The 104,332-nt window shown below is 33.4% G+C and overlaps 12 protein-coding genes and 2 pseudogenes across 16 annotated transcripts; 7 read left to right on the top strand and 7 right to left on the bottom strand.

The window, feature by feature from the left end:
- The first annotated feature begins 1,835 nt into the window (after window positions 1-1,835).
- On the top strand, window positions 1,836-3,687 carry LOC148194878 (uncharacterized). Its single transcript, XM_088097280.1, has 2 exons — window positions 1,836-1,845; window positions 2,948-3,687. The coding sequence occupies exons 1-2, from the start codon at window positions 1,836-1,838 to the stop codon at window positions 3,685-3,687; spliced, it is 750 nt and encodes a 249-aa protein (XP_087953406.1).
- A 4,848-nt stretch (window positions 3,688-8,535) lies between these two features.
- On the bottom strand, window positions 8,536-20,587 carry LOC124840284 (phosphoglucan, water dikinase, chloroplastic). The gene is made up of 19 exons (XM_047316318.2): window positions 20,191-20,587; window positions 19,488-20,097; window positions 19,293-19,379; window positions 19,081-19,212; window positions 18,263-18,388; window positions 17,992-18,170; window positions 17,174-17,258; window positions 15,888-16,052; window positions 15,730-15,782; window positions 15,117-15,325; window positions 14,895-15,013; window positions 14,376-14,446; window positions 14,042-14,159; window positions 13,312-13,395; window positions 13,146-13,232; window positions 12,982-13,058; window positions 12,683-12,833; window positions 11,984-12,101; window positions 8,536-11,179 (listed from the first exon to the last, which is right to left on the bottom strand). The coding sequence occupies exons 1-19, from the start codon at window positions 20,379-20,381 to the stop codon at window positions 10,278-10,280; spliced, it is 3,564 nt and encodes a 1,187-aa protein (XP_047172274.2). The 5' UTR covers window positions 20,382-20,587; the 3' UTR covers window positions 8,536-10,277.
- A 1,441-nt stretch (window positions 20,588-22,028) lies between these two features.
- Window positions 22,029-24,138, bottom strand: LOC148194879 (UPF0235 protein At5g63440). Of its 2 annotated transcripts, XM_088097295.1 has the most exons (5): window positions 23,920-24,119; window positions 23,476-23,841; window positions 22,928-23,016; window positions 22,597-22,665; window positions 22,029-22,417 (listed from the first exon to the last, which is right to left on the bottom strand). In XM_088097295.1, the coding sequence occupies exons 1-5, from the start codon at window positions 24,032-24,034 to the stop codon at window positions 22,358-22,360; spliced, it is 699 nt and encodes a 232-aa protein (XP_087953421.1). In that variant the 5' UTR covers window positions 24,035-24,119; the 3' UTR covers window positions 22,029-22,357. The 2 variants fall into 2 exon arrangements, with proteins under 2 accessions (XP_087953421.1, XP_087953420.1); XM_088097294.1 differs by having other exon boundaries at window positions 23,476-24,138.
- Window positions 24,139-28,361: 4,223 nt separating this feature from the next.
- On the bottom strand, window positions 28,362-30,515 carry LOC148194880 (protein LAZY 1-like). Its single transcript, XM_088097291.1, has 5 exons — window positions 30,240-30,515; window positions 30,092-30,158; window positions 29,229-30,007; window positions 28,828-29,098; window positions 28,362-28,741 (listed from the first exon to the last, which is right to left on the bottom strand). The coding sequence occupies exons 1-5, from the start codon at window positions 30,243-30,245 to the stop codon at window positions 28,722-28,724; spliced, it is 1,143 nt and encodes a 380-aa protein (XP_087953417.1). The 5' UTR covers window positions 30,246-30,515; the 3' UTR covers window positions 28,362-28,721.
- A 6,239-nt stretch (window positions 30,516-36,754) lies between these two features.
- On the bottom strand, window positions 36,755-39,445 carry LOC148194881 (uncharacterized). Its single transcript, XM_088097296.1, has 5 exons — window positions 39,288-39,445; window positions 38,777-39,187; window positions 38,628-38,682; window positions 38,315-38,400; window positions 36,755-37,068 (listed from the first exon to the last, which is right to left on the bottom strand). The coding sequence occupies exons 1-5, from the start codon at window positions 39,327-39,329 to the stop codon at window positions 36,916-36,918; spliced, it is 747 nt and encodes a 248-aa protein (XP_087953422.1). The 5' UTR covers window positions 39,330-39,445; the 3' UTR covers window positions 36,755-36,915.
- A 504-nt stretch (window positions 39,446-39,949) lies between these two features.
- LOC124840290 (uncharacterized) lies at window positions 39,950-45,868 on the bottom strand. Of its 2 annotated transcripts, none has more exons than XM_047316326.2 (9): window positions 45,594-45,868; window positions 45,175-45,506; window positions 43,321-43,470; window positions 42,910-43,053; window positions 42,560-42,716; window positions 42,016-42,188; window positions 41,270-41,325; window positions 40,789-40,891; window positions 39,950-40,240 (listed from the first exon to the last, which is right to left on the bottom strand). In XM_047316326.2, exons 1-9 carry the CDS (start codon window positions 45,796-45,798, stop codon window positions 40,151-40,153), a joined length of 1,410 nt encoding a protein of 469 aa, XP_047172282.2. In that variant the 5' UTR covers window positions 45,799-45,868; the 3' UTR covers window positions 39,950-40,150. The 2 variants fall into 2 exon arrangements, with proteins under 2 accessions (XP_047172282.2, XP_087953416.1); XM_088097290.1 differs by having other exon boundaries at window positions 45,175-45,514; window positions 45,594-45,731.
- Window positions 45,869-45,983: 115 nt separating this feature from the next.
- LOC124840288 (exocyst complex component EXO70C1 pseudogene) lies at window positions 45,984-48,641 on the bottom strand (annotated as a pseudogene).
- A 127-nt stretch (window positions 48,642-48,768) lies between these two features.
- LOC124840289 (serine/threonine-protein kinase PBS1) lies at window positions 48,769-53,536 on the top strand. The gene is made up of 6 exons (XM_047316325.2): window positions 48,769-48,896; window positions 49,021-49,246; window positions 49,495-49,718; window positions 49,829-50,018; window positions 52,207-52,598; window positions 52,715-53,536. Exons 2-6 carry the CDS (start codon window positions 49,096-49,098, stop codon window positions 53,171-53,173), a joined length of 1,416 nt encoding a protein of 471 aa, XP_047172281.1. The 5' UTR covers window positions 48,769-48,896; window positions 49,021-49,095; the 3' UTR covers window positions 53,174-53,536.
- Window positions 53,537-55,146: 1,610 nt separating this feature from the next.
- On the top strand, window positions 55,147-56,402 carry LOC148194882 (delta(3,5)-Delta(2,4)-dienoyl-CoA isomerase, peroxisomal-like). Its single transcript, XM_088095995.1, has 2 exons — window positions 55,147-55,825; window positions 56,032-56,402. The coding sequence occupies exons 1-2, from the start codon at window positions 55,198-55,200 to the stop codon at window positions 56,220-56,222; spliced, it is 819 nt and encodes a 272-aa protein (XP_087952121.1). The 5' UTR covers window positions 55,147-55,197; the 3' UTR covers window positions 56,223-56,402.
- Window positions 56,403-61,393: 4,991 nt separating this feature from the next.
- Window positions 61,394-65,472, top strand: LOC124840293 (uncharacterized protein At2g33490-like; annotated as a pseudogene). The gene is made up of 9 exons (XR_015781640.1): window positions 61,394-61,939; window positions 62,023-62,095; window positions 62,178-62,252; window positions 62,360-62,421; window positions 62,511-62,579; window positions 62,942-62,970; window positions 63,046-63,253; window positions 63,352-63,594; window positions 64,507-65,472. The product of XR_015781640.1 is annotated as an uncharacterized protein At2g33490-like (transcript).
- A 4,042-nt stretch (window positions 65,473-69,514) lies between these two features.
- On the top strand, window positions 69,515-77,877 carry LOC124840286 (coiled-coil domain-containing protein SCD2). Its single transcript, XM_047316320.2, has 17 exons — window positions 69,515-69,942; window positions 70,028-70,203; window positions 70,407-70,482; window positions 70,612-70,653; window positions 70,720-70,782; window positions 71,245-71,294; window positions 71,381-71,408; window positions 71,584-71,658; window positions 71,731-71,841; window positions 71,926-71,986; window positions 72,446-72,562; window positions 72,706-72,830; window positions 72,917-72,986; window positions 76,005-76,046; window positions 76,157-76,197; window positions 76,524-76,650; window positions 77,648-77,877. Exons 1-17 carry the CDS (start codon window positions 69,628-69,630, stop codon window positions 77,755-77,757), a joined length of 1,629 nt encoding a protein of 542 aa, XP_047172276.1. The 5' UTR covers window positions 69,515-69,627; the 3' UTR covers window positions 77,758-77,877.
- A 4,763-nt stretch (window positions 77,878-82,640) lies between these two features.
- On the bottom strand, window positions 82,641-87,595 carry LOC124823026 (trihelix transcription factor ASR3-like). 2 transcript variants are annotated; one of them, XM_088097405.1, is made up of 3 exons: window positions 86,512-87,595; window positions 86,190-86,231; window positions 82,641-83,229 (listed from the first exon to the last, which is right to left on the bottom strand). In XM_088097405.1, the coding sequence occupies exons 1-3, from the start codon at window positions 87,317-87,319 to the stop codon at window positions 82,946-82,948; spliced, it is 1,134 nt and encodes a 377-aa protein (XP_087953531.1). In that variant the 5' UTR covers window positions 87,320-87,595; the 3' UTR covers window positions 82,641-82,945. The 2 variants fall into 2 exon arrangements, with proteins under 2 accessions (XP_087953531.1, XP_047151102.1); XM_047295146.2 differs by lacking the exon at window positions 86,190-86,231 and having other exon boundaries at window positions 86,512-87,590.
- Window positions 87,596-89,536: 1,941 nt separating this feature from the next.
- Window positions 89,537-93,213, top strand: LOC148194883 (uncharacterized). Its single transcript, XM_088097853.1, has 5 exons — window positions 89,537-89,829; window positions 90,074-90,437; window positions 90,535-90,605; window positions 92,644-92,742; window positions 92,844-93,213. The coding sequence occupies exons 1-5, from the start codon at window positions 89,590-89,592 to the stop codon at window positions 92,943-92,945; spliced, it is 876 nt and encodes a 291-aa protein (XP_087953979.1). The 5' UTR covers window positions 89,537-89,589; the 3' UTR covers window positions 92,946-93,213.
- A 1,398-nt stretch (window positions 93,214-94,611) lies between these two features.
- On the top strand, window positions 94,612-99,079 carry LOC148194884 (DNA repair RAD52-like protein 2, chloroplastic). The gene is made up of 4 exons (XM_088097470.1): window positions 94,612-95,124; window positions 95,368-95,405; window positions 95,540-95,631; window positions 98,781-99,079. The coding sequence occupies exons 1-4, from the start codon at window positions 94,772-94,774 to the stop codon at window positions 98,916-98,918; spliced, it is 621 nt and encodes a 206-aa protein (XP_087953596.1). The 5' UTR covers window positions 94,612-94,771; the 3' UTR covers window positions 98,919-99,079.
- Window positions 99,080-104,332: the final 5,253 nt, after the last annotated feature.

Consider the following 104,332-nt stretch of genomic DNA (forward strand, 5'->3'; position numbering starts at 1 on the left):
AATAACTATGATATTTTATATATTTTCTTAACTCTAACGGGTTTTTTATATTGATTTTGTGATAATCCTTATTAGTATTTATATTATTTAAATAAGATATTACTTCTAATATTATTTTGTTTAATTACTTATATTATTTATAATCATATTTTCCTATGTACATTTTGTAAACGTATTTTATTTAATTATTTAATATTATTTATCTAGACTATTATACGAAAAGATTATTTTTTTAATATATACATTTTGTTTTTAATTCTTTCCTTTAAAAATAATTATTTATCAATTTTAATTTTTAAATAACCGACTTTTTAAATTTAATCGTTTTTCTCGATTTAATAATTCTTTTCTTCTAAAACTTAACTATTTTTTAAACTAAAATAGCCCTTCATAATACTAAAATTATCCACCAAAAAAATTAAAAAAAGTTACCTATAATAAAATTCTAAAGCGTATTTAAATTTAGTTGTATAATTATAATAATAAATATATTATTTTTGTTATCATAAAAAATAATAAAATTAAAATTATTTTTTATGTTATATATAATTATTTAATGTTATATATAATTAATTTTTGTCAGTATAGTGTCTCCAATCTCTTCCTTTTAACTTTCCGATATTATTTATAGTTTGCTTAGTGATCTGAATCTACCTCTTCTTACTTGATTATTCAATGTTATTTATTATTTATTATTTAGCTTATTTCTTAATCTAATTTTGAATATGATTCCTTTTGGCAAATAAATATAAACTACATTTATATTTTTATTTTACCTATCACTTTTACAATTTGAAGATATTATTTTTTTAATTACACTCTTAATATAATTAAATGGAGAAAAAAAGACAAGTTATGATAAAAGAAAGAAAATGAAATGATAAATAAATATGTATGTTTTAATTTTTTTTTCTTTTGATTAGGATTAAATATGTTTTTAATTTCAAAAAAATTTTATTTTTCGGTCTTCTTTTTTGTATATTTTGATCTTTCTCCTGTAATAAACTTCTAATAAACTTCTGATGTGCCTAAATTTAATCTGATGTGGTTAAGGCGTGCCACATCATTTAAACTTGGTGTCCGCGTTTTCATCTCCATCATCCTCTTCAATGCCTTCAATGCCTGCTACCACCACTTTTCTACCAATCGTGATTCCAAGAAGGGAAAATAGGCTTTCTCCTAGCAGCATGACCTTGTGCCATGGCAGAAGAGGAAGAAACTCTTTCTGTGTTGCATGACGAAAAAGCCCTACCCGGATCGCACCTCCAAAGCGCCGCCTTCTCCGAACAACTAGAATCACTAGCTCTTCACTCAGCGCCACCCTGCAAGTCAAGGTTCTAGATGTTCGTCACCACCAAAACCATAATTGCCAAGAAATCCTCTATTTCCCAAGGTTAGATGGTCTGCAAGCAAAGAGCAACAGAGAAATTGGGGAAAAGAAAAATGGTCTAAGGTTTTTTCTCGAGTTATGGAAAGAGATATGGGGTTTATTATGGTTTGTGATTACATTATGTATATGGTGTTAGCATTATTTTAAATATAAAATAAATATTATAGCATTTTCAGTTCCTATTTTTAAGGAACATAAAGTGGTCCATTAAGCCATTTTTTTTATGCTTTTAACTGCATAGAGGTTATAGAGCAGTTATTAATTTTTAAACGTAAAGCCCATTTATTTTGAAACCTGTGATGGCCAGACTTTATATAAGGGAATGGGTTACTCTCAGTTTTGATGACTAAGCCTACTCCTCTATTCAGAAAAACACACCATCGAGTTTGAGTGAGTCAAGGTTTAGAAAACAAAGCTGTCTTGTGTTTAGATTTACAAAATTGCAATGGCAGGAGGTACGCACATTATTCTTTCATTTTTTCTTCCGCTGTTTTTGATCTGAATGTGTTACTGTGATGTTAATATAACATGTTTAGGTCAATTTCATACTCTGCTATTTTATCATTTGGTATCAGAGCTATTTTTCCTCTGCCTTGTTTGGTTCACTCCTTTGCGTATTGTGTTTTTAATTTTATTAATTGTTTTGAAACTGGAGAAAGAAGAAATTTTCTGTGAAATTTTCTGTGAAATTTTGATGCTAAAACCCTCACATATTATTGGGTTCATGCTTGTTGGAACCATACTGGAGGTTGAAGATGATTGAAACGACATTTGTTTTTGCGTTTCATTTTGGGCATCTTTCAGAAAAATATATTCAGTTTTTATTTTTTCTTCTTTATCTGTTGTACACATACGTGATGAAGGTACGCTGCTTGCTTCTGGTATGTACGCTTCTGGTTTTATCTCCTTTGCTTTGTTTTCATTCTGCACATAAATATATAATGTTTTCTGTTATGCGTATAATATATAATATATATAATATATATAATATATATAATATATATAATATATATAATATATATACCAGTGGTATGCGTGGATATTACTGTAATGCGTGGAATATTTACTAATATTTTATATTAGTATAATAAAGTTTGAATATTAATTATTTATAATATAATTCTTATATTTAGATTAAATATAAGACCTAAAGATAATTTAATGTTTAGTGATAAATATAATTTTTTAATAATTAGAGAGTAGCCACAGCATCTTTAATTAATTAAATTATATTATAAAGATCACATTATTGAAACATTAATTGTAATTAATTATATATAATGTGATGAAATATACCCACAGGATTTTCCTTACATTTGTATGATTAATTAGGATAAAATGTTTATTATAATTCTTAAATTTCCCACAGGAATTAGGAATGTGATATAATTTAATAGTTTTATCATTAGGTTAAATGAGTCTAATTGAGTAAGACTTTAGCCCACAGGCAAGTTTTATGTTAATAGACTTATTGGTAAAGACATGTTTTACATTGGTAAACATGACATTTATTTTAGTCTCAAATTATATAATAAGCATGTAACTTTGAATTTGCAGTTTCTCAATCTGTGAATTTTTCTGATATCAAGTGTGGTATTCCCGAATTGAAAGGAGATAATTATAAGATTTGGAAGGAGAGAGTTCTTCTTCATTTAGGCTGGATGGACATAGATTATGCTATTAGAAAACCTGAACCACCGGGTATTACTGAGACTAGCAATTCAGATGCCATTGAACTTTATGAAAAATGGGAGAGGTCAAATCGTCTCTCCGTAACGTTCATAAAAACCAATATTTCCGCTGGAATCCGGGGTTCGGTTGATCAGTATGAGAATGTCAAGGATTTACTGAAGGCTATTGATGAGCAGTTTACGACATCTGACAAATCTCTTGCCAGTACTCTTATAATGCAGTTTTCATCCTTAAAGCTCACTGGAATTAGAGGAGTGCGTGATCATATCATGCGCATAAGGGACATTGTGGCTCAACTGAAAGCTTTGGAAGTTACCATGTCTGATTCTTTCCTAGTGCACTATATTTTGTGCACTTTGCCTCACCATTATGCTCCCTTTAAAATCTCTTACAACACACATAAGGACAAATGGTCTATTAATGAATTATTGACTATGTGTGTTCAAGAAGAAGAAAGGCTATTGATGGAAGAAGGGGAGAAGGTGAACTTGACTACTTCATTTAAGAATAAGAAGAACCAAGTTAATAAGAAGGGAAAGATTCCTGCTCAGCCAGTTATTAAGAAGGAGTCCAGATGTTTCTTTTGTAAAAGAAGGGACACATGAAGAAGGAATGTCAAAAGTTTAAGGATTGGCTTGAAAAGAAAGGTAACTTGTTTGCTTTTGTCTGTTATGAATCTAATTTGACTAGTTTTAATCATAACACATGGTGGATTGATTCTGGTTCTACAATCCATGTTTCTAATACCTTGCAGGGTATGGAAAACCTAAGGAAACCGATGGGAAGTGAACAATGCATCTATTCAGGAAGCAAGATGAGTTCACATGTTGAAGCCATTGGGACGTGCAATTTAGTTTTAAGCAGTGGATTTGTTTTATGTTTAGAAAAGACCTTTTATGTTCCCAGTTTTAGTAAGAACTTGATTTCTATTTCACAACTTGCACCTTTGGGTTTTTCATTTAATTTTACGGATTCTGGTTTTACTTTATTGAATAAATCCAAGGTTATTGGCTTTGGGGAATTATGCGATGGTCTTTACTTTATTAAATTGCAAAACAATGCTGCCTATAGTTCTATGCATGTTTCCGCTGGGTTAAAAAGATGTGTTATGAATGAGGATTCTTCTGTTTTATGGCACCGAAGATTGGGACATATCTCCATTGAGAGAATTAAGCGATTAGTAAATGAAGGAGTACTTAGTACTTTGGATTTTACTGATTTTGAGACTTGCGTGGATTGCATTAAGGGTAAGCAAACTAACAAGTCCAAAAGAGGTGCTAAGAGGAGTTCAAATTTACTAGAAATTATTCATACAGATATTTGTTGTCCGGATATGGATGCAAGTAGTCCGAAATACTTTATCACCTTTATAGATGATTACTCACGATACATGTATCTGTATTTACTTCGTTCTAAGGATGAAGCCTTAGATGCCTTTAAAGTTTTTAAGGTTGAAGTAGAATTGCAATGCGGAAAGAAAATTAAGATTGTGAGATCAGATAGAGGTGGAGAGTACTACGGTAGATACACGGAGAATGGACAAGCACCTGGTCCGTTTGCTAGATTTCTTCAAGAACATGGGATTGTTGCCCAATATACCATGCCTGGCTCTCCAGATCAGAATGGTGTAGCAGAAAGAAGAAATCGAACCTTGATGGATATGGTGAGAAGTATGAGAAGTAATTCAAAACTTCCTCAGTTCTTGTGGACTGAAGCACTTAAGACGGCTGTGTATATAGTAAATCGGGTCCCAACTAAGGCTGTTTTAAAAACACCTTTTGAGTTATTCAAAGGTTGGAAACCTAGTTTGCGACATGTACGCGTTTGGGGATGTCCGTCTGAAGTAAGAATTTATAATCCACAAGAGAAGAAACTAGACCCAAGGACTATTAGTGGGTATTTCATTGGATATGCTGAAAAGTCCAAAGGGTATAGATTCTATTGTCCAAACCATAACACTAGGATTGTGGAATCAAGAAATGCAAAGTTTCTTGAAAATGACTTGATTAGTGGGAGTGATTTAAATCAAGACGTTGATCTTGAAAAAGATCACTATGAAGCTCAAACCTCTCAATCAAATGAAAGATTGGTAGTCATTCACGCTCCTTCAGTTCAAAAGCGTATTGAACAACCAATAATTGATGTTCCACAAATTGCTGAAAATGATAATATAGATCAAGTTGTTAACGAGGAGCAACAAGTAAATGTTGAACAACCAGTTGAACAACAAGCTTCTCATCAAGATGTTGACACAACATTAAGAAGATCTACTAGAATCAGAAGACCAGCAGTTTCTAGTGATTATGAAGTGTATTTACAAGAATCGGATTACAACATTGGAGCCGAAAATGATCCTGAAACGTTTTCACAAGCCATGAGTTCTAAAGAATCAAACCTATGGTATGATGCCATGAAAGACGAGATGGATTCTATGGCATCCAACAAAGTCTGGGATCTCGTTCAGTTGCCTGATGGTGTAAAATCCATTGGATGTAGATGGGTCTTTAAAACCAAGAAAGACTCACAAGGCAACATTGAGAGACATAAGGCAAGACTTGTTGCCAAAGGATTCACTCAAAGAGAAGGAATTGACTACAGAGAGACTTTTTCTCCTGTATCTAAGAAAGATTCCTTCCGAGTAATTATGGCATTAGTAGCTCATTTTGATTTTGAGTTACATCAAATGGATGTGAAAACAGCATTCCTTAATGGTGATCTAGAGGAAGAGGTTTACATGAAACAACCTGAAGGATTCTTTTCTAAAGACAGTGAACACTTGGTATGTAAGCTTAATAAATCCATCTATGGATTAAAACAAGCCTCCCGCCAATGGTATTTAAAATTTCATGATGTTATCACTTCATTCGGTTTTGAAGAAAACATCATGGATCAATGTATATACCAAAAGGTCAGTGGGAGTAAGATTTGTTTCCTTGTTTTATATGTGGATGACATTTTGCTTGCAACCAACGACAAGGGTATGCTATATGAAGTGAAACAATTTCTCTCAAATAACTTTGACATGAAGGATATGGGAGAGGCATCTTATGTCATCGGCATTAAGATTCATAGGGAAAGATCTCGAGGCATTTTGGGTTTGTCTCAAGAGACCTATATCAACAAAGTTTTAGAGAGGTTTAATATGAAGAATTGTTCACCAAGTGTAGCTCCCATTGTAAAGGGTGACAAACTTGAATTAAGTCAATGTCCGAAAAATGATCTTGAGCGGGAACAGATGAAAAATATTCCATATGCTTCAGCTGTCGGAAGTCTTATGTATGCTCAAGTTTGTACTAGACCTGACATTGCATTTGCAGTTGGAGTTTTAGGAAGATATCAGAGTAATCCAGGTGTTGACCACTGGAAAGCTGCAAAGAAAGTAATGAGATATCTTCAAGGAACAAAAGATTTCATGCTCATGTATAGACGAACTGCTAATTTAGAAGTGATTGGCTACTCCGATTCAGACTATGCTGGCTGCGTTGATTCACGAAAATCAACGTCTGGTTACATTTTTATGTTAGCTGATGGAGCAGTATCTTGGAGTAGCAAAAAGCAGACCTTGACTGCTACTTCTACTATGGAAGCTGAATTCGTTTCTTGTTTTGAGGCTTCTTCACATGGTGTATGGTTGAAGAGTTTTATATCTGGGCTTAGAGTTGTGGACTCAATTGCTAGGCCACTGAAGTTGTACTGTGATAACTCTGCTGCTGTTTTCATGGCTAAGAATAATAAAAGTGGAAGTCGAAGTAAGCACATCGACATTAAATATCTGGCCATAAGAGAACGTGTTAAAGAAAAGAAAGTGGTTATTGAGCACGTTAGCACTGAGTTGATGATTGCTGATCCTTTAACTAAAGGCATGCCACCAAAGAATTTTAAGGATCATGTAACGCGAATGGGACTTGGTTCCATGACGTGACAATCATTGTAAGTACTTTCATTTTGATAAAACTCTTATTCAGTTTGATGTTTTTCTCATATGTTTTTGTGCACATTTATTTTGAGAAGATATCATTTAGTTTTGATCTAGCATAAACATATGGTTTATGCATTAAGTTGAGAGCTAATGTTGAGAGAAATATATATTGTGGTACATGGAAGATAACACTCACTATCAGAGGACCTATCGCCATGACTCGTATATATTCTGTCACTTGTTGTGGTTAATAATTGGATAAATGGACCAAGTGGGAGAATGTTAGCATTATTTTAAATATAAAATAAATATTATAGCATTTTCAGTTCCTATTTTTAAGGAACATAAAGTGGTCCATTAAGCCATTTTTTTTATGCTTTTAACTGCATAGAGGTTATAGAGCAGTTATTAATTTTTAAACGTAAAGCCCATTTATTTTGAAACCTGTGATGGCCAGACTTTATATAAGGGAATGGGTTACTCTCAGTTTTGATGACTAAGCCTACTCCTCTATTCAGAAAAACACACCATCGAGTTTGAGTGAGTCAAGGTTTAGAAAACAAAGCTGTCTTGTGTTTAGATTTACAAAATTGCAATGGCAGGAGGTACGCACATTATTCTTTCATTTTTTCTTCCGCTGTTTTTGATCTGAATGTGTTACTGTGATGTTAATATAACATGTTTAGGTCAATTTCATACTCTGCTATTTTATCATATGGAAGGAGAGGAACCCCTTTGCAAGACCCGTCAATACAGATGCTCAGAACTGAAAAATTAATCAGTTGTTAACAAATTTGTATCAAAAGATAAAATTGGTTCATCCTTGATGTTATGTCATATTTGGTCATTGAATCAGTTCAAGATTAAATCTTTTTTTCTATTTTTTCCTGTTTTTCTGTCTTTCTGCATCATCTAAAGTTTCAATTTTTTTTAAATAACTGGGTATGCCTGAACGATATAGAGAGGCTTGATTTGTGAAACTGTACAATGGATATAGGAGCGTGAGTACTGGTTTGTTTTTCCTTTTTTGTTAGAATTTCTTGTTTTTTTTTTTCTGGGTGGGTACAAATCAGAGTATGCAAATGTCAATCGAATCCTCGTTTCCCAGATTAGCACTTTTGAGACGGTGTTTTGTCTGAAAATTTAATAATGGTTGAGTTTAAAATTGCTGGGTCAGATGTATAGTATCTGTCTGCAACTAAAAGGTTTGAAAATCAATGGCATAAATGCATAATGCCTCCCCTGGTTTATCACTTCTCTTTCATTTTCTTATTTTATGCCTTTTATCTCTCTTATTTTTTCTTTGTCCTTTTTTGGATTAATTTTCTGATATAACCAATCCCTTTGAAAGTGACTCCTGCAAAAGTGATTCATGAGGACATCAGACTTTCTTAAAATAGAGGTTTTCTCAGTCTTCAAAAGTTTCGTTTTATGGTAAATATTAAGAACCGTCTAAAATTATGTTTAATATGTAAATATCAATAAAATAAGTTTAACATAATATTCAGTTCCAATATATTCTATTAAAGAAATGTTGAACTTCAAAATTCAATGCTACATTATACACAAACAAATACACGCAGCTGGGATGTTTACCAAATAATGGATGTGAGTAAGAGGGGTTATCCTCCAAACAAAATTTTTGGTGCTATTCTCCAAACAGAATTAAACTTCCACCTAAATAACCCGTGAAATAAAGGTTTGCATTACAAACCAGTACAAGTTGGGGTGAAACTCTAATTCTAAATAGAAAACTAAACATAGAGAATATGCTTCCGTGTATCATGTAAATCAAAGGTTTCTTAAGAGTACAAAAGAAACACACAGAGGAAATAAACAGTCTCCAAAAAATACTCTGTTCAACAGACACACAAGCTATTCTCACCAGCACCTTGTTCTTTTTGCCAGCTGATAACAGGAGAACTTTCCCATCCACTATATCCGCAGCTTCAATCCTCTTACCTTCACTGTCCCCTCTGCTATTATTTAAGTAAAGCTCCCTTGCTTCAACAACCTCTTTGCCGCAGACTTACTCTCGAATAAACCAGAAGAGACCGAAAGATCCACCAATGACAGATTCAAAACCGCTTCATAAGCCAAAGACTTTGGAGACAACCAAATAGCACCGTCCTCAGACTTTCCAAACTTGGTACCATCACTCTTCAAATGAAGAGGAAATGTTAAGCCATATGCATCTTTCACGTACAATATCTTCCTAATCAATTCAGTCCCAGCAGTTATATTACCCCACTGATCACTACCCCCAATCTGAACATACAACATTTCTTTCAAGCATTGTATCGAACAGGTTCCGTGCATCTCTGGTAGCGTCACCGAACCAAACACGGCGGCGCACCTCCTCCCAGCCCAAGGCGTCGTCAGCGACACCGCACGTCGCCAGGGTCATCGCCGGCCATCGCGAAAGCTCTCCTCTCCTGGCTTTTCTTTGCGCGCGAGAGGGAGACACCCTTCTCCTCCGTGACGCGTCCTCACCGTCACTAGCAAGGTCAGCCACCACTGACGCCTCCAGCGGAGGAAATCCCGCCCTTCACGACGACTCAACCTCTCAACCACAAACCCTAACAGCTTAACGCATCCTCAACCGTTAGTGGAAGACGCTGTCGGCAACTTCCCAAAGACGCATGACCTTTGCTTCCCTTGCTCTCAACAACGATTCGTCATCACCTCCGTTACTTACGATGGGTTCTCCTTCCCTTTATTCTCTATTTTGATTGGATCGGTATGAGTTTGTAAGGTATGTGTACTAATGACCTCTTTGTGATTGCAAATGTAGAAGATGGTGCAAGGCATGGAAACAAGGATTAAATGGTCTGACGACGATTAAAATAACATAGGTTTGAGATGAATAAGAGAGAAGTCTCACGGCCTAGTCACGTTTAAAAAAAAAAGAACACGAAAAATTGTAATTTTCTTAAGAAAAAAAGTTAAAATATAAACATATTTAACTCTTTTAACTATTATTATTAAAATTTAAAAATGACCTAAATAATTTTTTAATAACTTGAACACTGGGGTACAACAAAGATTTTCACTCAAATGCATATTTTTATTTATTAAATTAGAAAAGGAGAATTTATTTCCATACATTTAAATTAGTATGGAATATCAAAGCTAGGCCTTTAAAGTAAGATTTTTGGTGGAGAGCTGGGTTTTGAGGAAATGTCTTTGAGGAAATAAATCTACATATTTCAGTGTGGTGCCATAAACAAATATGTATATGCTTTCTATATTGTATTGAATTGAATGTCCACTCCACTACAGGGGTTGGGGCCTTGTCTGTACGATAAAGATGTCTTTTCCAACAAGACATCCTTCCACATCCTGTGGGCAACCGAACTTTCTCTCCAGGAAAAACCCAACTGCACAAAGGCGTTGACCAAGTTGTCTACGGAAAGCCGAGTCAACTGTCAGTGGTTTCTTGCTGTAATCAACGGTCAAACGGATAACCTCCCCATCTGCAGGCCCTGCACCTCGTACCAGCAATTCCTCACTCAAGTTAGCAAAAGCTAGGGTTTGCACTTGCCCGTCAAATTTACCCGATGATAAACGCCATGGTGTACCCCTTGTTCCAGAAGCCAGAGTTTCACCAAGGCCAGAAGCAATCTCAGCCTCCACACAATTATTATCCTGATTTGTTGGGCTCACAGTATGCAGTACAAATGATAGATCTGGTGAAAGCATTTCTTGGATCAGAACTGCCATTGAAGCTTCCATCTGAGGAACACCAGCAGCACGCCGGCTCAACACTGCTCTCCGAGTGTACAGTGAAGCCCATACTTTGCTAACGGCATTTGCAAAAACTGTTGGATTGGAAGGACTAACATTGGGTATTGATTCATAAAGTCCAGCTGCTGACATTCCAGCTAAGTCCTCAACGTTGGCACTGGATCGAACAATTAAATGTGCATTGCTTGGGAATATTTTCCCAATGCTTTCAATGATGTCTTTTGGTAGGTTGAGGGAAAAAATTAATTCCTGGAGTTGATGGCACAGATCATCAAGTTCACCACCCTCTTTTGCTGTTTCTATCTTTTCCAGGATAGACCTGAATGCTTCGGTGGAGTTACTCCTCTCTAGCTCCAATTCCATCGATCCAAATGGTAAAACTGCCCCAGAAGGAACTCGAAACGAGGCGGGAACTCCCTGATCACTGTAAACTGTAATTCAAAAATCAGACTTCAGAAATGTGATTTACCAAAAAAATAGTTGTTAGTTATTAAATTGTTAACTTGTCTATGATTCTGATAACCGCAATTAATACCGCATGTAAATCTTCCAAATCGACACAATCAATAATCTTCTAAGATCTCATTTAATTGACAATGTATGGTTCAACATAAGCACTTCAATCTATTTGAATATAAGAACATAAAGCAAAGCCGTAAGGGAGAGAAAAATTCAGAGACATGAGTTTTGCAGAAAAATGCAGCTGATATATTCACTAATGAGTCTTAACACAATGCACATTTGCATGCATACACATCAGTATTTGCCCATCCCCAATTACTGGATAAAAATATTAAACCTTTTTTATGAAGTAGAAGAATTCGTTTAGAGGAAAAGAGTAAAGAGTCAGACTAGAAAACATCCTCCAGAATATAGGGGGAAAAAATATAACATCAATTTAAAGATGAACAAGATTTAAAGCATTGTTTCAGTACAGTTCTCTAATGGTCTTGAGCTGACCAGTTTCAAAACAACATCTTGAGCTGGAATATCTTTCTTCATGACTATTAGTGAACCAGAGAGGGCGTCTTAAACAGCGACAATGTATTATTCCATAATGAATATATCATCAGAAAGATAAAATATGGCACTACTTGAGTTAAAGTTACTCGTTCCAATATCAATGGTCAGACATAGTTATGCAACTCGTTGCTTTTATTGAATCTTAACTTTTTGTTTGTGGTGCCAACATAGTAATATAATAGCACTACCATTTTCAGTTAAAAAAATCTCACCTTTATCAGAAACTTCAGACAGTGATGATAAGCGACCACATGCAGCAGCCTTTGCACCTGATGTCTGTATTTCTGCATCAGGAAGCAAGATAACTCCGCCAGAAGAAGCACCCTTGATCTGAAAAGAATAATTATTCATCAGAGGTAAATTTTATGAAGATTTAAGACAATGGTAATTGAATAAATGCCAGGCTTATAAAAATCATTTCTGTGAATAATAAGAGTTAGATTGATATGACATGTGGTAATATAAAGCAAGAAAGAGGTGATACTTCTGAGTTCTGAGAACAAGGCAAAGACAAGCAAAGGTCTGCAGTAGTCTGACTGGTCATCAAGGGATTAAGGGGACAGTTTAGATGGAGGAAAAAGGGAGTACAGCTGTTGCAGGGTAAGTTGTAAGTGTTTCTTACAACAAGACTCGTGGGTTGGGACTGGAACATCAGTTGTTAGATTCAAGGACTATTTTCTTACTTTTAAAACTTTTTTCAAATTAACATTTTGAAACAATGTATTTTGTTTTGTTCTAAAAAAGTTCCTTAAACTGTTTTGAAAGATAGTTTTTATAAAAAAAAATGTCCAGTTTTCAGAAGAGAGTAAATAGTTTTTCATAAGAATACCTCATTCATTTTTACCAACCTGTAATTTATCTCTAAAATATCAACAAAGCCAAAAAAAAGTGAATAATTTATCATCCTCTACCTGATCAAAATTGGAGATTCTATTAGAAGAAAAAGAAGGAACTTCAACTCCAGAAACATAGTCATCAGAAGAACTTCTAATGGAAGAATTGTCGTTTGTGTCCACTAAAGAGGATAACTTCAGATTAACACCAGCGGTTGATGCTTCCAACCTGAAAAGTTAAATTGAAGCAGGAAAAGAGAAAATTGAAACCATTATACCATTAGATCTTGCTCAAAAGATCATGTCAAATACAAAAATATATGGTTCAGTTTTGAAAACAATTAATAATGGATGTGAAAATTGTCTGAAAATATAACCTCACATATGACCCAATCAGCCTTTGTATATCAGCAACATTTTCTTCATCTTCACATGTGACAAAGACGACTTTTTCCTGTAATAAAGAATAGGAGTACGAATGTCATATTGTAGATATTCAAACATCAAAATCATTAATCGGATACTTAAAAAAAAGACTGGCCTGCCGTGCCCTAACACCAAGATGAGACAAGTGAGGAAGTTCTTGCTGAAGTATAACTCCCACTATGTTCCTCCCAGCAGCTGTTACCTGCCAGTGTAATGAACTTATAAATATTAATATTTTAATATTTACATATACTCTCAAATACAAATATATATGTAGCTACCTCTTCGTCACCATCAGCTTTGTTAACTACTAGGATAATAGGTCCTTCCACTGATGGTAGTGAACCAGGAACAATTCTTTCAACCTAGCTCAAAGAAACCCAATTTCGTGTTAGTCAAGAATGAGAGGATATCACTACCCTAGTTAGTATCCATTTATTTTATTTTTTTTCTTGTTTTTCCCCAACTTGCAGTCTTCTGTTTGATAATTGATAGTATGAAATTACTTGATCTCGTGGATTTCTTTATTGTCTTAAACCATGTGTCCGGTTCCTATTAGTGCTTTATCGCTTTCATGGACTTTATCATCCAGAGAGTGAAGTTTGAGATGTTTTTACCCATGATGGGTGATGAAAGACTATGGAATGAAGGATCTGGAGAGATATGATATCTGTCTTTCGATTCAATTACTTCAACACAAATATGCTATACGCTGCAAGTGGTCTTTGCAGTAAAAAAATATCTTGATGGTCAAGTACTGATGTATGAAAGAACATACACCATAATATTTGTGACATGAAGTTATGCTGGATTACCATTTAAGCTCTATGTTGCAGATGTTCTAGTATAAGGATAAATTCCCTTTTAAGATATTTACGCAAGGGATGAATTACTTCTGTAAATGCAATAAGGATTTTCTATAAAAGTTTTCTCTCTCATACTCAGAAGAACACAGTAAATATTATAATAACATTGTCCATAATATTTCCAAAAGCAACTTGGTAGTGGTACCTGAACCAATTTTCCCAAAGCATCTCCTGGAACAAGAACATCCCAACCTTGAGAACCAAGGGTACTTCTAACAGCTTTTAGAAGAAGCGTAGATAGTTTTGAAACCTGGAAAATCACACTTAAAATGTACAGCAGAAAAGTCAGATAATAAGTATCTTCATAATATACTCCTTGAGTTTGGTAATGAAATCTGTAGTTGAGGAATAAACATGAAGAAAAATCACAGATAATGGTGAAAAAGCTTTAGACCGTATTTCCTGAAACTTTCTCTGACCAAATTTGCAAAGGACAATGTACCCGAAAGAGAAATATGAAGGACAATGCATTAACATACCCAGCTCGAATCTCAGCTTCTGTATATGTGCTGACACTGTTTTCAGGTATTCCAAGAGCTTTACCTAGTATCTGCAACATTTAAAATGACAAGTTTGTGTATTTCAAGATATATGCATTTAAAATGAAGAGGAGTCCAACTGTGAAAACTAAACAGTACCAGCATCACGAGACATAAATTATTTAACTTTGAGACGAAGGAAGAACTACAATCAAAATTTCTATCTCTAAATTGAATTTCACTCATGTTCTGATTCCTTTCTGGCTAAAGGTTGTATAATAATTATTTCAAAAATATTTATAGGTCACACATCACAACTATTAAGGGTGTTATTAAGACTAACAAACTGTGCTTATTTAATTATATTTTTTTTCACTGAAAGGACTTTTTAAATTTGTGCACTCCCTGGTCTTCGTTGCATCTTGGCTTCATTTTATATCATATTTCTTTAGTATCCTTTTGCATCAGGCATTGAAATTGCAGGCCACTAAAATCATCATCATAATAATACTTTCTAACCTGGACTTTCTGTGGGAATATCTTAAGAAGTTCTTCAGTATATTCATCAGTTAGCCTCTTTGATCTATCAAGTGTAGCTTTCAGTCTCAATGTCCAAATTGTCTTGCCATCTTCATTTCCTGAAATAAAAGGAGTACATTTAACATGAAAATTATTCAACACTGTCTACAATGATTTTTAAAAACAATAGAGAAGGGACCCAAGAGAAGGCCTTCATGTTACCTTCTCTTTCATGAAGGCCTCTTTTACTCCAGGCAATGAGTTCATTTTCAATAGCACCACACTCTTCTGGCTTCCAACCAGATAACTTCAGCTGGTGGATTCCAATTATAAGGGCTCCAAGTGGATCAGTCCACAAGTTTACATTTTTTGACTGCACATTTGCTGCCAGCCAACTAGCACCTCCCATAACTTCAAGCTCGTTGAGAAATCTATTAATGTGTTTAGAAGTTAATGTGATACCAATAGAAAGATCTTGTTATGCAATCTACAAGTAGCAGTTGGCTGGAAAATTTCCATATGTCCATCAAAGAAGTTCTACACAGTTCAATGATACTACATCCTTATCAAGTGGCTTGACTTCACTGCATCATTATATTTTACCCTTATTTTTTGCCCTTTTAAAGTATTTAGATGATTTACGGTCTAATAAACATCTATCTTAGTGCAGAGTATTATGCACTATATTCTAGTATCATCTACTACTGTCTAAGTAGTTAAAAGTACTCCATGCCCTTCATAACATGTGTCCTTCGTATATTTCATAAAAAGTCATTCAACTTATTAGTATCTGACAATTTTACAAAATTTAATAAGAACAAGGTAGGACAAAAACCTGCTTAAAAGAACAAATGAGTAATCCTCAAGGCCAATCTCACAGAGGCGCCACTGTACCTCCCCAAAAAAGATGAGAATCAAAAGATGTTCCATCATTCTTTATAAAGAAAATCAGGTGCAAAGTCTGGCTAAATGATTGAATTAAACTAGTGTCACCTTTTGACGCATAGCTATTGCAGAATCTGGAGCATCATTCCTGAGACCACTTTCAAGACCCTTTACAATATTTTCTCTCAGAACATTTAAAGATTCCATTGTTTTAAATAAAAGTTTAATTACATCTTCTGTTGCAGCAGTTGATACTGCTACAGTATCCATATTCTGGAAAATTTACAAAACATTGTCCATTATCAGTAGATGCCACTATCAGAACAACTGAGAACCACAGTCATATAAATAGGATAAATGCTACAGTACAAGCACCATAATAGACTGGTCAGATTACTTCTGCATACTATCAATTTACACTCCTAAATCTTATGATAAGCCTTGAAAGAACCACACTACAAAAGTTAGCCATTACAGTAGAAGAGTCCAAGACCTTATCCCATACCTCCAATGTGGACTAGAGTACCATAACTTACTATTGGATCCCAACATCCCACCATGGTCTACTACCCAGGGCCATTTGATTCTCAGGCAAAAACTAAAATGTCAGTATTAGTACACACATTGTTCATTTGCAGTTGAAATACATGGTGTAAAGTTTTGATTAAAGTTGATAGGAACCTAATATCGTTTATTACAAAGTGAGGAAGTACTCCCCAATTTACAAATTTCAACACAAACACTGCAGAGTTCAGAGGGTCTGCACCTCCCGCCAATGCCCAAAAGATCCTATTTCCTCACTAATTGACATGTCCTTCCCTTGCATATTCTTTTTCTTATTTATATGAAAAATAACTTATTTTTCTAACTACTTAATTACATCCTTAGTCCTCCATCAATTGTGCACTTTTGTCCCCCAATGGTTTCTCCTGCTTAAAATCATGTCCCTCCACCCTAGCTTCATTGAATATTTAAGTCATTCCTTTTGCTGTTCATTGCTATCATAAAAACAATCAAGTATTGTCAACATGACAATTGAGTTAATGCAGTTAGAGCTCCATTTTAGGTTATTTGGGTAATGTGCAGGTTGTCGCATCAACTAATTTTGTTAAATATTAGATGAAATCAAGATGAAAGGACCTGATTGTGAATGGAAGAAAGCTTGAGAGCCACTTATCACAATTGAAGCCCAAGAGACCAAAGCCCAACAATTGTAAAAATGGAATTAATCATTTCCCGAGTATCTCATCTCCCAACAAGCTAACTCACTAACAACTACTTATTCTACCATGATTTAGCTGACATCTTATTCCATAATTAGTTTATTCTAGTGGCAAAAATTGACACCAAATCAAGAAATATAAATGCAAGAAAATCAAAACAGGCAAATTTACCTTTTTGCACTCCAAGAATGAATTAAGTGCTGAAATGCCATATTCATCCATAGATTCATGAATTGATTCTAGCTGTTCAGCAAGACTGCATGCAACATGACGAAGCCATCCGTGAAAGCATCAAATTATGATTTTCCAGTAATAGTATAATACAAGTTTAAATGATTTGAATATATCCTTGAAATTTAGTACACTATGTTCAATCAAAAGTGTACAATCCTGATTTTTCAGTCACTAATTAACACAAACCCAAATTATTTGAAAAGATCCTGGAAATGTAGTATACTTCATTGCTGGCTCCCCTCAGCCACCCTGACCCCCAACCCCTGTCAAACTACTGCAGGATTCACAAGAGATGACAAGCCTTCGCACAAGAAGCTTTAGTCTAGTGACCTTGCTAGGAACAGGCCTACAGGTTCTATAGTCTAAAGCAGCTTCTCTACATGTGAAGTGTACGACACTCCCCATGCTCTATAATGTAGGAGATTAATTCATTTAATCACCATTTTTTTATTGGAGCCTCTACTGCAAGTTGCTTCCAACGAAATTGAACATGGGAACTCATAAAATGAGAAACTATTACATAGTGTTAATCGGTTGATTTTCTGACTTAAGGAAAATCAGATTACTTCATAATGAATGCTTTGCTGCCAACAGTAAAAGTTCATGCAGTTTCATGATCAGTCTATTGGTTAACAGCCTAATTGAGTATTCAAATGATGGGGGAGTTTTCAAGAGAAAACTACATAATGTTTAAATTATAAAAAGACAAATTGACGTGAAGACGAAGCCAAAACTTCTGCATATTCATATCAAACCTGCCAGCATTGAAGAAGTCTTTGAGTTCTAGATGAAATATTTTGAATTCCTTTACAAACGGTTCACTGTATTCTCCAGGGTTTTTCGTGATTTTAGCAAGCATAGCTTCTGTAGCAACCAAATCTTCAGGCCCAGCATTTCGGTGAAGCTTGTTTTGTATTGTATGCTTAATTTGTAACTGGACAATAAACAATACAGATAACAGTTGACCTATTATTAACATTGAAAAGCAATGAGATTTCATACTTTATGTACTATGAGGAGAACAACCTTGAGGTCATGTGGGATGTCATTTCGATGAGCAATATCTCTAATTCGAGTAAGAGGTACAGATGCAGTGAATTCTGCCTTGAAAGATGGCAGACATGGATGAATCTTTCGGATGACTAGAACTTCCTGTGTGTTAATGAAAATATGGTAAATGAAATAAATAAGGGTTAAACTTTTCTGAACAGAAGGAAATAAAAAAGGTGGCAAATGTAAAGAAATATTATATCAAGTTTTCAACAACACTTTTAAACAATAATTTCCAATTCCCGGACGTTTAACATTGAATGTATGTCAGACAATTTAAAGGAAATGGCTGAACTAAGCAAATAATTTAATTTAGAACAACTGCTACAAAAGTTTAAAACAAAAAAGACAAGGAAAATATTAAGAAGATATGAAACTAATTGACTGAATTTTGAACTATAATGCTATCTTCAAAAAATATAAATAAGGGTTTGTTTGAATAAACTTCTCCATAAATGCTTTTAAGAGAAGAAAACAAGAAAATTGAAATAAATTTCTACAGAAGTTGAGACTAACTTAAGTACAAGTAAAAAGACAGATTTAAAAAAAAAAAGATAAGAGATAATTTATGCATAAATTTATTTGAATTTCTAGAAAAGTTTATATAACTTTTTCATCTCATTTTTTTCTCCTATGTTTATCTAAACAAGCCTTAAGGCCAAAACACACTATATACTGCAATGTAGAACCTATGACATAAATAACCACCCTCGTATAACTTTTGTTAAACATCAGCAACATCTATAATGCAATCAGGACCACATGATCCAATGTCAAAAGTAATAATAGATCACCTGTGGAGATATATCCTTCCGAGTAGTGTGTCGCTCTAGTTCCCGAAATATAAGCCTTGAAATCTCAGCATGCCTATTGGGGCGGTGGTGACCTCCATCTTCAAAACAAGATATTTGCCCCGTGTTTATCCACTGCACAGATAATGTAAGAAGGGCTCAGAAGATGGTAAAAGAAGAGCATCGATGATTGAATGAAAAAGAAAGAACAAGACCTTGAGATAGATAGCTGAGTACAAGAGAGCCTCCAAGCGATCTTCGCCTTGCAGACCTTCAGCTATAATATCACGTACGATATCGAGCTTCAAAGTGAAAATTATGGATAAAGTTAATATGCTGATTAAGAAGTAAAGGTACTGGTTTCTAAAGAAGGCACTGGGGGAAGGGAGTATTATTATGAACTGAAGTACCTTTCTCCACCAATTCCTAGCGTTTTGGTCGGCTTGAACCAATTTGAGAGGCAAGCCATGAAGACCTGAAGTGTCCCATTTGCTCTGTGTTTCATGGGTTCGATGCTCGTTGGATCGCATGAAAGAAATAGGTTTACCTTGCCACTGACCTACAAAGGGACTTGGCTCTGCCTCTTCAGAAACAGAAGAAGCAGCAGCATCGTATGCATTACCTACCTCCTCCTGTAGTTGTGGTTGTTCATCCAAAGGGTGCAGCTCCAAATTTTCTTGGGTTGCGTCCCATGTAGCGACGGTGGCAAAATTACCTGCCACGGGCAACTTCAAGTCTCTGTTTTCCCCCGCTTCCCAGACCAAAGTCGAGTCCTTTTTTACAGTGACGAATTTAAACTGAATGTGATCGGTCCCTTTAAATTCCAAGTGACACACCCATCCATTTTCGGTCCAGTTCAAGGGAACACTCTTGTTCCATGATCCTAATTCCTTGGCGGATCCTCGGATGACAACGTGATCGCCAAATTGAACTTGGTGATCTAATCGAACTTGCAGACGAACTTTGCGGTCCATGGAGACGGAAGAAGGATTGTCGTTTCCTTCTTCTTGATCTTGGTCCCTGGCATTGATGGAAGTAGTCAGTCGGAAGGAGTAAGCAATAAAAATGAAGCATTAGAGAGAGAGAGAGAGAGAGAGAGAGAGAGAGAATGACCTGGTTTGAGTTTGAGGGGAGGAGAGAGCGGAGAGGGGCGGAGGCAACCGGTGATGTAGAGAGCGCAGCGGAGGGAGCGAGGGAAGAATGAATCTGAGATGGGTTTTGTAGGAAGAAGTGGAAGTGGAGGGATGGGCACACACACAGAAGCATGGGCGGATGGTAGACGCATACACACGCAGAGAATCCATTACGTAACACTAACTTCTATTCTTCTTCTTCTTCTTCTTCCTTCTCTTCTTCCTCTATACTCAACTCCCAGACAAGATCAAGAAGATGATATTTTGGAATGTGAGCATTACACACGTGCATACCCATTCCCTCTCAACTCCTTAACACGTGCCTCCAAACACTTTATTAAATTTCCCTAAATATCCTTCCCTTCCACGGCTCAAATATATCTCCTTATCATCAACACTGCAACTGGTGTCCCAAGAAGACAACACGAGATGGGATGGGAGCTACATTTATTCTAAATCTTCATTACAAATATTCCTACCACATAAATAAATGCTTTTAATATTAAATAAGAAAATAATAAAGGTTTCCAACATGTTCTAATACCATAAACATGATAAAACTATCTACTTTTATTAGATTGGTCCCTTGTGTCTTGCTATATCTTCAAGAAACTAATTGTCATGTATTAAAAAAATTAATATATTTTAAAGACATTACAGAAAAATTAAGGAGATAATCCAGATTTGAACATAGAGATTAAATTAATAATGAATACAATTTAGTTTGGTAAAAATGTTAAGTGCTAATAGTTTTATTGTCTTATTGAAATAAATTTATTTTATTTTTTAGTTCTCTTTTTGAATTTCTTTTAAGTTTTTTTTTCATCCTTTCCCCTCTTCTTTCACTACCTCCTTCTCTTTTCTCCTTCTCTCCCACACCACTTTCCATCCCTTTTTCTAGTCCTCCCCTACACACCAAACGATATTACCTTCATGTTACAATTTTAAATAAAATTATGATTTAATTAAGTAAAAACATATTAAATATTTATCTTCAAATATCACATTATTAATTGGAGTTATATTAAAATGAATATCCCGTAGAGAGAGAGAACAAATTGATTAATAATGTGTTTTATATGAGGTTTCAAAAATGTTTAATTGATTTGTAATGATCTCTTAACTATCTTCGAGATGTTAGAAATACTAAGTTTTAACTAATTATGACTGCCTTGAAGATGTTAGAAATACTAAGTTTTAACTAATTATTGAATTATTATGTAAAATGTTTGTTTTCATTTTAATTGATTAAAAATAACAGTAACATTTTTTTTAAAATAAATTAATTTTGTCTTCATTTCGCAGTGCAAGAGTGCAATTCAAAACTTTGATTGGTAAAATATGAAAGGTCAAGAAGCATTCTTGGAAAGCAAATGATCTTAATATGTGAAAATAAAAAAACAAGAAGCCTACAAGAATCTGGTTTCTGGTTTAACATTTATAATTTGTACTTATATTTTAATTTAAAAAATTACTTACAATTTAAGATACTATTTAGTATAAGAGTCTTAAGCAAAAGCCTCACATCCTCCACCGAAATTTCTTTATAAATCTCAAATGATAAACTTAAAGAATCTGACTGCGACAAGCTCAAATTACAATACAAACGCTTTTTAGATAATAGTTATTTAAAAAATCAATTTTAAAACAATTTCTAATTAGTAAATAATATATAAATTACGCTGATAACATATCAAAACTAAATTTGAACAGTTCTCCTATATCATACTGAATTCTATTGAGATGAGCTGTATAAACAACAATAATTAAAACTAAATTAATATTTTACAATAAACTAACGTTAAGAAAAAAATTAAGTGACACAAAATTTAAAGAATATTTAACAAACGGTTAAACTAGAGTGCAATACATAATTTACCCTTGATGTATCGAAAAAGAGAAGGATTTTGATGCGTTTCTCTCGTAACCAGGTAGATTTTGTTCACCTAATACCATCCAATCAAGTGTTATAGTACATGAGCATGACAAGCAAGGTTTCTATTGCACCGTAGCGAACTGCTTTGTTGAGAATCTAAGTAAACAACATTACAACTGAAATTTAAACCTCCCTGCCTTAATATGGAAAATGCAAATGAACCTCATAGAAGCAGACAGATACCATGGATACTAAAGCTAAACAAACAACGTTAAGGTTGCACAGCCTCCAAAAGTTTCTCATAAACTTGTCTAGCAGTCAAATCCTCCACCTGAAACAGTCGTCAAATGTGAAAATAATTACAAAGTGACAATCTTATAGGAGGGAAACAAGAATAATTAAATAACTGGAATTGATACGATTATTCAGAATAGAATCGTTTGGAAGAAGCCCAAATTCATATCAATGTGAATGCTTCGATTTGTTATACTTGATAATAATGTAACTCACCACAAGTAGCTTTGATTTGTTATTCCATCCTCTCTGAAGAGTCATCTGACTCAATCTCAAACCCAAAACCTATGTAAAAAATGTGTAGCGGAAAGTTGTCAGTGCTACAGTTGTCTTCGACCAAAGGGAAAGATTGAGCAAAGAGACAAAATAACATAAAAGGGTTAACAAAAAGTCCTGAGAGTTTAAGGAGGATCATGTGTAGTGTAGACAATAGGCAGCCCCGAAGAAAGGCCACCTTTACAACCAGATCCCGTGACCACAGAGTCACAAGGTAACAACCAAAACTCACACCCAATAAAAAGAGAAACAAAGAGGGTTTTAAAAATACCTTTCCCATAAATTCCAAAAGTTCGTTGTTGGCCTCTCCACGGGCAGCAGGAGCAGCAACAGTGACTCGAACATCATCAGCATTTACTCCTGATACAGAAAAAACAATCTAAATCTAATCCTCAAGATTCAACCGGGATTTTATTACGAAATTATATGACATTCCACAGCAAATGTACTGCAAGCATTGCATTATATAGAATAAGTTACAACTCTATGTTACAATGTGAACGAAAAGGTTTTTCGCATTTATTCTTAAATTTCTCATTTTACCTAACCTTTCTTTATACTTTTTGTTCCAATTTCATTTACTCTTCTCAATTAAGGCCTCCAAAACATCACTATTCATAATACCATAATGTTTCTTAATCCATCCATGAAAATATGAGAGGGTAGGAAGCATAGAAATATGGAAGCACATGGGGTTTTGAAAAAGATAATGAATGAGAGATTTGCATATGCAGTCCGAAAAGCAGAGAAAGGGTAATGACAGAGAAAGTGGGATGTGGAGCGTGTGTAGATGAAATTACAAGGGAAGAGAAAGGGTACTGGTGATTGCTGAACGTTGTGCACGATCTTCAACTTCTATAGCAACCTGAACAAGTCCTCCTTCAAGCTGCGATATACAAGGTGGAACGGGGGCATCCTGTGGGTTGGTTTCGGCAGCAACAGTACTGAGGGCACCATCAAGGACGTAGATGAGAGAGGACGATTCGAAATCGTGGTCGGCGCGATAACAAACGAAAAGACCACAGCCCATACAGTTCATGCGGTATTGTTTCTCCAATTTGCCCTCGCCTCTCTTTAGGAGAACTTTTCCGGCGTGGTGAACGTTGAATCGGGCGAGATGTTTGGTTTTGTCGAGTACATAAGATTTGTCGGTTTTCCTTTTGGGCATTTTCTGCAATTGGGTATCTTCGCGTGGAAGAAAGAGGAATTGAGACAGGGATATGAAACGGAGAAATTGAGAAATTGAGAATGGAAGAAACGAACCAGTGATGAGGACATGGGAAGCGCAGTGTTTACAGTAATAAACGAAGAGATCGGAGTGTGGACCCTCCGGAGCCGCATCCTCGCTTGAGTACGTGTGCGTTGTTCTCTTCGGCATCTCTCTTCCGCTAACCACCGCCGCCGCCGCCGCCTTAGCCTTCGTAACTAAGAGACTAATAATGAATTTCCTGGGCCTTGCCCGCCAGTTTTATTTGGGCCAGGCCTTGCCCACTAATTATATATTATTCTCTTTGCTGGAGGCCGCCAAAAACATTTCAAGATTTATCAGATTTCAGTCTTGTATGTAACTGAAATAATAAATGCGTGTAATGTTTCAATGAATTGAAATAATCTTTGTTGTAAGTAAATCTTGTCGTCCTTCCTACGTTTTTTTACTAAAGGAATGTATTTTTTTTTAATTTACCAAAATATATAACTTTTAACAATATTACATATACGAGTAAGTCAAAGTTACAATAAAATATTATAATAAAATTATATTAAAATGGTATGATTTTATTATAAAAAAATTATGTTAATATGATATAATTTTAATTTAAAAACTAAAATTATATCACTTTAACACGATTTTAGTAAAATGTATTGAGTTAAAGTTGTGTTACACTAAAATGACTTTACTTTTAAAATGTTTTATATTAAAATCGTATCATTTTATCATAAATATTATTTCGCAATATAGTCATAAAAAAAAGAATTTCATATTGATGTAATGGATCTTTTTTGGACACCAAAAGTCACTATTATTTTTAGAGATGGTAAATGTGAGGATGGGACAAATGGGTTGACTATTTCATTATATTGTTCTTATATTCAATATAAAACTGTATTCACATCCATCCTTATATATAATAAGATATAGAGTTTTTTTTTTGGTTACGTTAGTGCTTGCTTGTCTACCTCTTTAACATTTAAAATATTAATAAAATAATTTTAAAAAGTAATAAATAAAACATAAAATCATGTATATAATGTTAAAAGAATGTATATTTTCTTTTTTCATATCAAAAGTATTACAAATATAAATTATAATTATATGAATATTAAATCATGATTAAATAAAAATCAAATAATCATTAAGTTAAGCTACCATGTAATATAAAGTTTTTAAATTATCTAATAGAATAAAGATATTTTAGTAATTAAAAGTGACATGATAAAATAACGAGGATGAATTGATATGTATATATTTATTACAATCTCCGTACTTAAATATTCAATAATTTATAAAATTGGATATATTCATACAACGTGCAAATACATGTATGAGCTTTATATACATGAAAATACTTAAATTTAATTTCACAAAATCGGTTTATAAGGTGAGATTTGCACACTTATCTTTAGTCAATGTGAAACTTTCAAGATACCTCCTCACGCCGATATATAGACATCATCTCAAACGTAAAATTAGACATTAATGAATGATCCGATAACAGGCCGATAAGAGATGGAAGAACATACCTAACAAAATACAAATATTGCTAGAATATACTTTAACTATAGCTTTGATACTATGTTAAGAAAATAACTTTAAGTTTAACTCAATTCACACAACTGGCTTCTTACACTCTCAATTACATCATTTTATATGATCTTTATAACAAATCTTAATTTCTTTTAAAGTTAAAAATTGAAATTAGTTTTTTTTTTCAAAATTTTGGACCAATTTTAACTTTCTATTTTTAAAATTGTTTAATTTAATCTTTTTAACCAAATTTCATTAAGTTTATTTAATATTTTAATAAAATTAGATAACTAAATTAGATAAAAAATTTAAAAATGTATTATTTCTAATTTGTAGTAAAAAATAAAAATATATTTAACCGTTCTTTAATATATTTTCATATAAAAAATACACTAACAGTTAGTTAGAAATTATTGTCGGAAAAATATGTTTAAAAACTACGTTTGTATCAAGGGAACTAATGATGAAATATCCTTTCACAATGAAATGGAACAAAATTTCTATTCCATTATTTATCATAAACAGAAACAGATGAATTGTAAACTTTTAATAATATACTATCCTTATGTTAATTAGTTAAATAATAATTTAGTAACATAAAATTTACAAAGATAAAAATTTCTCTTCAATAAATACATCCCAAATAACATGGAAAAAATCTTCCACCGCCACCTCTCATCAATCCAAGTGTGATTTTCAAAATAATAATCATTAAAGTCAACAAATCATTATATAAATGTCATTGAATAAAAGTTTTTCTGTTTTTTTAGACTTTCAACTTAAAAGACAAAGTTTTATTTAAATTTTAAGTAAATAGTTATAATAATTTTAATTCTGATTGAGAAACATATTTAACCTTAGATAAATTACCATGAGTTTTTAAATTTATAAAGAAAAAGTAAAGGGCAACAAATAAAAGATTTTTTTCAAACTTAATTGTATATTAAGATTGACTTTAACAAACTATACAGCCAATTAATAAAGATCAAATACGTGTTTAAATATCATAATTATTGACAAAGTTTAAACAAAATTAGTATATTAAAAGAATTTAAAAAAACAGTGAAATTCATTTTTTTTTGTATTAAGACTGTGAATTTTTTCTTATTGTATTAAACATTATATCTAACAATACTTATTGTTATTTACTATTAAATTCTTAACCGAGGTTGAATACTTTTTTTTTAAAGAAGTCGTATTTTTCAACAAAAACAGTTTAAAAATAAAATATGAATGAAAGGGTTAATTAAACTAATATTTATAGATATTGAGGTTTATTTAACAATTAAGTATAAAACTAATTATATGTATTCATTAGATATCAATCACTAAAGTAAATAAGTAAAATGGTTTACAAAATAAAGCTGGATTAACTTAATGTAAATTGAAAACACACGTGCATTGCAAGTGTAAAAGTACAAAATGAAAATCTTGTTTAATTAGTAAGTGTATTTTCTTATATATTTTAATTTTACTTTCTATTTAGGTAATGTATGGTTTTGAAAATAAAATAAAAATATGAATTTTCTTATTTCCAAAGTATATTACTTTTCTTTACTATATTCTGACATAATCTTATAAATTTATCGTCATTAATTGTTATATAAAGTAATTTTTAATAATTCGTAGAAAATTAAGCACGTGTAATTTTTTTATAATTACCTTTTATTTAATAATAGTTTATTAATGTATAAATTCAATTTAAAAGTATTATGCTTATTAAATTCAACTAATACAGAGGATCTTTGTTGGAGAATTTATATATATAGACACACACACAATTAATGTCTAATTTAAAAAATGATTTTTTAAATTTTAATATATTTTATATATTAGACACTTCTAATTTTTTTTTATATATTTATATAAAGGTTGTAGTACCTTAAAATATTTATATGATAGTTAATATTATATAAGAAAAAATATTACTATATGTTTATATTAACAAAATTAATGAAGAAATACTGTTCAAAATTTAACAAAAAAACATATGTGAAAAAAACGGTTATATAAGTATTTTATTAACAAATAAATACATTATTTTCATATAAAAATATAGGTTTAGTTAATTTCAAAGTCTTTATAAATTTAGGTATATTTTCAATTAATCTTCATAATTTTTATATTTTCCAAACTATTATCGTTTAATTTGTTTGTTTATGTGACTATGATGTCAGATATTCATTTTGATTAGCTATCTCTATTCCTTAAAGAATATGAGATCGAGGTACTATAAAATAGTATTTCCTCTAATCCAAAGTGAAAAATGAATTTTATTATTTTTAATAAAATCTTATTGAATAACAAGAAACCTTAACACTATAATTCAATACATTTTTAATTAAAATAATAAAAATAATTTGTTAATCTACATTAACAATAATATCATTTTATATTAACCAAAAAAATTATACGTGAAAACAAAAAAAAAACAAGATAACATAACAAAATAAAATTTATCACAAAAAATTAAATAGTATAAACTCGATTTACATATATGAAAACTTATTAAAACAAAAAGATTTAATACAAATTAAAAATACTCAAATTTGCAGGAACATAAACCTTAATTAAGACAAAAATATATCATGTTTTGATTTTTTTTTTCTTTCAGTTTTTACAGTATTTGTTTTTGAAAGAAAAAAGGTACTAAATGTGAAAAACAATTTGAGAACTTTTTTTAGTCTAAATAACAAATATATCGATTGTAAGTAACTATATTACATGAAGTACTTTAAAAAAATAGTTAAATATGTGAAGATATTTAAAGAGTTTTATCAAAACATTAAATAAAAAGATGAATGTAATGGAATTATATTATGAAAAAATAACTCTGACTTTATTTAGTAATAAATAATTAAGCATATATATAAATAAGAGAATGCATTTTTACCATTATTGGAATGTACGTGGAGTGAATAGTGAATAGATAATCTTAGAATGGAATGCAATGTAGGAGTAGGCAGCCAAACACATAAGGTTGTAAGTTTGAAACAAACATAAAGATCCATAGAAATTAACAACTGAGATACTCTGCACACACTTCCACCACTCCTTTCAATCTCCAATGTTTCTTTTGTCCTTGCATTCCACACCATATACATTATCTTTTATATATACTTCATTTATACATCATTCACAATTTTATTTCAACCACAGACACTGTCTATCATTATAATTATTACAATATTGTATACACTTCTAAGAGGTAATTAGAGGGACTACCTCTCTTATTTGCTTCTTCTCCCAAACGTACTCTTTTCAATATCATATCATGTATTGCTGCTGCAGGATCTTCAATTATTTTTCCCTTTTCTCTTCAGAGCTCCAACACCAAGTCTGCATTATAATCAAAAGTCTCGGTCATTGTATACGTATATATTTGAGAAGTAATTAATGATATTTGTAATTAATTGCACACTTACAATCGGCATCTGTTTTGATCCAGTGCTCCTTATTGTCAGATGAATCTTCACAGCCAAGAGCAAAGTGGAATGGATTTGGTTGGATCTTATAATACTGTCGCATGATGTTTTCCTTTGACAGTGTTCTTTTCTGGTGTATCAGTATATCTTCCTCTCCATGCACCACCTCGTTCATTGTTTTCTTCTTGTTCTCGTTCTTTTGGTATTTATCACACTTGTGTGCACCCGTACAATTTTCAGGGTGAACTTTTCTGTGAAACATATGCAGAATCTGCGACCAACAACTAAATATTAATTTTTACCGCGAGTCCCAGCTAAAAGCTGTTGCTTAAGAAAGTACAGAGGAAATACAGCATAATAACATACGTGTGAAGAAGAGAAAGAAGAATGTGAAAGTGCACCTTATGCAGTTTTCTCTCGGCCGAAGCAGAATCAACAGGTTGTGCAGCAGCAGTGGCTGAGGAGGAGCTTCGGGAAGAAGTGTGAAGCATTCTTTTCTTGAGCTTTTTTTTCATGAGATGCATGGCAGATTTGTCTGCTTCCCTCTCACCTCTCTTGTTATCATCCTTATTATTTCCTCCAATGCTCTCCTCCGCCAGCTTGGTTCGCTGGAACAGCTCGCCGAGCGACGTTCTGTGCTCCTTCTGCTTTGCCACAGCCACGGTCGTGGTTTCTGACAACTCGATTGCCGATCCAAACAGATATCCCTGAAGTGGGCAAACGGCACTTCCATTCCCATTTGATTCTCCACCTTCCAACAACGGCTTCCCGCTCAGCGTTATTATGCTTCCATGGCTGCTTCTCCCATTGCTCACATGGCTGTTTCTCCCACACGACGACTCATCATCCGCTCCCAGAACTTTCTCCAGCTCATCGTTTATCAGCTTCAGTTCGTTCTCAGTCACTTCGTCTTCCTTTTCAGTTATGTTCTCCACAGATATGGCAAATGTCGGAGTCGTCGATGGATCGCTAACGACTTGGTCCGAACCCAGAGTTCCAATTGCCAGGAACCCGTGGAAGAGCTCGTACATGGCACCCGCCGAATCTTCCTCGTACTCATCGTCTTCGACAGCAGCGAAAGATTTTCTTATGGTCTGCTCTTTCTGACTTTGTTTGACATGTTTGTAATTCCCGAAGCTTCCTTTGGGATTGGGGTAGTTGTGTTCATCATCACAAGTCCCTTAACAAAAAAACGAGATGAAATAATTAATTAAAGTAGAACTGAGAATTATAGCCGAATGATACAACATACGGTGAAAGTTACCGATGAGCAAGTCTTTAAAGGGTTCGGCGGTATTCTGACGAAATTTTCTGTGCATCCACCCAAGTAACTGGAGCAAAGAAATGCATGAAGTGGCTAAGAAAAGAATAAGAAATTCATAAAGCTAGAATTCATATTGATGTTTACTGACCTTCATCGTTTGTTTGAGGAGAGAAAGAAATGATGTATTCCACAAGATTTTCCACGGAGGTTGCTGAGTATGTGTATGTGGAGTTTGGAAGAGAGATAAAAGGAGAAAAACACAGAGATAGATACAAGATTGTTTGTTATTCTATGTCAAGATTCACGTAACATTATGGGTTGTGGGGTCCTAAACAATTTTAATCCGATCATGTGGAAGGTGGACATAACTGTGAGGCTCTCATAATAATTCATATATCTATCAATGTTTGGTCATATATAAGTAAAATTCAGTTTGCGATTGATTTCTGTTGAGCCCAGTAGTGACCAAATGCCTCCCCTTTTCCATTTTAACTTCACAATGCATGCATATATATATATTTATGTGTCTCAGACCCACCCAACCCATGCATTATTATTATTTCTATCATATAATTAAGGAACTGAATCAATCTCTCTCTCTCTCTCTCTCTCTCTCTCTCTCTCTTCCTTCCGACACATAACTTTTAACACTATCTGCCTAGCTCCATCTTCTTCACCTTCAACTACTTACCCACTTAAACCACCCAACATCAACTTTTCAAAACTACCATTACTTCTCTTTTTAAACATCTACCATTCCTATTCATCTACTCCTTATCCTTATGTTCTTTTCTAAACATTTTTTTTTAATTCAGCAATTGCTTAATATAATACTATATATACAAAATTATCGAGGTATGTAATGGGAATAACCTGTATACTTAATATTTAAATTACATCTTCTCCTAACAATATATATTATCACCTTAAGAAACCTCATGATCTTATCTTAAATATAAAAACCTAATTTGTTTGTTTAAATTTCCACACATAAATATATTACTGACTTTAATTTTTTTTAAATGTGAAACTATAATCTTTGATTCTTGTTTCGACTGAATCCGAGCGGACCCTGTTAAAACATACGAAGGATCACGAACGATGAAGGCGGGCGGGCGATCTCGAACGGTAGGGGCTGTCAGACGAACGGCGCAGCTGCTACGGATTTGGCGGACGCCTTTTCTCTAGGACGCTTTCTCTCCAGCTGGTGCAGACCGGGCGGACGGTACAATGACGGACGAACGTTGTTGAAGACCGGACTGTCGAACGCGAACAATACCGGCCGGTGAACGCTTTCTCCGTCAATGCGGAGCGAGAGGCTGCTAACGGACGTCCTCCTTCTCCTGGCGCTGCTCCACGCCCCGAGTCGGGCGGACGTCCTCCTTCTCCTGGCGCTGCTCCACACTCCCAGTTGGGGAGGGGCCGGGTACCTGCCAAAGGCACTCCGACGCTCAAGTCAGTAATATGACAGAGCGTTATACAATGCATGCATGTGTTGCGTTCTAAGCAATCTGTCCAGAACTCATACCTGATACCTTTATTTATACTGATTGTAATGGGCTCTTACCTTTTGGGGGCCTGAAAACGGCCCAATGATACCTTAATCTTTATTAAGGACTTTAATGTGTCATTAGCATTTAACCGTGTAATCAGCAAAGTGCCGCTCGGTTGGGCGGGCGTTCGGTTTATGAATGATGGGAAGCTCGTCCCTGATTCCTGGGCGGACGTGCCACCTTGGGCGGACGTCCGGCTCTTGAATGACTGGACGCTCGGTCCAGATTATTGGGCGGACGTGCCATCCTTGGGCGGACGTCCGCTTCCTAAATGATTGGCCGCTCGTTGGCGTTCGGCCCAGATTCTTGGGCGGACGTGCCAACCTTGAACGGGTGGACGCTCGTCATCACAAATGGCATGTCGCTCGCCATCTTAGTGGATGGACGTTCGGCCTTGGCGCTCGACCAGGGCGGACGTTCTTGTGTTATGCGAGTCGTCCTGGGTGGTCGTTCGACTTCGGTGCTTGACCAGGGTGAACGCTCGGCCTAGTGGCGCTCGAGCGGCCTTGGTCCTGATTGCCTTTTTGGGGTTTGGGCGTACGTCCCATGTGTGGGAGGACGTTCGGTTCCTTGGACGGCTGGACGCTAATCCTTATTGCCATCTTGGTGGGCGGTATCGTTAACCGTTCGCCTGGTCTATGCTGGGAGGACCTATCAGTAGAATTCTCTTATTAAATTTCAATTGATATGTTAATTAGTGCATATTTATTCGTATCTTAAAATTATTATTTATAAAAAAGTAAAGCACTACAATAAAGTAAAATTTACGTTTTAAACGCTATAAAATTTTATGAATATTACGTAATTTATGTGAATTTTCAATTCGAAAATTGTGTATTAGAGATTAAAGTAAAGCACAAATATTTTGGAAATCAGATCTCAAAAGAGTTAGCTATTAAAGGAGAAGAGTAAAAAATAAAGCATTTCATCAATGTGTATATATATATATATATATATATGTTTGATAGTAATCTCTTAAAGTATCAAATTTTAATTGATAAAAATATTCTAATACAAGGATATTTGAATAATTTCGAATTTTTTTTATCTTTTAGTTTAACTTAAAATTAAAAATTATTAAAATATGTGTTTAAAGTATGTTTTTTTTTATGAATATATTTTTTTTATCAACTAAAATTAGGTATTCTTTAAAAGGTTATATAAATTATAAACTATATATATATGTATATATATAATTTACAGTGTATTATTATTAAAATGTTTTCGTAGAAAACAGATATAAACTTCTATAATTGGTAAATTAAAATGGCTATCATACGTTTTATTATATAAATAAAATTTATTTTGTATATAAAATATATTATCAAGTAGTTATAATTTAAGTTTATTTTAAAAGTAATTTTATTGAATACGGTTGTTACTATGATAAGATGAAGTTGAAACCATAGTTAATTTACTGTAACGTAATTAATGAAAGTATGAGAGATAGATGAAGATCATAATGGGAGATCTTAAATCACCTTTTAATTTCTTCTTTATATCACTTACAGACAAGATGGTCACAATGAATTAATGACAGCAGATATTTGCTTAATTGTGTCCTGAGAAGGGGTTCATGATGTCTTTGCAAATAATTTGATTGACCCATATGCTTTGTCATTATAATTAATGTTACTGTTTTTGTAAGTTTGCAAGCTTAAAAATATATTTGTGCTTAAAAGTAATCTTAAAATATCCAAAGTCCCATGAAAACAAAAAGTAATATATAAATGAAAGAAATAAAGTCTTTATTTTGAAAATGTTTAGGGTTTTTCAGTTTTATTTTATTAAAGTTAAATTTTGAAACTAACACTTTCAAACAAAGTTTGTAAATTTAAGACTTGGAAATACAGAAGAAAAAGGGGAGATAGAGGGACGATTATAAATTTATTTAAAGTGTAAAAATTAAAATTAATAATTTATAATTTCAAATAAATTGATTTTAATATTCTATCATAAATTTGATATGATATTTATGTTTTATATTTATTTATTTATTTTTTAATAAATTTTTATATAATGACAAATGATTGATAAATTTTAGAATATCAAAATATATATATATATATATATATATATATATATATATGAAATATCAAAATTTTTAATAATATCTAATATGAATTTATTTTAAACATCAACCAAACGAAACACTAAACCCTTATAATGTTAGCTAAAATATGTCTCAACAAAATTTGTTTTGAAAAATAACATAAACTAGTATTTTTTGAATTTTTATAATTGTTCAATTTTTTTATAATTAATATTCAAATAATAAAATCAAAATTCAATAAACTTATTATTTTATTCAAATAAAATATTTTAAATAATAAAAAATAAATTAAAAACAATTCAAGTTTAATGTATTTTAATTTTTTTAAATTTGTGAAACTTTATATTAAAATTCAAAGTTAGAAAATACGAGAACAACTTTTTATATTTTAAATTTTAGTTTGTATAAATTATTTATTTAATTTTTAGCAAATATGTTATTTTAAAATAAAATAAGCAAAGTAAGTGTTAGTTTATTGAAAGTACAGAGATTGAAGGGTGACATTTATTAATAAAATAAGGAATGTTAAGAAACTAGAGACTCGAACAGATATTCTATCAGAAAATAGGAGAGATATGCTTCTTTCTTAATCTAAATTTGTGAGTGTGAATTTTCTAGCATGGGAGATGATAAATAGTTTATCCATATATTTATATGATAGCAACTTGTCATAATGAGTAAAAAAAACAAGAGATTATAGTGAATATTAATTTTAAAGAACGAGTTTGAATTTCAAAGTGTATAACTATACCTATAAATACACAGGGGTGACATAGATTTGTACTTGAGAAGGGTGAAATAAATATGAATCGATATTCAATAAATTTATCCAATTTTAATGATAGAAAAAAAAAATTAAATGATACTAATCTCTTTTAATATTTATTTTTCTATCAACATATATTTAGTGGTATTCATGATTAAACTGTTAAAAAAAATAACAAAAAGTTATTCAAAAGATTGATAATTAATTAAAACTATTTTTTTAAAATTAATTTATATATTTTTTAATAGGAGACTGAAACTGTGAAACTAGTTCAAATAAACTAAATTTAATTATTTAAAATTTATTAAGTTATCTATTAATTTTTTGTTATTCGTTGTAAGAAAGAAGAAATATATAAGAAAAAATATTCAAATTTATTGTATTGAAGTTTTAGATGAGAGATGATATTAATTTTTTATATATGTTAAACTTGTTCGTAATTCAAGTGTGAGTCAAATATTGGATAGAAATGAGTAAGTAGTATAAAGATGAAAGACACATTAATTCATAGTCTTAGGATTTTTGGTAAAGAGTGGTGTCGATCCTTTATATAATTAGACTTACATCTCATTGGTGTTCGTATTTCCTTTGTGAACCTCCTCCTTGATAGACCCAACAGTGGTATGTTTAGGTAAGCAAGTTCCGTTAAGATGAACGACTATTGAAAAATACTACTCGTGGTTGTGGTTGGTTGGAAATGCTTCCGCTGCAAGCAACTCACATTGAGGGAGAGGTTGTTGGGAACTCAAATCTCATTGGTATTTGTATCTCACATGTGAACCTCCTTTTTTATATATTCAATAGAACTCATGTAATACTATTGCTAAATCTTCCAACAAATATTTTTCTAAAAAGCCATCACATATCCTAAATTTGTGAAACACAAATTTTTACAAAGTCTAAGAATTATTTTTCTAAGTTTAACTTTTGCATTGAATCTAAGTTGATTATCGAGACAAATTTTTAATTATGATGTCGTAAATAAATCTTTAGAAAGAAATTTACAATTTTCTTTTATATATATATATATATATATATATATATATATATATATATATATATATATATATATATATATAAACTCTCATAATATTAACTAATGTTCTATTATTTTTGTTTTACAATGAACGTCAAACACTTGTAACTCGTCACTTTCATCATAAACATTTTTTTATAAAATTTTCCAAAAATATTGAGAGAAATAGGTAAACAAATATACCTTTTCTTTATGTTGAAAACTGTAACTGAACTAAATACATATATAAATGTGCAACTTTAGGAGTTGAATAATAAAATAATAAATTCTATTATTAAAATAATAAAAATGATTTTAGGTAAAGTTTTGGAAGAAGGAATTCCATGAAAAAGGTGATGTGGTAGAATAGAATAGGGAAGCATAGGTTGGGTAGCTTCATTCTATTCAAATGTATGCTATTGTTTACATATGATTGAAGTGTAGTGAAATGCGCTAAAATTCGCTCCAACTTTATGCAGAGAAAAACATGTATGCATATTAAAGACAACCATAATAAACATCCGTAAAACATCATTTAACTCCTAATTTCTTAACCTGTACGTATCAGTCAACGCTCATTTTCAAACCAGACATTAATATTTCCACATATACTACCTAAGCTCTCCATATATTTGCTTTAACCTCCACGTACAAGGTTGTCACATTTTTTTTACCAGAGAGGTATAATTTATTTCTTTTATTATTAAAATAGACAAATTTTAAAAATTTATGAATAATAAAGAATTTTTTTCTCCCAAACACGTGTTTTATTTAATCTGTTTTTCATTGACTAAAGTTTTGCTTTCAGACATTTTTCTTTTTCTTTTATTAAAATTGTGCTTAGATACATAATTTTAATTTATTTAATATATTTATTTTAAATTATGCTTCTAATATTCCCTTTTTATGAAACATTTATGAAATTTATTTTCCTTCCCTTTTTAACTCATTCATCCACACAGGTGGAAGAAGTCTTTCATTCCTTCTCTTGTGATTCAAAACACAGGTTTTTATATTTATTTCATTCTTAATCCAAAATACAAAGGGCCGATAAAAGAATCCAAATTCGATCAAGATAACACAATAATCGCTCAGAAAAAAGTCTACCACAAGTCCCTAGCAATGCTATTAATTTGATCATGCATGTTATAGAAGACTAATAATTCTGTTGACATCCATTTCCCCATGGAATCTGCACTTTGGCTTAAGGAGATACCACTTAAAACAGGTATTAAATTTTGCAACTTGACTGTAATTCTACCAGAACACAGGTGAGTGCTATAAGATTTAGGTTCAGTATGATAAAAAAAAAGGTTACCGAGGTTCTCTTAAGAATAGTCGAACAAAAATTTCCATAAAGCAGGAGTTTCTTCTCAATCTAAACAAGTTAATAGAAGAAAATGACCATGACCAACAAAATACACAAGAACCACCACCTCAAGCAATTGGAAGCTCACCACAGTCGCTGATGGTCACGTTTTTTCTAGGACGGTCACCCCTATCTGTCTCCTGGGATTCGATCAACCTAACAATGTCCATGCCTTCCAAAACTTGGCCAAATACAACATGTCTCTGATCCAACCATGGTGTCTGCCAATTCATCAAATCAATTGATTATATCAAAACCAAGGAACAGAAACAATTTCAGATAAGTAGACATTAAGAGTTTTCTAACATTCCATCATATTAGTAAAATTTTAGATTGTTGACACCATGTGGTTCTTTTAATTATAATTTATAATCAATGCTGTCAGGATCACTAGCTAAACCGTGAATAGATCGATTTCAAGACCTTATAAATCTGCTCCCTAGCTGGATCATTACTAAAATCCATCAGTGGGACCGTTGTAGTAGGATTGGAGCAAGATTGTGGGATCAGACTTCATTCTGATCGTGCGAAGCCAATTCGCCTGAATGCATTTTAACCTTTCTTTCATCCCTGAATCAGTTTGTTCTCTCTCAGTATCAGACCTAAGAACCTTACACGGTCCACCCCATTCTCTCTGTCTCTTGGTCACTCCCTCCCATCTCTCTCAATCTCTAGGTTCTGATTTATGAATTTGTTTGCTGCTGTGCAATCAGACTTGCTACGAGTGCGCGTCCTGTCTATCCTGCAATCAGATCTCTAAGTCTCTCAAGTCTCAACCCTCTCTCTCTCTGCTGTGTATCAGCTGCACCTATTGATGAATTTGGTGTTCAAATGCTTGGGAAAGTGCCGATGAGATTAAACAGATGCAGCTGAGGACGCGTAGGAGCATGATTTTTCAGCAAACCTCATGTACTATCTAAGTGACTACTGCGACTAGTTTTGGATGTTAGGGATTTAAGGTTACGAAATTTCAGTTTTAAGTCTGCTTTGGTGTTGTCATTTATAATTTTCTTTTCCATTTCGGTATCAGTATAGATGTATAACTTTACATTTTGGTAGGATCCCACGATCCTACATTTTATGATCTTGCATCCCCCTCTTGATCCTAAGTAGAATGGTAACCTTGACAACCTTGATTATAATACATCTAAAATTGCTATTTTCTATATTTGGGTTTTACACAGATGAAATCAATTATTTTTAACATAATTTCACAGAATAATATGCAAAAATTATACGTAAAAATTGCCAACAAAGTTAGAAGTTGATACGAGTTGCAGAACAACCGTGTTTGTTTTGTAAAGGCAGGAATCTTAAAAGTTAAAAAAAGTCTTCGTGTTAGAAATGTAGCACAGCTGTTCATTGAAAGACAGCATTATGGCTCAAACTTATCTGCCTAGGCGTGATGGGTTGGTGTTTCATTAGAAGAAGAACATGGATAATTCGAAATATAGAAGAGCAATATACCTTGACAGTGCATATGAAAAACTGACTCCCATTTGTGTTGGGACCTGCATTTGCCATGCTAACAACTCCGGGTCCAGTATGAGACACTGGAGATATTGTAGATATGAGTATCATTAATATATATTTACAATATCAATAATATGCAGGGAGATGGAGGAATCTAATTAGAAGAAGTTGCAGGGGCATTTGTTTAATAATAAGAATAAGAAAAGGTTGGAAAAAGAAAGGCAGGTGAAATTATTTGGTGTTTAGAAATTGAAAGCAGGAAGGGGAAATGAATGTAAAGTGGGAAGTAAGGAAGTGAGGAACTGACAAATAAAATTCTCATCTTTGAAAGTGCGACCATATATACTCTTGCCTCCAGTTCCCTGAAATATATGATAGTTAGAAAATAAATAGAATGGGAAAATGGGAAAGAGAATAAAGATAGAGAGATCGGGAGATAGATAGATAGATACATACATTTCCTTTGTCAAAATCGCCCCCTTGAATCATGAAATCCTTGATAACACGATGGAAGGTAGAGCCCTTATACCCAAAGCCCTTCTCTCCGGTGCAGAGGGCACGGAAGTTCTCGGCTGTTTGGGGAACATCGTCGCCGTACAGTCCAATGACAACCCTTCCGACAAGCTTCCCAACTGGATTTCCGATACTAATGTCGAAGAATACTTTCTGAGTCACTTTAGCCTGAACACTTGCGTCCTCCCCCGAAGAAGAACTCGCCCGAACCCTCAAACCCCTTCCAACTTCCCTTTCTTTCACACTCAATGTCACTCCATGACAACCGCCAAACCCAGACGCCGGCGTCCTAAACTTGAGATTATTAGAATTAGGGTTATGGAGGTGCAAACCTTTGATATCTCCAAAATTTGACTGACAACACAAACACAAACGAATCACATCGTAAATAATAAATACTAATAATAAGAAGAATAAGAATTCTGATTTGATCTAAGAGAATAGTAGGGATTACCAGTCTGAATGTGGTAGTCGAAGATGCAAATGCAGCTGCCATGGATTGAGTCTGCAACTGCCACTGCCACTTCCAATCTAACAACAGATATATTACTATCTCAAACTCTACTCCGTCACCACACGAATTACTATCCTATCCCTCCAATCCAATTCATCCCATCCTCTTAAAAAAACTATAATATTACTTCTACACCTTTACAATTTTAATTAATTTTAAGATTAAATATGTTTTTAATTTTCAAATTATTTCTAAAAATTGTATTTAAGATTAAATACTAAAATCAAACACATTATCAATTATATCAACCATTGAATTTCAAACAAAATTAATGATCTTAAAACTTACAAAAGTTATAATTTTATTCATTGTATTAAAATCGAAATACTGTTAGTTATTATAGAAAAATTATTATTTATCCGACCAAATATATCCAATCTACCCTCTGCAAATATATAATTTCATTTTTGTTTAATGGCTTAGTTTTAAAAACTTTTATTCTAGTCCTGTTAATCCAATATTCTATTTTTGTTCCTTTCAGTTATGGTCGTTGAAATTCTTTTGAAAAGAAAATAATTAATAACCTGTTTGATTGATAAATACATGTATGAAGTTTTTGAATTATTAGTGTAATTGTATGTTTAGATTTTGACAACTAATAGTTAAAAGATAATTGAAAAACTAAAAAATATTCAAATATTCAATCTCTCCCTTGACCAATTTACACAGTCATGCAGTCATACGCTCACTCTGTAATATCATCATCCACACAATTAAATTCATTGGATACTGTACTGTCTCTATAGTGCATACATTATTTCCTGTATTGCATTAGCAATCTGTATACACTTGAAAACAAATACTCAAATCATGTTCATTCTGCTTGGTAATGTTATGCCTGCCCTCTTCAGAAGTTCAACAGAAGCCTCTTTTGCCTTCAAAATAACTTCTTCCTGTCATCATGGACAATACAAATTAAACTTCTCCGGCCACGAGTAATGAAAAAAGACGAAACACTAGGCCAATTGAAACATAATTGATAAGAACTCTATATGTTTTTTTTTGTACGTTTGTCAAGTTCAAGAAGAAAGTAAAGGAAAAGGAGTTGTAAGAAATACTTATCTCAAGGCATGCAAAGTAGGAGATAGCGGAAGCCTTTCTTATGTTTTATAGTTTCTTTAAAAAGAATAAAACAATTCTTTAAAACAAAAAAAAAAATCAAGAGCAATTATATGTTAAAAATGATTAGATTTATAATAAATTAAATTTGGTTTTAATTAATTAAAATGATTTTTGTATATTTATCCATTTTTCACTCACCCAGATGAACGGAGTTTTAATTTTTCATTTTCCATTTATCTTTTTTTTCATTCTATTTTCTTTCTTTCCTTCTTCAAGTAAAGTGTTAGTTCATTAAGTCAATTAATATTATTGAATGGATTCTCAATCTAATATAGAATCGATTCACATTCTACATAAGAAAAACTATCCAAGATAATACCTCGTCCACGTGTATAATCTTCTTGTTCTTCATTATCCACACGCCATTGCACATGACAGATATCACATTTTCTGATCGCATGGAATACACTATGCTGGAAATGCTGCACATTGTGTAAACAGTAAATGTATTAACTTGAAAAGGTCTTTGAATGGTGTGATAGTAGCCAGCCAAGATTGCAACAGAAAGGAACTTTCGCTGCATGGCGTTAAAATGGTTTTATGTAATGCATGATCATCACATTATTTCATAAGCGCACAAGATCACAATCTAGGATGTGCAGTTAACACACGAGAATCAATTCTATCCCACGCGATGAAATCATGAAAAGTAGAATTATTTATTACCTTGCCTTCGTCATAAAAAAAAAAATTGATTGCTTCTGATAAAACTAATCCAAACACCGGTCATCTAATTCAAAAGAATTCAATAAAAGGTCTGTATAATTAACAGAAGTACCAATTATGTAATGGGTTCGTACCAGTCATGAACAGGAACCATAGGCCAAGAGGAAGGATTGACTACAACAATGTCCGCCTATTGAATGACAATCACAAAACTGTCAGCTTCGGTCCCATCAAGAAAATATAAAAAAGAGGAATGATATTAAACACTCAATAATAATCATTTTTTTCTTCCCTTATCACATCATACCACCCATAATTTCGATATTTTTCTCTTTTTTCATTCTTTCACTAGATGTCTATTAACATCTGGCGACTCCAGGTATTATTTCTCTAGCAAATAATCTACTTTACCATCAACAGAAGATTTGGTGTTAAACAAAGTTAGAAAGATATTGCAGAAGCATTGACCAGGGAGGTCAATATAACATTTGTCCAATTGAATGTAATAAGTTTCCCGCAAGATTTTTATATTTTCTTTGCTTACGTTGTTTTCTTTTTCACCTAGTCCATATCATATTTTAAAAATTTCCTATTTATTTTCATTGTTAACTAGTTTGCAAAAACGAAATGTGGTAATTATCAACAGATATAAAAAATGTCATGTTTCAACTGTGCTTTATACAAATACAAAGAACTATCCCCACACCACAACTCTCTACTTCGAATTCAAAGGTCTACAGTATAATCTGTGTCCAACAAAAGAGAATCCCGCATTTAGTCCCAATTAAAAGGGGAAGATTTCAACAAAAAGAAAAAAGTTAGCCGGGAAAGAAAAAATCATAATAATTACACTTTACGAATGACGTGAACCAATACCAACCTTTTTCCCAACCTCAAGAGAACCTAGTTCGTCATCCCACAATACCGACTTTGCACCATTAACTGTAACCATTCTAAGAATAGTTTCAGCGGGCAATGCTGTTGGATCTGTGGTTCCATTAGCATAAACTTCCCGTCCTTTATTAATTAGAGAAGCTAGGTACATTTCATCAACTGCAAATACAATTTAGAAATGAAAATTTCAATCCACTAAAAGTGTACATTTTCCATGCGGCTAGAGACTCCCACTATTTCACGTTCAAGTGAGGGTTTGGTGTTCATAATCTTAGATGAACCTGCCCTGCCTTAGGAGGGTAGGTTGCTTCTGTGGTCTATTTAATACTATATTAAAAATAAAAGTTCTTCACATAAGTAAATACAAATTCTTCACATAACAAATTGAATTTGCATACTTGAGCTTGTTGAACCTAGTGCAATTAAATTTGCATACTTCCTTCTGTGGTCTATTAAATGCGGAATTGTTGAATCTAGTGCAATTATAAAGCAAGTAAAAAAGAATTCAAAAGTTTAGAGTTCAGATGAACCGATGCTCATGCGATTGTTTGATGGGGCCCCATCAGTTCCCAGAGAGACACAAACGCCAGCATCAAGCATCTCCCTTACAGGTGCAAATCCAAGCATTCGCATTGCAGCAGCAGGACAGTGGGACACTTTGACCCCTGATCTTGAAAGAAGAGATATCTGAAAAAATATTATGCAGGAATAATTACTGTTTATCACACTAACTCGAGGAATAAACAGTCATGGGTGTTTTCTTGCATACCAGCATCACCCAAAATTGAACTCACCACATGTTAGATAATAATAGAAACTTAAGAACTGAATTAGGTTTTGTTGAAAGGGTATAATCATGTTTAAAGGGGCAAAAATTTACCTCGTTATTATCAAGCCAAACTGAGTGAGCTGCTAGCAGATTGCTTTGAAGGAAATCTATCTTGTCCAAGTATGTAACAGTTCCGTGATCTACTTTGTGAACATCCCTGACTAGTTGGTTCTCATACGGTATCTCAGCAACATGCTAACAGTTTTGTATGTCAGGTGAGGACATTGGTGCATAAGTATTGTGCTGGCTAGTTTAATACACCACTTTCTAGTATGAATAAAAAATAAGTGGTATTGATTTAGAACTCCTCCCATTATTATATAGGCCATTTTGAATAATCAAATTAATATTGTTGATGAAAACAGCCCCACCCAACTCGATCTAAAGTTAGAGAATGAAGTTTTGGTTATGTTGTTCTTGTTTTTCCACAAAATGTTTGTAGAAAAGAAAAGGAATGGGTACCATGTGTATTCCAGTTTTTAGTTGTGTTGCAGCATCTCTTGTTTCGATAAGCAAGCGAGGAGTAGAGTTCATGATTTGTCGTATTCCGAACCAGATTCTGATGCGACCATGGGCTGTGTTGTGGTACTTGTCATAATTGTCCTTTTGAGACTGCATATGAGAAGAAAGTAAGAGTAAAGTCATTTGTGAAAAGAAATGGATTCGTAAAGACTTTGTTGGAGATATACTTTTCTCCTTTTTTGTAATATCTAGTTTGTTTCTTTTTGGTTAATAGTTTCTGAACAACTACATGTATTTATTGTAGTAACAGTTGTAGTTAGTTCCTAGTACTACTGAACAAGCATGCATTATGCAATACTCCTTTGTCCATATACACGGGCCTCGGTAAGCAGTTCACTCACTTTTGTAATTTTCACTAATCATAATACTTGTCGGTTTCAATATGTTATTCATAGCTAGTTGATACTCTTTCTTAGCTTCTGCTAAATCTATCCTTTTTTATCCTGTGTTTTCCATAGATCCTAACTTCTAATTCTGAACCGTACCAAACACATCGTACCACGTTGTCCTCTCAATACTCACTCTATGCAGACTCACTCTAAGTCTGGTATTGTTCAAATCAGGGTTATTCCATCTCTCCTTGTTGCCAATGTGGAACCAAAGAGTGTCAAAATTGCCTTACAGGATACAAAGTGGTTTGGTGCTATGCAAGATGAACTTCTTGCTCTTGAATAGAAGAATACCCAGTCTTTAGTTCCTCTTCCTCCGAATTTTTATACTATTGGTTGCAAACGGGTGTTCTGTGTTATGGGAAACCCAAATGGGATTAGTTGCCAGGGGTTTCAATTTACAATATGGTTTCAACTTTAATGAGAGTCTATCTTCAGTTATAAAACCTGACTCCTTTTGCATTATTCTATTTTCTGTTGTTGCTTACAAGCGGTCTTTGTTTCAGTTACATGTTAACAATGTCTTTCTTGATGAAGAGGTTTACATGACTAAACCTCCAGGTTTTTGAAGATAAAGATACTTGTTTGGTTTGTCAGCTTCACAAAACTATCTTACTGCAATTTGATTTCAGAGATGGTAAGTGTGCTTGGTTTTAAAGACGGAAAATGCGATCTATTCTTATTAACATATTCTCAGCAAAAATTGTACTGTCCAATCACTTGTTTATATTGATGGCATCGTAATAACAGGAAACTTCACATCCCTAGTTCAGCATCTTTTTCATAATTTGGACTGTCTTTTCTCTCACACTAGGGGCCTCAGATTATTTTCTTGGCATTGAAGTGCGCTCATACTCCAATCCAATGACACTCCTGTTATGGCACAAACAAAATATATGAAGGATTTTCTTGTCCAGACAAAGCCTATATCTTCTCCTGTGTTTTCTGGTTTAAACTCTCAAAACAGGGTGCAGATTTTCTTCTTATCCCATCTTTCTCTAGGTATGTTGTTGGTGCTCTTCTAGCCAAGCATCTCGTTGTGCAGATCAATGGACCGTTTACTAACCAAGCCGCTTTTACCAACAAGAGTTCTTTTTCTTAGATCCAAGCTCAATGTGGTTGAGTTGCCTATTGTTTCACATCCACCTTGAGCTTGTGGGGAGTGTTAGAGATAAACTTCTCTATGGTTTTAGTAATATCTCAACTATTTCTTTTAGTTAACAGTTTCTGAACAGCTACTGTTATTATTGTAGTTTGTTACAACCATCCATCCATTGTGCAATGCTTCTCTGTCCATATATATATATATATATATATATATTGGCTTTGGTAAGAAGTTGGTTCACTTTTGTAATCATCACTGAATAATAAATCATATTAGTTGGGAGTTTGAATAGAGAGAGACCTGAATGCATTGATCCGTGGTACGAGTGGCCCAGGATGGAGGCAAACCGTGGCCAGAGTCCATGGTGGACTGGGTTAAACAAGCTCGCAGACCCAGTAAGCTGACTGCTCTAGCCATTTCAGACACATGTTGACCCCCAGCTTCAGCAAAACAGGTTACGCCGGAGTGAATGAGCTCGATCCCGCAAAGCAAAGTAGAGAGGTAAGAATCGTGTTGGGTCATGTTGGATTCGTAGGGCCAGATGCGGTGATGCAACCAGGTCATCAAGTCCACATCATCGGCTATGCCTCTAGCGAGTTGTTGGGAACTATGGACGTGGGTGTTAATAAATCCTGTCACTCTACTGCTTTAGATTATTTAAATTTTCATTTCATTTCATAGCAATATCAAACAGAAAAAAGGAAAGAGAGAGCGAGAACCAGGGAGTAAGATGTGGCCGGTGAGATCGAGGATGTGGTGGGCCACATCAGAAAATTCAGCAAGAGTTTGTGCAGATTGTCCAATAGCTTTGATTCTATCTCCTTCGATCACGATTCCCCCGTCCCTAAACACTCGCTGCTCCTCGTCCATGGTTATGATCATACCACCGTGCAGCACACTCACCACCTCCCTCTCTCTCTCCATCTCCACCGCCCCTTTCTCCTCTCTTGGTTACTTTACTCTACAAATGTATACTTATTTTATACTTTTTCTTCTTGAATCAGTATCTTCCAAGTCAAGGCGGGGGGTTATCTAATAATTTAAGGACTAAAATATATTAATTACCATATACACAAATATTATGGTATTAGTGAGAGAAAAATAGAAACATGTTTGTTTATCTTTATAGTGTTTTGTAAATTAAATTAAAATAAGAATTTAAAATAGTAAATAAAAGTCCTATATCGAAAGGGTTAGAGGTAATATAATTTTTTTGACAAAAATAAAAAGAATTAAATTGTAGATGAGTTCAGTTTAAAACTAAACTATCATCAATTAAGAGGAAAATAAGGATTAATATTACAGGAGACGAAAAGAAATGAAATAGTTTGAGGTATGTGGGTGGAGGATGTGGGTGTCTTCCTTCATGACCTCCTTCGAGGCATGGAGGCAGCATTACCGGCAAAGAAATCATCAATCAAAAGCTCAATGTCGTCTGGGTGGTACTTGATATACTTGTCGATGTGTCTGGTTGATTCAAGATGTTGTTTGAATCTTCCAACGAAGGAGCGGTAGGCGGGGATGACCAAAGAGGAGATGGAAACTCTGAGTTCCGACTGCAGTTGTTGATCGCTCACCATCCAACAACTCTGACACTTGTGTATCTCTTCAAACATCCGATTGAAGCATTTGAACCTTTCCTTCACGAGCTGTTTGGAGACCTTATTCCCAGTCCCCTGCTGTAGCCCCTCCGGCTTCAGGCACTGCAGCACCTTAGTCCACGTTTCCCTCTGATAACACTTGTGGTACAACCTCAGACCCGACTGCCTCCTCCTGCACCAGTTGTCACCCATCAGCTCGTGAAGCTCCTCACACCCTTTCACCTTCTGCACTACGTATCTCCCGTTGTTCATCAGAAAAAAATACCTCAGAGCATCGTCCCTGTACAACTGTGATTTCCTTTCCACATTTGCATCCAAAAGATCCATTATGCTCATCAACTGCACTGCAAAACCCGAATTCTTCCGCTTCTCTACATCTTCCACTTCGTTCACCTCCTTCTCATTTATCCTTTCTCCTTGTTCAAACACTTCCTCCAACGTATCCTTGTACTCGCATGCATATTTTAGATAGTTCATTACATACCGAGTCAAGGGGTGCACTGCACCGTTCGGAACAGGAATCCTTTCGTTGTCGTTCTTGATCGAGTTCTTCAGATCACAAAACATGGCCATAATAGCCTCTACTATCATGTCCCTTGCGGTGCCTGCCTCATACGCCAGCTCCTTAGCTCCCGACTCCAGATAGGAACCTCCGATAACGTCTTCCCTCAGGGTCTCGTACATATCTAGAAATTTGAAAAGTTTCTCTGTGGTCCATTTTGTTAGAACAGCACACTGTGCAAAGTTGAGCAAATGGACGATGACTTGTCGTGCAAGATCGCAGAACAAGTTTTGAGAAATGGAGGGATGATCGGGGAAGATGGATTTATAAAGTTTTCTTTCAGACTTGAAAAGCACGGTGGTGCAGTGCCAAACCACTTGATTCCACGTTGCAATTTCAGCTTCAAGGGATTCCCATGACATTTTACACAAATCTTCCATCCTGGTGTTCCCGAATCCAAATGTTTGGAGCGTGGTTCTGAAAGCAGTTCGCCTGAAACTAGCAAAAACCAAGTAGCACTCGATGTGGTAGCCGGCTGAGATCATGGCAGTGGCGATCTTGTTCAAAGTAGAAATCTTTTGCGGAGAGAAATCAAAGGGGTCTTGGGTGTGGTGATCCTGCTGTGGTGGTCTAGGGGAGGGAGACTCGGGAACAGAAGAAAGGTATGAGGGAGAATTAAAGGAGAAGGATTTGTTGGGTGGTTTAGATTTGGGGTCGTCGTGTAGAAGATGAGAAAGATGTTTCTCTAGTAGGGACATTGCTTTTTCTAGGACGAAGGCGATCAGGTCCAACTCCTCCTGGAAGGCAATCACAGTAGAAGAGGAGGAAGAAGAAGAAGATGATAAGGAAGCCGAAGCAGCGGAGATGCGATCCACCATGTCTAGGAATTGCAAGAGGGACATGTCCTCGTCTTCTGCCTCCTCATCCTCCCAAACAAAATTGCTCCTCCCGCTGCTGTATCTATCCACCATACGCTCCAACTCTTTGGCCAGCTCAGGGACGCCATCTGCAGGAGAAACATCTTCCACCTCATTCATTCGTGATGACATCTCCATCGCCTCTTCACATTAACGTTCAATTTCAGTGTTTATTGTTATCATATGAATTGCACAGGGGGTTCGGGCGGGAAAACCCCAGATTCCACCTCACGGGATGAACCAAGTAATTCATCTTTCCTCATTATTTTCTTCATTTCACTGCAATCTCCTAATGTAACTTTCTATTCTCTTCTATTCTATATTTTGTTTCCTTTTACTTTTTAGCTATTTTGGTGGAGCTGCCTCGCTAGCTCCGTCTTGACCGCTGATCCAAATGGGAACAAGGCACGGCATTCCGTTTTTTCGGCTTCGCTTCTGTCATATCTATTCTTTTCTCATCTATATCTTTCCCTCGTTTTCCTCTCAACACTTTCACTTCTTTTATTTTAATATACGTATCTTAGTTATTTTATTACCCTACACAATTATCTTCACATATTTCCTCTTTTTTTTTTTTATCCCAAAGTAAATTTTATTATATGCTTCACTTATTTGAATTGGAATTTTTAAATTCCATAAACTTGGAATTTTAATTTCTCGAGTATCGTTGTATCAACCCAGTTCCCCAAATATCAGAGTTATGTAGGTCTTAACTCTCTAATTATCTCACCAGTCAACGTCACTTAATTTGATGGAAGCGTTAAAATAACAGAATCTATTAAAATATGGGAAATTAGGAGCGCATATTTAAAACACCCAAAGACCAAAATAAAATTAAAGGTAGTTTTTCTGAAATGAGAAAATTTAGGATATTTCTGGTTTTAATAAAAGTATTTAATAATACATAGGATCCAACCCAGCCCAATTAAATCGAAAGGAAAGCCCCTGGGTGTTTCTTCTGGCAGTGGCGGAAGTGTGAAAGTGGAACCACTAACTTAACTTGTACGCGCATAACCAAAGGACCCAACTCTCTTCTTTCTTCTTCTTCTCCTTACAACCACTTTGTTACGCAAATTCATTCTTTCTTTCTTCCTTCCAACCGTACAATCTGTTTGGTTTTGTCTAGGATTGAATTGGAAGATGAGGCTTTGACTGATTGGTTGATTGACTGTGTCTGCGCGTCACTGAAGAGGAAACTGGAATGGGTTGCTTTTCTTGTTTCGATTCGAGGGAAGACGAGAAGCTGAATCCCAACCCTCACCAGGAAAACCATCATCATCTTCATCATCATCACGATCATGATCTTAATCCCCCTATCCCCTCTCGTATTTCCAGACTGCCCTCTGCCTCTGGTAAGTTCTTTTTCCTCTTCTTCTTTTTTATGCAAAATATTTAATCCCAATACTCTGCTTGATCTGATCTGACGAACCAGATTGAAATCAGATCCCGTATTAGTTTTTGCTACCTTCCCCGTCTCATCCCATCACATCACATCACATCACGCATCATTTTCTCTATATCCTAATTTCTTATTGAATTCTAGTATTCGGCACACACTTCTTTCTTCTTAATATGATTTTGCTTAATTTCCATTGTATAGCCGGAGCAGACAAGCTACGCTCATCTAGCAATGGCAATGGTAACAATGGTGACTCCAAAAGGGAATTGGCTGCTCTCAAGGACGGACCTGCTGTACAAATTGCCGCACAGACTTTCACTTTCCGTGAACTGGCAGCCGCCACCAAAAATTTCAGGCCCCAATCCTTTTTGGGGGAAGGTGGTTTCGGAAGGGTTTACAAGGGCCGCCTTGAAACCACTGGTCAGGTAATCTTTCTTTCTGCTCTGTTAATCCTCTGTCCACCTTGTTATATTCACTACTTAGGTCACCTTTCACTTCTCACTAACTCCTCCCTTGTGTTCCTTTACCTCTACAGGCTGTGGCTGTTAAACAGTTAGACAGAAACGGTCTTCAGGGCAACCGGGAATTCCTCGTGGAGGTTCTCATGCTCAGTCTTCTACACCACCCTAATCTTGTCAATCTCATTGGATACTGTGCGGACGGGGACCAACGCCTCTTAGTTTATGAGTTTATGCCATTGGGATCATTGGAAGACCACCTTCATGGTATTCTTCTTTTCTACTCCTCCCATTTCAATCGTTACAATTTTTTTTTTTTAATTTTAGTTCAGTATTTGATGGCTAGTATTCTCTGTTAGAAATATCCGGATCACCAAGCTCAGTGGCTAATGCTTTTCCAAACTGTGAAATTCTCATTAGTATCTGTGCTGTCTTTATGCGATAGTACTAATACTTGGGAGGATAAGATTATATCTATGGTTTAGGATTTCTTACCAAAGACGTACGCACCCATGTTACATGATCTAACACCTGTAATCAAATTATGCTTTACTCTAAATTACCACTGTATATTTTCCAATACAGCAAAGTATAATTTGATGCTTTAAATCGATTATCTGTACTGAAATTAAAACCAGTAGTAGTCAGTGCATTATAGGACATACTTGGCTTTTCTATCTTAGAATCTTGTTTCTCTTTGCAAGGTAACCTTGGATATGTTCTTGTGCATTTGTCCTCTATAGTATGTGTTTAATTTTCTTTCATACGTATTTATAAAGAAAAATTCCCTTTTGGTGATTTGAACTACACACATTTTTTTTGTGTGGAGCTTATTATGGTGATAAAGAATTGTGCGTAGAGATAGAGTTTTGCCCTTTCACAGGAACACAGATGCTGCTATGATCATCATATTATGTGCTCTGGGTTATTATTTCCCATGCTTTACCTCTATAAAGTATAGAGGTTGTAGCTGTTAAAAATTGTTGATTTTCCATTTCACTGTCGTGAAAGTTTATAAATCCCACATTAGAATCTCATACTTTCAATGTGGGACTCAAATCTTAGACCTTGCAATTGGATCTTAACATCGGACCATGCTCTGCAGCCCTGGTAACACTTACTAGGCTAAGGCGAACATTGCAGTATCGATATCACTACCCATACCAATTTGGTGGAACCCACTGAGGTTCTGCCATGTTGTTAGGGTTTTGATAGACCAACAAATCTCCAATATTTCAAATGCCTAAATTGTTATTATTGTTCAGTTATGGTTCCTCTCTTTTTGTTGAAGAGGCAACCTAGAACAGGGAGCTAAATCTTGTCCAAATAAGGAAATAAGATAAGTCAATAATCCTATCTAGAATAAGAAAACACTAAGATATTATTTAAGTAATTCACTCATTCAATAAGATATCATTCTTGTAAAATAAACACTTCACAAACTCAATAGATTTCTGCTTAAGTTGTTTTATCTATTTCTATCGTTTAAATGTTTTACGTAGAGCATTATGTATCATGTATAGGAAATGATATTTTGTTTTTTAAGATGTATGCTTAAGTTGTTTTATCTATTTCTAGTTAAAAAAAATCATAGATCACTATTTATCATCTATATGAAATGATATATATAGGGAAGAATTTTATTTTATTTTTGTCTTGGAATCTTATGATTTGATACAAATTATGATTCATTATTTAAAAATTAGCTTTCAAATTCATGAGTGGAATGTCAATTAGATAACCTTGTTTGAGTGTATTTTCCTTAATTATTTGCTGCTGTATCCGTTGTTTTCTGGTTCTGCCTTCCTTTAAGTACACTGGGTCTAAAAAACCAGTTGACAATTTAGGATTTGGAACCTAAACATTAACTTTACTTCTAGGTTGAAAGAAAATAATATAAAGGAAGGTAACTATTTAATATTCATTATGGTCTCAAATTGCGAGATATCATAGAATAGCAGACTGTGTCTAAATGACTAATGAAACTTTCACACTATAAATTTAACGAGAAGGATGGAGGAAAGCATCTTCTACACATTCAAGGTGCTGCTTTGGCCTCTTCAAGAGAGACATAGATAAAAGAATTAAGTTGTCACACTAGAGTTTATTTTTCACCATGGACCATGGATATGCTATAAAGTGGTTCTGGCTGTTCAAATATGAAGCCTTTTGTAATAAAGCCAAGCCATCCAAGTGTTTGGACTATCTTTCCATGTTATTGCTAGCTATGGAAAAGGAATGTGATACATGTGATGATCTGATAACCATTATATAGTCTGCTAGAAATGTTTCCATTTTGCTTTGTGATAATCTTATATGCCTTCTAATTATTGATTAGCATCTCGGAACTTTGGTTAGAGAGGAGAATGAATGGCTCGTCTTTTACATCACCGCTTTCTTAGACAATGTAATTCTGTTGATTTAAAAAAAATGTTATTTATGGACTTGAGTGCAGATCTTCCCCCGGAGAAGGAACCATTGGATTGGAACACTAGGATGAAAATAGCTGCTGGGGCAGCAAAAGGATTGGAATACCTTCACGACAAGGCAAATCCTCCTGTCATTTATAGAGATTTCAAATCGTCTAATATATTACTTGACGAAGATTATCATCCAAAGCTTTCAGACTTTGGGCTTGCAAAGCTTGGACCAGTTGGTGACAAATCACACGTGTCCACCCGGGTCATGGGAACTTATGGGTATTGTGCCCCAGAATATGCTATGACTGGACAGCTGACTGTGAAGTCTGATGTATATAGTTTTGGGGTAGTCTTCTTGGAGCTGATTACTGGGCGTAAAGCCATTGACAGCACTCGACCCCATGGAGAACAAAACCTTGTCACATGGGTGGGTAGTCGTCCAATCCTTCCTTGTCTTTATTAGTTTGGCTTGCATTACATTAACTTATGCATAGTTAACAGCAGGGTAGTAATGTAATGATGGTTTTATGTATGTTGGATCAGGCACGTCCACTGTTCAATGACCGCAGAAAGTTTCCAAAGTTAGCAGATCCAGAGCTACATGGACGGTATCCCATGCGGGGTCTTTACCAAGCTCTAGCAGTGGCATCAATGTGCATTCAGGAACAGGCCGCAGCGCGTCCTCTCATTGGGGATGTGGTGACAGCCCTTTCTTTTCTAGCGAACCAGGCATATGACCATAAGGGAGGTGGTGATGATAAAAGGAACAGAGATGATCAGGGTGGAAGAATATTGAAAAATGACCAAGGTGGAGGATCTGGAAGGAGATGGGATTTGGAAGGGTGTGAGAAAGATGAGTCCCCACGTGAAACTGCAAGGATGTTAAACAACAGGGATCTTGATAGAGAACGTGCGGTGGCTGAAGCAAAGATGTGGGGAGAGAATTGGAGAGAGAAAAGACGACAAAGTGCGCAGGGCAGTTTTGATGGTTCTAACGCCTAGGCTCTCTTCACATTGTACTATTCACATCACCCTCTTCTGTCTCGCTTGGCTAAGCATGCCCACGCAATGCCAGCCACTGAAAGCCATTCACCGGATTCTACTCCTTTTAGAATCTGTTTTGCGGCCATTCCTTACCGTCCATGCCTCCGACCAAAATCTTTCCGAAATCACTTAGCTTTCTTTTATGTATCTTTCATTTACCTCCTGCTCACGAATACATTGGAGTTGGACTTGGAAAGTGTATATTATTTGTTACAAGTAGGAGGTTAATGTATTTTTGATAATGGTGCAAGGACAGAAATGTTTTTTCCAACTCATTTACTCTTTCTTAGCTAAAATACGAGAATCCAAGTTTCCCTCTTATGTCTCTGCTCTTCCCTGCTCTAAGCAATAAACTTTTATACCACTAGAATGCAATTTTCTTTATTTAACAAGGAAAAATTATTTAAAAGGAGTTATGAGTAATGATTCATAGACAATCAATATCTTTTTAATATCTAAAACTTTTGTTGTATTTAAATATTTTTAATTGTTTATGATTGATTATATAAAAATTATTCGATATGCACAATGTGAGAAAGGAGAAAAGACTCCACACTTTTTAAAGTGAAAAACTTTTTTAACGTCGTTATTTCTCATTCTTTTCGTTGTTTCTCGTCATCTCTAACTCTTTTAACGATGATTCACATACAAACATTGTTTTTTGTTTTTGTGCTCAAACTTTTAACGATTATTCAATTATATAATCATCGTTAAATGTCAAATCTTGATTTTTCCACGACGGTCTCCAAATAATCATCATTGAAAAACTTTTTCTTGATTACAAAATTGCTACCACGACTTTTCTTACAACAATAATTTTACATTTTTCATTGATTGATGATGTAGAAAGTGATTTTGTTATTAATATCATGATCTTTCTATGATTTAATAATAATAAATAAACTAAAAAATATAAAATTATATGTATAGTGCCACAAAAATAATATATCTTGTCTTTCTAACTCACATTCTTAGTTTCTTTCTCATTGAAAGATTAAAAAATGTTACTTAATTGGATATTATAATAGAAAAAAAAAGTTATAAAGATGAAATTTTATTCCAAAAGATAATAAAGTGATTTTAAAGATGAATTAACATTTTTATTAAATCTCAATTGGAGGATACGAAGTCAAAGTTAATTTAAATATATATTTTTTCTTAATCCTTATAAATATTTTTAAAAAATAAAATTATGACGTTAAAATATAATATGATAAAATATAATGAATACATGATAGAAGGAAACATATTAGGAATTAGTTAGAAGTTGATTAGCGGGTTGTGTTGCCTTTATAGAAGGTAGAGGTTGTGTAGCAGGATAACTTTTGAATAATTTTTTATGTATAGACATGAGGTTGTTCCTTTTTGAGAGTTAAGGTGTTGTAACAGTGTATTTTTTGAGTCCAGAGTAATACAGTTTTGTTTCTCAGTTATCTGTGTGTTCTTTTAAGTGATAAATAAGTTTTTTATCAAAGAAGTCTATCAATTTGACAAACTTAAGGTATGATGATTGAAACTGTGAAAATGAAATGTAATTCAAAAATTGAAAGAAATGAAAAATGATTCCAAAAACAATTTCTAATTCCTCCATTAATTGGAAATTTATTTTAATATATTTAATAATTTCAAAAATAATTTAAATACATATTTTTCTTTTAATCCTGTATTATGTATTTTAAAGAAAAAAAAATATGAGAAAACTACTCCTAGTAAGTAATTGAGCTGAAAATGTTGTTTCAATAAATTCGATTAAAACATTTCTATGATGAAATAATCATTTTACACAAAATGACGAAATTTCTCTCAACAAGAAATATATAACAAACATTAAAACTATATTTATGAAATAAGAAAGAAATAATAATAATGTGATGGTAAGGAAAGATAAAAGAACGTGTTGTGCATGAATTGAAAGATCATTGCACATGTAATGAAATATGATAAATAGAGGGTAAGTGGTAGAGATAGAGTTATAAGAGAGAATGGAAGAGAAATACAAATACCCAAGTCTGGAAATATCGGAGAAGACCCCAAAATCCGGTGTTTGGTATGTTATATTGAATCGTCCATCACGACGGAACGCTCTCTCCCATGATTTCTTCATCCACTTCCCCAAGGCCCTCTGTGCCCTCGATCACGACCCCGACGTTAAGGTCATCGTCTTATCGGCCGCTGGCAACCACTTCTGCTCCGGCATCGACCTCTCCATTTTGGGATCAACCGCATCCAATTCGGGTTCCGGCGAGGCCCTCCGCCGACAGATCATGGCGATGCAAGATGCCGTCACTGCCCTTGAACGGTGCCGGAAGCCTGTGATTGCGAGTATCCACGGAGCGTGCATCGGTGGTGGAATTGACATCGTCACTGCGTGTGACATCAGGATGTGCACGAAGGAGGCGTTTTTTTCGGTTAAAGAAGTGGATTTGGCCCTGGCGGCTGATCTGGGAACTCTTCAGAGGCTACCCCTTATTGTGGGGTTCGGCAACGCCATGGAACTGGCTTTGACCGGTCGCACCTTCACCGGTGAGGAGGCTAAGGAATTAGGTCTCGTTTCTCGCGTTTTCGACTCCAAACATCACCTCGATCAGGCCGTCATGGATCTCGCTCAAGGTTCCTTCCTCCCCTTCAATCTTCAATGAAATATCTGTCTAACCTAACCAAATGCAGCACCACTCATTCATCCATTCCTTCCTTCTTTCCATTTGCACTAATGACTAATACTTACACTATTTGCATACGACTCAGTAGTAATTCTTATTCTTAAAAGTAATTGACTTATTGTTGGACTTAATCACTTGAATTTCAACTCTGGACAGCAATTGCCATCAAGTCTCCCCTTGCTGTTGTTGGGACAAAAATGGTGCTGCTTAAAAGTAGGGACTTAACCGTGGATCAGGGGTTGGATTATGTGGCAACCTTGAATTCTGCCAGATTGTTATCCTCTGACTTAACTGAAGCAGTGACGGCACAGAAACAGAAACGCAAGCCAGTATTTTCCAAGCTCTAATCATGGTATGATGCATTTGGATTTGAACACCACTTATCATATTTATACTACTCAACTCATCCATATTGCCGCTTACACTATACCCTGTCCATTCTCTGTCATATTGCTCGCATTCTTCATATATATTTGGTTTCAAATTCTCTTATGAGTACATGAAAAATGTATTACCACATCATCTCATTTCTGTGTCTCCATAGGACTGCAATTAACCTCAAATTAATTCACTTTATACTCTTTGTGGGACTTAACAATTACATGCCTCCCCTTATAATGAAACACAAACAGCTAATTTAGCCAAAGAAAACTTATTTGCCTGCCTTTGAAGTTGTGACAGCCTAAAAGGTTTGTCTTCTTCCCTTAACCGAGTGTGAAAAAAGTTTATCTATTTTAATTAACTTTTTTATTTGATACTTAAAGTTTTTTATTTTTTAAATATTTTTTTTCTCATTTAATTTTTTGGTCGTGACTATTATTCTTGTTTTGATATGTTATCAATATTATTTTATATTAATTACACAACTTTTTATTTCTTAAGAGGAAAGAAAATTAGATGATGAATAAAATAACAATTACATCCAATTAATAAAAGAAAATTGAACCGTAACTCAATTGAAAATATAAAAATTATGAGTATCTAATGAGAAAAGATTAATAAATACTATATTAAAAATGGTGTTGAAACCAATTATATATATATGATCATATTATATAAGTGTAATCTTTACAAAATATTATGTTGTTTTTAATTTTATAGAAAATTGTAAATTCTATTGAACCCCTAAATTTTGTTAAGTTAAAAAAAAATTATATTTTTTAATTGAACCCCTAAATGAAATTGGGTGAGTGATCATTTAATGTGGCAATGTAAATACAACATTACAAAACTAAACAAGAAGAAAAATGAAGTTTTAGAACATTTGTTTTAGAATTTTTATAAAAATAATTAGGACTGTAGAGATCTATTTTTATTGTATCCAAGATTGTAGTGTTGTGTTTGAGACTGCAAAATCAAATGTTCATGTTATTTCCCTTGATGGGTAAAATCAGATGAAAGGGATTCAATGGAAAAAAAATGTAAAAATGTTTGTATGTTTCCATTGAAATATGTTCATATAGCATCAATAAACTTGTCCATAACACTGAAATATATTCCTAATTGCCACTTATAATAAGTCATGTTTTTTGGCAGTTTAATATTACCAAATTTACCAAATCCACTTTTAGCTTTCCAAATCTTACATCTAGTCATTGTATGACAATCCTTTATCTCTTATGAATTTATTGAGAATTTTCATCACCATCTAAGGATTGCAAGTCATCGTCAACGTCTACTCCAAAATCATCCAAACTTCAATAGGCCAAATAGAAATCGGCCACCACCACAATCAAACTTTTCAAATGTTCTCCAAATTTCCAATTGTAGGAATACAGAATGTTTTTTAACTCGGAAGAAACCCTTCTTTTATTTAACCAACCTTGGCTTCAAATTAATGCAAATACATATTAAATTCCACCAAAACACTCCATCACATAATCACGTCATCTTACCAAAAGGGCCAACTTTGTACCATTCTAAAGAAAATTGTAACAAAATTGAGTTCAAATAAAATATGGGGAAAAAATTGAATATATAGCCTAAATATAAACCAAAAAATAATAGGAATTAAGTAAAAATATCTAAATTTAAAAAGAATTTCAAATTTAATTTTGTCACTATTTATTTCTTTATTTCTTGTGTAAAAGCACGGAAAGGTAACAATAATGAAGGTTAGTAATGGAAATAAGTTGAGACAGCTTCTACTTGCTACCTGTGGTACCTCCATGTTATTCTTTTCTAAGTATCCTAAAAAAAAGTACCTGTGAGTTTTTTATTATTACAAATAGATAATTATATATATATATATATATATATATATATATATATATATTTAAATTTCAAATAAAATTATTTAAAACATCTTGAAAATATTAATTTAGATAAACTAATTACTTTTTAACTATAATTTAAATCAAATTACTTGATAAAATGTTAGTACAGATAAATTGATCTTTCTAAAAAAAAAATTAAATAAGTTGTGAAAAATATAAATTTTAAAATATAAATTTTTTACAAAATAATTTCAGTATCATAGGTCAATATAAAAAAATAAAAATATGTGAAGTGAAATTTTAAATGATTTTTCTACCCTCTATATTTTTTACACTAATAATTGTATTTTCATCCTTAAACTTTTTTTAAAAGATATTCAAATATAATTTACTAGTAAGTGGTACAAGTATTATACTATCTATATCTAGATATATTATTTGTAAAAAATTAAAATTAAAATTAAAATTTAATTTATATTTTATTAAATTTAATTTAATTACAATTAAAATTAATTTATATTTTCTTAAGTTAAATTTAATTAAAATTAAATTTTAATTTATATTATATTATATTATATACTTTTATAATTTTATTTTAAAAATTTATAAAATATTAATATTTAAATATTCATAAATATTTTTAGGTTTTAAAATATTCAATGGATAACGAAACTGGATTAGATACTCATACTTAATACTTATGAATCAAGTAAGAATAATCAATTAATATATATATATATATATATATATATATATATATATATATATATATATATATATATTAATCACATATATTAATCACATATATTAATACGTCACTCCAGTCCACAAAATCAAACAAAATGTATCTAATTGAAAAATATAAAAACTTATAACCACGGATAAAATAAAAGATTTTAGTATATGTCTAATTGGTTTTGGTTATCTTGTCCTATTGATCAACCTAGTAGACTAGAAAAAGATGGATTTTCCAACTTAATTTTTTTGTTTAAATTAAACTATGTATATTATATATAGATATAACAAAATTAAAAAAAAATCTGTCAATCCAATAACAAAATTTTAAAAGAAAAAAAAATGATAGTGAACCCACTTTGACTAACTATGCAAGGTAGGCCTTCACTTTTTGTCAAAAGTAAATAGGTCAGATTAATTTATTATGTTTATCCTAAAGTAATATGATAATGAAAATAATGATCGGTTAAGTAAACAGTTTAAGAAAATACAAAATAAAATAAATGAATACTTATATATATAGATGTAGATATAAATATATGATAATAAGTTTATTCTTCTAGATAGTTAAATAACGTAATAGTAGGTTTTGTATGTAAACTTTTATCTCTTTTACAAAGTTGTTATTAACTTAGTAAATTCATCTTTTGATTATTGTTATAAAATATTCTTCTTCGAAAAGTCATCTTCTACGTATGACCTTTGGGAAGTTGTTAGTCACTGAGAAACAAAGAGATATCATTTGTTATTTGTATTGCGTATATCCTCGTAGACATGAGAATTACCTTAAATGTTTTCCACAAACATAAGTTAGAAAATTAATACAATTTTTTTTATTTAAATTTTAAAATTTGTTTTTTAAAAGTTGAAATGGTTTATATTTTCAAACTGTAGTATTCCACCACACGTGAATACAAAAGGCAGAAAACTCAAATTCTTTCACATAAAAAAGAAGAGAAATATTTTTTTGGTAACCCACCAATTACTTGATAACCTTCTTTTAGGATGTGTTTATTCTAAGTGCTAAATTTGAAAGACTGAGAAATGATGGAAATGAAGGAAAAGAGAGAGAAAAGATAAGTTATTTATATTAAATAGATTTTTTTAATGATTTGATTGATACAATATATTCAAAAATAAAAAAATGATATTTATGAAATGATTAAATTATTTTATTATAATAAGTAATTTTAATTAATATAGTTTTAATATTAATTTATAAATTTACTTTTACTATTATTATTATTTTAATTCTCTAATACTAACAGTAGTAATATTATAAATTATATGTTGTTATTTATTTTAATTTTATAATAATTATAATTATTATCATTTTTAATTTTTATTATTAATAACTTATTTTTTTATATAAATGCATTATTATTATTATTATTTATTAATGAATATTTTTATTAATATTAATATATTATTTTTAAAATTTTTTATTATTAATAAAAAATTTATTAAATTATTATTATTATTATTATTCTTGTATTTTTTTTTACTTATTAGTATTATTATATTGTGTTATATAATTAACTATGGTAAGTTATATAAGTAACAATAACTGATTTTATGTATAAGTAACATGTAATGTAATTTGTAAATTTGAAATTTGGAGATTTTAACGTGTAACTTGAATGGATAAATGTGTAATATAATAAAGTCACATGACCTTTCTTTCTTTCTTCTTGTCATTGACAAATACGAAAAAGTGTATCTGCATTTATTCCGGATGAATGAAAATACAAACCCGAACCATCCTAGTTCTTTCTTTCTGTTCAGAATCCATCTTTTTAAACAAACAGCATTCATAACTATATGGTCATTAAAAAATTATTTTTTTGTATAAAGAAAAAAAAATTATTATAGAATGGATATACAAATTTATTGGAAGTGGAAGTATAATGAGGTGGCAATATATATGTAAATGGAGCAAGATTTGTTCTAAAAGTAATAAAAGAGAAGGTTCTTTAAAAAAAAAGTTCAGCATAACTCAGAGTGAATTTTGTTTTTTAAAATTAAGGATTAAATATTTTTTTTCTTAACTTTTAAAAATTAATCTATTGTTAAAATTTTGAATTAATTTAATTTTTTATTTTTAAAATTGTATGAATTTAATTTTTGTAATTAAATTTTATTAAGGTATTTAAGGTTGAATTGTGTTCTTAATTAATATTAAAAAAATATCATATAAACAACTTAAATATTATTATAAAATATATTTAAATTATTAAATAAATTTTACAAAATTTTATTAAAAAATTTAATTTTTAAAATCATAAAATTTAATTTAATTAAAATTAAAAAAAATTCTAATTTTAATTAAAGTTAAAAAAAACATATTTCATCATAAAATTAAAATAAAAATAACATCAAAGAAGGAGTTAGAATGAGGTGTGGGACCAAAAGGAGGTTATTGAGAGTAAATAACTTGGAATTCACGTCAGGGAACACGTTTTGTTGACCAAAAAATAAAATGAAAGTCTTATTTTTCTTTGTTCCCTTCAGGAATCATGGTCTGGTCTTCTATTCTCGAAACTACTTAGAACTTGATATTTTGTTTTCTTTTGTAAAGGGTCAAACATTTCGGAAGTGATTTCGCCCACACTATTACATCTCCAATTATACACTCATTGACCATACAAAATCATGCCAATGCAAATTTAGTTCAGACGTTAAAAACATTTATTTAATTATATATTTGTTAATTAAATGCAGGATGTGTTGGAATTTAGGAGGAGGATTAGGTTTGATAAAGAAATTGTGTCGAAACGCGGGAGAGAAAAGGAAAAAGCCAAGAAGGAAAGAAAGAAAGAAAGAAATAGTAATAAGAGTTTGTTAATTGGATTTGGAATTTCGGAGCTCAGCTCAGCTCAACTTGTTATGCAGTTACCTCCTTCACTGACTTACCATTCATTCATCAGAGGCAGGGATAGATAGATATAGAGAGAGAGCGAAGCCACGGTTCTCTGATCCATTCCTTTGCGTAAAAGATGAAGAGGTCTCTGAGAAAGTTGGGAGTTCTGACGTTAGAGAAGCATCACCATCACCGTGACCGCTCTAACATTCTGCCTTTGTCCCAGTTAGAGGACCTCGCTCAGGCTACCCAGGTTTTTCTTTTCTTTCCTTTCAATTTTAATTTTAGGGTTCAATTTCTAATTCATATTCACACTCAAGTCTTCATCCACTTCAGGACATGGAAGACATGAGAGACTGCTACGATAGCTTGCTTTCCGCGGCTGCCGCGGCCGCCAATAGTGCTTATGGTATCTCCTGTTCCTGTTCCTTTCTATTTTTTATTTATTTATTTTAAGACACATCAATTATGGAAACTTTCTTCTCTTCCAGAATTCTCAGAATCCTTGGGAGAATTGGGCTCTTGCCTTCTTCAGAACACCGCCTTGCATGACGATGAAGAAAGCGGTACTATGCTCTTATCTCTCCTACACTACATAAACTCACTCATCGTACCCAACTACCAACTAACTTTCTCTTTCTCTTTCTATTTTCCATTTGATGCGCTCATGCAGGCAAAGTTCTCATAATGCTTGGTAAAATGCAGTTTCAACTCCAGAAGCTCATTGATAAATATGTCAGTCCCTACTCATTCCCTACTAACCTAAATCTTCAACAATCTCTCTCTTTGCTTTTCTAATCCTTTTTCCCTTTTTGTAATTTCAGCGCTCTCATATTACCCAGACAATTACCGTTCCCTCGGACTCTCTTCTCAATGAACTTCGAATTGTTGAGGTTTCTTCTATCTAATCCAATCTTTATCTCCTCCATTCATATTTGGACTACCCTTCTTTATTTGCTTCCTAATATTACCACCATTTTTAACTCCCTTACAGTACGCCCATCAACACAATTATTTCAATGATTATATTTCATCCAAACAAGATTCCTAGCTTCTTTTTTTATTCGACAAATTTAATATGTTAGTTTTATCTTAGTGGGTACTCCCACCTCCGACCACCTTTCTCTACCTTACCTCCAACCCAACCTTATATCCCCCAACAACATTCCTCGCTTATTTGTTGACTTTACCATATCTTGCTCTATCCTTTTTGCAAATGATTATTTATTATTTTTTTTCCTTCACGTTGAAACAGGAGATGAAGCGACATTGTGACGAAAAAAGGTTTGGCGTGTTTTATTGGATATAATTGTCTTTGAATGTGATTCGCGCCTTATCTTTTCGGTCTATAATCTGCAGAGTTGCATACGAGTCCATGTTAACAAGATATAGAGAAAGAGGTAGGTCTAGAAGCGGAAGAGCAGAGACTATTTCCTTGCAGCAGTTACAAATTGCTCGTGATGAATATGATGAGGAGGCCACCTTATTTGTTTTCCGCTTGAAATCTCTGAAGCAAGGTCAATCGTGGAGCCTTCTAACACAGGCAGCACGTCACCATGCAGCTCAGGTTTTACTTGTTCCCAATATTTACTTTCCAGTGTGGGAGAGTTATTCATTTTTAATGTTTCTTTCCTTTGATACTGCCTCCTTTATCCCCCGAAACAGTTGTGTTTCTTCAAGACAGCAGTTAAATCTCTTGAGACAGCAGAGCCGCACGTAAAATTAGTAACAGAACAACATCACATTGATTACCACTTCATTGGTATTGAAGGGGAGGATGATGATGATGACGAAGATGAAGATGAAGATGGTGACAGCCATGATGAGAATGATGATGGGGAGCTGAGTTTTGACTATACACAAAATGAACACGAGCAAGATGTTTCTACATTAGACAACTCAAAGAAGGTGACTACCTTTCGAAACTAGAAAAATTAGTAATGTTTTTTAACGTCTTTTGAATATTTCAATCACATTGAGAAATGAACACGAGCAAGATGTTTCTACATTAGACAACTCAAACTACCTTTCGAAAATAGAAAAAGTAGTAATTTTTTTAACGTCTTTTTCATATTTCAATCACATTGAGAAATGAACATTACCATGATTGAGCAACCATTCCAGCAAACCTGCATCAATATGAGTAGGAATTCATTGAGCACACAAGTAGTGATAGATGTCGGGTGTGATGATGGGAAGTAGGCCCCCTATCCACCTTACATCCCACCTAAACCTCTCACGGAATTTCGTATTCCTCCTGCTATACACTCCCCATATTCTCTCCCCTCTGTTTATTTTCATTCCTAGCAGTTGTGGTTTTAAACCCTAAGTGATGTTCTTATGTGCAGGAACTTTTCATCTGTAATATTGTTTTCAAATGTAATTGTGTGAACAACTAATTCAGTTTGGATGAAAACTGGAAGGGTGGATTAAGAACTAAGAAAATCCAGAATATAACCTGGAATATCAATATCTCTTGTCTATCCATATAGTTTATATGAAAGTTGTACACTAACCTTATGATTTTCAATTTTTTGGATCATATCCATACTTCTGGTTTTAATTTTTGTCTATAAAAATCTTAGATTGGCCTAATTACTCTCTTTTTGAAATGTTGAGTCATGCATGCTTCTTCAACCCATAAAAGCAAAGGGAAGGAAAAACAAAAACCTCACTGGATTTAGGACTGGAAATACTACACAGGTTGATATATATGACCCAAGTGGAGGCCTCTTGATGCATTTGAAACGAGATTAGTTAATTTCCTTATAATCTAAAATTTTTGAACTCTTATAAATATGCGTGTTGTTTATTGTGTAGGAAAACTTGGATAAGCTTCGCAGGAATTCATTCTCCTTTAGGGTTAGGTCAGCGAGCCAATCTGCCCCACTTTTAGCTGATAATAAATATGATTCTAGAGAAAGGCTGAGTAAGATGCGGCCAACTTTATCACGGAAGTTCAATTCATATGTGCTGCCTACACCAGTTGATGCAAAGAGTACCGTATCTCCGACGTCAAGTAAGCAAATACCTTCCAAAATAAAGGCAAATTTAGATGAGCCTATGAAGAATTTGTGGCATTCATCCCCACTGGAACAGAAGAAATATGGAAAAACTTTTGGAGATGGGGCATTTTCTGGTCCGAATGTTAGGACTGTGCAGTCTGTAGTCAAGGAGAGTAATACCAATACTGCTACCACTAGATTGCCACCTCCTTCAATTGATGGTAATTTATCCTCAAATCATGACTTTGTTACTGCTTACTCTAAAAAGATTAAAAGACAAGCCTTTTCTGGTCCATTGGTAAGTAATGCTTGGCCAACCAAGCCTGTTTCTGTAGAGAGTGTCCAGTTGTTTTCTGGACCTCTTTTACGGACATCAATTCCTCAGTTTCCATCATCATCATCTCCAAAAGTATCTCCTAGTGCTTCTCCCCCTCTTTCATCTTCACCAAAAATAAATGAGCTTCATGAACTTCCAAGGCCTCCAACCATTTCCGCATCCAATTCTAAGCTTTTAGGTTTGGTGGGTCATTCAGGTCCATTGGTGTCCCGAGGTCCCCAGCTTTCTGCTCGAAATAATTTGGTTACATCAAATGCAGCATCTCCATTGCCAATGCCTCCTTCAGCAATGGCTCGAAGTTTCTCCATACCTTCTAGCAGTGCTAAAGTTACAGCATTAGATGGGTCAAGACCTCCAGAAGACCCTAACAGATCATCAATATCCGAGTATGTTGATTCTCCTCCTCCGTTGTACATTGCTTCATCTACTAGTTAGCCATCATGAGACGGCTGTCGGCCTGTTGCTCGGGTTGCCTTGTCTGGAGGTAATATTTAAAATGGACTATTTTTGTTTAATTACTTGTTTTTTGTTTTCACGGTTTAAGTAAGTATTTGTTATTAATTATTGAATGTAATTGAAGTTTCATGTTAAATTGAAAAGTCTACTTGGTTTCAAGAGAAATAATATGGACACGAGGGTTATCACTCAATCCCATATATTAAGTTCATGGAAAGCCCTATATTTATTATGCTCTTTCATAGACACCTCTTCACATACTAGAAATGTGAATTGGCATTGAATCTATTCGAAGTGCAAGCACGGGATCTTTAAGCTGTTTGAATTGGTAGAAAGGATTTAAATTAAATGACATTAATTATGTTGTTTGAATTTCTTAAAACCAAATGCTAGCGGGCACCTCTAGGGTGTTTGATTAAAGAAGGAAAAGTATAAATATTTAATGAACTCAAAAACATGTATTATACAGAAATTTTGAAAACGTAATAACATTTTGTACTTGATTTGTCAAGTATTTATAAGCCTTTAATAGGGTGAAAAGTAGATGTTCCTTAACCATTGTTCAAAGGGTACTATTTACCAATACGCTTCTTAAAACTAAAAATAATGGAATGGAACATGACGGATTCTATGTCATCCTATTCAACCAATACTCTGAATTTTCTTCACCCTCTTGATTCCCCTCCTCCCAAACTTTGGGTTGGACGAGGCCTCTGAAACAACAGAATATAATCTCTATTCAAATTAGTTACTCCCAGTCCATTCTTTTTCATCCCAATTTGTAGAAGCCTGCATGGTATGTTTTTACACATTTAAAACCAAAATTGGCTTACTATGCTCGTAGTATAAATAATCCTATAAGCAAAATTTGTTTAACCCAGTTTATTTCTTGATTTCAGGGATGTACATGCTTATATTAATAATATTCAATGACCCAGGTATGGCACTTAAGCAGATTAACTGTTTTTAAGAAGGTATGCTCTATTCAATATCGTGAGGGTCAAGTTTTGTTTCTCATAGTTTGGTACGGTTGCAAATCTGTAAATATTCCTTTATAATTATTTTTCTGTCGTTATTATTGTTAATTCACCCAGCAATGGGGGCGATTATTCAATTTTTAATTTTTAGTGAAATAAATGACCATGTATTGAGCTGTGGAATTTTTCTTTTAAGCAAGCTATTTAATGCGAGAAAGTTCACTTTAGGGCGAAAAGTGACAAATCATTCTAAATCTTACTACAATACCCTCTTAATCTTTTTAATTACAACACTATTCAATTTTAAGGAACCATTGGAGTATTCACATTCAATTTATATTTTTTCACTAGAAACTTTGGTCAAAAGCTCTCTTGAAACCCCGGTAATGCCACTGCCAATTGCTATGTTTGGATTCTTTATTCTTTATTTAAGGTTATTTTGGAGAAACTACATGTGTAAATTGTTTTACTCATTTCTTTCTCCCAATAAATACATGTGTAAAATAGTGTAAGGGTTAAGGTATGCTAGGGGGGAAATATGTTATTGAAATTTTAACTATAAGAAAAAAAATTACAGTCCCTAGAATTAAATGCAAAGATATTTTTTAAATAGCATCAATAAATGGAACTATGGAAGTTGGAATCTGTTAATATTTGAGTTTTTCATATTAAAGGAAAACTAAGTCTCCAATAGTCACACATTGATCTTAGGCACCAAATTGTGTTGCGTAAAACATCTCACGCTCTACTACATGATCACGCTGTCAAAGGTCCTGCACTGAATAATAATTTTTTGGAAGAACACAAACTTCTTAATGAGTAACGATTTCAAAATTTTAATCCAGATTGCTTATCTCTTTACTTATTTATTTTGTTTTGCCTTATGGGTAGTAGAATGAAAAAGTTTGTAGGATTTGGTGCAACAATTTAACGTATCAATTTCCTTGTTAGTAATATTGTCACATTAATAGGGGCTTATACAATGAAAATATAACATGTATGCAATCCTGAATGAGAACGGGACAGGTATAACTAGTGTTTTCGGTTAAAAAATATGTCTCATTATTTATCTTTTTTAATATTTACAATATTCATAGATATTCACGATAATGTTTTATTTTGTTTCTCCATTTTAAATTAAATTATTTAAAACAAGTTTTCCAAATATAAATTAAATAAAAAAATTAATGTAAATTGTAATATAAACAAATTTAATGAAAAAAAAATTAATTACAATATTTTTTTTAAAAAAAATAGTATTTTAAAAAATAGCATCAATCTCGTGATTCTAAATAAAAAATATAATTTTATAAAATTAAATTTTGAATAATTAATCAATAGTTAATATTTCTATTACTAATAATTTTATTTATTAAAAAATATTTGAATAGAAATTATTAACAATATTTAAATATTAATATTATTTAAATATTAAAAAGTAGTTATGATTATTGTTTACTTAAGAATCAGCAATTCACGTTTTTTCCATTATCAATGATATTTAAAAATATTATTTTTCAATTTTTCTTTCATAATTTAGCAAATATTTAATGTATATGAAAGTTTTGTAACATTTTCATCGTTAATTTTTTTCTATAATTATTTGATAATAATATGTGACTACTTATAAAAATTTAACCAGTACAGCCTTTAAAAACTTTCAACACAATACATAAATTTAATTAATTTAATTACAAAGTGATATTTCAATTGTTTTATAATGTACTCATATACTTCAATCATCAAAATATAACTAACATTGTGTTCACTTTCAGGAATTAATGTTTCTTTTAATTGATTTGAGAGTAATTAATTTAAAGTGATTATTTGCGTGAGAGAGATGATGATCATCACCAACATGAGCCGATGAGAAGCAAAAAGCCAGCTCAGCAAGTGGGAATTTACAAAAGTGGCCCTCTGCTTTATTTTAGACGATGAATCTTTTCTGGGTTTTTTAGAATTCATTCCATTGACGTTAACCATTTTAGCTTTTGAAGAATCGATTCATATTTGTAGAATCGATTATGTGTTGGTGATCTTGTTGTCGAAGAACTGATTTCATGTTTGCAAGATCGTTTTTGTGGTGTTACTGATGTTGGAGAACGAATTCCCATATGATGAGAACCGATTTTGTTTGGTTGAGAAACAGTTTTGGCTGCGTTGTTCACGTCAGAACTGATTTTGGATTGCATGGAATGGACGGAAACATGTGGACTCGGAAATGGATTCTTGGACTGGTTTTCTTGGAGGACAGATATGTAACTTCCTTTATTTATTAAAACATTTTGTCCATTAAATCTTTCACAAATTTTAATAAATTTTTACTTTAAATTCATTTATTTTCACTTCTACATTCCTAAAAATAAACAACACCACGGTAGTTTTCCTATCTCCTCTTTCACACTGTATCAAATTCATCTTAGATGTGAACAAAGCCTGTACAAAATACCAATACAAAATTTATAGCATAATTAATTTTATTGATGAATCTTAAGAATTTTTTTCTTTTTTCAACACCTCAATAATTTCTTCTAAAAATATAATAAAGTTCTCTTCCTCAAAAAAACATGAAATAGATACATTGAAAATAGATGCTAATTATTAAATGCATATTAATATAAAGGAAATAATTCTTTTTATTTTCATAAATACAATAAAGAAAATATGTCAGTGATTCCTTAATACAAATTAAATGTATCTATCATCAAATTAACTTGAGTAGTAAATTTAAAATAAAATAAATTCAAATTCAAATTATGTCTTTCAACATTTTGTTTTAAAAATAAGTGAATCGATATATATATATATATATATATATATATATATATATATATATATATATATATATATATATATATATATACACACACACACATCGAGCATCATCTTTATCTCATTCTTCTTCAACGAATGAGGAATTAAAAGTAGGAATTGTTAATTTATTATCTTTAGTGTAATTTTAGTTGAATAATTATAACGTAATAAGGAAATGGAGGAAAATGATATAAAATTAGTAACGGTTATTGAATTTTAAAAGGAAAAAGAAAAGAGTGGACCAAAATGGTGAGTGACAAGCATTGACATTGAAGCAGTACTAGTAGAAGTACTGACCGACTAACCAGGAGTGAACAGACATCAATTTGCAAAGGGTAAAGGGGAAAGAGAGATGGAGCGGAAATGGAGCAGTGAATCTGGGAATGTGATGTCGTCGCCATCACACTCACGTAATGGCCATTCTCGTTCTTCCTCCCTCACCCTCACTGCAACTGGAATTTCAACCGTCAAAAGGACTCAGAATGTTGCTGCCAAAGCCGCTGCTCAGCGCCTCGCTCAGGTCATGGCTTCTCAGACTGCCGACGACGATGAAGACGACGACGACGGCGAAGATCTAGGTTTTCGCTACACTGCTCCCCCGCCTCTATCTCTCTCCAGGAACTCTGCTAAGTCCACTGCCGCTCTCAGATCGCCATCTCCTGCCGCGGTCCGATTCTTCCCATTCCACTCCACATTTATCCCATCCATCATTAACTGACTTCCTTTCCTTATTCACCTCGTAACTTAATCAGGTACCTCGAAACCTCCCGGAAGAATCAATGTATCTTCGCGCACCAGCACCAGCACCAGCACCAGCACCAGCACCAACTCCACCTGCTACTAACAGACCACCGCTAAGCCTCAAGACTCCAGCTCCTGTTCCTTCCTTAGACCCTCCCATCCTTAGTAGTAAGCCCAAAGATAAAAGGTAAATTCTCATTCCCTTCGCATTTCTTCCCGTTTACGTCATATCTTATTCTATAACTAATAGATTCATACAATGCGTACTCCTTTCCACATTGTTTTTTCATACTGCCGCTTCCTTTTATGTGAGTGTGTATGTGTATAATAATGCCTGCCTGTCCACTCCCTAAACTACAATTACAATTCGGGATTCCATTAAATTTACAGGTTTCCGTTTGATACTGGATTCGTTCTACCAAAAGATTCAGGACATCAGCGTGAGGCTTCTGTACTTCGCGATGAGGTTAATTACCTCTCTTTCCAATTTTTTTTTTCGTGTTTCTAACTTTCAATGAAACAGAATTCAACGTGTTAATTTCTGAGGCCCACGCCCTTCTAAATTCACTTAAACAAATCTCTGCTCTACCTGCAGGTTGATATGCTGCAGGAAGAGAATGAAATTATTCTAGACAAGGTACTACGGTCGACTTTGTTTTGAACTCACATCATTCGTAAGTATTCAAGCGTTTCTACCATGCAGCTTAGACTCGAGGAAGAGAGATGCAAGGAATCAGAGGCCAGAATTAGGGAGCTTGAGAAGCAGGTGCTGGCTTTTTTTAATTTTTGGTATACAGTACTCTAGTTTCCACACTTGATAATGGCCTTCTGAGTTGTTGTCTCCTTGTTCTTGGTTGATACATTAAGAGTCCCTAATTCATACTTGCTTATTACACTGCTTCTGATTAAGAATTCCCTGTTGCTTTTGATTTCAGATTCTGTTTATTGTTTAGCATAAATCACCATTTTTACCACGCTGGATTGGGTTGTATTTGTGCACCTAGTTGGTTATTGTAATCTACTAAGCTTTACTGGAAGAATGTGACCTTAGGCCCAGTAGTAACTACCTTTAGTCCATGTTTTAAGAGTTTCTCTCTAGTTAATTGAACTTTCCTTTTTAGTTTTGAAATTTTATTACTTGGCTTAGATATTTATGTTTATACATGAGCGTATGTGTCAACGAGATTTCTTTCATGTGCAGTTTATAATTTTTCATCTGACTTTGTAGGTTGCTTCCCTCGGAGAAGGTGTATCTTTGGAAGCCAAACTCTTGAGCAGGTGTGTGAGTTAAAGTTAAAACTGTTGCAAATGGGTTTTCATTCGCTTAGTACGGTGTATGACATTCCCTTATTACTGAATTGCAGAAAGGAAGCAGCATTGCGTCAAAGAGAGGTAGTGTGGTGGTAATAAATTGAACTCTTGAGTTGCATGTTGTACAAACTCTGAACATAGTTGATTTATACCATCAAGGGGAATCAAGATATTGTTTAGCAAAATAGTTTGGTATTCGATTTCTTGCTTAATCCCCTTGTGAAGAATTCTTTCAGCAAAGCTTTTTATTTCACAGGCTGCACTTAAGAATGCCAAAGGCTCAAAGGATGGAGTTGATAAGGAAATCACATCTCTACAGGCTGAAATTGAGGTGAATATGCCACTTTTTTAACATTCTCAACACAGGCTGCTATATGTGTTTAATTTTTTTCTTCTGAAACAGAATGCAAAAGTTGAGACTGAGGCTGCAGTGAGACAACTTAATGGAGCTGAATCTGAAGTAAAAGCTCTTCGATCAATGACTCAAAGAATGATATTAACTCAGAAAGAAATGGTACATATTTCCACGGTAGTAGGAGTTCATTGGTATTTGTGAATTACTTAGAAAACTTGTTATATATAATTACTTTCTTGTCAGGAAGAAGTTGTTCTAAAGAGGTGTTGGCTTGCTCGTTATTGGGGTTTAGCTGCGAAATATGGTACGCTACTGTCTGTTTTAACTTTTCTTTTCTTTTGGGAGAAGCATTATTGTATTTCTTGTGGACATGACTATTGAGTCATTTTATTATCAATTTGTTCTATATGTCAATCACTTTTGACAGAACCTGAATAAGCTTTCACAGCTCTTTATTATAGTTCTTTCAGAATTTATGCATGTTAGTATTATCATTAATCAATAGAGTGATGTTAAGTTAACACATTGGTATGTAGCTACAAAATAAACCAAGCTATATCGTCCTTTTTTCGCTTTTCTTCTGGTGAGAGGCAAAAACATCTCAACTGCACTGGAATACATTACTGAAGCTTTTAATGAGTTTTATAATTTTTGTATGATTGCATGCATATAGAACTATACTTTGTCTATATATCAAGTTTGAATTCAGCTGATCTAGATAAGTGAGTAATTCCATGTAGTGTAACTTCTTCCATGGTTATAGGCATCTGTGCAGATGTTGCAGTTTCGAAGTATGAACTTTGGTCATCCTTAGCCCCTCTTCCATTTGAGGTCGTTGTTTCTGCTGGACAAAAGGCAAAGGAGGAATGCTGGGAAAAAGGCATGAAATAAAGATTTGGACTGTACAGTTCATATTAGTTTGCTGCATAGTAGGGCAAATCTATGCTCTATGTTATATATTTTCTTTACAGTGATGATTTTCATTACGTGAATTCCAGAGATGATTGTTATGATTTTAAACAGGTGATGATGATGCAATCGAGAAGAGGAGCAAACTTGTTCCTGACTTAAATGATCTTACTGGCGAAGGAAATATCGAAAGTATGCTTTCTGTTGAAATGGGATTGAAAGAGCTTGCTTCTTTAAAGGTTTTCAGAAATATTTTACATGACTTAAATATATTGTTATGGGAAATTCAGTCATCTTAGTAATTTTTGTTACCTTTCTCTATAAGGTTGAGGATGCAATTGTGCAAGCATTAGCTCAACAGCGGCGTCCAAATTCTGCTCGACAATTAGTATCAGGTATGTATTGTTACTGCTATCACTATTCTTGTTATCTTGTGCTTACATAACTCTTGAATGATAGATTGAAGAGAAGCATTTTAAAAACCACTAAACACATTTTGCTGAAAGATTAACACAAGTTAGCTCTTGAATATCATTAGATTGACATATTTTGTATCATCAGTAGATCGAACACTCTTAATAAACTTTCCATATTGATTTTAAAAAGAGGGAGGAAATAGACAAATATTCAACAAACCTTATATTTATTCTTCAAAAGACAACCATGTCACACAAGTACAGTCATCAATTGATCTCACACACCACATAGCCCCGTGTGTAGAGTCATTAATAGGTCACCACACATAAGAATGCACAAGTTCAAAAGTGCATGACTTTTATTGCGACCAGGAGGAAATGTTGCATTATGGTGTTTTGAAAATTGACAAATATCATAGTGAAAAGACTTATCCGATTTTTTTGAAATGGAGAAATAAGGACTTAGCATGGTGAAGCTTCAGAGTTTGCTTGTTGACTAGAAGACAACACCATTTTCCAAGTACACCATCAATCTTCATACGCTAAAAGAAGTAGCACCTACTCTGCTCTCTAGCAGGTCCAATCTTCTTTCCCCCAAGAAGGTCCTAGAAGACACAATGAAAACGGAAAATGGTCAATACACAATTGAAATTTTGTGTGAGCCAATGTATATGGATAAGATTGCTAGTCAATTCGGGAACATGCAAAACTTTGTGCAAGAATTGGGATGACTAGAGTTTCAGAAAATCATAAGAACCATAAAGAAATCAGGAATACTATTTGGGAAAATATTGATCTGCTGCTAACTTAAGACCATTCTTGTTAAGTAGCCAGTAAAAGCTTTATATTTACAGCACAACATCAATAAGAAACTGTAACATCTAATTATATAGTAATTATTGAAATATAACATTTAATTAAAGACTATGACAGCCTAACAGAAAGATTTGTGTTGTGCAATTGTAATTTCTAACTAAAAATAATTATCACAACATAAAGGGTATGAAATTTCGCAATTTGCCAAAAAGTAGCTAATGTTTAGCCATAGTGTTGGTTAAGATATCAACCTCTTTAAGAGCTGCATAAATATACGGAAGAGGGGTAACTTGGCTAGCTAAGGCTTCTCTTATATAATGACAATCTATTTCTATATATTTGGTGCATTTATGAAACATGAGATTTGTTGCAACTTGAGTGGAACTTGTATTATCAACATAAAGAATAGGATCAGATAGAAAAAAAGCCAAACCTGCAGTAAAAGATTATGCGACCACATTCTCAGATCATGTAGATGACATAGCAAAATATCTAGGTTCAGTCGAAGATTTGTATTTTGTTTCTTACATTCCCATGAAGTATGCATCTCCCAAAAAAAATGCACCACCATGCAGTAGAATTTGGCAACCAACCCAATCAACACCATTGTAAGCCTAGGTTGTAAAGATTTCCTCTAAGGAAAAAATCCCGCACATCATGGTGAGGAGTAGGCTATTCAAGGAAGAGTGGTTACAAAAGTTGGGGCTAGGATAAAAGAAAAGAATTCAAGAAGAAAATAATGAATACGAAATAAGGATAACCAAAAGAAAGATTAAGGAGCTTGTGGAGTTGCTAATAAAATCCAGTTACATAATTAGATTAGAGAATCGATTGTTCTTGGGTGGAAATTTGGTGACTTGGAGAAGTAAGAAACAAATGTTGTTGCAAGGTCTACTGCAGGGGCTGAATTCCTAGCTATTAGAATTTGGATGATCTTAACTCTTATGCCACTCTTTATTTCCAAGTTGAACATCAATACGAGTAAGAGAAAAAATAAAGGCAAAGAAGGAGAACATGTAGACGAAGATATTGAATAGGAAATAGTCATCCAATTTTAGGGCCCTTCATAATTTTTTTCCTGGATACTTGATCCTGCATAACACAACTAGAAGAAGAAAACTGGGCATTGCAATTATAATCAACCAATTTCCCAATAGAAATAGGGCTTGTGGAAAGATCAGGAGGCACAAAAACTTTAGTTAAAGAAGAAATCTCGCTGGCAGCATTGATAGGCAGGTAATTGCCATCAGCTGTATGAATTTTTTGAATTCCATCGTATTTCCAATCATTGGAAAAAAGGTTGTTATGTTGGCCATAAGGTTTGAAGCTTTTGGAATCAAAATATCTTGGTTGAGAAAATTGGGCAAATTTCAAGATCTAAATTCACATTTTAAGATGGTATTAGAATCCTTCCTTAATCCGTTAAAAAATGGTCATCCACCATGCTATTCATGTACCATAGAGCTGGGCATGACGGGGTGTATTGGGAAAAACCCAAGTTCCACGTTGGATAGAGATAGGACCAAAATACAATATATACGTGGGGGAAACCCACACTTTGTAAATTTTGTAGGATTAAATTGGGTCTAAACCCATGTTCTAAGAAAGAATAAGAACTAAGAGTCCCCAAGCACAAAAAGCCAGAGAGCATCATGTTCTGTACCATTTCAGGGTGAGGGTGTTTGGGTTTAGTGAAGGTATAGAAATTGGCAAGAAAGTAGTACTAGAGACACCCATTGTAAGCAACCCTTGTTTATTTCCAGGTAGTGTGGGGCACAGACAGAAATAATGTGTTCTAGCGGTAACCGTTACCAGTTTATGTCTCAGTCATTAGTCAAGGGAATTCTCGTTGTTGATGTTCTCTTAGTTCTCACTTCTTGAGAGCTTATGGGTATTGGAGTATAGTTTTGCTCCTGTTATAAATAAACCTTTCTTTTCTGTCAAGTTTTGACTACCGTCCTCTGTAACTAATTTTGTTACAGATTGTTAGGATCAGATGCATTCTGTCCGAGTCTCTCTAGAATATATAGCTAATTTCATCATTCTTGTACTTTGGCTTTTTTTTCCCCTATAATACAATGCAGTTTCTTTTTATTCTATTTATAAACATTAAATCTGTCATATTAAAATCCGGCATTCTTATGTACTAATAACATTCTGTACATTTTTTACCATTGCCAGATATTAAATCACCGGGGGACCCTAAGTTCATGGAAGCCTTTGGTAAGTTTTCTCCCCCCTACTATTAGCTGAAATAGCTACGCATTGCCCCTTTTGTGCAAAAATGCAAATGACAAGTTAAAGCCATGCTAAATATCTTAGTTTTTATGTAGAATTAAGTCCAGAGGAGTCTGAAGATGTTCTTTTCAAGGAGGTATTCTGTTCTCTTATGAACTATTTATGCTCTTTATCACATTATCAGCTTCTTGAAATGTTTGTATATTACACTGTATTTTATTTCTTCGCTATGAGAAGGCATCCTTTTCTAGATTCTAGATTACACCATTCTTTGATTTTAATTTTTGTAGCATGTACTTTTTAATTATTCACCTCCTCATAATGTTAGTGGCTTGCATCTAGTTTGGATCTGTAAGCAGTGAAGATGACATTTACTCTCACGGTTCTCTGTTTTACTAGAAATGTGTGCTTTGTATTAGTGAAACATGCTGCCTTCTATGTGAATTTACTCTTCGTGGACAGGCTTGGCTGACATATTTTTGGAGAAGAGCCAAGGTTCATGGTATAGAGGAGGACAGAGCCAAAGAACGTCTTCAGTTTTGGATTGGTCGGAGTGGGCATTCACCTACATCACATGATGCTGTTGATGGTAGCGTTTAGAATTTTTGTTTTAATTAATTACTATGTAGTGCACGTGGATGTTTCAATCTAGTATTTTACTATTTGGTTTCTGAAGGGGAAAAAGTTCATGCACATTGAAAATTATCACTGTTAGAAATAGCAAAAGAGCAATTTAACATGGCCTAACAGCTCTTGCCTTCATCAACGGGAATATCTTAAAAGTATTTATTATCTCAAGTAAGATTGCAAGTTTTGTGGATTAACTTCAGAGTACCCTTCTCATTACAAGACCCAATCTTCGGGTTGGGTGATATCTTCTTTCTTTACATGACCCTTTATAGAAAAGGACCATGACTTCGTTCATTAACGACACTAGTGAGTTTTACTTATCCAACTAACTTACCCCTCCTTATGGTAGTGAAGTTCTCCAAGAGTTAAGGACATTCCAATAGCTTTTGCAATGTACCTCTAAATTTCCACTCACTTTACATTAGTTTGGAAATTTGAATTGTTCTCCTATAGTTTCGTTGAAAATTGTCCTGTTATTGTCACCGGTAAAATATTTCTTGAGTCAATGCCTTGCTACTAATCACGTGGTACATGTTCAATTACACTCATTACATGCAACAAGTCTCAGCTGGTAGGCCTAGAGTCTAGATTGGTTAATGACAAGGTAGGGGGAGAGTCTTCTTTGTTTACGTGTTTATAATGGAGCGTGCTTATTTCGGACACATCAAAATGCTTCATTGTGCTTGAAATTTTGATGTATTGCAGTTCCAATTGTCTTCTGTTTTTTATACCATGAACCGAAAACATAGCTAACTGTTCCTTTCTCGTGCCTTCTGTTTTTTATACCCAATTATTTTTCGAGCCTTTTCTCCTATTGTGTCAGTCTCCACGTAAGCACATAATAAATATGCTTTAATTTTTCCTCCATTGACAATGTTGGCTAAGGGATCAATACTTGCTTAGTATTATTGAGAAAATTAGCTCTCTATTACTTACGTGGATTTTTCAAATTCCAGTTGAGCAAGGACTTTCGGAGCTGAGGAAACTGGGGATTGAACATCGACTATGGGAAGCATCCAGAAAGGAGGTTGATCAAGAATTAACTATTGCACGAAAGTGGACTTAACTGTAAATGTGTGCTTAATTTGCTTGAGAGATTTGCTGATTTATGCATATGAATTGTGAATTTTAATCTTCTGGAGAGTGCACCTTCCACTGTGTTTAAATGAGTTTATTCTTTCTGTTAGCTCCAGGTATAGTGACTGTTATTGTGACTGATTGAATTTAGGAACGGATGAAGTAATCGCTCTCCTTTTCCACTTTTGATGGCATAATTAGCAGTGATAACCTGTCAGAATAATAATCAAAGAAAACCTCATCTATAGATGAAGGGTATTAGAAAATAATACGACAGAAAGGTAAGAAAGATGTAAACATGAAACTAATATTATATCTTATTTCACTTGCTAAAATCAAGAGTACAGGGCTTAAAAGCCGACAGTTCACGTAACAAACCAAGAAAAGAGCATCAAGTGAATGCTTTACATATCATATCTCCTCCACTGCCACCACTTGCCCCCACCCCTTCTGCACAAGCTTTTCTATCTATAAGAGCTTCCAGATGTTTCTCCTCAGACATACAAATTAGTATAAGAAAAGCTTGGTTGGTTAATGGTTGGGTAATAAACCATTTTTCCTTTTTCTCCACCTTCCATTCCTTTTCTTAACCTATTATAGAAGCATACATCGACGCTGGGGATTTCATTTTAGTTTATCAAAACTAGTTTTAATTCCGTGCGTAGCGGGTTGATGTTTGTTTATATCTTTATTAAAAAGGATTTAGAAATTGTGAAAAATAAATAATTATTTATAAATTTATAATTAAGTTTTAAATATAATCAACATGAAAAATGATTTTTAGCTTTAGAATGTCAATATTTATTTAAAAATATAAATAATAGACTTTGTAAAAATACATATACACGTACAAAAATATAAAGAAGATTATCTAATTATATAAAAGATATACATAAACATATAACCATGTAGAGTAGATTTGTTAAGAATATAAATCATTGTATGAATAAACTGATTTAATGTGTATTGTTAGACTTATATAATTAATGCATTGATAAAGTCGTTTAATGTGTTGTTAGAATTGTCTAATCAATATCACTTGTTTATTATGTATTGCTAAACTCGTCTAATCAATACATAGACAAATTTGTCTAATATATATTGTAAGACTCGAATAATCATAGAATGAGAAGGGTCGTCTACTTTGTATTAATAGACTTGTCAAATAAGTACATGAATAAAGTTTCTTAATGTATGTTGTTATATTTATCTAATTGGGGTGTTGTTATGTGTTATGAATTTAGTAGAAGCGAGGGTACACTAGAAATATTTGTTCTGGCAGACGAGTTGTAAAATTTATAATTTCACAGGGGTGTGTCAGTAGAAAAATAATTAAATGATTTAATTGTGAAAATTTATTTATTTAATTATTTGTGAATTTTAATTAATTGTTGGGTAATGAATTTGGTTGACTTATAAAGGTTATTGTGAAATATGTATGGTTGTGATGGTATGAATGTAGGAGCAAGTGTTTTATTATTTCCTTGGAATTTTGTCGAACGAATGATGTTCGTATTGCGATACAATAGATTATTAGGTCTTTGTGGAGATAGAGATTGAGTGTCACCCTACCTTGCGCACAAGGAATGAGAGGGTTGGATGTCTCGTCCAATGACTTTGACTTGTGTTGAGTATAGTGCTTGGTGGGTACGTCTAACTGAAGTTTTTACTCATAAGTCCTTGAAGATAAGTCTGAAGTTGCGATAAAAGACAGCTTGAATCGCCCTGTTTTGGTAAACAGGTTTGGTATGACAAAATTCAAAGAAACAACATAGGCTTGTATATATACTCTGACTCATGTAATATTTTTTTTATATAATTCTCTCATTAGTGTGTGGACAATTCCGTCTAATATATATTGTTAGACTTATGTAGATTTTTTGCTATATTAGTCTTATTAGTGTATGGATAAACTCGTTTAACGTGTATTGTCAAACTCGTTTAATATATATTGTTAGACTTGTCTAATTGGTACATGGACATACTTGTATTGCTAGACTCTTTTAATAAATGTATATTCATACTTCTGTAATGAGTATCTTAAAAATACATAGTAAAATCTCTAAAAATATAAAGGATATGTATAAATATGTGCAGTAGAGTCGCTAAAAATATAAAGTAGTGTATGAATAATCTGGTGTAATGTGTAATGTTAAACTCGTGTAATGTGTTGTTAGACTCGTCTAATCAATATATAGACACACTTGTCTAATGTTTAAGCATAGAATGGATAAAGTCATCTAATGTGTATTAATAAACTTGTATAATATTTGTATAAATAGACTTATCTAATGTATATTGTTAGAGTCGTCTAATTCTTGTATAGATAAAACTAAGAATGAAAATATATCATAGAAATACATTTTTATTTTTAGGACAAATAAGTTTAAAATTAAAATAAAAAGATAAATGACTAAAATAAATTTTTGGTATATTGGTTTAAAAACAAGTAAAATGGATAAAATAGTGAAATAATTTTGGAGAAATTTTTTATATGACATGGTAAACAAATTATATATATATATATATATATATATATAAAGAATTAATACTTTATATACTTTTATTCTTTAGTTATTTATTAAATGATGATGTAATTAGAAATTATAAAAAGGTAAAATTAAGAATAAAAAATATTATAAAAATGTATTTCCATTTTTAAGACAAATAAATTTAAAATTAAAATAGATAAAAGAATAAAATAGTTATATGCACATGTGTCAAAAAAAATAAATATAAATAAAAAAGGTAAATTAACCATGTCAAATGACTAATATTTTTTACTAATTAATTAGGTATGAATATCATGGATTAAATTGATTAATAAAATAATTCCATCTTTAAACATAGCTCATATTTTAAATTTGTGAGGTTAATAGTAATATTTAATAACTAAAATAATAATATATTAAATATTAAATAATAGAATTGAAATATATTTTCACTTTACAGCAAATCAGTTCAATATAAGTTAAAAAAACTCTTTAGAGAGACAATTTTTTATATGACAGTAACAATATGTATTATTAATAAACATATATTATTGTTTTAAATAATATTCTTTTAAAAAATAAAATTAAAATATATTTTTTTAAAATTTAACTTTTTTAAATGATCAAATAATTACAAAGCATAAAAAGATAAAATTAAAAATAAAAATTAGTATAAAAGAAATAATTAAGTGCTTTATATATAAATTATTTTTTAATAATTTAATAAATAATTAGAAATTATAAAATGATAAAATTAAGAATGAAAAAATAATATAGAAAAATTTAATACTTTAAATATAATTTATTATTTATTGATAAACATATTCATATACGTAAAAAATACTTTTACAGTTGAAATGTCTTTATTAATATATATTAAAAAAGTAATTATTTTTTATTTTAAAAAACAACAAATTTTTAAAATAGCTTTTAGATGTGTATATCGCTTATTATATTAATTAATAAAAATACATATCATTTATTATATTAATTAATAATAGAATTCTATCTTTAGTCATAATTAAAGTTTTAGAAAAAGATATAAAGATTTAAGAAATGAAAAAATAGTAATACTATTTAAATACTAAAATAATAATTTATTCAGAAATAAAATAGGGTTAAATATGTTTTTAGTCCCTAAATTATTGACTGTTTCTGGTTTTCGTCCCTCTTCCAAAGTAAGGTACAATTTAGTCCTCAATCTTTAAAAAACGAACGTTTTGAGGACTAAAACGAGGACTAAAAACAAAATTTTGAGGACTAAAACGAACGTTTTTCTAAAGAATGAGGACCAAATTGTACCTTAATTTGAAAGAGGGACGAAAACCAGAAACGGCCAACAGGGACTAAAAACATATTTAACCTAATAAAATAAATAAAAAAAGTAAAATAACTCTTAAAGACTTGTGACAAAAAATAAATATGAATAAAAAAGTAAATTAAGTTGAAATAGTAAAAAAGTAAATTAAACTAAAATATATTTTCATTTTTAAGATAAATCATTTTAAAAATAAAATAATAAAATAACTTTTATATACAATAAAATAAATATAAATAGAAAAATTAATAACATCAAATAAATTTTCTAATATCTTCATCTTTTATAAGTTATTATTTTAAAATCCTATATATATATATATATATATTTTGTAATACAAAAGGTACTTGTATTAATAAAATATAATTTTTTTATAACTTTCATAATTTGTAAAGAATATAAATATAAATTCAAAAAGTAGAAAACTATACACTATGTTAATAAAAAATACTCATCTAAATATATTTTCTACTATATCTTATCATTATTTAATTGGTATTTTACTTATGTTGATTATAGGATAAAATTAAAAGTTATTATTTTAACTCTTTATTTTATTATACCTTATTATTTTATCATATTATTATTATTATATATATGTATACATATATATTAATGTAATTTTTCTTTTTAAAAGTAATAACTACTACTTTTTTAATATTATTTTAAATTATATTAAGAATAATGATACACAACAACTTTCTAACAATATTTTAATATCATCCTCTGGTCTAAAATTACGTCACAATCAATAATAATAATCATAAACACTAACATACTAAAATGTTATAAAAAATCGTTAAAAGTATCATTATCCTTGTATTAAGTTGCTTACCCATTCGTCCCACGAATTTGGGGTTATACGATCTGCGCATAAACCGAGGTTAGATGTGTGATCTGATGCAGCCGAAAATGGTCCATAAAGAAGTGCTTGTGGCTCCTTATGCTCTTCATGATGATCATCATCTTCTAAACTCGAAAGTTTGTGGAGAGCTATTCCAGCAAATAGAAAACAATACCTAGACAAAGATGGCCAAATATTAAAGAAGACCCTGTGAACCATAGGAACAAATAAATTATGAACCATTCATGAAAATAAAAATGAATCTAAATATGAAATGTCATCCCTGGGAAAGATTCGTATATTAACATAGCAGTAAGAGAGAGAGGAGCAGTAGTACAAATGTGTGTAAAATCCTAAAATGGCAGTAATAAACCACAAAAATAATGGCATATCCATAAAGGAAAACAAAGGGGGAACAAGTGTGGCAGTCATCCTCTAGATGACATCCTGTGATAAATAACAGTAACCCAATTATCTACAGGACTTCAACTGTTATGTACACTGCATTCTGATTGCTCTTGCGCTATAATTTATCAGCGATTCTCCCTAAAGCATCTGCAAGCTTATCCAGCACGGCAACCAAATTACTACCATTGATTTTCCGCTGCTCACGATCCAACTGGAAATTTATATTCTGCGCTTCAAGTTGAGCACTTAGCATCTTGCCATTTCTTTCTAAGACATCAATTAAATGAATTTGCAAAGTTTCCTCCCCTCCGTCAGTTGATAATCGCTTCCTTTTCCGCTCTCCTTGAGAGGTAGAACCCATTTCTGGATTTGGAGTAGACTGTTTCTCGTTAGTCACACCTACGGAAAAAGAGAACGTTTAAACAAATTAAATGTATAGTCAAAAATCAGTTAAGTCCTCAATGTTATCATTGTTAAACCAGTAACTTTATTTCTAAGTTTATTATAAGAAGCTAAAGCTAAAAGGTTTAAAATCACACAATCGGTGCTTGTGGCTGGGAGGCAGTTATCTGATCATCTTAGGCTATTTCACGGAGCTCAAGGAACGATTTTATCCAGGAATTTGCTAATTATGAATAGCATGCCTCTGAAACATTAACAGTTCAAGAGTACCACATGAGGCATGTAAAGAATTTGGACCTTTCAAAAAATTTCTCGGCAGAATTTAATATCCAATGACTTGTGGAGGAGCGAAGGAGTTATAAAGTGCATTACTTGTGCGATTATACAAGTTGACATCATTTACCTATACGTGACGAACCTTGATCTAATTCATATTGTACATATGCATGATTTATATGCCAGCTTTCCAAAAAAAAATCTGAACCATCCTAAGTAAGCAATCATACGTTGGATGATTATCCCCCAAAAAGTGGACACGAGTAAATGATACTTAGCACAAGAAATAATTATATATTGGCATTATTGAAATTCCAAATTCAGAAATAGGAAACTGAAAAGCAACCAATCAACTCTATTCTAAGGCTGTTGCAGGAATCAGAAACAGCAGCAGAAACAAAAGCAGTGGTCTAGATATTGAACAAGGTAGCTGTAGCAAGGTGCATTAATTGTCTAGGTAATGTGAACCAAGTCACAGTTAAATCATGACGTTTTACGCTTTTAAGTAGAAAGACTTGTGTCCTGACTATCAGCTAAGCATAGTGGTGAGTGTTCAATTTAACAATTGGTATCATAGTTAAGATCATGAGTTTAATTCTAAATGGAATAATTGTTCAGGGAGAGATTATTGCAAGTTATACAATTATTCCATGGCATAGGATTGGATAGGTGAACCGAGTCACAATCAAATAGTTTGATTCCAATTAGAAAAATTGTTGAGGGAGAGATTGTTGCAGGATATATCAATTGTATTGTGAAATAGGTTGCTTAGGTAAAGTGGAATCAAATTGTGACATTCGATTGTTACATTCTTAAGTAGTATCATGCATGATTGTTTACCACTCAATCCAACAGTAGCAAGCTGCGACACATGAATTTTAGTTGATTGACTCAATGTCTAAAAGCCTCGTGTTCATTATATTTTGGAGATAAAGTAAAGGTCATTGAAGTAACTTCCATGTGTTCGGGTTTGTCATTAAGTGCGGTATAACTTACTTAAACATGCATTAGTAATTAGAATTAGAGCCCACATGTCATAATTGGTTAAATGAGAAAGTTGTCCTAAGAACTACACATAGAAGCCGAATCAAATTAAATATTAAGACTGTTTTGAAAAAAAAATAAGTACTTCAAACAAAAAAAAAATAGATAGCAAGATGAATTATAAACTTCTACAAGTTAAAATCAACTTATACATCAGTTTTGAAAAAAAAAACTAGATGAGGAAACTTCTAGAGAAGTTAAAATGAGTTTAACTTGTGAAAAAGTTGGAAACATTTAACGTTTTTATTTTCTTCTATAAATAATTTATTAAAAAGTTCTCCAAACACAGTTGGAATTTAACTAAACATAATTCCACGACTAAATGCTATTACTAACAATATCATTTGAGTCTTAAATCTTAAGAAGGTACATGTTATTTTCAATCAATTATGACATACATTATGAACTCAGCACGTTTGCGAAATGGATATTCTCATTTGAAAATGACTTAATTTCACTGTTAGTCTCATACCTGAATCTATGTGTGACTTTGGTCCTCTATTTATTTTAATTGCTCACATTTAGTCATCATTGTTTTTAGGCTAAGTCTCTCACTTCAAAATTTCTATTCAATAATTAACCGAAATGTAATAGAGGCATAACATGACATTAATTTCCAGTGGCAATGTTTTGATTCCCCTGTTTTCATCTCCTTTCCTACATATTTCAGATATCCAAATCACTTCCCTTAGAAACACCAACAACATCTTGGGACTCTCAAGGTTGGCTTAAAGGTAAAGTTGGAAGAGAAGGTGGGAGATGTTGTGCGTTCATCTCTCCCTACTAACAAAACACTACTAACTAATATTGCCGATCTAAAAAAAACAACAACATCGGGTCCATCTTCACCATCAAGCGTCAAATTCCACCACTTTAGAACATGTGCAGCCTCCTGAAATTTGTCAGTTAACTTCCCAATTGATACAAGTTGGTCTAAAACATATTGGTAGGAACTTCTCAATGGATGCAAGTTGGTCAAAAACATAGTTATGGATGGGTTCAAAAGCATCTCAATGTCCTTTTCCTTGTCAAGGTTCTTGTTGCACTTTTTAGCATGTCGGAGATCTTGTCTGTAGCAATGCTGACAATGCTAATCGGCCAACCACCAAGCTGGTGCTTTGACATTAAGGAGCGGTTTGTAGGTGGAGTCTTGAACCATACAATTATTTATATTGCTAGAAATAATTTTTGATGGAGAAAACTGAAGGGAAAGGTTGAGATTAATCTAAGGGCTACAAATTTTGGTGCATGGTAGACCATCTATCATGTTATGACTAGAAGTCATCTAAAATCAACTGATGAACTTAGCTATCTCATTTAGCTTCTCCAAAAGCTAAAGTGCATAAGTTGGTTTGAACTTACGAAAGAAACTCGATTCACTTTACATTCTTTACTCTCTTCCACGTGCTTATGGAGAATATCAATCAAACAAGTCTAAAAGTCAGCTATTTTAAAATAAGCTTAGATTTCACTAATTAAGTTGTCTCCGTAAAAAATAAGCTGATTAAAAACTAGGGAGACAAAAATGATTCCTATACTAAACCAAAATTATATTTAAGCCTTTAGGAAATCAGAAGCAATAACACAAATGTGATAAAGCAGTTGTGAAAGCTGTGTGGTATTATATTGAACATTACCTTCCCCTTGGCATCCACGGAGGAGTGGTTGATATTGCTTTTACGTAAAGGAGAAGAAAATATGCTGGCAATGGTCCAGACAGCAATCAAACAATGTGACGTGCTTATAGTTTTTCCATGTTTAAAAGAGACAGACGTGTAACAGTAGCACAGCAATATCATTGGTAGAAGAAAAAGACAAGAAGCGAGCAAGCAAGTAAAGAAGATAGATGACAAAGTGGCAAAAACAAGGTAGTAGAGTATGAGTGGAGTGCAGAAAAGGCAAAAGGAACAAAATCACGTACGAGAAATTAGAAAACATGGAATGGAATAAAATTTAAACCTGATATAGGAATGGGAGCAGGGAAGTCCCTGTTGGAGGGCGGAAAAATGTCCTTCTTCTCGGGACTGGCAGAGGCTTCATCTTGTTCGAAATCTGAAAACAAACCATCCTCAACAGGCACGCTCCGATTACTATCGTAGAGGTGAGGCTCCTCAGGCTCAGCAGGGGCAGGGACAGGGGCAGGGACAGGGGCAGGGGCAGGGGCAGGGGCTGAGGCTGAGGAAGGGGCAGGTGCATACCCTCTTTTGGTGTCCATGTCCATGCGCATGTCCTTGCACACCGTTACTGTCATTGAAGGAGGCGATGAAAGAGCGAGAGCCAACGCCGGACCTTGGGAGCCTGAATCGAGAATATCATAAACTTCCTTGTCAAAAAATCCGGGCAATTTCCGGTCTCTCCTTAAATCGTTTCTCATGACCCAAAAGGAATCCGACTCCTCTCTTATCTGAGATTCCCATTCTTTGATCTTCTTGTAGTCTCCGGCCAAATTGCTCCACCTTTTCCGGCACTGAACCGGACCTCTGTTGACTCCATGCTTTCTGCAGTAGGAAGAGACCGATGCCCATTTGGGCTCCACCTGACCCGACCCTAATGGCAATCCGGCCGTTCGGCCCCTCCTGAACTTGTTTTCAGCGTCTCTCTTTCCCTGTATCAGAACCAGAATTTCTTGCCTCGTCCACCGAGGCAGTCTCGGCGCTTTCCCTCCCTCGTCTCCACCCTCACCCCGAACATCCACGCAATCAACTGGGTTCGGATTCCTATTCGAATTCGTATTCTGACCCAGGGACAATTCCTGCTCTAAAGCCATCAACTGGCCCGACCCTTTTTTTTCTTTTTCTTTTTCTTCGGCACGTGTCTCCTTTTCGGATGTCCGTTACGCCGTTAGGAGAGTAGGTCACCTCATCTCTCCGTAACTAAGCACCAAGGCACAGAAATGGAGGAAATAGGCGTGTTGGTTTTGCGGCTTTTCAGACTGCAGCAGTATTTGTTTGTTATTTTTTCAATATTTATATGTGCCTGTATACTACACTAAACAAACAGCTTATTGACCCTTGACTACCAAATAAAAGCTTATTGACCCTAACCATTTTAAAAGGGTCTATATTATTATTTATAGCAATTGCCTCCTATATATTAAATTTAATCACTCCTTTTTTTTCTTTTCTATTCTTTTATTTTTCCTCTTCATGCTACTTTTAGTTTAATATTTATTTTGGTTCCTTTATTAGTTGTTTTATTTAAAATTGTCCTTTTATTTTTTAGATATTTTAAACGTCTTTTTTTTAAATGATTTAATTTGATTTCCTTTTCTAACGACGTCTAAAGCGCACGTAATGTTCAATTAAATTTACTCAACCTTAATTAATTGCATCACTATCATGAATGTCAATAATATGCTTAGAATTTTTTTTAAGTGTTTTTGACCTATATGTAGATTGAGAAAATTATAAGAAAGAATATGATTTTAAAAGAAATGTAAAGATTACACACATTTATCTAACAAACTTGTATGTTTAAAATAGTTTTTTTATTAATGAGAATTCAAGAGGAGAAATGTGTTATTTCATATGAAGTGGTTGATCTTAATGGAATAATATCAAACCAAAGATCAAATAGGAACAATAATTCATCTTTAAAGTCACTTTTGCTATTCTCCTTATTGAAATTATTGTAAATAGAATTGAAAGCCTAGTTCTTTTAACCTTCAACTAAGGGAGTGAAAAAATATTATAAATATGAACATTTGTCCATGGGAGACTTCAACTAGAAGGTTTAGTTTGTTATGGGAAATGAAAAATGAATATTTAATCACTTAAACCTTAATTAGAGACCCGTTTTAATATATTTGATAATCTCACATTGTGTAAGAACGACAACTAAAAATAATTTAAATATTTTTCATCTTTCAATCCACACAAAAATTGTATGGAACTTCGAAGTTCAAAATAAACAATAGCTTAACATTTTTAATTATTCATAATAATTATAAAAAGATTATATGTTTTGGTGTATATTTTTTTAAATTTTTACTTTTTAAGTATTTTTTAAAACTCATTTAACTACTTGTATGCTCTTCATTATCTGAGGTCTAACCGGATATTAGAAAATAATAAACAGGTTATACCAACTTTTTCGTCTCAAAAGCTGAAGACTTAAGGTTGGAGAGGTGTGTATCTTTCAAGATATGACTTTAATTTATCTATTTTAATCTTAACTTGACAAAGAATATGGGCCAAGATATCTGACCATAATAACATAAGATGAAACCACACTTTGAATAGAGTTAACATACCTAAGTAGTGTATTAAAACTGACATGCATGATCAAGCCAAAATTAGGCCTAAGTTTGTCCAATAATAAATTTAGATTCTACTAATATATTTAATTGATATTATAGTAGAGAAGATTGATATTATTATATTTATTTATTGTATTTATAACCTTTATTTTGGTTATTATTCCTTGTAACAAAAATACACTTAGACAGAAGATTCGATAGTTATTTTTGTAATTTTTATTTAAAGATCACTACAGTAATGAATTTTTTGGACAATAAGTTAAGGAAAAAAGTAATCATACATGCATGGCATCTCTTTCCACTTAGAATACGTGTTTTTACAAATTTAAAAAAACAAAATAAAGTTGTCTCCTTCTTTCATTAATTTATTGTACAATATTTTATGATAATATTTTGTTGGCAACGTTTTAACATCTATAATTCTGTTATTGATTTATGTAATTGATTTCTGTTGATGTTTATGATTATTATTATTATTGATTATAGAATAATTTTAAATTATTAAAATATTATAAAAAGTATTATCAAAATAATGTTATCATTCAAATATCATGTTCTCGTATTTATTTTTAGATATATTTTATTGATGTTTTTATCCTCATCCAAACAAAATAAATAAAAAACTGACGCAGACGGAATACTGGATACTTAAAAAAAGGAGTGCATTACACTACTCCAATTTGATTAACTTGTCACCTTAAGAAAAATAAAGTTATTACTATTTAAAAAACTGAAATATCGTACAGACAAAAATAAGATATAATCTGATAAATTAGAACATGGCATTGCGAGGATTGAGTACGGTGGCGGTGACTGCGTCAGTATACCTCCCAGGTCCACGATGCAGAGTTCACAACACTCCAAGGTTATGTTGTGGGGCTCGGTTTCCTTCTTCCGGCCGCAGATTCTCTGCACGGTGTGAAGCTGTTGGAGAAAAGCAACAAGGTTCCGTGGACGAAACCATCGTATATGACGGTATATATGGCCCGTGGACGATTGACGACTCCGATGTTCGAGAGGTGTTCATCCTGTCCTCATTCTCTTTCATGCAGAGTAGATAGCTAAGCTTCCCTTCTTTATAATTTCGTTTTACTTCGATTCAATCTCCAATGTTCTTATTGGTTGAGTTTGACGTGGATTCATCAATTTGTTAGATCCAGCTATTATTAACATAATTTGATTGGACTTCTGAACCAGAATGCGTAGTGAGGTTGTAAGCAATTATAATTTATTATTGTTGTTATTATTATTACGCCATGGCAGGTAATTTTGTACAGATCGGGATTGGTAACAACTGCTACATCGTTTGTGGTCGCTGCTTCTGCTGCCCTTTTACCAGATAACTCCTCCTTAAGTACCACTCTGAAGCAGAACCTTGATCTATTTTATGTCCTTGGATCTAGTGGGTTGGGTTTATCGTTACTCCTGATTCATATCTATGTTTCTGAGATCAAGCGCTTCCTACAAGCACTGTGGGTGCTCGGTGTTCTTGGATCGGCTACAGCTTACTTCACCCTTGCTCAACCAGCTAATAAAAATTTAATACTATATGTCGTCGACAACCCATCCGCTATCTGGTTTGTCGGTCCTCTTTTTGCTGCTCTTACAGGACTTGTCTTCAAGGAAGGTAATGCGTCGTCTAACTTATCTTTCCTCATTACATATCAAATTGAAAAAGAAGCATTCTCTTGATTCTTGAAAGTTATCCTGTGTTCTTTAAACAGGACTCTGCTATGGCAAGCTAGAAGCTGGACTTCTTACGTTTGTTATTCCTACAGTTCTTCTGGGGCATTTGGTATTATTCTTTTCCACTCTAATCTGATCTATTAAGCAGATTACCCATCATTTTACATGCCTGTGGTCACGGTTCCTTTGAATTTGGCTAACAATGGCATTGGTTACTGAGATTTAAACTCCAATTTTTTTGTCTTCCAACCTTTTTTTTTCAATGCTATTATTTCTTAGGATCAATGCAAAAAAAAAAAGTACGAAATAGGCGTGTTTTTTTTTTCTAAATTAATTCTTTTAAGAAATTATGTATTTGGATAAGTAGTGTTTATAAATACAATTTTTATAAACATCTTACTTTGAATTTGTTTTTCTTTTAATTTAGTTTACTAAAGCAATTCTATTTTGTATTTTGGGTGAGCAGTATTTACAAATAAAATTGAAAAAAAAATCTTACTCAAGTAAAAGTTTTTTGGAACAGTGTTGATGCCAAATAAAGCAAAACTGTTGGAAGGGTTTACTAAAAAGTTATTGCTATCTGAGAAGGTAATACAGAAAGGGGTTATTTACATATGGCACAACAAATTTGAATGATACTAGTTATAGAAGGAGAGTGGTACAGTGGAAGTCGCAACCAAACCAGATAAGAGAGCAACAAAGAAGGCACTGTTGTACGGTCTTGGTTCAGTTTGCATAGAGTTGTTTCTGAAATCATTGTATGTTTCATTAAGGAAAGGACCACCAACTCTAGTGCTCCAAATGCTACATTAGGATTGGGGTAAGGTGAGTGAAACCACTTGAATCCATCCTTGCAATCAGTTTACCATTAACAGGAGGAACAGAAGATCCTGTGATGTACGTAATTGGGGTTGAGTTGCATAGCCCAGAAAGATAGCTCATCTTCGTAGGATTTTCACCTAACACATAATCAGCCTGAAATTGTTAGCCCATAAATGTAAAATAGAGTCACATTCATCCTATACTGATTATAGGTGTTGATTGACTAAGAAATTGTGAAGCTAAATACAGTGATGATTAAAAGGATGGAAGATTTCTCTCATTTTGTAAGACTTGCATACCTGAGAAAGGCAAATTTGCGAAGATCTACTGGCTTATACAATTTCCCACTACAATATAGTGTCGGTTTGAGATGTCAGCATGTAGTCGCTGTAAATAATAGCTAAGAATGCAGAAGCTATTGAATGTTGCAAAGAGTTTCATGGTACCACTCATAACAGTCCACCTGTTACATGGTGATTGTTGGTCCATCCAATGGGGGAATTAATATTAGATATATTCTTTGCCATCCTTTTGCATTATTAACATGAAATTTTAGGTACCCTGTAGTCTGAATTAACTAAAAAAATAGGCAGACACAAATCCTAATTTTATTCCTTCTTATTTCACAAGATGCACTATCTCAATATCCCTAATATGAGGGTGAATCTATAAATATAAATTTTCACCGACATTACGAAGGAAGCGTCTCTCTGGCTTATAGCCTAAACCCTAAGAAAAAGAGAGAGTACTAGGTGTAGTTTTTTTTTTCTAAATTAATTCTTTTAGAAATTATGTATTTGGATAAGTAGTATTTATAAATACAATTTTATAAAACAATCTTACTTGAATTAGTTTTTCTTTTCATTTAGTTTACTAAAGCAAATCTATTAAGAAATTTTGTATTTTGGGCAAGCAGTAGTTACAAATTAAATTGAAAAAAAATCTTATTGTGAAGTAAAAATTTAGTTTTTTTTTTTAATTTTTCTTAAAAGATCATGGTGGACAGAAATACTATCTACATTTTAGTGTAACATGTTATTTTGAGATTCGACACTACTATTTGGTAAGTCTTTTTATATTATTTAGGATATAAAATCTCTTAATATTTTATTCTAGTTGTACAAGACTTCGTGGTCGGAAAAAAGAGAGTATAAAACTCATCAATATGAAACTTTAAAGAAAAAAGTTGTAATATTTGCCCATACAATTTTTATAAAAAATTCTTATTTTGGTAATTTAGGGGAAAAATTGCATATTTTGCTTATGACATTTCTAAAGACATATCTTGCATGCAATTTCTTTTATACGGAGTACACTATTTGCAGACTGGTTTGATGGATGACGGAGTCAAGCTTACTTTACTTGCTTCGTGGATGACTCTTTTCGTGATATTTGCTGCAAGGAAATTCACCCAACCCATCAAGGTAGACTTACTCTTACTTTTGAGGATTTGTGTTCATAGAAGCTTATATATTCTGTTCATGTACAAAAATTTCCTGATCTTGAACTCCGGTTTAACTTCAAGGATGACATCGGGGACAAGTCCGTTTTCAATTTCAATTCCCTCCGTGATGACGAAAGGAAAACCTTGCTTGAGAAATTAGAACAGCAAAGAAATCAGAATTAAATGCAACGGCTCCAGTTCACCTTGCGATGAATTGCTTTAAATGGTTATGGAAAAATCTTTTCGAAGACAATGACACGCCAAGCTCTCTCATGACGGCCACAAATTATCTCATTTAAAAGGAAATAGTTCCATCCCCTCCCCCAGATCAGCAAAAACAAAATCACTTTCCCTTATGTCTTCTTCCTTTATCTTTGCAAAAGTTACATGGTATTTTGCCGAATACATCAAGGCTAATTGGGCTCTTTAAATGATAATGCATCATTCTTCATTGGCAGCCTTTTTTCTGCAACTTTTTCTTTATTTTTGAGTTCCGAAATACATAATTTGAAAACATTATGAAATATAAAAATTGTATTCTTAACTATATATATTCTGAAATGTAAATATTGTATTTCAAAATTAGAATTCGAAATATAAATTTTTTATTTTAAATTGTACATTCCAGAATACGAGATAGAAAGATAAAAATGCATTATGATTTATATAATTTGGAGTACAAAAATTTGCATTCAAAGTACAAATTTTGTAATTTGGAGGGTGTAATCTGGATTGTATTTCAGAATACATTTATATTTTGGATTGTGCCTTTTAAAATAAAAAACAAAAAACTGCATTTAGGAATGGATAATTCGGAGCCAATGTTTTAATAGGGAGAGGGGAGTGTCGGTGGAAGGAGAAGAAAGGGGAGGGGGCACTGACGGAGGAGGGTCGATGGTGGTAGTAGAAGAAGGATTAATTGTAAAGTTATAATTGGAGAATGAGGAGAAATTCATTATCTTATAATTGGGGAGCGTTGGAGTTTCTTGTGACTATTATGAAGACTGGATAAAATTTTATCAATTTTGGGATGATTGAAAGTTGACTGGCAAGAAAATCCTAGTCCCTATGTCTTGAAGCTGTCTTTTTATTTATAGGTTTTAAATTATATATTCCTAAGCCCAAAATATAATAACTGTAACATATAATGTCTTCTAAATTATAAGAACATGTTAATAAAATAAAAACGTCTTAAAAGCCTTGTAATTTTAATTGTATTTTTAAAACTTTCCAATAAACAAACTAAACTAGATATTACATGTGTTTATGTTAGTCGAAGATTAATTTATCTATTTTCTAAGTTGGATTCAAATTCTGAGTTGGACCAGAAACAATCCAAAATAGTATAACTTCATACATGGAAACACTAATTAATCCCAAAATTTTAAAAGTCGATTATACAATTAAGTTTGGATAAAATGTAAAATTTTTATGAGTTAAATATTATTTTAATCTTTTAATTTTTAAAAAAAATTATAATTAGTTTATTTTTAAAACTTTAACTTATTATAATCTTTCAATTTTATAATTATGTGAATTTAATTTTTTTAATTAAGTTTATTTCACAGTATTTATTAATTTCTTAACTAACAGAAAAACAAATTTAGACAATTTTTATATTTTTTTACTTTTATGTTAGTTAAAAAATTTAATAAACACATTTGAAAATTCAAATACAATTAATAAAATTTAGTTAGAAAAATTTCATTCACATACTTATAAAATTGAAAAAGTAAATTATATCAAAGTTTTAAAAATTAATTAATTAATTTTTAGACAAAAACATTCATTTGAGTTTTTATTTATTCATAGTTAGAAAAAGAGTGGTTTGAAAAAGAAAGGGAAGCAAAAGAAAAAAGAAAGTTTACTTGTTTGTTCCAATCGTAATGCGGAGTAGGTGAGCCAACCTGTTGTGGTTGGTTTTTGCTAAGATTTGATATAAACACAAACACTTGGTGTTGGAATGCCCTAATGTAACTGGGGATCTGACAGGTTGGTGAGTTGTGGCGATGGCTTTTGCGGTTGCGCCTAAGATAATTTCGCTCTCACTTTTTAACAGAGCAAGGAAAGAGGGTCTTGAAGCAGGGTTTGGGAAAAGGGATTTTGGGGTAACGGATCGCCATGGTACCCTGACCCTGAAGTGTGCTATCGAGCGAAGCAGCAACGGCAGCGATGGAAAGAAAGGAGGCGTATCTAATTCGAATTACGTAGTGCCGCTGGACAATTCCTCTCCTTTCTCTAACTCATCCTGCATAACTCGTCCTTTGGCAGAGATACTCCGAGACCTCAATAAAAGAATCCCCGATACTATCGTCAAAGCTCATGTCCCTGGCGATCCCTCTGCTTCCACCTTCATCCCATGGTACTTTGCTGCGTTATGATATTTGGTTAATATTTTTTTTCCTTGCTATCCAATTTTCATAACAATATCTCTGGATTCCAATGCCTCTCATTCCAAGTGCTGACACATATCATTTGTGACTTTCACTTAACAACAAAGCCGCCAAGGAGAAAACAAAAAGATAAAGAAAAACACTGCAGAGTTCTTTTCCTGAATTTATGGCCATCTATTTAAGTTATACTATCTTTTTCTGTTCTTTGGTAGGTATCATGCCAACAGGATGTTGAGCTTCTACGCCCCAGGTTCGTGCTTGGAGTTATCCACTTATTACTATTCGTATTAGTGTCTCTTTGTCCTAACATCTTCCATCACTCTAAATGTAAATTAGACTCCAATGGATCTATACATCTTTCAAATTTCAAAACTATTTTTGCAGGATGGTGTGGCGAGATACGTGATGTCATTTTCTCTGACAATGGCAGTGTAACCGTGGTATATCGTCTTACCGTACGTGGATCTGATGGAGAGGCAAGTCTTTAACATCTGTTTCTAATTCTACTCTTTTCTCCCTTTTACTTTGGTGCATTTTATTGTTCCTTCTCATTATTTGTTTTTCTGCAAATTAACGAGTCATTCTCTATGCTTGTAATAGTTATTAGAATGAGGACCTTACTAGGTATGGTTGTCAAAATCACAGTCCTACGTAGGATTGGAGGGGGTTGGGGAGAGGTAAATTTTGTAATAAATAACATACACGTCTTTGTTGCTTTCTATTTTCCATCTCTCCTGTCTTTGTTGCTATATTCCTTTCATCACAAATTTTCGTATTCTTCCATAAAGATATAATTTTGATCATCATCCTTAGCAGGTAAACTCGAGCATGTTAGTCTTGCATGTTTGGGCAATTAACAAATTTTGCTAAAGAATATAGATGCCGGACAAAACAGTTAATGTAACGTAGGCATCACCCCTTAGACATTACTTGTAGTTCTTTTATGCATTACATAACCAACCAAAGAGCAAGCTGGTGCTAAGATTCATTTCTCGCATTTAATTCTTGTATTTCCTAAGCAACCAGGGAATCTTAATTCTTGACGCTAGAGAATACAATCCAACCTAATGACCACAAACCAAAGCTCGAATTCAAGACCATGAACAAAAACAACAATTTCATTTAGTAAGTTTGGCTACATGGATTATATGACACCATTGGGCTCGTCTAAAACCAAATTGTCCATTAGATCACTTTCAATGATATCCTTAGTCCCCCGTACCATTTTCACAGGGTTAAAAATCATGCAGTCTACTCTCTAGTGCTTTGAGTGGCCTTCTTTGCACACAATGAACCATCTTAACTGATTTATTTTAATCATTCTTTTCGTCAACATATGTTACTAATAATATCCTTAGTCCCCCTTACCATTTTCATACGGATAAAAGTCATGCAGTCTACTCTCTCATTGGTGCTTTGAGTGGCCTTCTATGCACACACTAAACCATCTTAACTGATTTTTCTTAATCATCTTTTCTTCAATATATGTTAGTAATATTTCCCTGTATACGTTCATCCCTTATCCTCTTGCATCATGAAGCATTGTCTTAACCTTCTTGATTTTGCTCCTTCCTCTTTTTTCTCATGCACTTTTAAAATCCATGATTCACCACCAGAGTGTAGCAGCAGGATAAAACTTTTTTTGAGCTTATTAAGTATTTTGTAGTCCCAAATAATCCAATGCCTTTCTCCATTTTAGCCACTCATCTTGTATCTTGTGTGTATCATATTCATTAATTTTCAATCATCTTGTAATACAGATTTTAGATACAAAACTTAGAAACTAGTGATATGACATATTCCATTTGTAAAGTCGGTAACTTGAGATATGACCATACTTTGTTTTACTCTTAAGTAAAACCCTTTAATTTCAGAATCTCTTTCCAAAGCTCAAGTTAACAGTTAACGTCTTCCCTTAATTCATTAATTAGAATTGTATCATCTGCAAATAGTATGGATTTACAGATAATCTTTTGTTTGTTCCTGCAAACAACAAAAGTCATGGCTAAGCTCCAATGTTAACTTTTCCTTAAGTAAAGTTATTATAATCTTTCCTGTAGGAGTTATCACGCTCTGAAGTCTTGTATAGCTTGTGTATAAGCCACGTGAACATCATCTCTTCCACAGCCTTTTACAATTAAAGCCATGTTAACCTCTTCGCTTTTTCACTTTTCCCTAAGTTTCTATAGAAGATAGATAGCTTCTATTGTAGTCCTTTTAGACATAAAACCTAATTAGTTTTCAACGAAGCCTAATCACTTTTTTTCACATAATTTCATAGCATGTTCACATCACAAGTTTTATCATTCCCTTGTAGTAACCTCTCCAAAGGAGGTTAGCAGTACCTTGTGATTCCCTGTCACTTCTAATAATTTTTAATTGTCAAAAATGTTATCATCCTTGAACTGCCACTTGTTGATTCTTGTTTTTTTTTCTATAATTTTTGGTTATACCTTTATGATACTTGGAAAGAACATTAAGGATCAATACCCTATCTTATGTAGCAAGACTTTCTTATAGATTCATATGGCAATCTTTTCAAGTTCTTTTAACTGAGCTTTTCCAGAAAGAAATCAATTTGCATCTTTTAGGTTCCACTCCTATAAGCGATCAGAGGTTCCTTCTATTCTTTAAAATAAGTGTTTTAATCTTGAAATTGAGAAGTTTTTATTCGTATTTAGCCCTCGAAAACCAAAACTACCATGATCTCCTATTTTGTCTATTTAGATTTTACGTATGAGAATATATTTTTTTTCTCGTGGAGAACTCTAAATCATCCCCTCTTAATCTCTCTAAAACTTTTCTTTCGAAAGTGTGTCTAATCTCCTATTTGTGATGTATAGATATTATTGAAAGTGTCTTATGCAATCTGTTAGAATAAGTATTAAATCTGGGTAGAAATTAGTTGTGTTGGAAATTACTAGGAGTTGTACCTAAACTAGGTTTCTAGTTTAGTCTTTTTGATCTTCCATCTTCTTATTGTATCATATTTCTGCCGTTATATATATGAGATCATAAGAGGGGTTTTACAAGTCCTTTAAAATCTATTTTCTCTCTTATTGATCTTAAGTCAATCATTAATTAGTTTTGAAGATAAAACCATGTCCTCGTTCCTTTTTATAGCCACCACACTTGTTTTTCCCTATAGTTTTCTCTTTTCAATCTATCGGTTTCTTGAAGACACCTGATGTTAATCTTTCTTTCAATCATATATTGTCCACCACCTCCAAAGAATGAACTATCGAAGTACTAATATTCTAACTACGAAACCTAATGAAGCACTTCTGGACCAGCTTCTTTACCCACATCTGTCCAGAAAAAAAATGTAAGGATCCTTGCTCATTTAATTCTAAATTCAGGTGCTGAGTGGCTCTGGCTTATTTAACACCATACTCAAGCCATATATATTTTTCTAGCCTCTTAATCCTAAATTTTGAAATTTGAAACATTATAATCACCGCTGAAATACGAAGGCAAATTGAGGCAATTTATTGGTAAGCTTAGACTTCTTTGACGAGGGCCGTCTTGCTTCCTGGAGGTCAAAGAGAGAGTTTCCCTTTTTCATTAACTGAACAATGAGTAACACCAGAAGTCTCTAAACACTGTATTTTCTCCGTGATGACAGGCATATCGTGAATCAACTGGGACAATTTCACCCAGTCATGGCTCCATCGGCGATCCAGTTTCTGCTGCTGAGGAAATTGCTTTCTGCAAAGCTTGTGCCCGGTTTGGTCTTGGCTTGTATTTGTATCATGAAGATTAAACGACAAATTCTAAGCTTCCAAATTTTTGTTTTGGTTGAATGTGTTGTTGTATTGGTATTTTATTAATGTGAATAGAAGTAGACGACAATAGGTGGAAAACTCGAAGCCATATCTTTGTTGGTATGGCGATACGAATGCTTATGAGAAAAAAGTTTCTTTATTGCTAAGGTACATTTATGGCTTTAAGTTTTGTAAGTTATGGTGGCCTAAAGGGTTCAATTAACAAATTAACAATTATTATTTGCTCTTATTATTAAGTTTATTTAGAATATATCAGGGAATCTTTCTTGACTTAATATAAGAAAAACAAATCATGTCTAGGGAACTGATATAAATCAAATTTAGCAATTCTGCTTTTATTTAATATTATTGCTTTAAAAATAATTTATTGATTGAACTTGATTACCAAGTAATTATGTTTCAAGATAATTAAGAGCATGTATTTTTTTTTTATAAAATTAAGATTATTACACAAATTTTACTAATATTCTCAATAAATGAAATGAACACTTTTCTATGATTAAAATCGTTATGAACAATTACAAAAGAGTAAATAAATGCTTTTGGTATTTGCAAGGTTACTTAGTCCAACAATTTTATACACGTGATTGCATGTATTTGCTTGATCTTCAAGTTTTCCAATGTAATTAAAAGTCAAAGAAACAATATAATAAAATATAGGTTTAATAGCTTATTTTGTCCTCAGTTTTGGTGAGTTGTGTTAATTAAGTCTTTTCTTTTAAAAAAGTATCAATTGTATTCCCATTTAGTAAAACTTGTCTCAATCAAGTCTCTTCCGTTAAGTACACAGAAACGTCGTTAACTTTTTTTCTCTCCCCTCTGTTCCTCTGCGCAAACAGTCGTATTTGTTAGGCCTATATTCAGGTCCTTTTCTTTTGTCTTTGGATTATGTTTAGAAACATGATCATGACTTTTTTTAACTATATAATATCATATTTATTACTTAAAAAATTGAATAAATATATTTAAAAAGTGATTTCTTTTTTATATAGCATACAAAGGGTTGTAGGAGTAGTTCCTAATCCCATGATAGTGTCTTTTTTTCCTCAAAAGAAGCATAAGGTTGGAAGAAAAAGTGGTTGCACGGGAAAGACTACATATATAGTAGTGTATTTTTAATTATGTTTTTAAAATTTAAATATAATTTTATTTTAATTTCTTTAAGTTAAATTTGATTATGGTAATTATAATTTTTTTTAGATAAATAATCAATTTAGTACCATCAACATTAATATATTTTATTTTTAATGTAATAAATAATTATAATTAAAGTTTTAGTAGAAAATTTTATTTTTATTAATTTTGTTTGAATTCTATTGATTTAATTGAATGGTTACATATATTATTAAAGCCAAAAAATATATATTTATTAAAGGTAAAATTAGTATTAATATATAATTAATTTTTAAAATATATTTTTTATTTTATAAATTTAAAATAATTAGTGATTATTTCAAAATTAACTAATTATTAATATGTTAATAATGATTATTTTTGAATAAACTCACTTACTAAATGCATGCTTAATTATATTGATCATAAAATTTAAACAAAAACAATAAAATTATTAAAAAATTATATTTTTAATTTTTAATTTTAGAGTAATTAAGAAATAAATAGGATATGGTGACATCACTCCAAATAGCACAACCACTAAACTTTTCTCTATATTGTTTGTGTTGGTGGGGTTTGGATTTATAGACATATTGCTCACTGGGATGGTTAGCTATGTGCTTGATTTGCAAGAGAATCATATGTTGACAGCACCGAAGGGGAGGAGGGGTGAGAAGAATTTTAGAATCCTTAGTAGCTTTTAGTGGGACCCGCGCGTTAATGAAAAAGAAATTTAAGAAGAAAGAAGGAGAATAGGAGACGGGTGGAGGGGCGTATGTTTATTATAGAATGTTTTACTTGTTTATTCAGATGTTAAATGATGAAGAAAAAATAACTTTTTTTTTACGTAAATGAATTGATATTTTTCAAAGTAATGAAATAATTCACCAACCTATATTGTAAAATATTTTGTATTACTTTATTCAGATGTGCAGAGGAAAAAGTACTGATAAACAACTTTACATAAAAAAGTAGAAAAGAGAGAAAAAAATTTAACACCATTTGTAAGTATTTAACGGAAAGAACTTGATTGAGACAAATTTTACCAAATGAGGATACAATTGACACTTTTTTAAAAGAAGGAACTTAATTGACATAATCACCATAACTGAGGACAAAATAAGCTATTAAGCTTAAAATATACAACTGTAGGAGAATATAACTACCTTTGCCCAATCTAGAGAAAATGGATTTCTTAAAATGAATATTTTTCTTTAAGAAAAACGAGTTAATACTAATATCCTATTTTACAGTGGCCACGAGTATATGTTTATACTATATTACAGAATCAACTATAACAAAAACACTGAATGATTAGGAATTAATTTTTTAAGTTTTTAGATTAATTCTATATAAATCTGTAATAACTGATTACATTATAATAGAATGATCAATTTAAAATATCATTGAGAAAAAGTAATTAAATTCTGATATTTATGATATAGGTAAAAATTTCAATATATTTTCTAGAACAAATAAAATAATGTCCTTTATTTGCAGAAAAAGATGAAAACGATCACCCAATAAGTAGTTTATCATTCAATATATCAATAAAAGAATTATACATTGGGTGTGATTGATGAATGTGACAACCACATTACAAGAATCAGAAGCATATCCAGTAATCTATAAGCTATACAATATAATACAATCAACTAATTAATTAATCTGCACCAACTGCATTAGCCAATTGAAAAAAAAACCATGACATTCATTAAGTAAAGAATTAGAAATTAGTTATTAAACAACATATGTTCGTGTTCGACACATTGGCTTCGAAATAATAATTGCTGGATTCAGGTATGTTCAGTGAAAAAGACCAGAGAGGAAAGAACTGAGAATGCATTTTCTTCAAAGAGGCATGGATATATAAACGAGGATTTGGGTATTTAATTATTAGATTTTTTTTTTTGAATTAATGGACATGAATATAACATTTCTAATTACTTATGTTATCAGTGGAAACTTTAAAATAGGGTTTAGGGTTTGAGATTTGGGGTTTTGGGGTATGAGGTTTTGGGGTTTGGGGTTTGGGGTTTGGGGTTTGAGATTTGGGGTTTGGGGTTTTGGGGTTTTGGGGTTTTGGGGTTTGGGGTTTGGGTTTTGGGTTTTTGGGTTTTTGGGCTTAGGGTTTTTGGGCTTAGGGTTTAGGGCTTAGGGCTTAGGATTTAGGGCTTAGGGCTTAGGGTTTGGGTTTAGGGTTTGGTTTGTTTAGGATCTTTAGGGTTTTTAGGGTTTAGGGTTCAGGGTTCAGGGTTTTGAGGGGTTTTAGGGGTTTTAGTGGTTTTAGGGTTTTTAGGCTGTTTAGGGTTTAAGGTTTAGGGTTTTTAGGGTTTAGGGTTCAGGGTTTTTAGGGGTTTTAGTGGTTTTAGTGGTTTTTAGGCTGTTTAGGGTTTAGGGTTTTGGGTTTTAGGGGTTTAGGGTTTTAGGGTTTTAGGGGTTTAGGGGTTTAGGGTTTAGGGTTTAGGGTTTAGGGGTTTAGGGGTTTCGGGGTCTCGGGTCTCGGGTCTCGGGTCTCGGTTTTGGGTGTAGGGTTTTGGGTTTTGGGTTTAGAGTTTAACGTTTAGGGTTTTGGGTTTTGGGGTTTTGGGTTTGGGTTTGGGTTTGGGTTTGGGTTTGGGGTTTGGGGGTTTGGGTTTGGGGTTTTGGGGTTCGGGGTTCGGGGTTCGGGGTTCGGGTTCGGGGTTCGGGGTTCGGGGTTCGGGGTTCGGGGTTCGGGGTTCGGGGGTTCGGGGTTCGGGGTTCGGGGTTCGGGGTTCGGGGGTTCGGGGTTCGGGGGTTCGGGTTCGGGGGTTCGGGGTTTCGGGGGTTCGGGGGTTCGGGGTTTCGGGGGTTCGGGGTTTGGGGTTTAGGGTTTGGGGGTTGGGGTTTGGGGTTTGGGGTTTAGGGTTTTGGGGGTTGGGGGTTGGGGGTTGGGGGTTGGGGGTTTGGGGGGTTGGGGGTTGGGGGTTGGGGTTTGGGGGTTGGGGTTTGGGGTTTGGGGGTTGGGGTTGGGGGTTGGGGTTTGGGGGTTGGGGTTTGGGGTTTGGGGTTTGGGGTTTGGGGTTTGGGGTTGGGGGTTGGGTTGGGGTTTGGGGGGTTGGGGTTTTGGGGTTTGGGGTTTGGGGTTTGGGGTTTGGGGTTTGGGGTTTGGGGTTTGGGGTTTGGGGTTTGGGGTTTGGGGTTTGGGGTTGGGGTTTGGGGTTGGGGTTTGGGGTTTGGGGTTAGGGGTTTGGGTTAGGGGTTAGGGTTTAGGGGTTAGGGTTTAGGGGTTATGGTTTAGGGGTTATGGTTTAGGGGTTATGGGTTAGGGGTTATGGGTTTAGGGGTTAGGGTTTAGGGGTTAGGGTTTAGGGGTTAGGGTTTAGGGGTTAGGGTTTAGGGGTTAGGGTTTAGGGGTTAGGGGTTAGGGTTTTTGGGTTTAAGGTTTTGGGTTTGGGGTTTGGGGTTTGGGGTTTGGGGTTTGGGGTTTGGGGTTTGGGGTTTGGGGTTTGGGGTTTGGGGTTTGGGGGTTTGGGGTTTGGGGGTTTGGGGTTGGGGGTTTGGGGTTGGGGTTTGGGGTTTGGGGTTTGGGGTTTGGGGTTTGGGGGGTTGGGGTTTGGGGGGTTGGGGTTTGGGGGTTTCGGGTTTGGGGGTTTAGGGTTTATGGGTTTAGGGTTTATGGTTTAGGGTTTATGGGTTTAGGGTTTAGGGTTTAGGGGTTAGGGTTTAGGGGTTTAGGGTTTAGGGGTTTAGGGTTTAGGGGTTTAGGGTTAGGGGTTAGGGGTTTACGGGTTGGGGTTTGCGGGTTGGGGTTTGGGGTTGGGGTTTGGGGTTGGGGTTGGGTTTGGGGGTTGGGTTTGGGGGTTGGGGTTTGGGGGTTGGGGTTTGGGGGTTGGGGTTTGGGGGTTGGGGTTTGGGGTTTGGGGTTGGGGTTTTGGGGTTCGGGGTTTGGGGTTCCGGGTTTGGGGTTCCGGGTTTGGGGTTCCGGGTTTCGGGTTCCGGGTTCCGGGTTCCGGGTTTCGGGTTCCGGGTTCGGGTCCGGGTTCCGGGTCCGGGTTTCGGGTCCGGGTTCCGGGTTGCGGGTCCGGGTTCGCGGGTCCGGGTTCGCGGGTCCGGGTTCGCGTTTCCGGGTTCCGGTTCCGGGTTCCGGGTTCCGGGTTCCGGGTTCCGGGTTCCGGGTTCCGGGTTCCGGGTTCCGGGTTCCGGGTTCCGGGTTCCGGGTTCCGGGTTCCGGGTTCCGGGTTCCGGGTTCCGGGTTCCGGGTTCCGGGTTTCCGGGTTCCGGGTTCCGGGTTCCGGTTCCGGGTTCCGGGTTCCGG

The sequence above is a fragment of the Vigna umbellata genome, chromosome 8, assembly GCF_029865625.1.
Source record: "Vigna umbellata cultivar VRB3 chromosome 8, Vumbellata_1.0, whole genome shotgun sequence".
Lineage (NCBI taxonomy): Eukaryota > Viridiplantae > Streptophyta > Magnoliopsida > Fabales > Fabaceae > Vigna > Vigna umbellata.

Excerpts from the sequence above, each read along its gene's own strand:
- LOC124840284 (XM_047316318.2), bottom strand. The coding sequence starts at position 20,381 with ATGGATTCTCTGCGTGTGTATGCGTCTACCATCCGCCCATGCTTCTGT. Across the intron at positions 19,213-19,292 it reads ACTCAGCTATCTATCTCAAG|TGGATAAACACGGGGCAAAT; the intron begins GTCTTGTTCTTT and ends TTATCTGTGCAG. Across the intron at positions 15,326-15,729 it reads TCATTTGTTCTTTTAAGCAG|ATTTCTCAACGAGCTTGAAG; the intron begins GTTTTTGTCCTA and ends ACACATTAATAG.
- LOC148194879 (XM_088097294.1), bottom strand. The coding sequence starts at position 24,034 with ATGCCGAAGAGAACAACGCACACGTACTCAAGCGAGGATGCGGCTCCG. Across the intron at positions 23,017-23,475 it reads ACAACGTTCAGCAATCACCA|GAGTAAATGCTGATGATGTT; the intron begins GTACCCTTTCTC and ends TTTCTGTATCAG. Across the intron at positions 22,418-22,596 it reads ACAAATCAAAGCTACTTGTG|GTGGAGGATTTGACTGCTAG; the intron begins GTGAGTTACATT and ends CGACTGTTTCAG.
- LOC148194880 (XM_088097291.1), bottom strand. Across the intron at positions 30,008-30,091 it reads CTTTAAAGACTTGCTCATCG|GGACTTGTGATGATGAACAC; the intron begins GTAACTTTCACC and ends TTTTTTGTTAAG. Across the intron at positions 29,099-29,228 it reads CCGAGAGAAAACTGCATAAG|ATTCTGCATATGTTTCACAG; the intron begins GTGCACTTTCAC and ends TGTTGGTCGCAG.
- LOC148194881 (XM_088097296.1), bottom strand. The coding sequence starts at position 39,329 with ATGGCAGCTGCATTTGCATCTTCGACTACCACATTCAGACTG. Across the intron at positions 38,683-38,776 it reads GCGATTTTGACAAAGGAAAT|GGAACTGGAGGCAAGAGTAT; the intron begins GTATGTATCTAT and ends CATATATTTCAG. Across the intron at positions 38,401-38,627 it reads CAAAGATGAGAATTTTATTT|TGTCTCATACTGGACCCGGA; the intron begins GTCAGTTCCTCA and ends CAATATCTCCAG.
- LOC124840290 (XM_047316326.2), bottom strand. The coding sequence starts at position 45,798 with ATGGAGAGAGAGAGGGAGGTGGTGAGTGTGCTGCACGGTGGTATGATC. Across the intron at positions 42,717-42,909 it reads TTTGGCTTGATAATAACGAG|ATATCTCTTCTTTCAAGATC; the intron begins GTAAATTTTTGC and ends ATATTTTTTCAG. Across the intron at positions 40,892-41,269 it reads ATGGTTCCTGTTCATGACTG|CATTTCCAGCATAGTGTATT; the intron begins GTACGAACCCAT and ends CACAATGTGCAG.
- LOC124840289 (XM_047316325.2), top strand. The coding sequence starts at position 49,096 with ATGGGTTGCTTTTCTTGTTTCGATTCGAGGGAAGACGAGAAGCTGAAT. Across the intron at positions 49,247-49,494 it reads CAGACTGCCCTCTGCCTCTG|CCGGAGCAGACAAGCTACGC; the intron begins GTAAGTTCTTTT and ends TCCATTGTATAG. Across the intron at positions 49,719-49,828 it reads GCCTTGAAACCACTGGTCAG|GCTGTGGCTGTTAAACAGTT; the intron begins GTAATCTTTCTT and ends TTACCTCTACAG.
- LOC148194882 (XM_088095995.1), top strand. The coding sequence starts at position 55,198 with ATGGAAGAGAAATACAAATACCCAAGTCTGGAAATATCGGAGAAGACC. Across the intron at positions 55,826-56,031 it reads CGTCATGGATCTCGCTCAAG|CAATTGCCATCAAGTCTCCC; the intron begins GTTCCTTCCTCC and ends AACTCTGGACAG.
- LOC124840286 (XM_047316320.2), top strand. The coding sequence starts at position 69,628 with ATGGAGCGGAAATGGAGCAGTGAATCTGGGAATGTGATGTCGTCGCCA. Across the intron at positions 70,483-70,611 it reads CTTCTGTACTTCGCGATGAG|GTTGATATGCTGCAGGAAGA; the intron begins GTTAATTACCTC and ends CTCTACCTGCAG. Across the intron at positions 76,047-76,156 it reads TAAGTTCATGGAAGCCTTTG|AATTAAGTCCAGAGGAGTCT; the intron begins GTAAGTTTTCTC and ends GTTTTTATGTAG.
- LOC124823026 (XM_088097405.1), bottom strand. The coding sequence starts at position 87,319 with ATGGCTTTAGAGCAGGAATTGTCCCTGGGTCAGAATACGAATTCGAAT. Across the intron at positions 86,232-86,511 it reads TGCTCCCATTCCTATATCAG|AAAAGCAATATCAACCACTC; the intron begins GTTTAAATTTTA and ends TCTCCTTTACGT. Across the intron at positions 83,230-86,189 it reads CCGTGGATGCCAAGGGGAAG|GTGTGACTAACGAGAAACAG; the intron begins GTAATGTTCAAT and ends CTTTTTCCGTAG.
- LOC148194883 (XM_088097853.1), top strand. The coding sequence starts at position 89,590 with ATGGCATTGCGAGGATTGAGTACGGTGGCGGTGACTGCGTCAGTATAC. Across the intron at positions 90,438-90,534 it reads AGGACTTGTCTTCAAGGAAG|GACTCTGCTATGGCAAGCTA; the intron begins GTAATGCGTCGT and ends TTCTTTAAACAG. Across the intron at positions 90,606-92,643 it reads CAGTTCTTCTGGGGCATTTG|ACTGGTTTGATGGATGACGG; the intron begins GTATTATTCTTT and ends CACTATTTGCAG.
- LOC148194884 (XM_088097470.1), top strand. The coding sequence starts at position 94,772 with ATGGCTTTTGCGGTTGCGCCTAAGATAATTTCGCTCTCACTTTTTAAC. Across the intron at positions 95,125-95,367 it reads GCTTCCACCTTCATCCCATG|GTATCATGCCAACAGGATGT; the intron begins GTACTTTGCTGC and ends GTTCTTTGGTAG. Across the intron at positions 95,406-95,539 it reads GTTGAGCTTCTACGCCCCAG|GATGGTGTGGCGAGATACGT; the intron begins GTTCGTGCTTGG and ends CTATTTTTGCAG.